The sequence below is a fragment of the Lycorma delicatula genome, chromosome 3, assembly GCF_047948215.1.
Source record: "Lycorma delicatula isolate Av1 chromosome 3, ASM4794821v1, whole genome shotgun sequence".
NCBI classification, from domain to species: Eukaryota; Metazoa; Arthropoda; class Insecta; order Hemiptera; family Fulgoridae; genus Lycorma; species Lycorma delicatula.
In genome coordinates this window covers 205,258,231-205,390,815 of record NC_134457.1, presented here as the reverse complement: position 1 = coordinate 205,390,815, position 132,585 = coordinate 205,258,231, and the positions used below count along the sequence as shown (strand labels likewise).

At 29.2% G+C, this 132,585-nt stretch overlaps 2 protein-coding genes across 4 annotated transcripts; both read right to left on the bottom strand.

Moving 5' to 3' along the window:
* Positions 1-46,715: 46,715 nt before the first annotated feature.
* LOC142322384 (membrane-bound alkaline phosphatase-like) lies at positions 46,716-75,825 on the bottom strand. 2 transcript variants are annotated; one of them, XM_075361408.1, is made up of 8 exons: positions 75,614-75,825; positions 61,189-61,260; positions 58,282-58,502; positions 56,972-57,337; positions 55,338-55,539; positions 52,991-53,208; positions 51,263-51,497; positions 46,716-47,764 (listed from the first exon to the last, which is right to left on the bottom strand). In XM_075361408.1, exons 1-8 carry the CDS (start codon positions 75,639-75,641, stop codon positions 47,475-47,477), a joined length of 1,632 nt encoding a protein of 543 aa, XP_075217523.1. In that variant the 5' UTR covers positions 75,642-75,825; the 3' UTR covers positions 46,716-47,474. The 2 variants fall into 2 exon arrangements, with proteins under 2 accessions (XP_075217523.1, XP_075217522.1); XM_075361407.1 differs by lacking the exon at positions 75,614-75,825 and adding an exon at positions 67,025-67,145 and having other exon boundaries at positions 46,717-47,764.
* Positions 75,826-75,910: 85 nt separating this feature from the next.
* LOC142322383 (membrane-bound alkaline phosphatase-like) lies at positions 75,911-124,780 on the bottom strand. Of its 2 annotated transcripts, none has more exons than XM_075361405.1 (9): positions 124,672-124,780; positions 121,356-121,453; positions 110,422-110,493; positions 106,637-106,857; positions 101,366-101,731; positions 94,657-94,864; positions 86,743-86,960; positions 82,415-82,649; positions 75,911-76,207 (listed from the first exon to the last, which is right to left on the bottom strand). In XM_075361405.1, exons 1-9 carry the CDS (start codon positions 124,734-124,736, stop codon positions 75,924-75,926), a joined length of 1,767 nt encoding a protein of 588 aa, XP_075217520.1. In that variant the 5' UTR covers positions 124,737-124,780; the 3' UTR covers positions 75,911-75,923. The 2 variants fall into 2 exon arrangements, with proteins under 2 accessions (XP_075217520.1, XP_075217521.1); XM_075361406.1 differs by lacking the exon at positions 124,672-124,780 and adding an exon at positions 122,096-122,204.
* Between the last annotated feature and the right edge of the window lie 7,805 nt (positions 124,781-132,585).

The window sequence follows — 132,585 nt, the reverse complement described above, 5'->3', positions numbered from 1 at the left end:
GAAGTACTAAACATGACCTGAGGGCTAAATCCCCTCAGGGCTATGAACGGAGGGGATGGAGTGGTAACCGTAACCACCATGCACAGGGTGTCTACCCTTTGGGATCCCCTAAATATGAACATTGTTTTTTAATTTACCTACTAAGCTGAAGCGTTGATTCATTAATAAACATACTTGATTACAGAAGTCATCATCTTCATGGAGAAACATTTCTATCGTGAATTCGGCACGCACAATGTAATCGGTTTCCGGTGACAAAGCCTGTAACAACTTTAAAGCTACAAATGCATATATAAATGTCTCGTTAAAACATTGCACTGTCTTCATCGGCATCGCTAGTTTGCGGCTAGCCTTCCTAACAGATTTTTTTTAGAAACACGTGGAAAAAATTAAGGAATCAATCTACGGTCATGCGCGCAAATAACGTTGTCCTTTTTCCTCTTTCATTGTTGCCTTAAATTTACACGGTACACTTCATCCAAAAATTTTATAAAAAATTAAAACTCCAATATTTTTTCATTTATCTGTATGTAGTAGGAGATTATTGAGGATGTATATTATTACATAGATAGTATTACAACTGAAACGAGACTGGATTTAATTAAAACTTACATTATATTATGTTTTGATTACAGAATAATGATTTTTAAATAATAGCGATTTTTTATTATCTGATGAATTTAATGGTTTTATTAATACGATTCGTATATTTCTTGAAACTCTTTATTATTTAAGTTTATCATTTATTTATTTTTTTTAAGTTATTCTCTTTTAGCAACTGATATTTTTTTAAGTGAATACTATTTATTAGGAATGGAACAATATGCAACGTGTTTCAATGTATATTTTTACACATATATATTTATTTTTAAACCTAACATACTGTTATTTTGACATTTTAAAGTTTTTTTTTTTTTTTTGTGTGCACTATAATACAGAATTAAATTTGTCATAACTATTGTAACTTTACTAGTTTAATAAATTAATTAATCTGTTAAGACTTTATATATATATATTTATTATATATATATATTCCACAATACTGTTTTTTTTTTGTTTTTTTTTATCATTGTGGGAAGATATTAAATTATAATTCCACCCAGTCTAGGAAAATTTTACGCCGTCATCAAAAACTATAAGTAAAAATCTGATGTGGGCATCAGATGATGTCATCAGACATGACTTCCTTGTACACCTATTAAATTACATATACTCGTACACATTTTTTTAAAATAAAAGTTACATAAAATCTTATTTCATTAATAACTTCTGATATTTTTTCTTCTTTTATTTTTATATTTTTTTTTGTTATTGAATTATTATTTATCGTAATTTTTTTTTTAATCAAAGGTTAATAATTATTAATAAATGAATATATTTAAATTAAAAAAAAACGAGATGAAGTCGGATTCAAACCGACGTGCCTTTCCCTTGTAAGATACAAATATTTCATTAATTAAAATTTTATTTGTCTATAACTTTTGAACCAGTGAAAATAAGTACCACTTATGGTATAACGTTGAAAAGCTCTCAATGAGAGATTATTACTGCAGTTAAGAAAAAGGTCAAAATATATATATTTTTTTTTGGATTTTGGGCATTTTGGACGTTTTGGTCCAGTCGATTGGAGTCAAAAGGAAAGGTGTACAACTAGATTTTACAACAGTCCTAAATCCAAAATTTTATCATGTTACGGCTAATCGTTTTTGAGTTATGCGAGATAAATTCGTACTTACGTACAGACGTCACGCCGAAACTAGTCAAAATGGATTCAGGGATAGTCAAAATGGATATTTCAGTTGAAATCTGAAAACCGAAATTTTTCGCGATCATAATATTTTCCTTTGCTTCGTACAAGGAAGTAAATATAACATTATTATTTAAATAATTATATGTGAGAGAACATCTAATGATTTACATATACTTACTAAAAGATATACATACAAATTAATTGTTTAAATAAAATTAATTACATATTACTTATAAATTCACGTGAAAGCAGACTACAATGTTTCATGTAAGTTACTGGAAAACTTTGTTACTTACTGCTTAAATTGTATTTTTTTCGGTTTTATGAATAAGTAACAAGTACAGTACGGTTCAAGTAGTACAGTACAAGTACGGTACAGTACAAGTACAGGCGTACACATGATTGTTTCATGTCATTGTCACATAATTATACCTGATTTAAATAAACAATTTGTAATTTGTTGAAATTAATATACGTATAGCGTATTACAAACGACTAAGTTTTATGAAATAAAATTCTATCTCCTGATCTGTAACAATTTAGGATTTACAGAAATTAATACTGTCAGAAAGTATTTCCTTAGGATAAGACGAAAGTAAGTTTACTCTTTGTCTTACGCGTATACCGACACACAAATACAGATATATAAGAGATATACGCTCAAACGTATACAACTGTTTCTCTCAACAACTGTTTTAATAACTTATTCAGCGACTTCCTCTTGTTTTGCAACTTAAATTCACTACCGACAACAATTAATTGTTCTGAGTGTCACTTAACAGATAAGTTTGATTATATTTCCCTAACATTTAACGCATTTGGATCTTTTAACATTGCATTAAACGTTCATTTAGAAGGCTTTATAATTAAACATATGTTTTATATGTAAATTTTTAATTTCTGTGTATGTGCATGATTATGCGCGCGCGCATTCGTGAGACTTTGTATTTCCTTTATATATATATATATATATATATATATATATATATAGATCCAAGTTCTAAAGGATGCAATGTAACCTTTGTAAGTGGAGGTATTAAAACTTAAATACATCCTGTACACAATAAATAATACGGATTTTAATCAATTTTACATTGGAAAAACCAGACGAACCTTTAATCATAGAAGTTACAAAAAGCACATTCAATCAGTATATATTACAACAGAATAACCCTTTAAAAAATATGTAAAATAGTAATAAAAATTATTTTTTATAAAAACCCTTTGTGTTCAGTTATTACCTCATCAGGAAATAAAAACAAAAAAATATTTTATGTTAAGCATTTTGACCTAAACAGAATAAACAAGGTAATGGTTTACACAGTTGTCATTCTAAATCATTTGAAATATATGTTCATCACGCTTATTAATATACTTGGGGTTTATTTTTGGTAACACGTAAATTTTTATATTAATTCTACCAAAAGATTACGCAATAGGTATCTTTAATTAAATACTAAAAAAATATGTTAAATATTTATATTTATTGTTAGCACCACCACTAAAAACTTATAAGTAATAATTTTATTTTTTTAACAATTAAATGTGAGAGGAAAATTAAACTAAATTGCGCGCGCGCACGGAAACACACACACACAGAAATATAAAATTCACAATTTGACAAGAACAAATTTTAAAAAATTAAATGAAATTCATACAGATCGAATATAAATTAATTTTTTTTTTTTCAAAAAAACATTATCTTTACTTTACCAGTTCATCATATAGATGTATTTATAAATGCTGAAACGATCTGTTGATTCAATCAAGGCACCAGCTCTCGTATTTCTGAAATAATTACGAATTAGAACTAATTTAGTGATTTTAGTAAAAAAATTATTTAAAAAAATTTTAAATAAATAAAAAATCTTCAACCTTGGCAGGAATTTTTAGCTTCAATAATAATAATAATAGAAAAAAAAGGAATCATAATTTAAGAATTAGAAAAATATGCAAATAAAGCTGATCTACAAATTTTGTAAGAGAAAAGAAAATAGTTTTCCAATAATCAAAGTAGAATCCAAATAATGAAAATTTTTTAACAAGTAAAAAATTTCAAAATAATTAAATATTTTAATGGAATAATTACGCTGATTAATTTATAAAAAGAAAGAATAAAAGCCAGAACTCAAAAAATGGAAGTGGCTAATCATCTTACAAGAAACGTTTTCAATAATAATTATCCTTATTAAAAAACGTGAAGTTAAGACACTGTAAAATCGAAGGTTTAATGAAAACGTTACATAGTGTGGAAGGCCTGCAGAATTTTTAAGAAAAAACCGTTAAGAAAATTCCACAGCCCAAAATTTGCAGATGATATTTATAAATAAATAAGAAATTCGGAATAAATTTACCAAAATTTTGAAAAAAAACGCATTATAAAATTGAAATTTAAATTGAATGAATGAAAGAAACTAGATTAAGAAAACAAGTATTTTTATTTTTTTTTTTAAATAGGAAAATAAGCTGATTCAAAGAAATTGAACTTCTAAATTAAATATATCCAAAGAAATAAATTTTGATAGACAACCATTTAGAAAATAGCAGTTGAATGTTCATTTCCAGAAGCACAGTAAAAGAATCACAGTGGATGGACCGAAGAAAAGAAAGAAAATTTAAGGGAAAGAAAGAAGTCAGGACTGTCTTAGGTCGTCCAATTTAAAAAAAAATAACTTACAATAACAACAAAGGGTGATGTGGTTTACTTTTCATCCTTATGGGAATGAAATGGTGAGTAAACGATTATTTTTCAATACCTGACCTACAAAAATTGACTTTATCTTATGATTTCTGTTTTTAATAAACTACTTACTTAAGATGGCGCTTTATGCTTGTGAGACTATCTTCCAGATTAAGAATGAAAGTAAAACGGACCAACTACTTAAAACAGAAAGGCGAATTATTATCAAAACTTGTTTAAATAAAAGTTATCAAAAGGATGGAATCGCGAATTGCCACAAATGAAATAGTCTACAAACAAGCCGATCCGATTCTCAATACAATGGAAAAAGGAAGGATTTCCAATTTTTTCCATGTATTACGAATGCCTGAGAATTCTAAAACTAGTTACAAGGAATATTAACAAAAATAAGTGTGGAAAATATATTGGAGAAATCCAAAGAGATCTTCAAGAAATTGGCTTGAGGGTTGAGGAAGCCTGTGATAATATGAAAATTAACTACCTACTTCAAAACAATAGATTCAACGTTAAAAAGTTAAAAGGCATAACAAAGTGGAGGTCACAAACTTCATCAGGAAGCAAAGAGCCGATAGAATAAGAAATACTGGGAAAATCGAAAGACCAGACTAATTCAGAAATTCTGAAATATGGTTGACATTCTGAAATTTGGTCTCAAAAGTAAAAAAAAAAAAAACTACTTACGTATCGATTTAAATTAATTGAGTTCGTTTTACAGAAATAACATCACTATCGATTTATTTAAAAATAATACTAATTAGATAAATTAAAATAGCGTACACATTTAACTGTAATTAAAGTTTTACACAAATATAAATACGGTATTATCATAGTTTACGCCAAGTTATTGTCAACTCCAAATTATCGAACAGATCAGGTTTCTTATCTTCAGGTGTTGAGAACACTATAGGTTTAATTTAACACTTCATATAGGTTTAATTATTATCTTTATGTTTTAACGTAAACTATAACACTTATCTTTTTTTAATTATTAATTTCATTCATGGTCATAACGCTCAGATTGAGATTTTCTTCCATGCCTGCTGTTCTTTACAGGGAAATCGCGAACCAGTTCCTTTTATTAAGTGTAGAACAGTTCACCAACCATTCCTGATTTAATTTATATAGTTTATAATTCTACCTGTTTTGATCTGAGCAAACTGATCTATTTATGACAATGTAGAGCATTTAATATACAAGTACTCGTATATGTTATGAATTACTTTGTTATATAGATATATTTTATAACTTATGAAGGAATATATTTAAATTTTTTAAATAATTTGATATCACAGTTTGTGGTTTAAATTTTAGTTTACACTAGGAACTATAATAATGCATACTAATAACTATTATTGTTGTTGACTAATATAACATAATTAATTACTTAGATTAATAATAGGCTGTTAATATTAGGTTAATTATTTGTGTTAGAGATTATTAGTACGGTATTAAAGCTATTGGAATTAAAATTGATTCAGTATTGTTTAATTTAGTTTATGGTAAATTATATCGCAATGTAACATTAATATTTTATGTATAATTCTTTTTTTATAGACTACTAAAATGGTAGAACTCAATAAAATCACTATCCGAATCATAAAATTTCTACATATGATTACTTCATTAATATTTCAGTTCAGTTCAAAGATATTGATAACTCACCCAGAATTGGTTTTTGTTAGCATAAAATACGTAATTATACAATATTCAATTTTATATGATCAGTGTAGAAATATTAGTTTCTGAGATTTGGCTTCCTTAGTCGATAGCGGTACCCATAAATATATTAAAATTGTGGTTCAAAATCAGAGAATGCCCGTTGATTTTTTATTAAATTATGTGGTATTTATTAATTTATTTATCAGTTTCCATTAACCCTGTAAAATTGCATACCTTTGGTTTTTAATTTTCTTTTTTAAAATAACATGTAACACTCGGATGAAAGATGAATGTTGTATTGAATACTTGTATTTTACGCCATGATAATCCTCTATTCAGTTATATAGATATCAGTGGTGTACGTCTTCCATAGCTTGGCACCGGAATGTAGCCATAACTAGCGGAAAATCCCGATTCGTTAATATATGTCTCACGGTAGTCAGATGTATATATATATATATATATATATATATAAAATATACTTTTTTATTTATGTGATTGTTTTTCTTCATAAAATAATGAACTATAACCAAAACGTAGGCAGCGGAATTTACCGATCACTAACGGAAAATCCCGATTCGTTAGTATTAATTTCTAGAGTTAAATTTCTAATTTAACTTTCGTTTTATCAGTATTCATCATTAAAACATTTTTTTTTTACACAAGACGTAATCAATTTTGGACGCCTAATAATTCCATTCCGAGACGCCGCCCGCCAGGGCAACCCGCTCGGAGGGCTTAGTTGCGGAGGACGTGCCTATGACACGCCTCTGCAGCTAGTATTATTATAAAACATCAATTATGTAATTTATTAAATTAAAAATTATATTTTGACAGTATTTTCAACGAAAGAATTGAAAATATCTATGAAATTATCTTAAAAATTTATAGTAAAATCTATACATGTAGCAAAAAAATATGTTATGAGTAAACGATAGTGAACTTTCTTACGTTTTGAAAAAGTTAATAGCTTGGATGCAAAATTATTGGAAATATTAATTAAATTTTTCAATGTTAGAAACATATCGATTCGGCTCACTTCCATTGAAGTTCTGGTTGATATGCTTACAATTAAAACTGATACTTCGTCATAACGCATAATTCTTGGTATAGGTAACATTGTTATTTTTATGAACCTATCTTATCTTAATCCTGTAGAAAATAAAAACGTTTCTGTAGCATGTATTTTTTGGTTATTATTATTTAACGAAGAAGCTTTATTAGCAATAACCTGCTCCTTTTTACTTCCTTGTACGAACTAAAGGAAGTATTGTGTCGCAAAAAATTTCGGTTTTCAGATTTCAACGATAATATACATTTTGACGAACCCTGAATTCATTTTATCTAGTTTTGGTGTGTCTGTATGTACGTACGTATTGTATCTCGCATAACTCATAAACGATTAGCCGTAGAACGTAGAAATTTTTGAATTAGGACTGTTGTAACATCTAGATGCGCACCTCCACTTTTGATTGCAATCGACTAAACCAAAAGTGTCCAAAAAAGCCCAAAATCCAAAAAAGAATTGGATTTCGGACTTTTTCTTAACTGCAGTAATAAGCCCTGATTGGATCTTTTCAATGATATAAGTTGTGCTTATTTTTATTGGTTCCAGTTATAGCCAAATAAAAATTTAATTAATGAATTATTTGTATCTGTTTAGGGGAAGGCATGTTGGTTAAGGGAAGGCATATTGGTTCGAATCCGACTTCATCTCGTTTTTTTTAACTTCTTTTTTATTTAAATATATTGATTTGCTAATAATTATTAACCTCTGAATGTAACAAAAAATTATGACAAATAATAATTCAATAATAACAATAAAAAATATCTGAAGTTATTAATGAAATAAAATTGTATGTACTTTTCATTAAAAAAAAAATCTGTATATGTAATTTAATAGACGTACAAGGAAGTTATGCGGTGCCCACATCAGATTTTTAATATATAGTTCATACATTAATATGTCAATAAATTATTAATAAAATACATTTTTATTAAGTAACTACGAGATGATAGTAGTAAACTGTATGGTGATATAAAAGTTGTTCAATTTTTACTGCAATTTATATTTTACTAAAACATTGAAATAACTTTTAGTTACAACTTGTCCTGTAAACACAAAAAGACATCTGAGTACAATAAGTGATAAAACCAATGTTTACAATAACTCTCAAAAGAAACGACAAAATTCATTTTAACATTACAATAATGATGAGTAATAAACACTAATATTACCAAATGGATTACTTTATAATGGGTCATTTAATACGTTTTTTTTTTTTTATTATTAATTTAATAAGATTTTATTAATAAATATGTAATTATCTTGAAATAAGGAATAATGTATACAGTATAGATTTCAGAATTTTATAAATTCATGTAAAAACATATCTTGATCGAAAGACCAAAAGCTTACAAGACTGTTTAGTCTCATTTTGTATTTGGGACTGAATTATTAATTATATCTACTCTTGAACGCTTGATACTCCCAGATTACCAGTGTTTCTTGTAAACCACGAAGCCTCATTTATACTTATCAATAACTCTTCCTGAAATCGCTGAACGATGCAAATGTTAACTATCGCTTGTAATACCTCACAGCTAGATCCTTAGTTTGAAATAGGTTTCTGGATTGTTGTATATAACAGTTTGTTTGATAATTGTAACTGGAACTTCCTCCCTAGCAACCCGTACATTCAGGCAACCCTCCCTGAACTTAACGTTAAGCTGTTTCCGTTTCTTCCTGACATGAGTCCTGCATCAGACGGCAAAGTAACGCACGCTGTTAGGTTGCGGGATGTAAACGCCATTCAGCTGAAATCGATTGCAGTTATTCCATGAAAAAGTGACGTAAGTGAACTATGCCAGATTTATCTTCATTTGCCATCGAAAAAGCCATTATTTGTCGGAGTACAATATGTTTGATTTTTAAATTTATATATTAATTTTTTGAAAAAATTATTAATAGTTTTTATGTTATATCCATTATTTATAGCTGTATATTAAATTAAATTCAATTCGTTTTTTATACTATATTAGCATTTGTATATTTCAATGCTCTGTTAAGTATGGTGTTAAATGTAGCAATTTTCTTGATGGAATGGATATATGGAAACATTGTTAATCGGTAATATTGTTTTTTTGGAAATTCCTAACTTTAATTTATTATTATTATGCTCTATATTTATGTTAAGGATGTATATAATGTTATTTTGTTCAATTTCATATATGCGAGATAAATTTTGATGAAAATCATTGAGTTCAAAATATTATTTATTATATGTTCTAACTGTATTTGTTTATTGAGAATAAGCAAAACGTTATCTACATATCTGATCCATAGTTTTATATTATGAATATGTTTTGTGTTAAATACAATAACAACCTCCATATTTTTTAAAAATATTTCGGATAAAATACTACTTAAAGAAAAACTCGCTGGTAAACTATCTTCTTTTTTGTAAAATTCGTTATGTTATTTCTTTTTTGTTATTCGTTGTGCGGTAATTGTGATGAGAGAGTTCTAATAATAACATTAGTTGATCTATTATTGAATAATTTATTTATTTTTATATAGTAATTTTTTAACAATATTTAAAGTTCTTTAATATGTATTTTATTACATATATTATAAAAACCAAAATGTCGTTATTATCTAACGTTTAAATGTGATCTATCAGGATCATTCCTTTATGAATTTTAACAAAACTGAAAATTAGGTGGTGAAGGATTACTGTTAATGTACATTTTGTTTATTAGTTTTTTACAATTATTTAATATTTTAATGAGTTTTGCATTAAGTTTGTTAGTTGAATTATTATAACCCACCGGGTTGATCTAGTGGTTAACTCGTCATCGCAAATCAGCTGATTTCGAATTTGAGAGTTTAAAGGTTCAAATCCTAGTAAAGCCAGTTACTTTTATACGGATTTGAATACTGGATCGTGGATATCGATCTTCTTTGGTGGTTGGATTTCAATTAACCACACTTCTCAGGAATAGTCTATCTAGGACTATACAAGACGACTACACTTTACATTCATACATATCATCCTCATTCATCCCCTGAAGTAATACCTTACGGCGGTTCCGGAGACTAAACAGAAATATGAGAGAGTTGGTTTATTATATAGGTTTTTTAACATCGTTGGTTTTTGTAAATGAGTAGAGTTTTTCATTATATTGATCATTATGAATGTGAATGGTAACATTTTTTTGTCTGCTTTAATTATTATATTTTTATTAATTTTATTTTGTAAGTTTTTAAATTTATTTAAGTTATATTTGCAGTTATTATTATTCTTTATATATATATTATTCTTCTTCAAGTGGCATCTCCTTTCAGAAGGTTTGCAATCATCATTGCTATTTTGACCTTTGAGTAGGCAGCTCGGAACAGTTCAGTGGACATTGCGCCGAACCATTCCCTCAGATTGCGCAACCATAAAATTCTGCGCTTTCCAACGTTATGTCTGCACGCTATCTTTCCCTGTATTATCAACTGGAGCAACTCGAACTTCTCTCTCCTCGTTATGTGACCTAGATACTCTAATTTCCCTGCTTGTACTGCAGACGTAATCTCGAATTGTTTATTCATACTCTCTAATACCTTGATGTTTGACACCTTATCATTCCAAGATATCCTTAGCATGCGTCTATAGCACCCCATTTCAAAGCCCGCTAACTTTTTCACGTGTAGGTGAAAAAGTAGGTGCTATTTCCATATAGCAGCACAAGAAACACATAACATTTTACCATTCTCGCCCGCAGATGTAATCTGACCACCGATCACACAAGAAATTACGCATTTTGAGAAATGCGCTTCTACCCGTTACAATACGGATTTTTATTCTCAGAGTTTGGTCCATGTTGTTGGTTATCCAAGTCACAAGATATTTATACTTTGTTGTTTTTTCAATTATCGCATTGACGATGTATAACTCTGGTTCCGCCATTTGTGATCTAGTTATCAACAAAAACTTCGTCTTCTTGAGGTTCATTCTAAGGCGCACTGTACACTAACATCTTTAATCTTTTGAACTGCTCCCTGTAGATCTCTCAAAGTCTCCTTTCTGACGACAGTGTAGTCTGCGTACCTGAAATTACTAATTGGCCGACCATTGATTATAACTCCAGCTTCATCTTCATTTATAGCCTCCTTGAATATCGGTTCGGAATACAGATTAATAGCATGGAAGACAAAATGCATCCTTGCCGTACTCCCTTTTGTATTTGTATTTCCTCTGTAACGTCATTGTCTTCTTGAATGGTAGGTGTTTGATAACAGTATAACGATTCAATAATCTGTATATCTCGTCAGTTGATATTCCGCTGTCTAAGTAAGCTTATCAGAGTATCATAGCGAATTTTATCAGAAGCCTTCTCGTAAGCTATGAAACAGATGTGCGTATCCTGGTTCACATCTAGGCATCTCTGAGCTAATACATTATATATATATATATATATATATATATATAGAACATTACATATATATATATATATATATATATATATATATATATATTATATATGCTTTATTCTTTGTCTATTCTATATTTTCGAGTATTAAACATTTTTCATTATTTGTAATTTTAAAAAACTAATGTGTTTCTATAATATAATTCTCATAACTATTTGAATATTATGGTTTAAACCTAGTTTTAAATTTGAGAATTTGAAAAACCGACATAATAAAAAATAGTAATTATAATAAACAAAATGAACAATTAAATGTTTAATTTAATTAAAATTTTATTTTTAATTTTTCTAATTAATTTAAATTTCTATTCCTTTAATTGCTAAATAAATAACTGACCTAGAAGATGAAACGAACTTCTTTTTCTATTTTTATTTTTTAATAAAAGGTTTTTTTTATTTATTGAAGTAATGATCATTACTAAAGCGCTCATATACAACAAGAAACAAAGAAACAGTAGGTGTGAATTAATATATATAATTTTTTTAATTGTGTAGTAGTAAGAAAGGATAAATCCACTTTTTTCATTTTATTTGTTTTTGTCACATATATTTACAGATATGAACCTAAAAAATACTGTTCATAAATAAAATGAATATACTGTATTAAAAATTAATATTCATAAATAAGATGAAATTATTTACATTGTGAAAATATAACCAACATAAATTACAAAGAAGATTTATAAAAAAATATTATCGGTTGGCTACGTACCAAAGACAAAAGCTGATTTTTTTGTTTTGTTTGTATTTTTATATTTTTAGTCGTATGTGTGTTTTGTCATTTCATATCGCTCTAAACTTACTGTATAATAAAAAGAACAAAAAAAAAAAAATTGGAGACAAGAGATGTAGGATAGGAATGTTACAAGAGGGAGAAGTAGGTTGAGGATTGCTTGTTGGTTGACAAGACGCCCCTAGAGCACGATGTAAGAACGTGAGCTGGTGGCCAACATTCTCCGCTGTGGGGCCACTGTTTGCTTGCTATTGAATCTACCCCTACAACAACATTTGCTAACCAGTGATCCTTAGCTATACGCAACCAAGTCTGTAAAGTTTAAAATAAAAACATAATTCGTAATATTTTTTTATTTATTTATTTATTTCTTTTACAAAATGTTCTAACTTTTAATTTATCGATTTATTTTTTATAAAAAATAAGCATGGTCATTCATATTTATAATAAATTCATTCTAAATTTTTATCTTAATCAATATTATTCATAATCCAACACAGATTTGAACGAAAATTGTTTATCTTTAAGTGTTTTATCCTACGTCTGTCTTTTAATTTTCTCATAATTTCTGCTTGTCTTCATGATTTTCATATTTCGAACTTTCTTCAGATCTCTTTTTTTCACAGTAAAACTATATTTATTTCCCTTCAATAGATTATTCTGCATAAAATGCCTCGTTAAAGTACACCTGAACAAGTTAATTTTTTCTTAATTTTTTAAAATATTGCTTAGTCTTCGGTATTTCTGGCTATCTGCTGTGTTTCTTCTTGTTAAATTCTCTTTTCGGCCGTTATCATATCCAGCATTCAAAGTTTATAAGTTATCTTTCTTTCTTCATTCTCATAGTGCAAGTTTGATTGTTTTATGATACGGTAGTTTCATCTGAAACTTTCCTCGATCGACTTTAATATAAAATATTCCTTGAATTTACTGAAAGATGCTTTTTTTAGGATGATTTTACTATCCTCTTTAGAGAGAGTGTCTTTACACATTCCTTTTTTTCAATTTGTTTTTGGTTATGATCTTTCAATGAATATATTGACTTTTTTTTAACATCCAATTATAAACTTATATCTTTTTTAATAGCATATTATATAATAAAAGTTTATTTCATTTTTCTTTCTCGGTCTGTCTACGGGTCTACTCAGAGACTTTGCTTCTATTTCTTGACTGTAAAAAAAGCTATTTTGAACATTAAGCCATGTTGCATAACAAACATACACATATGAATAACAGATCGATAAGAATTTTCACTCATGATGGATACTAAATCGTAGGGAAGTTATCAATAATCATTGAAGAAAATTTTGTCGTTATTCTTTGGATTTTAAATACATTAAATTAACATATTACTTTATTATATCGTCTAGTAAGAGCTTCAAAATTCTTATGTAATTGTATAACAGTGTATATTACATTATACCGACACATTATTGCGGTCAGTGATATAATTAAAAATTCTAAGTGAAACGTTTGACGGTATTCCAGATTAATTATTATATGGTGAAAACAAAAAGTTTAGGGATTGTTAAATTACTTGTAAATTAAAATGGGGTCAACTACTGTGAATTTTAGCAGTTTCATGTAATCGAATTTTTTTCTTGATTTCAATAGGATCCTCTTATACAAAGTGTCCCATATAAAACGCAACCCATCAATCACTCATCCATGATATTTCAAAAGTCAAGCTTACTCCCCTACTCGTTGCTGAAATGGACTCGTCCAACATCTGAACATCGCGGCGACGCAGTAGAACACTACCGATAGTAACAACAATGCAATCATAACGTTCAGTGTATCGCTAGAGACAAGATGGTGTTTTCGCTAGATGAACGTTTTTTCGCTAGATGAACGTATTTTCATTGTTGAGTCGTACTTCAGTACGAAATCAGCGGTTGCAGTGCAAGATTTGTTTCGCCATAAGTACCCAGATAAACCGGCTCCTAAAAAAACATCAGTATTAAGGTTAGTTGCAAAATTCAGAGAGACCGGTTCTGTTAATAACAAGGAACACAAAAGATCTGCGTCAGTGTTAATATCGATACAGTCACTAAAATCAAAGACTGATTACTCGCAGCGCCAAATAAATCGATCAGACGTTTGTCTGCTGAAATTAATTTGTCTAAATCAACTGTTCATCGGGCGACCAAACGATTACAATTACGACCTTATCGTATTCAAACGGTTCATAAACATTTTGAGCCCGACAAAGAATTTGGAGCGCTGAAAATCCCCACGTTTATCACAAAAAACAATTACACCCGCAGAAGTTGGGCGTGTGGTGCGCGATATCGCGGAAGAAAATAATCGGTCCTATTTTTTTCGAGTACACCATTGAAAATAGTTGCAAGAAACGCTGTAAAAAGAATTGAAGCTGTATTCAAGAAGATGGAGGCCACTTCCAACATTTACTCTAAATATAAGGTAATGGATGGTAATAATAAAAATTACATTTCCATTTACACATGCCTTTTTATTATTTCAATACCTACCAATATAAGGTTGGGTTGCGTTTTATATGGGACACTCTGTATAATTTATCGCAAATTTTTTAAATTTCTTCTATTATATTTATTTAGTAAGTTTGGTTTCTTGTTTTAAAGGTAAATAAGTAATTTCAATACAAGTTATAAGCAGAAGGTCTGTATGTGTGTGCGCGCGCGCGCGCCTGTATGTGGATATTGTATGCTTGTGTGTGTACGTATATGTACATCATATTAATATATTATGGTTGATTTCAATTGTAGCCTTTTAAAAAGCTTAAATGTAAAACCTTCATACGTGACGGATTTTCAATTTAATTTTGCTGTTCATAATTTAGAATTCGTAACTTAAATTTTGGGGTAATTTTATACAGTATAAAAATATACTGTTTTATTCAAATTTTTATTATTAAAAAAAAATACCAATTATTATTCAAAATACCAATCTATTTATTTTATTTATGAAAAATTTTTATATGGCAATATATATATTATAGTTAAAAGAATTCAATTAAAATTAAAATAAAATCAATTTAATAAACTACCTTTAACAATTAAAAATAAAAACGTTATTAATTATATATAAATTAAAATTTAATTAGGAAAATAAACTATTATCGTACAGAGTGGCCCACGAAACGATTCAACACTTGGTTTTATTAAAAAATATTTATTTAAATTGCAATACAGAAAAGTAAAATTCAACGTGTTACTACATACCTGGTTATTATGTTCTGCTTATCACGTGTTCAATATGACCACCATCACTTCCAGCAACTTCTTCAACACGAACTCCTATGTTTTTAATAACTCGACGACACGCATTCTCTGTTATCTCGTTGCACGCCTCAATGATCAGCACTCGCAGTTTCATCACTGAACGAGGATGTCTTGGGAAAATCTTTACCTTTAGAAATCTCAAAGAAAATAAGCACACGGATTCAAATCAGGACTGTTTTCGTCGACCAGTTGTGTCCTCTCGCAAAATGATTAGAAAATCTGTTTGATATGACATTTGCGTCAAAGGTTTCACGCGAAAGTCTAAAACAACATTAGCTGTGTGCAATGAGGCTCCATACTGCATGAACCACTCGTTTTCTAATCGAAATTCTTTTGCAAGAAGCTGAGGAAAAAAATTATTACGCAGCATTTTAGATAACTTTCTCTGCTCATTGTCAAAAAAAGAATGGCCCTATTACCCTATGACTGAAGATAGCGGTTCATATCATAATTCTTGGAACTTGGTGCACCTTTTCATGAATCAAATGTGAATTTTCGGAAGCCCAAAGACGCACATTTTGTTCATTAACAACCTTGCCTAGGTGAAATGTACCTCATCTGAAAAGCAAACATTCTTTAACATGTCTTGGTCCATAGCCCGTTCAGCAAATTCCATTATTTGATGCTTGTCGACCGTTAATTCAGGTAAAACTGTTACGTTTTACGGCTGCAAATTCAAATCAGTTTTTTAAATTCGCTGCACAGATCATCTAGAAATCTCAAGTCATGCTGCTGCTTTTCATGTTGATTTGCACGGGCTCCTTAGCAACACTGCTCTGACAGCTTCGACATTCTGTGGAGAACAAACATCGGCAGGCCATTCGCGCTTACTCTCAAATACTGAACCATCACAATTAAATTTTTCGGTGGTTTGAGGTTCCGATCAATGAAAGACGGTTGCGGAAATGGTTGCTGTGATCCTGCGGATGAAGGGGTTAAAGTACAGCGTGTGGGGTGCACGTTGACTGTTGTGTAGTCTTGTGGTGAGAGGATCTATTGCTTTCATGAGAGGATCTACTAAAGTAATAAAGCCTGGGATGAAGTGTGGTGATGTCTAGGGCTAGGAAGGTAGCCCCCATTTCTAGGGTGTTCTGGTCCAGCCATATTCAAGAGGGCGGGTCAGAACTACTCGATGATGGGTATGGGTGACTCTCAATGTGTGAGAGGAGAGGATAGGTCGCGTGAGGTAATAAACACCAGATGTGCGAACGCACACCTGGTGCTTCGTAGTTTAGGGACGGGAAGGGGAGCTCTTTAGCTGAGGGATGGGCTGGCTATCCAGCAGAGGAAGTCCTCTGTAGAGGAAGTCCCGCGTGTCCTGATGTCGCTAAGGTGATCCCGCTGGAGCCACCTCGCCTCTTCATCTACAGGTGGCTAGACAGGGAGGGCAGGCTGCTGCCATCACACCCTGAGGTATGATGGCAGAGTGACCGAGTGATGCTTAATTGCCGGACTGGTGATAACCAGTCCGGTAAGGTGTTTAAATCGGAAACAAAAAAAGTATATATATTTGTATTAAGTTGTTGGTAAGCATAATTTATTAAAGTTGTTTGAATATAATTAATATTTTCTTAAACTTTATTATTCTGATAACATTTTCAAATTTTATTTATCTATTTTTTGGTTCTTGGTCCTAGCCCCATGCGTCTAGCGGCCACCATTATCGAGATTCTAGCGCGAGCAAAATTCGCATATGTCAATTCACTTCAAACCCAGTTTACACTATGCATTTTTCGATAAATCTACTCTTTCATATTGAAAATTTAAGAAAAACTATGATGAGGTTCTGCATCAATCGGTCATGATTACTTTCAGCTAAAACGGGGTGCAACATTATTTTTCAAGTTAATGATTCTTTTATTGTATATGTTCTTTCGCATTTGTGAGACTAAAATAATTTCATATACTGCAAAATACAGTTCATTTATCAAACAGCTTCTACATCACAATTCATAGTTTATAACATATTTATAGACTGTCTATGACGTTAGGGGATTCCCTATAGCAGCTGTCAAGTTGTTTTTTTATATGTTGGTTCTTTACTGAGGATGTCCATTAGCTACCATAACCTAATACCTGTTGGTTTACCAGAGTGGCTGGCATAAAATTTAAATTCTGGTAAGGCTTGGCATTCTCTATTCAATACAAAATTCAGTTATCACTAACTGACTGAGTATAAAACTGCTGATGCTTAGAAGATGAATAAATAATCTCATTGGTTATAAGTGACCTTTCATGAAACCCAAATCATTCATGAAAATTAGTAATGTACAAAAATTCCAATAATGAGCATCCAACACCAGGCATAGTAGGAAAAAAGATAAATCTTTTTTCATTGTTTCACTTTATCAAAAATATTGTTATAAATCAAAATTTTGATATGTAACTGACTTCAACTGTTGGGGAAATGTGAGGAAAATGATGAATATAAAAAAAATATAAGTGATATCTTTCATTTTCCATTAATTACAATAAATTTCCCTCATATTTTATTATTTATATATTAAAATTTATTCACAATAATAAGTTGTAATTGTAAAGCCCCGTTTAAAGTCTTATAGACTTTTTTTTATTCTTAATCTTTTATTAATTTTCCTCCATCTTCTGGAATACAATAAAACTTTTTCATTCTCTTAACATCTCCTCTTTAACAAATTATTTTAAATTCTGTGTTAATTTAAATATTGTTACTCTAAAGCACTCTGTTAAAAGAAATCAACATTATTTACAGTTTCAGTTTTCCTGGTACTTATTTTTCAATGATTTCTTTAAACCCCTTGGTTTATTTTTGACACTGTACCAGTGTCAGTGTTTGTCTTAAGAAAAACAGTATTCCATTCCTAAAATTGTATGCCCTGTAGAATTATCTGACTGCATCATATACCATTTCTGATATTAATTGATTTGTGATGCTGCTACTTCAGATTCAAGTAGCTAGCCAAAAGTAGAACTTTTAATGGATTTGAATCCCTTGCATGTTACCATTTGTACTTTTTTCCTGAGGATAAAGAATACAGAACTCTCTCAGGAAGGGTCAGACTGAAATTGAACTGATGTGCCTAAATGTAATTGTGTTTGTATCCCTTACATAATACAATTTTTAAGTAAATTGTATTTTGAGATTTTCAATAAGATCGAACCTTACAGTGATGTAACTGTCAAAAGGCTGGAGTGCTGCGCCACATCCAGTAGAGAATGAGGCTAGAAAAAAATTAGAATATAAAGGACATTTACTGAGGGATAATTTACCTATAGGAGGAAAAGTAGATTGACCAACGCTGAAATTGACATGTTGCAAAATATACATTTTTCCAATGGCACATGTCAAAGAATTAGGATTCTAACTAATGAGATCTGTTGGAATTTTATCTTTTTTTTTTTAGGATTGGAACAATATATGCTTTCTTCCACTGCCACAGGTAAGTTCCATCCCATCATATCTGATAATCTGATTTTGTTTGGTGAATCTTATTAGACCGTCTTCAGATTAACAGCGTAATATGGAAACAAAGTTTGTACGCCCACTATCTTCCAAATGTCTGCTGTAGTAGTATTTCTGTTAGTGTACAACAAGTATTGTTGTCAGAATTGTTTATTAAGTCTTATAAATCTGAGAGTTAAATAAAACATTGGTTAAAGCATCGGCATCATTATCGATAACTTCAGTTGTTTCAGGGAGTGAAGCTCATCCTTTGTAGATGGAATGTACTTTCATTGAAACTGTTTAAATGTTCACCGGAAAATGGTCACTTCTGTGGAAAATCATCATATTCTTTCAAATCTCAATGATGGTTGGATATTTATAAAATAATCAAATCAATAAATTTATAAAATCTTATAAAATTTTATTAATACTCATAGTTTTATCAGTATTCACGTAACCAGTTTTTGAATCAGTCGGTTTCTCTACTTATGTATACGTTTTTATTCCAAGCCAACATCCTCTGATTGTACAGCATACAGAACATGTTTCGATGAAAGAACAAATTTTCATTATTACGATAAATCTTAAATTGGTAACTTTTTCATGACGAATCGTCCTGTCTTAAGACTGGATAGTCCATTTTGATCTGCAGTGTGTGTTCGTACGACAACCTAGGAGTTTCGTTTGAAAATACATATAAAAGTTCGAAAATTTATTTTATTTTTTTTTTCTTACTTGAACAAAAGTTTATCAAATGTATTCTTACATACACACATCGGCACACATAAAACTTTAGTATTTCAGTTTTTGTAATTAAGGAATGAAAAATATCTAAGATTACAAAAGTACGGAAGGGATATATATATATATATATATATTTTTTTTTTTTACAAAGAGCAACGGGCGTAGTAGAAATTCTTAGATGTTGAATGATTGAGGTACTTGGATATAAATTCAAAAACGTGGTATATTTCATTGAGTTAAATAAGAGTCCACTAATATTAGTATGCACCTAATGGAATCCTAGACATTGGGGGATGCAGTGCACTCCCTTCGCTGAGGGAGTCGCACGTGCTAGCGATAAGCGGAAAGAAGAATGGTAGGTGGATTTAGGTTTTATCGACTCTTGTTCGCTTTCGCCATTTTCTTTGTCTTTCATCAGTCGCGTTAATATTCTTAAATTTTTAATAGCAAGTTTTTTTTGGCCTCTTTCTACATCGATTTGCCCCAACACCTCTTCATTTGTCACTTTATCCACCCACTGATTTTTAACATTCTCTTAAAGCATCACATTTCAAAAGCTTTTAACACTCCGATCGTCCAAGTTTCACTTACATATAAAGCTACGCTCCAAACATACTCTGAAAAATGTTTTCTTGGCGTGACTGAAAGCTCATTTCGCCTGTGATTTATATCGCTTCCCAAATAACAAAATTCTATCTCAATAGTATTTTCTCTTCCTATTTTTAAATTCAGTGGTCCATCTACTTTATTTCTACTATATTTCATTACTTTTATTTTGTTCTTGTGTTTTTTTTCCATGGAGTAGTTCTTGCAAAGGACTTCATCCATACCATTCTTGTTTCTTCTAAGTTTTTTCTGTCTCGGCTAGAATTAATATATCACCAGCAAATTGTTACTTTATCATCAGCAAATCTTAGCATTTTTAACTTTTCATCTTGCACTGTTACTGTGGATCTAAATTGTTCTTTAACATCATTAACAGCTACTTTCATGTAAAAATTAAAAATTAGCGGAGATAGGGAACATCTTTATCAGACTCCGTTTTTTATTATTGCTTTTTTCTTATGCTCTTAGATTATTACTGTTGCACTTTGGTTCCTGTAAATGTCAGCATTTGTTCTATCGCTATACTTGAACCCTAAATGTTTTAAAATGCTAACATTTTATGTATGTCGGTTTGTTTTTCTTATCTTCCTTCTACTATTAATCTGAGGCCTAAAATTGCTTCCCTAGTCCCTATACTTTTCCTGAAACCAAATTGGTCTTCTAATAGTTCTTCCACTCTCCTCTCAATTCTTTACAAAACTGTAGTTAGATTTTTTATGCGTGAGTAGTTAAGATAATTGTTCTGTATTCTTACATTTTTCTGCTCCTGCTTTCTTTGGCATCGTGATAACACTCTTTTTTAAGTCTGATGGAACTTCCCCTTTTTAGTAACTGCACACTAGTTAATATTTATCGTTTCCTCACCTACACTCCGCAGTAATTCTGCAGTATCCGGTTTACTCAAGGAGCCTTTCTTCCATTCAAATGTTTAAATGATATTTAAATTCAGATCTCAGTATTGTAATTTCCTTTTCATCCTCTTCACCTTCCTCTTCTTGCTCTGTAACACCAGTTTCTAATTCATTTCCTCCGTAAAACTTTATTATATTCCACCCACCTATCAATCTTTTGTTTCGTATTATAAATCGGTTTACGATCTTTATTTAACACATTAGATTTTAACTTATGTACCACAAAATTCTCCTTAATTGTCCTGTGTACTCCGTCTATTTTACCAATGATCATTTCTCTTTCCATATCTGAACACTTTTCTTCATTCCACTTTTCTTTCGCTAATTTGCACTTCCTGTTTATAATATTTCTTAACTGTCGATAGTTCCTTCCATCATCACTAGCATTCTTATACTTTCTATGTTCATCCATCAGCTGCAATATATCCTCTGATATCCAAGATTTTCTACCGGTTCTCTTTGTTCCGCCTAGGTTCGCTTTTGCTGATTTAAGAATTTCCTTTTTAACATTCTCCCATTCTTCTATATTTTCTACCTCATCTTTTTTACTCAGAGCTCTTTTGATGTCCTCCTCAAAGATCTTCTTTATCTCCTCTACCTCAAGCTTCTCTAAATTTCACCGATTTATCTCACACATTTTCGTTAGGATTTTAAATCCCAATCTACATTTCATTATCACTAAATTATGGTCGCTATCAATGTCTGCTCTTGGATTGCTCTGGTCAATGAGTTTTCAAAGTTTTTGCTTAACCATGATATAATCTATCTGATACTGTTTAGTATCGCCCGGCGTTTTCCAAGAGTGGTTATTCTTCTATTATGTTTTTTAAACTGGGTGTTGGCAATTAGTAAATTATACCTCGTACAAAACTGAATGAGTTGATCCCCTCCGTTATTCCTTTTGTCCATCCCGAATTCATCCACAATATTTTCATTCCTTGCCTTTTCCAATGCTAGCATTCAAATCTCCAACTATTATTAAATATTCATTTTCTTCTATGTGTTTAATTGTTTCATCAATTTCTTCGTATACACACTACTCATCATTATGAGCACTTGTAGGCATGTAGATGTTAATAATCGTTGTCGGCTTAGGTTTTGATTTTATCCTGATTACAATGATTCTATTGTTAAGCTTTTTGAAATACTCTGCTCTCTTACCTATCTTGTTTATTACAAAACCTACTCCTACCTGCCCTTTATTTGACGATGAGTTAATTATTCTAAAATAACCTGACCAAAAGTCGTTTCCTCTTCCCACCGAAGAATATAAAAGTTGATATAGATATATTACATCTATGTCAATAAAAATTTGAATATAGATATATTTATAAAAATTGTAAAGGGAAAATATTGAGCAAAACACTACTGACATAACAATTGTTTGTTAGCATTTGAATACTCAAAACCTGATATCAAGGATTTGATATTTCATAAAAAATAAAATTGTAAACTATTACAATTAAATCAATTTTTAATAACAGGAATATTTTTAACTGTTATTTTTATAACAATAGATATTATATTGTAATACGGTAATTATTTTTTTACATGTTCAAATTGGATTCGTTAAGTATAATTACGAGTAAAATTTTAATAATTTTTTTTGCAATATCTTTCATTTTTCAGGCTATAATTAAAAAATAAGTGTAAAATATATTTTACGTATCGAAATTTTCAGCAAAACTAAAATGGAAAGAGATTTGATTAAATTAGGTTCTTCTTTTTCTATCTGCACTCTTAATATTTTTAAATGTCCATTATATATATATATTATATAATATATATATTATAATATTGTTAAAATACCATCGAAACTTAACTGCAACGTTTTTTTTTTATTTATGTTTGTTCAATAAACTAAATACCATTTTTTTATTGAATCTTCTAATAAAAAATTTTATTTTGATTTAAGTAATCATTTTCTTAAATATATTTCTTTTAGTTATGAACTAGATATGATGATACTAAATACGATATGGAAGTAATTTTTCACACCCGATGTAAAATTATTATTTACATATATAGATAGAGATACATAACGATTTCTAAAATGGAACTGGCAAAGCGTTTAAACATTTAACTTTAATTAAAATCTTTCCTTTTGTAACATGTTCGTGAAAAATAGTACATAAGTATCATTAATCCTTTTCCAAAATCACTTTTTTTAGTTTTTCAGGCGCTAATGATATTCTGTGTGAAGCATAAATTAATGGTTGATATTTAAAAAAAAAATTCAGTATAAACTGAAGAAAATAAAAAATATGCCAAATATTTATTTTTTGTAAAGTAGCCTTATGACAGACAATCCACTTACCAACGATTATTATTATTCTACATTACAGCATACTGCTTTTTATAAATAATCAGGCTTTGTCCATCATATCCAAATTCACACATATAGACTACCATTAGCACCTCAAAAAAACTAAAGCAAGTGATTTTGTTAAATTAGGGCATCAGCATGATGTTGCCAGGTTTTGAAGTTGTACCAACATATTAGATAGAAGAAATAGTCTTTGAACAGATGATTTAAAAATATATTCAATATTAAAGATAATAAGAAAGTGAAATTGCAAATAAGTGTTACGTACGTTGAATTTTGAGATCCTCGTAGGCTGAGTATGGTAACCTTGACTGGATAGCTTCACCTCCAATCTGGTCCAGACCAATACACTACCTAACGCGACCCTACCGATACCACAACCAAAGTTCTCCCACCTAGCGGCACTCCTAGCGCCCATCGGATGTGTACATCCCCCATCTAAACGAAACTATATCCCGTTCGGAAGCGTCTCCCTCTACCTACCGCACATCTAGCACACTTTGGATGAGCCGCTTCCCCCAACCAACGCGTCCCGACCGATACCCCACCTAACACGCCCAGACTAATATTACACCCAACGCGCTTCCACCCAGTGGCCCTCTTGACGCCCGTCGGATGTGTACATCTCTCATCCCAACGAAACTCTATCCCATTCGGCAGCGTTTCCCTATACCAACCGCACATCTAGCACACTTTGGATTAGTCGCTAACCCCACCCAACGGCACCTGACCGATACCCCAAACACGCTCCCTGCCGCCTGACGGATGTGTACATCCCACATCCCTCACCCCAACGAAACTCTATTCCGTTCGGAAGCGTCACCCTCTACCAACCGCACATCTAGCACAATTTGGATGAGCCATTTCCCCACCTAACACGCCCCGACTTATATTACACCCAACGCGCTTCGCCCTAGCGCCCATCGGATGTGTACATCCCCCATCTAAACGAAACTATATCCCGTTCGGAAGCGTCTCCCTCTACCTACCGCACATCTAGCACATTTTGGATGAGCCGCTTCCCCCAACCAACGCGTCCCGACCGATACCCCACCTAACACGCCCAGACTAATATCACACCCCACACCCGACGCCCTTCCACCCAGCGGCTCTCCTGGCGCCCGTCGGATGTGTACATCCCTCATCCCAACGAAACTCTATCCCGTTCGGCAGCGTTTCCCTCTACCTACCGCACATCTAGCACACTTTGGATGAGCCGCTTCCCCCACCCAACGCATCCGGACCGATACCCCACCTAACACGCCCAAACTATAGTCACACCCGACGCCCTTCCACCCAGCGGCTCTCCTGGCGCCCGTCGGATGTGTACATCCCTCATCCCAACGAAACTCTATCCCGTTCGGCAGCGTTTCCCTCTACCTACCGCACATCTAGCACACTTTGGATGAGCCGCTTCCCCCACCCATCGCGTCCGGACCGATACCCCACCTAACACGCCCCGACTAATACTACACGCACCGCCCTTCCACCCAGCGGCTCTCCTGGCGCCCGTCGGATGTGTACATCCCCAATCACAACGAAACTCTATCCCGTTCGGCAGCGTTTCCCTCTACCTACCGCACATCTAGCACACTTTGGATGAGCCGCTTCCCCCACCCAACGCATCCGGACCGATACCCCACCTAACACGCCCAGACTAATGTCAGACCCGACGCCCTTCCACCCAGCGGCTCTCCTGGCGCCCGTCGGATGTGTACATCCCTCATCCAAACGAAACTCTATCCCGTTCGGCAGCGTTTCCCTCTACCTACCGCACATCTAGCACACTTTGGATGAGCCGCTTCCCCCACCCAACGCGTCCGGACCGATACCCCACCTAACACGCCCCGACTAATACCACACGCACCGCCCTTCCACCCAGCGGCTCTCCTGGCGCCCGTCGGGTGTGTACATCCCCAATCACAACGAAACTCTATCCCGTTCGGCAGCGTTTCCCTCTACCTACCGCACATCTAGCACACTTTGGATGAGTCGCTTCCCCCACCCAACGCGTCCCGACCGATACACCACCTAACACGCCCCGACTAATAACACACCCGACGCCCTTCCACCCAGCGGCTCTCCTGGCGCCCGTCGGATGTGTACATTCCTCAACCCAACGAAACTCTATCCCGTTCGGCAGCGTTTCCCTCTACCTACCGTACATCTAGCACACTTTGGATGAGCCGCTTCCCCCATACAACGCGTCCGGACCGATACCCCCCCTAACACGCCCCGACTAATACCACACGCACCGCCCTTCCACCCAGCGGCTCTCCTGGCGTCCGTCGGATGTGTACATCACCGATCACAACGAAACTCTATCCCGTTCGGCAGCGTTTCCCTCTACCTACCGCACATCTAGCACACTTTGGATGAGCCGCTTCCCCCACCCAACGCGTCCCGACCGATACCCCACTTACCACGCCCCGACTAATACTGTACCCAACGCCCTTCCACCCAGCGGCACTCCTAGCGCCCGTCGGATGTGTACATCCCCCATCCCAACGAAACTATATCCCGTTCCGCAGCGTTTCCCTCTACTACCGCACATCTAGCGCACTTTGGATTAGTCGCTATCCCCACCCATCGGCTCCTGACCTATACCCCACCAAACACGCTCCCTGGCGCCTGTCAGATGTGTACATCCCACATCCCTCACCCCAATGAAACTCTATTCCGTTCGGAAGCGTCTCCCTCTACCTACCGCACATCTAGCACAATTTGGATGAGCCATTTCCCCACCTAACACGCCTCGACTTATATTACACCCAACGCGCTTCCACCCAGTGGCCCTTCTGGCGCCCGTTGGATGTGTACATCTCTCATCCCAACGAAACTCTATCCAATTCGGCAGCGTTTCCCTCTACCTACCGCACATCTAGCACACTTTGGATTAATCGCTATCCCCACCCAACGGCTCCTGACCGATACCCCACCAAACACGCTCCCTGCCGCCTGTCGGATGTGTACATCCCACATCCCTCATCCCAACGAAACTATCCCGTTCGGCAGCGTTTCCCTCTACCTACCGCACATCTAGCACTTTGGATGAGTCGCTTCCCCCACCCAACGCGTCCCGACCGATACCCACCTAACACGCCCCGACTAATATCACACCCGACGCCCTTCCACCCAGCGGCTCTCCTGGAGCCCGTCGGATGTGTACATCCCTCTTCCCAACGAAACTCTATCCCATTCGGCAAATTTTCCCTCTACCTACCGCACATCTAGCACACTTTGGATGAACCGGATCCCCCACTCAACGCGCCCCGTCCGATACCCCACCCAACGTCCCATGACTGGTATTCCACTCCAGGCCTCTCACACAGCGACCCTCCTGGCGCCCGTTGGATGTGTAGTATCTCCATCCCGACAACTCTCTACCCCGTTCCGCGAAGATTCATCTCTGATTACAGAACACGCTGATCTCCACTCCCTTCTGCGGCGTCTCATATTCGCTGAACTCCGGGCGTTTCCTTTCTGCGGACAAAACTCCTGAAAGAAGCCATATAAATATGAAAGCTTAATATTCCTTTATCATAGGTACAAAAATTTTATAACATTTTATTTCAATTTTATCTTATGTTTAGGATATAAAAGATTCGATTGTATTTTAAAATTTCATCTGCTTCTTAATTATATTTTATGTGTAATTAAGGCATCAGCATGATGTTGCCAGGTTTTAAAGTTGTACCAAAGAAATATTTCTTGAAGAGATAAAATTGAAGGTTATATTCAATAGTAAAGATAATCAGAATGTCTAGATCTAATATTAATACAAATATATACATTGCAAATAAATGTTACGTACGTTGAAATTTGAAATCCTCGTAGGCTGTGTATGGTAACCTTCACTGGAGTGTTTCGCCTCCAATCTGCGTCCAAACTGATACCCCATCTAACGCGCCCGACCGATACCATATCCAACGCCCTTCCACTCAGCAGCCATCATGGCGTCCGTCGGATGTGTACATCCCTCATCCCAACGAAATTCTATAAGACGATTCCTGTGCTAAGCCCATCATGGCTAGGAACGGGAGGGGGTGGTAACCGCCACCCCCTTCACAAGTTGGGAGTCTTCCTCTACGGGGGTTGGGATGATAGATCTCGCTGAATTCTCCGGCGTTTCCTCTCTGTTGATACAACTCCCTGAAAATAAACCATAAAAATACATGAAATTTTAATATTCCGTTATCAGAGGTACAAAAATTTTATTATACTTTATTTCAATTATCTTACGTTTAGTATATAAAAGATTCGATGGTATTTTAAATTTTCATACTGCATCTTAATTAGATTTTATTACACATACGTATATAATTATCGTTTGAAAAAAAAATTATAAAAATTAGGTTTAAGAAAATGATTAATTTATAATATAAAATAAAAATAAATATTCCTGTAAATTATTAAAAATTGATTTAATTTATTATTGTTTTTAAAAATATATTGTGAATATCAATTAATTTATTACACTTACAAATTAAATATGTAAATAATATTAATTCGTTTATTTAACTTTTCAATATATCACGAGATATCAAGTTTTAAGTATTCAAATGCTAACAACCAATTGATATATGACAAGGTTGTGGGGTAATATTTTACCATTTCAACTATTATTAATATTATAATATATATTAATAATATAATTAATAATAATATATAAGTAATAATAATATTAAGTAATTATTAATAATTACTATTATTAATCTATATATATATATATATTTATACTGAAAATGTATATTAATAAATGAGAAAAAATATATAATAAATAATATCGTTTTACAAATATAACACGACCAATGAAGTCTAACTAAATTAATTTTACGGCGTTGTAGAAGAGTAAACTTGATATAGTTTTTGTGTTTTTTATCTGAAAAAATCGAATAAACCTCCAGGTCCAAGAACTGTATTCGTGTAGTTTTCACACGAATACTGGGGGTTCACACGAATACTATACGAACGCTGGTTTTCATCCAGCGTAAAACGAACATTCGATGACGAAAGACACTTTTTTCATTTTAAGTGCAGCTTTGTTAAATAATTAAATAATAAAAAGTAATAAATCAGTAAATTTTGTCACCAAAACTTGTAGAGAATTCAATTCTGAGAAAACTGATGTAATAAAACCTGTGAAAAACAAAAAAAGTCAACTTTTATTATTAAAACCAAAACTTAGCAGAAAAATGTTAGCAAATATTTAACAAATTCCTAACATGCTTAAAAAATGTTAGCAGAACATTGAATCTAAAAAGTAAAAACAGTCATTTTTTGTACAATAAGTTTAGACCTTCGAAAAATTAAAATAATCTACTATTCTTTTAAAAAATACACATTGTGTTTTATACTGCATTAATTAACAATAAATATTCAAAGATTCTACCATTGACATCAATGCACTTTTCAACACGTTTCCTTACATCCTCTAATATTTATGAATAAAACTAAACCGCCAAGATTAAGTAATCATAATTTATAACGATGAATAATTTTCAAATTAATTTCAAAGCATACTGTTATGTATAAAGTATATATTTAAGCACATAAAACACACGCACGCACACGCACACGCACACACACACACACACACACACACACACACACACACACACACACACACACACACACACACACACACACACACACACACACACACACACACACACACACACACACACACACATGTACGTTAGAAGATATTATTTAGCAAATGCAAGCATTATTACTAGTATGTATTCCTGGATTAGCAGTTATGTTGAAGTCATTGTTATCTACATTATTTTATTCAGTTGCTTAATACGTACGTATGTTAGCTGTACACCTAACATAGATCATTAGAATCTTGTATTTGGAAGGTATATCCAATATAATGTAGAAAGAATATCTGCATATGAAATAATTATTTTATATGTATAATAAAACAAGTGTTTTTAAAAATATTTACCGCTAAGAAATAACTTAACTGACGCAGTCGGTAGGATGTCTTCAAGGAGTTAATAGACATAATTTTTCATCGCTTTCAATAATTCGTGAAAACAACAAACAACGAGAATAAAATCATATTATTCTAAGAGTGCTGCAATGAATAAGTGAATATTATTCAAAATAATTTTATTTTTTTGTGTTATATTTTTAAAAAATTATTTAAAAAAGCTAATAAATTTACAAAGTTATATTTGTAAATTTATTAAAAGGTGAAGAAAAAAATTACATCAGTGTGAATCAGTAAAAATTAAAGTAGTAAAAAAATAGTGCAAGATCACAAAATAATTTTATGGTAATTAGAAAAATATTAATATAAAATTTAAATTCTATTATTAGTCGCTTTTAATTTGTGTAATTTTTGTGCTAAAGAAATCTTAATCAGACAAAATGACGAGAACAGTGTCGAGAATACCAATATTTTGACGTGATCCCTGAATACTAAGGTGATCCGACTTTATTAAATCGATTTATTGCTATTTTGCTAAGATCTGTAACAAGATTTTATATAAACGGTAACCCAGATTTTCAGAATGAACAATCGCCTGTTTTAAAATTAGTTGAAATAGAGACAAGTGATATTGAATGTGCATTTAGGTAAACGTGATTGTTTCAGATTAAATTTAGAAATGGCAAAATTACAACAAGAAACGAGCAAAACACCTTTTAATTTTTACGAAAAGGTCTAAAAATGATTAAATTTTCAAACAGAGAAACCTCTAATAGCAATTTTTTTATGGGAATATGTTAAGAAAATTAGCTTTAAGAGTCTTAAGAGGTTTGCAGAACCGGTAGGTTCACTTATACGTATTAAAAATCGCAGTTCACTTAAAGATGCTTTAAGCATGTTAAATAAGTAAATGTGATTTTAATAGCAATAATAATTTGTAAGAAAACGTACTCCAATCAAAAACCAAAATAATTTTAGATTTAACCGATACCGAATCCCGCAAAAATATATAATTCAAATCAAATTAGATTTCAAAAAATTCAATACCCAGAAATTATCTTCACAGTCCTCAGTTTAAAAGGACTCAAGAAATACACACGAGTATTACAAATAACCTAAATTATATCAAATGCCAGGAAATAATATTAGTAACGCACGAGCGACAAATTTACATCAAACAGCGGAACAATATGCTGACCTTTCTTGAGAAATAGATAATCTCATTGTACAAAATAAAATTAGTTTAATAAACAATAAAACAGTAGAAGAATTTGAAACAGATAATTTTTTTTTTTGAGTAAATGAACTCAGGAATCGTTTTTCAATTATGAATTTACATTCGGAAATTAATGGCTGTCATATAACATCGGTGCTCGAACTAGATATAGGATATTAATCCATACTGGAAGTATCAGAACTTTTCTAAGAAATTTATTGGCTTCAGAGTGTCTAGATAAAGACCCTTTCGAAGTAACCGCGGCCATGTTTTGTCGAAAGAAGAATTTTTTACTCTAATATCATTAAGAAGTAACTGATAAATATAAATTTATAATTATTATAAATAAGTAATTAATAAATACTATTTTCATTTGATTTTGATAACAATTTTGATTTGCTATTAGGACTAGATGATTTGAAGGAAATGAAAATCAGTTTAGATTTTGTAAATAATAAATCAACGTGTAGAAAGATAGTAATGCCTATATATTATTTTAATATAATTGAAGAAATGCAAGCAGAGCACATCTGTTAAAAAAATAAGTTCCAAAGTGCAGGTACGCACGACGCAAAATATTAGGTTTCATGTAGGAAACGTAAAAAAACAGTGAAATCGTATTGTCTTATAGAAATATAAATGGATTTGAAATACCACAACGTATAATTACGTTCAAGAACAACGTAGCCTACTGTACAGTAATAAATTCCACGTAAGTAAACAAAAAATTAATTATTAAACCTATTTTAGCAGAACCGTTAAGTTACTATAATTGTGTACCAATAATAAATAAAAATTATAAATATCAGGCTAATAATAAAGAGTAGTAATTTTAATAAGATTAGTCGCGGAACGAAAAAATTAATTTTATCGACGTTTGAATCGTCATAGAATTAGATCATATGAATTTTGAAGAAAAAAAATCAATATTAATTTATAAAAAAAATTGCGGTTGTATTTCACGTTGAAGGAAACAATTTAACGTTTACGAGCCAAATAAAACAAAATAATTCGTATATCAGATGAGATACCAGTTTACACACGAAATTACCGCTATCCCGAAAAATATAGAAATGAAGCCGGAAACCTTATTCAAGATATATCAAAAAATTATTCGATCCTCATATTCGCCCAGGATATCTCCAGTTTGGATAGTACTGAAAAAACCTGACGTCTTGTGAAAACAAAAATTTAGATTAGCGATTGATTTTGTAGAATTAAATTCATAAACACTAGATGATAAATTTCCGCTTCCGAATATAACAAACATTTTAGACGGGCTGGTTAGGAAAAACCCAATATTTTAGTACGTTGGAACTCGCCACAGCATTTCATCAGGTAGAGGTGGACCAGTAGCATAGAGAAAACAGCGTTCTCCACAAAAACAGGACACTATGAATTTTTAAGGATGCCATTTGAATTAAAAAATAGCTCACCAACCTTCCAACAAATTACGACTAATGTACTACGCGGAATTAAAAATTAAATTTGTCTTGTTTATCTTGAAGGTATTATTTATTCGACTAGTTCAAAGGAATAAAAAAAAGTTTGTTAGATTTCGATAGGCAAATTTCAAAATTCAATTAGATAAAACAGAATTTTTACGAAAAGTGGTGCTTATTTAGGACATCTTGTGACAGCAGATGGAGTCAAATCAAATCCGGATAAGGTCAATGTAATTAAACGTTATCCGATACCAAGGACCGCTAAAGAAATTAAAAAGATATTTAGGTTTAATAGGATATTATAGAAAATTTATAAAAAATCCTGCTAATATACGAGTAACAAAATTACTAACTAAATGTTTAAAAAAGAACGTGAAATGTACATTGAGAACCCAAATTATATAAAATGTTTTGAAATGTGTAAAAATATTTTGTCAAATGAGCCGATACTCCGATATATTTTATTAGCCTCCCCACAGATGCCAACAATTTTGCTATCGTGCAAAATTTAACTGTTAATCAATCCATAAAGACGGCACAGATCTACCCATTGCATATGCAAGTCGGACCCTCAGTGATACTGAAATAAATTATTCCACAGTAGAAAAGGAATTACTGTAGTTTGGGCGACCAAATATTTTCCTCCATTTCTTCAAAATTTTAAGTATTAACCGATCATAAATAGCAACGACTATTTTCTATTAAGGAACCAAACTCCAAACTTTTAAGATGACGATTAAAATTAGAAGAATTTGATCAAAAAATAGTTTACAAAAAAGGAAAGAAAAATTAAAATGCCAATTTATCAAGAATGCAATTAAATATAAATAAAAAAATCAAATAAAAATTTTGAAACCGTGCCAGTAGATTCAGATGAAAAAGACAGAATTATTAATGAACTGTTAGTTTATATTTTCCAAAACTATGAGTATATGACCGGTCGGTGAGTATAAGAAACCTATCGACAAATTAAACGAAAATATTTTACCTCGAATTTAAAATACATATCCAAAATTATATAAATGTGAAAATCATTTAAAACCAAAATATGAAAGAATGCCTTTAAATTTAGAGATTAATTTGACTCCTACAGCATCTAAACTACTGCAAATAGTTCATATCGTAGTGTCTTTTTTTGAAAATTTATGTCAATTGCAGATAGTTTTTCTAGGTATGCACAAGTATATCGGATACAGGATCGCAAGCGATCAAAGTAGGCGATAAATTATTAAATTAATTTACATATCACAGAATCCTTTAAACAATTAATTCTAATAACGGTACCGAATTTAATAATAGTATAATTAAAGAATTAATTTAGACATACAAAATTAAAATACATTTTACAAGCATACAACATCCACCGTCTAACGGAATATGTGAGATTTCATTCTACACAAGTAGAACATATTAGACTTTTTAATAACCAACCAGAATTTAAAAAGGCTATTAACATATGCAGTTATCAGGTACAACAGCAGTATTCATTCCGTTATCAAAAATTAACACCGTTTGAATTTTTTTTATGGACATATTAATCCAAATTCATTATTATAAGCACATATGTAGTAGTAGGTAATAAACGATTACGTTAATAAAGAAAAAGGTGAACAAATTGTACGTACATGTAAAGGAAACTAATGAAAAATCAAAATTAAAGATCAAGAAAAAATAAAGAAGATTTACTGGAAATACCATCAGATGTTTATATCAAGACTGCCCATAAACAAAGTAAAACAAAAAATAACTTCGATAAAAAAGTCAGTTCGGTAAATAAACAATGAAATACAGCAGAAATAGAAGCAAGATGCAGTACAAAAAGTAAAATACATTTGTCAACAATTAAATGACCTTGAAAGATTAAACAGATATAAAAGAAAAAAACTTTCCTCCATTACAGAAAATAATCCTTATTTAAATTTTGTTTCAGGCAATCCTTCCTGTTCCTAAAAGGAATTCATCCCGGAGCAGCTAAAACAAATAACTATTAATTTGGAAATAGTCCCGACAGAATTAATTTCTGCCAAATTGGAAGCCTCTACTATACATTTATTCATTATTATAGTTTAAAGTATTTACTCGTTTATAAAATTTTAATAATATTTATGAATATGTATTAAATCGTTTTAATAATTATAATTAAACGATCGTATAATTATGATAAAAATGAAGATTTTGTAGCATAGTAGTCATAACTCAAGAGATGGAAGTAATTATTTTAAATTTATTAATCAAACGAAAAAGTTAATAAACGAAAAGTTAGAAAAAATAGTCTTGTTAAATAATAAAGTAAAAAATAAAAGTGGAATTGTCTCGGTTCAGTTGTTAAATTCTTTACTAGTAATTTAGATGCACATGATGGAGAGAAATAGGAAAAACACTTTAGAACAAAATAAAATATAAACAAGAAGATATTGTAAATCAGATTAACGAACAGTATTCTAAGTACAAATATTATAAATGAGTTTCATAAAACAGTTAATATAAATGAAGATAATTTTAAGAAATTACGCAGGAATTTGATAATAAATAAAAGTGTTAAAGATTTTTTTTTAAATTAGAAAAATTAAGAGGTTTATTTAACGAGTTTAATATTTTTTTATAATATTTTAAGTTTAGTTCAAGATATTGATAATTCTATGACATTTTGTAAATTACGAATGCTGCACCACAGCGTTATTAGAAAGTTATTTAATGAAATAATGGAATAATGAAATAAAGGTTTCCGCATTGCGTTAACCGAATGTAATCGGAACCAAGATTAGAAAATATAAGAGAATTCGAAAATTTATTAAAAGTTAGTTGTAACATTAATTCTAAGGATATAGTGTATTTTATTAAGGTGCCGATTGTAGAACAATTAGATTGTAATTTATATAAAATGATTTCTGTTCCGCTAAAAAACAATCACAATAAATGACAATTACACCAAAAGTAGAAATTTGTTACGACAAAAATTAGAATTGGAAAAATAAAAAAATTATAGGTTTAAATGCGGCCATAATATGTACTCTAAATATTTATGTTCGTTTGAAATAACGCATCAAGAAATAAATTGTGAAAACTTATTGTTCAATCTAGTAATGCAAATAATTGTAAATATTTCTTTAAAAGTTAATGAAAATTTTAAGGAAATGAAAACCAGAGATGCAATATTTTTCGGCGATACCGCAGCAAAAGGAAAAAAGTAAAATTTTAAATTATAAGGAAACAATAACGAAAACACTTCGAGGAATACACCTTATTAATCTTAATAATAGCAAAATTATATATAGAAATAAACCCTCTACAGTATGCAAGTGAAAGTCGCAGGCATCCAAAATTTTTGGATAATAATGAATTAAATTTTGATGAGGCTCAACACAGAAGTTTCTGTAAACATAAAAACATTAGATTTAGATAAAAGTAATTTGAATAATTTGTCGTCAGACAGAAAACAAACAATTGTTACGATTTTATTATCGTATTTAATTTTAGTAATTATTATTGTTTATGTAATGTATTGTAAAACATTTAAACAAAGACAATCTGAGCTTGCTAATCTGCAGCCCCCGGAAATTTTATTTGCGGAAGGAGGAGTAAGAATGTATTAGTGTATGTAAGCATTATTACTGGTATGTATTCCTGGAATAGCAGTTATTCAAAGAAATATTTTGTTTTTTATGTAATTTTTCTTTAGTCTTGGACTCACTTCGTTAGAATGAAAATCTATCATTGTATTAAAGTTTTTAACTCGCTCTGTTAGAACGAACATCTAACATTACTTAAAATAAAGTCTTAAACTTGGTCGGCTGGATTCAAGTACTCTTGTACTCATTTTATTATATAAAGAATATCTATATGTAATATAATAATATATAATTAATATTTAACATTTTTAATTTTAACACCAGATACCAGTATTCTTTGGTTCTGTGGTTTCAATTAACCACACACCTCAGGAACGGTCGGTCTGAGGTTGTTCAAGACACATTTACTGGTCCAGTTACACTGCTAAGTTGCTGACTGCTAATTGTTGATGCGACTATAAATAAAAGTATTAAAAAAAAGTCTACTTAACATGAAAATATTATCTGAAAAAACCAATTTAAAATATCTAAAAAAAATTTAAAAACTAAAATTAAGGGAATTTTAATATATATATATATATATATATTTAATAAATTTAAATAAAAAATATAAAGACAATCATGTCAAAGATAGAATTTTTTTATAAATTTAAAAAGACAACTATATTTTCACATTTACCTTATTTTACGTCCAGTATCCAAAATATAAAATAATTATATACCTCTATCCACTGTTAACTAACTGTGTTTATTTTCAATATTTCTCCAAATTATGTCCTCATGTCTTCTACTTTCAAAATTGTATAATGAATATGAATGTTTATTTTTTAATCGTACTTTTTTAACGGTTGCTATGAAACAGAAATCGTTGTAAATGGTTTTAATGTTACTTTAATTTTTAACTTCGTACACTTCTTTAATTACTTGCTTTTATAATCGCTAATGATGTACTTTTTCCAAATATTGAAAACTTTGGACTAGATCAGTACCCAAAAAAGGTTTTTAAATAACCATTTAAAAATGACTATTTTTTATATAAAAAAATTTTAAATGTCGATTTGGATTTTCTAGATAAAGTACATCATACAAAATATCAAATTACTCTATCATTATAGAAGAGTAGATGACTAAGCGATTATCTCTTATCTTTGATACCGAAAAAGATTTTTTTTTAAATCTATCCGAAATGATACCTATTTTAAACAAATGCACTTGTATATATTGGTTATACAATTAATGAATATACTATTAGATTTTTTTGGCTAAAGTACATTAAATTCTGCTATATTAACTTTTACTAAAAAATGTTAAAATTAAGTATTTAATTTTTTGATCCATATTTAGTTTGATGCATATTGAATTGGATTTATTTTCCCAAAAGTAGAGAAGAAATAAATGAAGCACAAGAAAAGTGATTAATTCGTTTTAAAATCCCTACCGTTATAAGGGGAATGTGAGTTCATAAAAATTTACAAAATTTGTTGAATGATCTGTTAGCACGCCGGCTTGTTAATCAACCAGTCTTAGGTTTAGTTCCTGGCCAGGGTCTGATATTTTTTCGCCTATAATTTCATACACCGCATATATTTTTCTTCTTAAAATATATGCGTTGCTTATCTTAAATCATAAAAAAAAATTAAAAATTAAAGTGCAATAAATAACCGTTGAGGATTATTACTTAAATAGCCAAATATGTTACTATCTATGTAACTTTCCCTTTTAAAATTTTTCAAAAATATTAACGTGCTTTCTATAAAATATATGCTTGTCAGATAACTTATTAGCTAGCCTCAGCCTTAGTTTTTTTAGAAATCCATTTATTGTCAGCTTTTCCCCCCTCAAAACCCTCTGTCATATCAATTAGGTAGGAAGGTTTCTTCTTTTTAATTATTTATGATTATATTCTTTTACTTCATGCGTAATTGGTTTATGTCTTCTACTCATTGACATTACAGTTCTTTTTCATATTTATCCTCCATTATTTTTATGGATTTCTGTAATAGCTGTATTTCTGAACGTTCGGCTTTATGTAGCAGGCATTTCAGCGATTAGCCATATTGTGATATCGCTAAATATTACAGTTAACTTTACTTTTATTTACCTAATTTTATGATTACATTTTGTTCTTTGGGTGAAATTCTTTTTCACTAAAAAATTAAAAAAAAAAAAAAATTAGCTTTTTCAACAAAAAAAAATGTTCATTGTAAAAGTGTTAACGAATGAATCTTCTTATCAACCCCCAAAAAAAATTTAGTTGAAAGTTGAAAATAGGCCCAAAAACCAATTGCTTGTCCTCACTTGCAGTGTGGAAGTACCCCGAAAAAACAATCGTTTGCCCTTTTTTTCTTGAGGGGTTTCATTAGAGATGTACCGCCTTTGCCTGCTAACCTTGTTGAGCTAAGACTTCGAATTAAAGCCACAGTTGCAGAAGTAACGCCCGACTTCCGGGCCACAGTCTGGAATGAAATCGACTTCAGGTGGGATGTATATTGCATTACAAATGTAAGCCGTATCAAATCAAAGTGAATATCCGGTGACAAATTTGATACGTATTTCTATGAAACGAGACCTCAACCGAATCTGTAAGTTATCTCAATAAACTTTTATATGCTTTTAAAGTTGTGAATCCTTTTTGAATCGCCCGATATTTTCAACGACTCTTTTGTCGCGGCATAAATGTAATTAAATGTGTGCTTGTCACGGTCTTAGCTATTGTTTAAAATATAGCGATGCTTGTCTTAGCATTGTTCATATATTGTTTAAAATTTATTTCAGAATTTTTTACTTTTAATACTGACCAAATTTAGAAAAGGAGCTTATGGAAAATATAATGATTTAAATTAACAGCGGTCTCCGTGGTGGAGTGGTAGCGTTTCGGCTTTTCACCTGGAGGTTCCAGTTTTGAATACCGGTCAGAAATTACGTTTTTCATACGCCACAAAATTTCTATTTCATGTACCTATGCTTCGATTTTATGCGATACTCATGTGATTAATCACACAAAAAATAAATACTAAAATCTACAGTTAAATTCATATTCCTATTACAAAACAATCGTTTTAAGTTGTTAATAATCAAGACGACTTTTTTAAACATACAGTTATTAAAAAAAAAAAAATGAAACCGACTTCAAAATGCGCTAAGACGTAAGAAATATTTATATAATTCATTAAACACTTTTTTGAATCGGCACCTGCTTCTACAAACTAATTTCTAGATATAATATAAATTTATTCTATAATACTATACACGTATATTTCATAAAAACCAACATCAATATTACAACAGCCGAATTCATATTTATATGCTTTGATTCCTTTTTCGTTTTCGATTGTTGTCTTTTTACAAACTTCAGGTCCATTCAAATACCAGTTAAGTATATTTTGATATCGGTTTCGTTTTTTAAAAAAATCATTTATTTCATAATTAACTGTGTATTATTATACACATATGTAACGGTAAGTCTAATAACAATAAGTTAACAACGATAAGTTATTCGGCGGAGTTAATGTGCTCCTTTCTGGTGATGTAATGCAGCTGCCTCCAGTCAAAAGTTATTGGTGTTTTGTATATCTCGATTTTTGATGATTTTATTAACTGTGCTTCATATCATATGCAGAAACTCACATTACCTGCTCTAAAGAAGAGCATATAACATCATCTAATGTGACGCATACATACAGAATTTCAGGATTCCCACTGTTCCTACCTACCCGCAGGACAACGAAAAAATGTTTTTATCAATTTCCACACCGATTTACTGAGTTTAAAAAAATTATTCAATATCATAGTATCACCGCGAAAAGCAGCTTCAACGAGCGCAACAAGATTTATTTCAGTCAGATTAATTGAAAAAATGTAATGCACAAGCATAAAAAAAATATACGGGTCGAATACATAAACTCTTTTTTGAAGACGGTTAATAAAATAGAAAAACGATTTCATAACTTTCTTCACTGCCCTTTAAAGATTTTTATTTCAAATAAGCAACAGGGAATTTAAATTTTAATAACTTAATTATGAAATATTTAAAGTCGGCTGCAGTTGTGAAAAAGATCAAAATGTAAAATAAAGCCTCAGAATTGTTTCATACTAACAATTATGTACACGCTTAATAACACATTTCAGCGCTTTCTATGTTGCTTGCATGTACTGCCTGTATTTTATGTAAAAAATGTTACATTCCATCGAATATTATATTCAGCATTCCTGATGCTGATTATATACACAAAATTTTACTAAAACTTTATTGATTGACCAAAAACCACATTTTTGAAAAAATCTTTAGATTCAACACAAGTGAATTTTCAAAACATACGTTTTCAGTTTTTTTCTTAATTTAATGAATATTACTAATACTGATGCCATAATCTTTCATAAGATATCGATCATTGGCATTTCCAATAATAATATTCTTACATTATTTTATTTCTCTAAGATAATTATATTATATTAGATAATATAATATATTATATTTATATTTCTCTAATATATATATATATATATATATACACACACACACACACATTACAACATTCATAATATTTGATGTAACATTGTACAGCAAATATGATTATGTATTTATATTATGATTAAATTCCATAAAGGCATAATGTTGTAGACGGTCTGAGATCAATCACAAGTTACTTCTAAAAATGGTAGAGTCATCCTTAAGAATAACAAGCATTCCGTGCCAGATTTGCTAAGAAATGTGAGGACTGAAATGTTTCCTATCGCCTTCTTCATCGAGTCAAACATATCAGCATGCCGATATGGCATGCCTTATGGTTTTATGTTTATTTTTAATTTTTGACAGTTATTTGAATTATTTTATTATAAATTCATTTTTTTTTTTTTGATAAGTAACTATTTAGGATAAAAAAACGTAATTGAAACAAATATATACGAATATATATATATTCCCATTTAGCCAGGAGCTGTGCTCCCTGGACCTCCGAGTTCATTAACTCATGCTTGTGAAAATAATGATGATAAAAAAATTAATGACTGTTTAGACAATACAGGACCCGGAGCCGCTAATTGGTTTTTAAATTTCCCGACGCGGCTTTGCTCGCAAAATACATAATTAGAATTACAAATATAAATTACCGTTACAATGTTACTATATATAACAAAGAATGATTCAAAAGCGGTAGCAATAAACGGCAAAACTGTAAAGAAAAGTATATATTTTTTTTAAATATTAAAATTCAACAAACTTGGAAATGATTTTTAGATATCATCCGAAGAGCAAGTCTAAATCAAGTGAATATCCCCGTCAATATAGAAAAAAATGGGGAAAACTTACAATCATTGTTCGAAATTTTTTTACCTTCCTTTACGCCTTTCAAGATTGAATTTAAAAAAAAAAGAAATTGGTTTTTTGATAGTTACATGAAAATTACACACACCAAAAATCATTTGTTATCGATAAATTAAAAAAAAGGAAATATTATTGTTACTCAATTTTAACCCTTTAAACTCGGAATTTCAAAACCGTTTTTCTTAGTGTGTACTTACACCATAAGAAGAACGTGTATACAAATTTTCACAATTTATCTTCAGTCGTTCTAGCTGGGCGTTGATTATTTTTTAATTGTTAACAAATGTGCCTAAGAAACACAAAACCTTAATTAGGCGAAATCTCGAGATACTGAGGGTGATATTGCTCTAAAGCCTCCCCCCGTTGATAATTTAATGGCAACAATGATCTATACATAGAAATAATCTGACTAAGTTTGGTCAAAATCGGTCCAGTAGTTCTGGAGATATAAGGTGTGAGACACCAAACACATACACGTACATACGAACATCCGGAAAATTTCCATCCGGGTTTTTGGTTTTTTGGGTTTTTAAACCAATACGTTAAGGTGCCAATACGTCAAGATCCGTGAAAACTGCAAATTCCAAAATTGAAACGAATACAATAATTTTCCTTCTACACGTATAGCTCTGCTATAGCGCTTGACGGGAAAGTAATGCATTTACACAAGCATGGGGAGAAAAAGAATACTTATTCAACATAGATTCGAATCCGACTATATATATATATATATATATATATATATATATAGTATAATATAATATAATATAATCTGACTAATATATAGGAGTATATGAAGAAAAGAATGTTCTTGTGGTTTTTTTTAAGTGCATTTATTACATAACTAAATGTAAGTGGCTTTATAGTACTAGTAATTACCACGGGAACACAAGGATGAGCCCTAAATTAATCCTTTTTCAGATATAAAAAAAATTGTTTTAAAATATTAAGATATTATGAAAGTTAAAATACGGGGGAAATGTATACATTAATAGAAGGTAAAAGAAAAAAAGAAAATTCTAATATTAACTTACAACAGCAAGAAAAAAATGAAAAACGACAGTTTTTTGTAATAATTGTCATCACTACTAATGAATTTTTCGTAAAATAGCTTAAAAATACCCTATTTTTCATTATTCAAATCTGACTAAAATTTTTTTTCTTTTATACAAAACATGGAAATCCTAATATATTAGTTGATAAAAATATTACTATGCTAAGAAAAGTTAAAAAGTATACACAGTGATCGAAATAACCAAAGAGTTATTTCATTCGTTAATTGCTTTTTCATTTATAATCTTTCATTTGAAATAACAATATAAAAAAATAAAATAAAATTAATGCAAAACAAAAAAAATTCAAACTTCCTTCTAATATAGGAATGAACGGATCATCAAAATGAACATACTTATAATAAAATAAAAATTAAATTATTAAATCTTATAAGGAATAATAATGAATCGTAAAATAAAGTATGTTAATTATTTATTTATATTTTACGATTTATATAGCTTTTTTTTCAATAAATGATCTCTGTTGCTCAGTAGAATTACGTTTGATAGTAGGCCTGTAGATTAATAGTTCTATTAGTGTACAACAGATGGCGCAGCAAGTTTAAAGTGGCGCGTAATAATGAAAGCGGGAAGTTTGTGGCATACTGTTGTGGACTAACAAAGTGGATTCCGTTGCCTCTAGAAATTAACCAACACTCATTCAGATGTAATTCTGAAACCGAAATTAGAATTACCTGTTCCATGATAGAGGAATTTATAACATAGCTTACAATATTGTTATTTATACATATACTTTATTTATACTTATTATTTATACTTATATTGTTATTTATAATATACGGTTATTTATATGATGAAAAAAAAAAAATTTATGTATGCATATTATACAAACATAATGTATATCATATATCGTAATTATATGTAAATAACATTCTTTTTATTGAGTATTTTGTATCTATATTTAATAAATTTCTCTTAAATATTAATAATAATGTAAAATAGTCACAGTGAATATCATCTCTTAAATCATTTTTTTTTCTAACGCTTTTATTTACAGTCGCATCAACAATTGCAGTCATTAGCGACTAAAATAACAGTACGTGATCTTAAATAACCAAAATAAACAATAAAAAATAAACAAACACAAACTAAAATACGTAAATCAGACAAAAGTCACTAAATTGTATTCTTAATTCCAGATAATATATATATATATATATATATATATATTATACTGTATATTTTATATATATATATATATATATATATATATATATATATATATATATATACACACACACACACATACACACAAAATATATTAATAAAAACGAATAGTAGGTTTTTCGTGCGTAAGTATTCAAATAAATGTATATTTGATTTTTTTTTTATTATTATTATTATAAAAGAGTAGGTACCAACAGCTACGGTCACTAGCCTGGAGAAAATTGGTAGCTTATGAAAAGATGTCATGCCTGACCGGGTTTCGAACCGAAGACCACCGCACGAAATGCTGAGACGATACCTACTCAGCCATGGAGGTCGGCATTTGAAATTTAATTTTTAAAAAATGTGAATAAACCTACGTGTAAATTTATATTTTATTTGGGGCTTTATTTTACCTTATAACACTTTTGTCTTTCCCTACAGGTTTTAGGATATTCGAAAAGGTTTATATATAGCCAAGATATTCAAAATTTTTGAAATAAAAATTTTCATTAAAGAGAAAATAACAGAAGAAAAAAGCTTTCTAAGACTATTAGCTTTTAAACAATATTCGTAAATAATATCTTTTGAATTCGTACAATTGAAATGTGAAAGACAAATTGTTTGAATTTGTCTTGGAAAGACAAAATAATTGAAAGTATTCATTGAGGAAATTTTAAAATAATTTACAATGTTCAACAATTTGTGTACTTTTCGATCGTATTGAAAAAAAGTTCCGTATCTTCTTCAAAATGTAAAATTTTGCTTTTTATAAATATCAATACACACAAAAATATATCCACTAACGCATTCAAAATTATTTGAATAATTATTTATTTATATTTTTCTTAAATTTTTACGGGCATCGACTGCTAGGGTCATTAGCCCTCGTCACATTCTTTAAAATAAATTAGTATCACCATCAGGATCGTCATATGTAAGGGTGTAAAGGGCCCTTAAATTTTATTTAAAAAAACAACTAACATAAAAAAAAAAATAAAAAAAACATTAAGACACAACAAAAACAAGATAAAACAACACTTACGGGGTGTAAAGGGCCCCGATATTAAAATTTGAGATGAGGTTCTCAAAAAGACCATGAAATTAAAAATACAACTTATGAATACTATTTCTTTCTTCTACCTGTCTCGTTTATAGTTTGTTTAAGCACCCTCGGGGCGACAAGAACCGCCGTGAAGCAGTATATTAGTAGCGCCAGGATGCCGTGGCAGTTGACTCCTTATAAACACGCTACAGGCATCCATTGCGCTTACCCATAGCCTCGCGCCCTCAGTTTACCCTTGAGGGTCCCCCATGCCATCATTGGACACACCCCGACTCACTGCTCTTGAATGCAGACGAGCCAGAATGGCCTAGGCAAGAGGGCTACCTCCCGTCACTACACGTGCCACGCTTCGAAACTCCTATATACATAAAGAATTCCACTTAGAGATTCTTTAACATAGCTTTACAAATTTTTCAACTTTTACAGACTTCTAAGAAGTCCACTGGCGTGTAAAATGCAACTATATTTTCTTCTTTTCCATTATCCAGATCAGCAGTAATATTATTTCTAAGACGGAACCTCTTTCTGAGGTCCTCATATATGGTACACTCTTCTATTAGATGCTTAATTGTAAGTGTTTTATTGCAAACACCGCACATTGGTCTCTCTTCGCCGGTTAACAAATATGAATTTGTTAATCCCGTGTGACCGATTCTAAGTCTGGTCACAGCTACTTGTTCACGGCGAGTCAAATTAAAGTCGCTTTTCCATTTATATGGAGAAGTTTTTATTGAGTTTAATTTTGTATTTAAACTCTATAAATTATTTTTTAATTCCTTGTGTATTTCTAAATGATAAAAAATAAATTTATATAATTTTTATATAAAAGAAACTTTTTTTCTAAAAAAACAAAGTAAATGTGAAATTACTGATAACGTTCTAATACGTGAATTAAATGTAGAACTTAGTTTATCATTTGTAAATGTAGAACTTAAGAAGGATTATCAGTTTAGACAAATTGCCAAGCATCGCTACATTTGACGTATACAGGAAGTTTTTATTAAATTAATACATCTACGAGATACGTTACAACTTAGTATTATATCCAATTGCCTCAAAATTTCGAAATTTAACTTTAAAATTAGTTGAAGTGCCACAACACCATCAGTGATAGTTATCTTTTTTATTTGAATATATTCATCGTAGTAGAAAATATATTGTAGAAAGAGAGGTTATTTGTTCATTTACTGGATTATCAAGTTCTAAATGTGATGAAAAACAGATCTACAATGAAATTTAATAAATATTGAGAATAAAAAATTAATTACAAAATAAAATTACTAACTGTAACTTGCTATGAAAGGTTTAATTAACGCCGAAAGTAATCTTACATATTAGCAACATCAGCCTGGAATATATTGTAATAAGTGATAATCAGTGCAGCGAAAGAGGGGTACCATATTGTACAGTAAAATGGTCTTAGAGATTAACTTTAAGCTGAAATATCTAGTAAAACGTGAATAATGAAGTATCATATTCGTAGCCACTGAAAGATAGATTGGAAAAGTAGTGGAGTAGGTCACATCAAGACCACCGGACTAGACCGGAGCGGAGCAGTCTGACACAAGTAGTGCGGTGGTTTGGCAAAAGAAACATTTTCCTCATCACATACTTTCCTTTTACCCGATTTTAATAAAAATCATTTTTAAATGATTTTTATTAAAGTTGTTTGTTAAAGTTATGAAGTTTAAAAATCATCATTTTTAAACGAGAACTTTATGATATATTTACCAAAATATTACCATGTTTAATAGCTAAGAATCTTACTGGAAAAATTTAATAAAAATCTGAAAATCCAGTTTCTAGGTCACAAAACCAGATTTTAATAGACGAATTAAAAAATAACTTCCCTTTTTTCTTCAACTAACCGGATGAAATAAAAACGAATTATCTTTGCCTTCCTTTTCTTCTCCTTTACGCTTCACTTCTTATGTCGTTTTCTTCTGATCCTTTATCTCTCCGTTTTAAGAAGAAGGATGACAATTAAGGGATAAATAAAAGGAAATGAAAAGAAAGAGAAAGGTAAGGAATAGCAATGGAAGAAAAGAGAAGAGAGAAAAAGATAAGAGAGAGAGAAAGAGAGAGTTTCTTTATCCTACGCCTCTTTTTTTCACTACCGACTTTTCTTATTCGTCTATTCATCGCAAAAGTCAAAATTTTAATTTTTAAATAATAATATTTATAAATTGTTTAATTAACTAATTATATTAACAAACTAATTTAATGTAATTCATGCGTTAGTATTAAGTAGAAATTAAAAAGAAAAAATCTTAAAAAATTTACAAAATTTATTTATTTTTATCACCATAAATGTTATTTAGAGTTTAGTGATATGTAAATAAGTTATACATTACAAAATATATGGTTTGTTTTACATTTATATATTTTACTATTCTTCCAAATTCATATTTATTTTTACTTTTTAAATTTTATTTAAGTAAATCCAAACAAAAAAAATATATAATTTCATGAATTTTATAAAAATAAAAACCTAGAATTTTATAAAGGAAGTAAAAAATTCTCTCCTTTACATAACTTCACAAATACAAAAATAATTTTGCGTCTGCTCTTTATTTTCTTCAACGTTATTCCAGGACTGGTCCAGAGTTTTTGAAACAAATCATGACAGGGGATGAGAGCTGGGTGCTTCATTACACTCCTGAGACTAAACAAGCATTACATGAATGGAGACAAAAATTTGTCACAACCAAAAAAAGTGAAAATATCATCCCCACGTGGTCGAAGGTTATCCTGACAGTCAATATTAACCTTCTTCTCAACGGTTATGCTGTCAGTCGGTTATTAGTTTTGTTTTGATAATTTCCTTTAAAATATTTCTTGTTTAACAATTTTGATAAACATCTTGTAAAAAATACACATTTTGGTTGTATTATTCCATAAATGTTATTACAAATATATAGAAAAAAATGTCTTTTATATCTGAAAAATAATATCAATTAAAATAATATTAACGTATGAAATAATTCGAATTAGATTAATAAATTTTCCACATTTTTTATTTAATTTAAGGAATTGCTAATTTCATGCATGTATCCTACTATAAATTTTTATAAAAAGACATAAAAAAATTAAATAATCAGTTATGTATTTTAATTATTTTCGTAAATAATATTATCAAAAGACTGCTAATAATAATTGTAATACTATGGTTCTTAGCAATAGATGATCCGCTGTTGGAAGGAAAATCAATACGTCCAGTAGGACCGATCCTGGCAGCATAACCCATAACAATTGGAATATAATTTTGTTCAAATGATCCTGTTAAAAAGTGAGCCCAAGGACCTCTAGAAAATACAGCTACATCTTCTCCACCGTGTGTTTCTGATGAAAGTGGAAGTGTGCTTGGGAATTGGTAGCGAGTTTCACCTAAAATCAGTTTAATAAAACTTTAATATTATTGCTTTTAAATTAATTCAAATACTAGTGGTTAAAAATAGTTCTACATTATGAATAATAATTAGAAGTAATTATTCACTAAATTAATTTTTCAGTGTGATAAACCTATTATTATTATTATTATTTTATTTAAAAAAAATTTTTTTTTATTATGTTTTTGTTGGTATTATTGCTCTTTTACCGAACTTTAATAAGTTCGGTAAAGAGCAATAACAGCTTATTTTAAATTGAATAATAGAAAACTTATTTGTTGTACAATCAGGAAATATTATAGTTTCGTGAATTACAACATAAAGTTACAAATAAGCTGTCGTTTGAAAATAAATTATTTGAAATTTATTGAAACAAGTACAACATTTTTCCAGAAATTTAAAAAAAAAGATGAAATTATACATTATAAAAATTAACAAAAAGGTTTTATGATAAACTAACTGGTTAGGTTGGTTATTTATAACCTATAATTTTATAAACTATAGGATACGTGTTAAAATAAATCATTTAAAATTAACAGTTTCTTTCCTCAAATAAGTTTTCCATTTTCACAATTCCTTTTGTAATTCCAACAGAAATAAATTGTGTACTTCTTAAACAAAAATAATAATAATTAAAAATATAATCTTACTATTGACATGTTTCAGTTTTTGGAAATATTTTATAATTTTGAAAACTCATTTTAAGAGTTAATACAGCTATGATTTGCCAATTAATAACAACAGTTTTGACTTTTATAAATATAGATTTATGATACATTCAATAACAGAAAAACTGTACTCCAATTAATTATTATAAAAGATACTCCTATGGTTATAAAATACGACCGTCTATTAGCTTGCTAATAAAAAAACGAAAAAAAATATGTATATAAAAAATTGATTAAATTATGTTCAGTTTATTTCTTCTTAATTTGATAAATGGCTATAAGTATATTTATATTAGTAAATCTTGTTTCTTCATTAATTTTATTAATTTATCCCCCCCTTTTGTACTCATTCATAACTATCTTGCTAATTTTCTTTTTCTTTCTTTTTCCTGTTTAGCCTCCGGGAATTACCGTACAGGTATTACTTCAGAGGATGAATGAGGATGATATTTATGTGTGTAAATGAAATGTAGTCTTGTACAATCTCAGTTCGACTATTCCTGAGATGTGTGGTTAATTGAAACCTAACCACCAAAGAACATCGGCATCTTCGATCTAGTATTCAAATCCGTATAAAAGTAACTGTCTTTACTAGGACTTGAACGCTGCAACTCTCGACTTCCAAATCAGCTGATTTGGGAAGACGTGTTCACCACTAGATCAATGTGGTGGGTTAAACAATTGGTACCTGAGTGCGTCAAATCTACAGAATATCCCACTCTATAAAAGGACTAACTTATACGTATCAATCACATTATGATTTACAAAAAAAGGTTTTAGAGTAAATATTTAGTGAAATAATGCTGATTAAATTCAGATGAATAAGAGATTTACTTTACAGTGGCGTTACAAGATTAACTGTAACATAATATTTTATTAATGATTTTTTTTTAGTCATTGCGCTGGTTTGATGCAGCTCTCCAAGCTTCCCTATCAAGAACCAGTCGTTTCATTTCGGTACACCCTCTACATCATACATCCTAATAATTTGTTTTCCATACTCCAAACGTTGCCTGCCTACACAATTTTTCCCATCTACCTGTTCTTCCAATATGAAAGCGACTATTCGACGATGCCGAAAGATGTGATCTATAAATCTGTCTCTTCTTTTGTTACCGCAACACCTCTTCATTTTCACCTTACCCACCCATCTGATTTTTAACATTCGTCTACAGTACGAAATTTCAAAAGCTTCTAATCCTTTCTTCTCAGGTACTCCGATCGTCTTAGTTTCATTTCCATATAAAGCTACGCTCCAAACATTTTCTTAACGTTTAAATTAATTTTTGATATAAGCAAATAATATTTCTGATTGAAAGCACGTTTCGCCTGTGCTATTCGACATTCTATATCGTTCCTGGTTCGTCTACATTTAGTAATTCTACTTCCCAAATAACATAATTCTTCTACTTTCATAGTCTTTTGTAGTCCTATTTTTATATTCAGTTGTCCATCTACTTTATTTCTACTACATTTCATTTATTAATGAATAGTGTCTTAAACAGAAGCCTTCTAAATAAATTAGATAAATCAACATCTGTATAATACATAAATGACTTCAAGACTCGTAACATAATAAGCAGTTGTAAATAATGATCACAAAGAATTATAAAAACATTTTTTCCAAGCATAAAAATTGTTAAGTAATTTTTTGCAAGATTTTGACGAAAACTAATAATAGTAAGCAAATATAAAAAAAGATTTCTAATCGATAACAAATATATTCATTAATAGGTAAAAAAATATATTACCTTTAATTTTCATTTCCATGATTTTTTTAACGAATAAACGAGAGAAATGCAAATAAGGAATTTTAAAAAAAGATACTTAGACCCGGGGCATCACCCCGGTCAGGTGCAGTCTCAGTTAAAATTTAAAAAATAAATTACTGTAAACAGATCGAACATAAAGTTTTGTTTCTGTAATGATTTTAATAGTGAAGTATATGAGTGTTGATTAAAATAATTGATCAGTAAAACTGAAGAAAAATAAGCTAAGATAATAATTTAATAAGATAATAAGTTTGTTTACGTCTAGTTCTTCACTAGAAATTCATGAACTTCAAAAGAAAACACAAATTTCTGCAGTTTTGTGAAGCCCAAACAAAAATTAAGCTAGAAAATTGTAAAAAGTAGTATTCTTTTTTAAAAGGTAGTTTTATTCTGGGGCTCATTTTAAAAATATTTTTCTCTTTTAATAATTAGCCTTTAAAAATAAACTTTCTTTATAATTGAACAAATGATTCTTAAGTTGCGTAGTAACAATTATAAAGATAAGCAATAATTTTAAAAAAATTTATAAATTAACTTTACGCGATAAAATTGGAAATTAAAACTCAGAAAAATGTCATAGCTATTGAAAGACACTCGAGATTTACTTAGTTAAATTAATAAATTAACATGAGGATAACATTAAGATTAATTAATTAATGATTAACATAAATTACACGAAGATGTAGACTAAGTATAATTATATTCATAAAAAATATCTGGAAATTTAGTTACAAAATTTAATAAAAGTATTTATTGAATCTTTAAAGATTTAATTTTTTATAACAGCTTTATAATCGTAACATTTATTATCTATCAGAAATTAATAATTTATTATTTTGTTAACCTCCGGGGACACCGTTTGGTGTTGTTTCAGAGGATGAGATGAACGATTAGCTACTAATCATTCATCTCATCCTCACATACGCTACGTATGTGAAAATGCCATGCCTGACCGGGATTCGAACCCGGGACCTCCGGATGAAAGGCCGAGACGCTACCACTCGCGCCACAGAGGCCGGCAAAACTGAAATTAATATTAAAAAAAAAATTACTCACTCATGTTATCATATCTTAAATCGTATCTTTTTGAAGGATCAGTAGTATTAACTTTATATCCAGGCCCATTAGCATAACTTATAGTTGAGTATGGAAGTAGATCTATTCCACTTTGTTGCAAGTTAGTTAAGATATCGCTTCCTCTTTGTGGATAACCACTGAAACTCATCGTATGTGCGTGATCCGCTGTTACCACAATTAGAGTATCTTTTTCACTAGTCATCTCATTGGCTTTCTATTAAATAAAATTTAAAACAAAAATTCATTTACCTCTGATAAAATTATAAAAATAAAACAAATTAAAATATATATGTGTGTGTGTGTATATATATATATATATATTCAGAAATTCAATTACTGCAAAGAAAACTTTTATGACACAATGCCTTGTTATAGTAATAAATCCTAATAAAAAATAAAATAAACTTTAAAAAAATTGGTTTCAAAACATCCTGAAAAGTGAAAGAAAAGAAATTGTAATAATTTTTAGTAGTTAAAATTTTGACATTTTGAGTTCTGTGCAAAATTAAAAACAAACTACCAAACAACTTGTTTGTTATTTACCAAAACTTTAAAATTAAATTTAACTTTTAAAACTTTAAATTTCTGTTGGTTTTCAAAACTTTAAAAAATTTTAAAATTTTTCTTAATTCAATATTTTTAATAATTAAATTGAAACCACCAAAAACCACCATTCATTTGGAAAATGTATTTCGCAAGCAAGCGCAAAACGTAAGAAATCTGCTTCTTGACAAAAATAAGAAAAGGAATTCTAGAAAAGATATAAAAAGAAATGAGTATGCGATAAAGCACAATTTTTAAAATAATGTAGAGATATTTAAATACTTGATTATGTAAAAGATATTTAAATGCTTGATTATGTAGAAAGACGAAGTAGCAAAAATCAACTGGAAATGGTTCCAGATCTTTTATCAATTGAGATTGTCAAGGAATGCTCTCATCGCCTCAATTAATTTATTATTTGAGAGATTATTTGGCGTCTGTAACACTTTTTCCTAATTTAATTGTGATCTTTGTGAATCTTCTGAAATATATTCCAGAATAACTGCGATTACTAAAATTGCATCTATTGTACGACAGTTTCACAGAAAAAAAAAAATTGTCTTTTACGCCCTTCTCTCCATGTATTTTTGGATTAAATCAGGAACGATGTTGCTTAAATTTCATGAGATTCTTACGGACTTCAACCGGCTATTAGATGCCAAAATCAAAATAAATATTCACCGATTAATTAATATCACAAAAATTTTATAGTTTTGTTCGTATATCGAACTCCGAATCGAAATGTTCTTTCCATTTTTTAATGATAATTATTTTGGTTTCGCTTATTAATCAATGACTGATTATCCTAGGATAATCGTTCGGGTTTAAAAATCTCGCTTTAGTGTAATATATTAGTAAAATAAAATGACCCCCATAACTATACGGGAACCGTTATATTCTAACGGCTCTAACCGTAGAAAGTTTTGTATAAATTGAACATGTTGAATGATGGTATACTTTATCAAAGTTTAGAATTCGGTAAGTGGGAATGTTCAAAACAAATTAACGTGATGAAGATTACTGACAGAATATAATAACATTCAGAGCTAGTTAAATTATAGATAAAACGATTTAGTTATCGTAAAATAGTTTGTTACTTTAAATCGTTGCACTAAATAAAAAAGATATTCATACCAAATACAAAATTATAAGCCTACGTCATACCTGTATAGCTTTAGCAAATTCTATAGTTTCATCGAAAGCCATTTTAGCTAATGACCCATGATGAGCCATATCAATTTTTCCTCCTTCTACGAACAGAAAATATCCTTTATCTTCTTTGCTTAAAATTTTAATCGCTAATTCAGTCATCTCTTCTAATGTTGGCTCCATTTGTGGATCGGCTTCCATATGGTATCGCATGTGAGATGGCTCAAATAAACCTGTAATATGAATTTAAATTAAAACTTGTAAATCGTTTATTTAAAAAATAAAAACAAGACATTTTTTCGCCAATTTTTATATTTGAAGATTATAAGTTATGGTTGGTGGCCGTAGTTGAAAGAGGCCAAACGAAGGCGATGATAATAGGTTGTGTAAATATATTGATGGAACTATCTGCCGAGGTATTTGCATCGAAGGCATCGTGAGAGAAGCCAAACTGATGACTGTGTTGTGTTATCAAGTTTAGATATTTTAAAAGACGACCTCCGGTAAGCCCATCAGAGCTAGGAACAGAGGAACAGAGGGCATCGTGTGCCGACCGGAATCGTCACAAGGCTGATCTTCTCCGAAAACCAGTTCAGTTCAGTTCAGTTTTGTTGGGATATTTCATAAATTTATATTATATAACTCATTGAACCAGTATCTTTAAAACAACAGAGGTTTATGTGTAGATATAAATTTTACGTTATTATAAATTACAACGAAATTATTAAACTTATAATTAAGTTTAATTATTATTAACTTAATTTAATTAACCTCAATAGAAGTTTTGAGGAATTACCATAGCAATAATTTACTATGGTAGAGTTATATTTTATGAAAAATGAATATATGTCAATCACAGATAATATTAAATTATAGAAAAGTGAATCAAGTTTTAGAAATCATTAAATATATAGAGATATTTACAATTAATTATCACAAATTTTCATAAATGAATTTTTCCAATCAATTACAAAAATTGAAGTTTCTCTAAATTGGAGTATTCCTAAAATAAAAACGAACTATAATTTATGTAAATAATCTATCGGATAATTGACATTTACGTTAAAAAAAACCTCTTAAAGAAAATTAACATGAAAAAACTTTTATGTAAAAAAATCCACGTAATTAAAAAAAAAAAAAAAACAGTTATTAATCTCTAATTTGTACTTCATATTGAGCAATATATCTATTTATATATATAGTAATTTTAAATGTGAATAACAAATAGTAATGATGCGCCAAAACTGTAATTTTCTTTACATACATAATAGTCATGAAATAGAAGCAATGTAACCAATCCACTTATAAGTTTTCATGTTTATTAACAAGGACGTTTACTGTTTTAATCATTTACTGTTTGTTTTCAGTGTGGAAGCGGGTCATAATTGAATAACCCTCTCTCATGTTATATTTTAACATATTATTTACTTATGTGTATGTAAACCAGAAATATAACTTATTCTTTTAATTTTATTTTGAAATACATTATTTATTTTATACTGGGCTTAAACAAGCTTAAATGTGGTTCAGTAACAGGTCTACTATATATAAATATATATATATATATATATATATTTTTTTTTTTATTTATATAAATGTATAAACTTTTGAGCTGACGGTGGTTTTGGTGTCTGGGTGATGTGAAACGCGAAGATATGTCAAAGTTTTCCGGAAGTCGAATCATGGTACCCATTACAACAGGTAAATTTCTTATGAAATCTACCCGAAAAAAATTAATTAAACAATCTGAAATGTTTGCAACTGTACTTTCACTCAAATAGTTCAGGTTTTTGTAATATGATTATTTCTGCATTACATGCAACCGCCGATCTGGAATATAATTAGAAAATGATATATCAGAGAAAAGAAATAAGGTTTAAAGTAATACTATTATATTATTTTTAAATGAGTAAAGATTGTCTTGCAATACAATTTTTTTTTTCTTTTTTGCTTCATTATAACTTTTTTAATAGGAATTTAAAACTATTTAAAGTAAATTATATGATTAATGACATTAAGTTTTTTCTTCTTTATTTTCCCCGCCACCAGACCCGGACAGGCAAAAACTCAGCTCTGGGGGGTGCCATTGTCTAAAAAACCACCTGGGCAATAACCCTGGGCCGGCTATGCCGTTCCCAAGGTCCAACCCAAGTAGCCGGGACTCGGTCTGTTCTTGCCATGCCTCAAATAAGGAGATCCTTCCACCATGGGGGTACCCTCACCGGGACTCCGGTGCCTCGCCTCAAATGACATTAAATTATGATGATGATACAGCACACAAAACCCTAACACTATACACTAATACAATAACACATAACACTAATAATAAAAAATTAAAAAAAAATTTCTTATTAGGACATACCAAGAATACAATCAGTATTATTAACTTTCAACATATCTTCTCTATTCCAAACGTAAGAAGCACTTAAACCACTTTTTTTCTTATCATCTAACCATTGATTTATTAAGTTTCTATTATCATTCCGCCAACCTGTCTTGTTTGAATATTCAGGATCTGTATCGTTAACAGTCATAAAGGTTCCTCTTCCACCTCCAAGAATAACCTAATATATAGAAAACAACATATTTAAAAATAAAAATAAAAAGTATAATAATCATAGTTAATATTATAATTAATTCATATAAATTTTACTTTCCTCCACCACTGAAGTAGTGTATGAAATCATAAGCATTAAAATATGTATATACTGAATGACAACCTTACTTCAATCTTTTTTTTCAAGAAAGATACAATTCTACGTTAATAAATACAAATAATTCAGTTTTTTATGACATAAATCTAAAAACTATTGGTTGTAAGAAAAAAATTTACATAAAAATTTGTTATATATGCAGTGTTATGAAAGTATGAAGAAGAAAAATTTTATTTCAGCATAGCAAGTTGATGTGAAAAATGTTAAACTTTGTTAAACATAGTGGGAAACATATATATTAAGACTCTGCCAAGGAATTCCTATGAGCAATTAACAAATTCTGCAGGATCATAGAAAGATAACATTTCAGAGAATTTATTCGCCCTGATAGTAATAAAATCCCTACGTTCCAGTAAAAAACATTAAATATATTTAAACTACAACTAGTCTTGTTGTTTCAAAACTACCTTGACCTAAAGATTATTTTACCAAAGTGTAATGGACTCTTTGGAAATACTAATTGATTTACAACTTCTCGTGTATTTAAATAAATAAAAAATCTTTAGTGAATTCTTACCGACTCAGATTAGCGATTAACTATAACGATGTTAGATCCCTGGATTATAGTTTTGTTTCCCATAAAATATTTTATTGGATAAAAGATGTGCTAAATGATACGTAACTGGTGATTGTTTTTATCCAAAACCGTTCTGACATTTTATCCGCATATTCTACAGCAGTACGCCATTAGAATTATAGTCAAGAATAGTTTATGTATAAAATATTTAGTGAATAAATTATTTCATATTGACAAATTAAATGATTTTTTTTGTGTAGAATTTAACCGACCAAAAAGTTATAAAATATGTTGTATATCAGTGATTTAAAACGTTAATAAAAAAAATTAATAAAATCTTAACTTGCAAAACAATTGTAGTAAAAACTTCTTTTTTTTTTTTTGCCTTAGATGAGTCTGAGAAATGCTATTTACGCACACCCCATAAATGGGGGAGCGTTGGACTCGCACGGGTTTCGGCTAGATGTTATTAAGAACCTATGTGTACCTGCGGGTACACATAGGCGGGTACACATAGGCTGCGGCCTACAAACTAAAACTACTATCTCACCGTTTCTCCTCCTCCAGGGTCGGTCCTGCAGTTTAAGCATTGCGCTGGCCCAGGAGGTGCCTTTAGGGTCCAGGGGTCCAGAGTCCCCGTGCTTCATCACCGTCGCCCATCCGCACAAGTACAGACGCACGATGGTTCCACAGGGGGTTGTCCTTCGCCCCTTCACCTTTAAGTCAATTTTTTCGCCTGAGTTTCAGAGGTATTAAACAACCTACCTTAAATTTGTTACCAGGTGATTGTGTAACAAGTTGTCTTGCAATATCCATACATTTTTCGGGATCTTGTTTATCACTGGATACATCACTATCGCTTTCCCAATCCCTGTGAGCAGTATGAGCATAAGCACCAGCAGGAGAAGCATGTGTTACACGGGCTGTTGTTACAATTCCTGTTGCTTTGCCTTCTGCTTGAGCCCATGAAGTAACCGGTGAAGTTTGATGCTCAGGTACGTTCATGCTATCACAATCTCTTAATTTAACTTCAGCTGTTACCCCGATTGTTTTGATATTTCCTTTAACTCCGTTCAAATATGCTGTTGACGAACATGCTGAATCAGCAACCTGACTATTTACACAGTAAGTCTGAAATAAAAAAATAAAAAAAATAGTCATATCATCAAATTACACTAGTTCCATTATACCAGTTCCGCGCGCGTGCGCGCGCACACACACAAGTACATGCACAATTTTCACCATGCCAATGGATCTTCAATTCTTAGTATGCTTCTCCAAATCATGAGTAGGAACAAGCATATTTTGTTCCATATGTACTTAAATATTGGATTAATAAGTAAGGAATCTTTGAACATACAATGAAGTGCAATCAGTGTAGACATGTACACGTAATCATACTACAACCATGCTTGATAGAATTACAAAAAAAAAATACTACAAATAGAAATAATATCAGCTTAAAATTCGTGGAATATATGATAAGATAATGTTATAAAAAATAAAATAAAAACGTGAATCAGGTAACTTTTCTAGAATTTAAACGATTTTATCTATAAATAAGTTAGAAACAAACATTAGTTTCATATTTTATCAAGTAAATTTTGTATAGTACAACATTCGTAGGTTCCAGAAGCTTATCTCTCTTAAGTGAAGCCGTACTTACTTAAAAGGTTAATTAAAAGAGTTGTGCAATTAAAAATTAATTTATACAAAAGCTCGTTAAAAACATAAAAATATATTTCCTTTCTATTGTGTTTAAAATCTCATTTTACGATTTTTTCCATTTGGCTTTGGTTTAATCGCTTCCTTTATTCCTGGTATATCCTCTCGATATCTTAAAACTAAATATTCTAAAACTTTTTCTAGAGTTTTTACTGAATTTCTCCTCAAACCTGCTAAAGTTTCAGTTTTTTAAAATTAAACAATGGATAGATGCACATACACACACACACACACACACACACACACACACACACACACACACACACACACACACACACACACACACACACAAATATTTTTAGTTTTTCAGCATTGTGAACATTATACAAATACGATTTTATTGAAAGAACCTTTGATAATCCAGAATATGGAAATTTTTCAAAGCTTAAAACAGTTTCCTCTCCTGGATTTTTAGATTGTTGCCCAAAAAATATTCTTGATGCTGCAAGGGTAGTCATTGACATACCATCACCAAGGAATAGAATTACATTTTTTGCTATGCCTTTTTGTTCTTTCTTTTCTATTTTTTCTTTTAGAGTTTTCTCAGCTCCGTCTAACCAGAATTGTGCATCTATAAAAAAAAAAAATATATATATATTATATGTAAAATATGAATAAAAACCTCGAAAAATAAATAAATAAATTTATAAATAATTTATTAATAAATAAAAACTTACAAAAAAATTACATTTTGTATATTTATTTTATTACATAAAGTAATTGTAGAACATAAGTATAGCAAATAATTGTTTATTTTATGAAAAACAATGATGTATTTTTTAATTGAATTTTCATTTGTAGGATTCGCGTTTAAAATTACTGTTGCACTAAATATCAGTAAAAAATAAGTTTTCATTAACAAAAGGCTTATGTTAGATGATCCAACCCAAGCCTTGACTAAGTTATAATCTGAGTTAGACCTAACAGCCCAGATATTGAAAAAATCGAATATAAAGGTGATTCAAACGATATCGATTCACATGACATTTGCGATGAGAAAAGGCGACTGACTGCCCAGGAATCCATTTAGGTGGAGGTTATACAACCCGCTAGCTGAAAATGTACGATATTTAGTTATTCACCTAGATCATCGTCAAATATGGAAGTTTCACATTAAGGTAAAAAGGAAACAGCTAGAAACATCAAATTTAAGGAGTTACAATAGTTATTAGACAGGACATCGCAATTATCCCTATCTAATGTGCTACTTTTGTACAAAGTGATTCTGAAATCGGTTTGGACATACGGAATCCAACTCTTGAGAACCGCAAGTACCAGAAACGTAGAGATTATTCAGCATTTCCAGAATAAATTTTCGGGATGCATTACGCAGGCGCCACGATTCGTACGGAACAACGAAATTCACGAGAACGGTTACTATGTGTTGGAAAGGAAGTTTTCCAAATAAGTACAAAATAAGACTTAACGACCACGTAAACTATCTAGCTGTTAACCTCTTAGACAATGGGGAAAATGTAAGACGATTAAAGCATGTGCATATGCTGGACCTAGCAACCTAATAATGAACTCCAGACGACTCCTCTCTTCTTAAGTTGTTCTCCATCAAAGTGCTTACTATCATTTGTGTTTCTAATGCTATTTGTTTCTATGTTACTATTTTTCTTTTTAATTCGTTGCTTTATTCGTAGTACTGGGCATTATTATGATCTCTATTTCATTACTGACTGGACTATATCAATGCTTATGCCATCTTATTATTGATGTCTAGAATTTATTTATTAAGGATTGTTAAGGGAAATCCTTTATTAACTTGATTATTGTCATGAAATTTATTTGTAGATTTTAATCTCTGAAACCGATCTAATATAATTTTAAATAAAAAAAAAAACAATATTTTTAGAATTTATCACAAAAATAAAGAAGATTCAATGCATGCTATTTAATGTTAATATAAATAAAAATAATATAATAACGATGAACGTTGTACTTTTTATTCACCAATCGGAACGCTTTACAAATATACGGCAATAGTGTCTCTCGAGTGGTAATAGTGAGTTGATGACAAACTAGTCTTAAGAATAAGGTTTCTAAATTTTTATTTAACTCAAACCAATTTTTAAAAATATTCTAATAAATACGTTTAAATCAAAAATCGAAAATGGCTTTTCTTAGTTTTTCAATAATTTTACGGTTAGCTTAAACAATGTTATTTCATCATAGAAATTTATCTTCAAAACTAAACAAATATATTTATTCAATTATTTTTACTCTGAATTTAAAGCCGTGTGAAACCCGTTAAAATTCACTAACAGTATTCTATTATTGTCTAAAATTAATTTTTTCTCAATTAGCTTTCACTTAATTTCAGTTTTATGGGCCGACGGAAACAGATTTTTGCTTTGGTATTCCCAATCAAAAATGTGAATAAATTGAAATTTAAAAAAATTACAGGAAATTAAAAAGTATTTAAAAATTATTGCAAATTAAGGGTTACGAAAAGGAATGTACTGTGACGATTACGTATTAAAATCGACTATTGTGGAATGCTGATCAGCAGAAAAGACTCTGAAAAAGCGTCCCCAAAATGTCTATTGAAATCAAATATTTAATAGCATTTTGCTTTTAAAAATATTATTACATTTGTGACGTAAGTATCATTATTTAGCATTACAATAATAGGTCATACATTGTTTTTACTTAACATATTAAAATTAATACATCTGTAGTTTTAAATGTTTTTTGATAATCATTCCTAAATGTGATATATTTTTAACGATCTAATACCGCTTAAGCTAAATGAGAGATTATTTTCAATCTTCCTAGTAACATTACTTTTATGGTGATATTTGGATAAAAACGATTTGGCGATTAAAGGGGAATGATAAAATCAGAGCGAGGAATAACTATTAGAAAAGTAATTTGCGAAAAAAAATGCTAATTAATATAAAACTGATGGATTATTTGACCATTCGTGAACACACACTGTGAACACCTCAAGTATTGCAAACAGAAAAATAACATCACTTAAATGAGATCAAGCCATCATTTTTCAGCTTAACGTAGAAGAAATAAAACTTAATCTTCATCAATTTATGAACAATCTAATTTGCAATTGCAATAATTTAACACATTAAAATAAGAGAAAATTATTTCTTATAATTCTTTAAACTCTCAACTGTATAAATGTTTATAATATTTTTAAAACCATATTTATAAATCATAAATTATATTTTTTTTAGTTAATACAATTTATTTACTGATATAATTTTTCTATATATAATAATTTATATACTTACTATTTTCTTGGTTGTTATATCTGAGTAAATTTATTTTATCATCATATTCTGTAATATCATGGTGGTACTCATCTGTAAATAAATAAAAATAAAAATCTATTTCAAAATAAGATTAAAATAGTAAAATTATTAAAAAAAAAATTTAATGAAATTAGATATTTTTATCCATGATCCCAGAAATTTTAAGAATATTTCGAAACATAGTATTTTCGACACATAATTATCTTATCTGAAACGTTTTATACAGATTTCATTACAAATTTTCTCAATATTTTACAATGAATTTTGTTTTTATTTCATTGTGAAATATCAAACAAAGATTACACATTTTTTCTAGTGATTAAACCGGAAAAAAATGTACAAGTTTACAAATAAAAAATTTAAAAAAATAATTAAAATCTGAAAACCAGCTTAGCAAGAAAATTTTGGGAAAAAATATATATATCTTCACTCTAATATTTTATTGCATTATTCGATTTCTTTCTATTTTGCGTTAATTTTTCACTTTCAACATAACTAATATTGAGTAATCTGTATTTTTATACTGATATCTTTTTCTTTCTTTACAAATTTTTCCTTCCTATTTAAAAATATGGCCTACCAACCTAGTTCATTTCTTTACTAGAATCTGTCATAAGCTTTTCACCTTTCCTATTTTTCCTAAGACCTCTTTATTAAATATTTTATCAACTCACCTAATTTTCTTTGCACTATACCTTTGAGATAAATTGTTTCCTCTTTTTATTATTTTCCTTTGCTTTTGTTAAATGTGCTTGTTTCAATATCTCAAAGAGAAATACTACTGCTAATTTTAAAGTTCTCTATCCTCACACAAACGGATACGTTGGTACATTATTAAAACTTTAAAATTAACAGACTATTCTAAACCCAAACAGGAGAAATAAACAAAAACTTGAGATTTTATATAACGGGCTTAAATTAAATAGTCAAATTTATTTTTTTAAATATATACGATTAGACATATTGCAAAAAAATCAGAAATTTTAACTGTAAGTTCTAGAATACTAAACATTTAATTTTTATAAACAAAGTAATAATAGAGATATTTTTTGGATATTTTGTTTTTCAAAAATTAATTAAAGGTAGGTGATTTTAATTTTTTTTAAGAAGGGAATAATTATTTATAAATACATCATGAAATATTTTTTAAAAACATGAGACTACAACTAGTGTACTTTTTTTTAAAGAATTATTAAAAAAAAATCTGATGTGGATATCACGTGCTCTTTTTTGTCCGTTTATTAAATTACATGTACACATTTTTTTTTTAATGAAAAGTACATAAACTTTTATTTCAATAATGTCTTATATTTTTTTTTATTGTTATTATTGAATTATTTATGGTATTTTTTTTTGTACAAAGGTTAATAATTATTAATAAATCAATATATTTAAATTAAAAAAAAGGAGATTAAGTCGGATTTGAACCGATGTACCTACCCCATGTAAGATCCAAATATTTCATTAATTAAAATTTTATTTGACTATAACTCTGAAACCAATGAAAATAAGTACTTTTTATGACATATCATTGAAAAGCTCTCAATCAGGGCTTATTAACACAGTTAAGAAAAAGTTCAAAATCTAAATGTTTTGGGATTTTGGGCATTTTTGGACACTTTTGGTTCAGTTGATTGCAATCAAAAGGGGAAGTGCACAACTATATGTTACAACAGTCTTAAATCCAAAATTTCAACATCTACGGCTAATAGTTTTTATATTATGCGAGATACATACGTATATACGTCACATCGAAACTAGTCAAAATGGATTCAGGGATGGCCAAAATGGATATTTCCGTAGAAATCTGAAAACCGAATTATTTCATTATCTTAAAACCGAAAACCGAATCTGAAAATTATTACTTCCTTTACTTCGTAAAAGGAAGTTATAAATAAAAATGCAAGAACTTGAAGTAATAAAAGGTAAATAAGTAAAATTATAAATAATTTCTTGAAGTACTAGTGAAAGGTTGCCAGAATAAGGCGGATAGATATTTTATTAACTGTAATGTAGTTACAGGAGTATTTCGTTAATTTACACTAATAAAAAAACGAAATTTTAATAATATTGTTTGTCTCTTCAGATTTTGATGTTAGTTAAATATTAGATCTAATAAAATTCTACACATTCAACGTAAAAAATAAACAATCTTTTAAATAATTTCTGTTAAAAATTACATTTTGTTAAAAAAATTGCAATGTAAAACTAAATACTTTCACATTAACAAATATTTTCACTTTACAAAAATTGTAAACTGTTGAAATACTTTAAATTTTATAAATATTTCTGCAATTATTTGTCTAATTCATTCAATTATTTTAGAGAAATATAGTCCATATTTTTTGTCCACTAATTGAAAATATAAACAAGAAAATAATTTTTTACAAAAATAGAAATAAAATCAAGATATTTTAAAAATACCTGCTATATTCAGTACATATTATTATGATATTGAATACTGGTAGAATAGCAAATTTATACGCTAATAAAAATAGATTATATGGAAATAAATTTTAACACTATACGCTCTTTGTATAATCTTTTCATAAAGATTTTAGGTATTTGAATCTCTTTAAAAGTAAGTTCAAAACAAAATTCTGCATCAGTGTATTTTTGCTATTATTATTTAAATTAAATTTTAAAAATTCATTTATATATTTAAATAAAAGAATAATTTTAAAGAAAAATTATTAAAATTAAAACAAAAATATATTGAAAACATACTATCAAATAATTACTACAGGAGTTTAAAATCACTATTTTAGGTCTATGCTTGCATTAGTTTAGAATATGTCAATAAACTGTTATAAGTATAATGATCATATCTGAAAATTACTTATTTGTAAATCTATAATGAAAATCAAAGCGTAAACTTACTCTAATGATTAATTAGAGTTACATTGAAAATAACTAGTTTTCAAAAACATTAAAAATCGCAAATTTCTATAATACACATCTTTTTGTTGTATGAACGTCTTTATACTGAAGTTAATTCATTTTAGTGGAAGATTTGATATTGTAATTTTGATTCACAATAATGTATTAATATATTTTTTTTTATATTAAACAAATTTTATATCTAATTTGTATATAATTTTGAATTCATTTAATGATCTTTAGACATAAAATTTCAAAACCTCTGGTTTAATTATTAAAAATATTTAAAAATAATTCTGATAACAGTAAAACTTTCAACTTGGAAACTTTATTTAATATTTTATAAAATTTTATTTTTACAAACGGTTCCTTACTCATCAAGAGGTCCCAGATTCGAATCCCGGTCAGGCATGGTATTTTCACACACTAAAAAATTGGCATTTATCTCATCCTCTGAAGTGGCATAGCATTTTAACCTCTGGAACCAAAGAGTGGTTCCAGAGGTTAAAAAAAAGAAGTCTGAAGGTGATAAATTCCGATTTACTAACAATTTATGAATAATAAAATTAATTTTGACACTGAGACAATATAAAAAAAATTAGATAAAGTGAAGCTTCGCATTAAAAAAAAATAATATTTTGCTTGAAAGAGGACAAGTACTCCTATGCCTTCATCATTAGCTGACTCTAATCAACTGCTTTATATTTCCAAGTCCAAGATGCTAGAAAAATCTTAAATCAAAGGAATTTATTTTCAGCTAAGAAAATATAGGCTATATTTTTTTTAATAAATTAATTACATCCATTTTTATACGGATTTCATATTAGCAAAACTTTTAATCAAAATTAAAAGTACATTACATAAAGAAGTTTCATTTTAATCATTGTAATTTAAAACAAGAACCAAAATCCCAAAAAAAGATAAATTATTTGAACTTCTAGTTGTAGTTATCTAGTTGTAACGACAATATTACTAAAATATAAAAAGTATTATAAAAACAATTTATACATTAAATGATTAAAAGATATTAATTTATCATTTTAAATTTAATTACTGAAAATTCTTTAAACAGAATAAAACAAAACTGGTGTTAAGGCAAAATCAAAATAAAACAAAAACAAATATTAGACTAAAAATAAAAAATAAAAACTAAACTATTGATTCTATAAAAATTCATTAAAAGTTTCATAAAGTTTCTTGATTTAGATCAACACTTTCTGCTGACACTTAAAAATGTTGAAAAATATTATTTCTTGTTTACGTGCTTCCTGAGATTCTGCAGAATGGATTGCAGAATCCATTCTTAAGGATTTTACAATCATAAATAGTGTATTTCCTGCGTTTTCTAATTAATTATTTGTATTCTCTTTCGGCGTTTATGACATAAGCCAGTGCTTTAGCTATATGTATAACCTGCAGAATAACAGTAACAGGAATTTTTACAATAGAAGTGTCGCATTTTCCGGATTATTGTTAAAATCATATTTAGCCTAAGTTTAAATCAGAGCAAAACTATATTAACCTTAAACATTAAAAAAAACCTTTTGAGATGAAGTTTGATTAAAAAAAAAATAGAATCATTTTTATAAGTATATAAGTTAATACTACATTCATCAATAAAAGCTAATAGATTTGATTTAATAACTTTATTAATTTCAAATATTTTAAATAAAATATTCTTATCATAAAGTTTAATTATATAGAAAATGAATTCTTTTTAATTGGAACTTTGTATTAATAATATTTTTAAAAACTTGAATAATAATTACAATTTAAATAATTAAATTGTAATTATTTAATATTTCAATTATTTATGTACTTTCAACTGTGATATATAATACTATTTTGTGCTAGAGAAATAAAATTAAAATTTGTATTTTAATAAATTTAATTTTTTTTAAATTACAAAAATAATTATAGAAAAGTTTAAACGATAATTATGATTACTATTTTTTATTATTTATTTTCTATTGAAATAAATAAAAATATTAATTAGTAGTATTCGCTGATCAATAAATTTAGAAATAAAACACGATCCTGCTTAGTCAAATTTCGTGAAATAAGCCGTTTTTATAATCATCATTCTTAAAAGTATTTTATCACTAAATAGTTACGTATTTAAAAAAATCTTAATAATGAAAACGAAAAAATAAAACTCGTTCTTGTAAAGTTTACGGTTTATCTCGAAGGAAACTAAAAAAATAAATTATATTTTTTACCTACATTTTATAGCCGTAATAAAATTATCACGTACGATAGTTCCGCAAATCAGCAAAACAATAAAAAAATATTTTAGGGCTCGGAAACAAAATAAAAACAAAGTTAAAATCTCTATGTATACATTTATTTATATTTTTTTAAAGAGTAAACTGACACATCAACAAAATATTTTGCAAAAATTGTAACTATACAAAATATTTTCTACCTAACTCTTAAATTAAATCTACAATAATTCTCTTTTCTTTCAATAAATCTATAAAAAATATAGAAACATTTTCAATATTTCATTATTATTATTATTATCAACAGTAGTTAATTAGAATTTTATACAAGATTATTTATTCTTACTTCACAATTTACAATAAAAAAGAATGATTCACTTAAAAGTTTATAAGTATTTAAAATTTTACTTTTATTTATACTTAATTTTTATCTTTATAAGTGTTCAACGATACTGAGTTAAAAATCTTAAATTAAATAATAAAAAATAAATTATTGTATGCTTTAAGTTTAAACGTGAAGTCAAATAGGAGCCACCCGAATATTAAGTTAAATTAAAAGTTACAGAAAATTACTTTTTACTTTAATTTTTTCAATCAATAACTCTGTCCAACTTATGTTTTTAAAGAATTTCTAAAAAAAATAATATATTAAATTTTAAACAATGCTTAGAATAATTTTAAAAATTGAATTTCCTTTAAATAACATAACTTGCCTCGAAAAGGAACTGCAATAACGAGTGATACTAAGTTAAAAAATAATATTACATTACAACAAACCATTCTGTACCAATAGCTCAAACTAACTACAAAGAATGTAACGGATATAAATATATGTATACATCTAAATTTATATAAATATTTTAGCGGGCAATAGTTTTAAGTTTGTTTAATTTATCTTATTAATGTAAGATAGTATGGATTTCTTATCTAAAGATTAAGTCCCTGGATCTTAATTGTTCTAATAATTGAAATTAAAAAAAAATTGGACTTTGAAACAGTATTAAAAATTATTACACTTAAAACTTTTCTCATTAATTTTATAAAATAAGTACTTAATACTTAATTATTGTGCCGACATAATCTTTAAAGATAATTTTGTTTGCATAAGTTAGTACAGACTTTTATGAAAAAAAAAATTAATTTTTTCAAGTGTTTTATATTTTTATATTTTTTCCTATTTTTTTAGTGATTGACATTTCTGTAGCAGATGGACTTTTTTATAAAAAATATAAAAAGAAAATAAGAAAATATTAAAGTTTTTTTTTTTTTTTTAAAAAGTATATGCATGTCTGTGATGGAATTACAGATTTTTTTCTAGAAATAAACACGAGTGTTTTAAACGTTTAATTTCATTAGTAGAGATATTACGAAACATGATGACATTTAAAAATACTTTTAATTTACGTATTTCGCAATTTCCATGAAATTTAAACGTAATTCCTTGAATTGTATATTAGGAAGTTTATGCAAACAATTAATGGATGAAAAATTACAACAAATCTCTAGCGGAAGTCGTACCTGGGATCTACAATCTATCACCCTCTCCGTTCCGAGCTCTTATGGGCTTTACCGGAGGTCAACTTCGAAACCTCAGCTTTTGACACGTTCCAGTCCGCCTCGGCCAAGATGCCACCGATGCGAATGCCACGAGCGACATTCCCATAGGTGTAGTACCAGTTAATGAACTCAAAACACATCTGACCGAGCCTTAAGCAAGTCTGAAGACGTAACTAAAGAAAGGAATTGTACTACTTAACCGAAGAAGGTAAAAGTGAGTTGAACACACAACACGAAACATAAAAAAATTACACGGAATAATAACAACAGAGTAACATTGAAACAAAGCAAAAAAGGACAAGAACAACAATAAAAACATAATTTATAAAACAAAACATCAACAAAAACAGAATACAAGGGAAATCCAAGCAGAACTCTAGATCCTCTCAGCAATCCTTTCCTTTGCTACGTACACTAAAAAACTCTCCACTATTGCCCATTCGGCCCGCCTCCTCCAATTTACACGGAGATCCAACGCCGACCCGACAAGATCAAGCCGACAGATAGTCTCCGTACGAATTAACTAGTACTTCGAGAACTCATAAAGAACATGTTAAGTGTCATTCAATTGTCTAGATTGAGAACACATCCCAGAATCTACCAGGCCGAATTTCTGCAGTCTGTCCCTAAAAGCACCACGGCCGGAAAAAATCAGCTAGTTTCTTTAATAAGGGAACTTCTATGAAGGTGATTATTAGTGATTTATTTAAGCATAGTGAACACTATGCTTGTTTACAAACAATTGTTGATTAATAATTAGAAAATATATTGTAAATCATTAATAAATGAACTAGTTTGGTAATGTTGTAACTCAGTAGTAAAACTGGTGCAGCTTTATTTATTCATGGAATCATAGACTGTTCTTGATTGCCATATTGTAACTGTGTAAATTTTAAGTTCGATAAGCAAGAACATGCGGTTACTTTCAATTATTCAAATCCACTATTCTTTCCTGTTATCGCCTTTCCACCATTAACTGCAATACTTTTTGTCCAATCTATGTTGTAATTTTTAGTAGCTTCATAAAAACATCAAAATGACATTGTCCTATTGCATGACAAAATATATCAAAAACTCGTTCAAATATATCCAAAAATCTTTCAAATATATATATGTAAATTTTGCTACCATATAAACATGTAATGGTTGTGTGCTATCTGATGTTATCACAAGACACTCTTAACACAAGAAACTCACTAAATAAAGTTAGGAGCAACGTGTATTGATTTGTAAAACAACATATATTCTTTGATTGGTCTGTCCCTATCGCATTCATATCTCACGAAAGATAAGAATTGAGAAATGTTTGCCACATCTGCTGATTCATCAAACTGAATATTAAAAAATTCACTTGATCTCACTTGCTAAATTATCTAATCGCGAACATCGGCAGCCATGTCATCGATTCGCCTTGATATTCTGCGGTTAGAAAGCGGAATATTTTTAAATTTTTTTGCTTCTTCCACGTCTATTAAAACACTGACGATATCAATCGCAGCAGGCAATAAGAGGTTTTCTGCAATTGTATGGGATTCGGACGTCTTAGCTACTCTTGATACTACGAGATAAGATGCTTCGTATATTTTTACAAATATGGCTTGATTTACAAATAGAAGCTTGTTGATTTCTCACAGTATGCAATTTTCTTTCGAAAAATTCCAAGGATTTACTTTTATTATTCGGATGTTTACTTTCCAAGTATCGAATTAATTTTGATAGCTTCATGCTTTCATCGGAGAAAATTAAAAAGCAAACAACGCACTACTGCTTTCCATCCAATAAGGTAAAATCATAATTTAAATAACTGTCATTTTAGAATTTTGTCTTTTTACCAATCGATTCACTAAATGTAGATGGTTCACTTCGTTTTTTTCACAAATTTATCAGTTTTGCATAACAATCTAATTGAAAAAAAAAAGTTACACAGTTTAAATGCACACTAAAAACAAACCAAAATCTTAATTATTATTATTTTCAGTGAAACTAAGTTTTTAAAAACATAAATCTGCAGACGCACGCTTCGCATTCGAAACTAAACTGATGTTCTGCAATCCTTTACGCTTCTTTTATATTGGAGAGAACACGACGTTTTCAAACGTATCAAATGCATGTTCGAACATGACGCTATCACAGCGAATTTTATGTTATTTTAAGTTTTAAGGAACACGTATATCACAAGTTTGAACCTGTAAATTGCTTATGTTTGTACACTTTATACATGCATTTTCATATCCGTCGCTATCAATACAGCTAAATAGTTTTAAATAGGTTTCATTGGGTTGGTTTCGGGGGTCGTGAAATAGTCATTATATTTTTTTTTTTTTTTTTACATTCTGGGGGTCGTGGAGCTAAAAAGGTTGAGAATCACTGATCAAGAAGCTTAGTTTGTTTTTCATTCAAATAAACTGAAATGACAAAAATATCTGAAAAAAAATTTTCTTTAAGAGTGTTTACACATTACAATTTTGATCGTTGTATAGCCCAAGTTAGGTTCTCGGTACTGACTGAGTAGATAAAGAGTGATTTTTTTACTCTTAACGTCAGACCGTAGTTCAAAGGTATTGGTATTGGAATCTCCAAATTACGTATAATTTGGAGATTTCTCCGTAAATTTGGCAAAATGAAATAAATGTAAATAATACTTTTCTGAAGTACATTTCTGATGTATGAATGGTACACTCCATTTTACTGTTTATCCTCCGAAACCATCGTAACCTATTAATAGGATAAATGAGGATGATATGTATTAATGTAAATGAAGTGTAGTCTTGTGCAGTCTCAGGTGGACCATTCCTGAGATGTGTGGTTAATTGAAACCCGATCACCAAATAACCGGTATCCACGATCTAATTTTCAAATTTTTATAAAAGTAACTGCTTTTACTGGAATTTGAACCTTAGAACTCTCGACTTCGAAATTATGTAATTATGATAGCGATCTATACTGGATGTATGTACTGTCTGGTTTACCTCTATTACGTTATCTTCAATAACACATGTACCCGACTCTAAATTTATTGAACTTTTAATCTCTGTGTAAATGTTTGGTATTCTGTACCATAAATTTTACAGATTAGAGAATAGTAGGGAAAAACTTTTTTAATAATTATAAGACGTTGATAAATGATTTAATTAAATGAAAATTTAATTTGTGAGTTAAAGTGGCCACATCTAGTTATTCAAGTTATTTCGTCATGAACAGGTCAATTTCGTATGGAAATATTATAAAATGTCATGCATGACTGATATTCAGACTAAGAATACTCCAAATGAAAGGCCGAAACTTTATAAAAATTGTTTGAAAATTTGTAACTGTACCCGGATGGAAAACATTTTAAAATTGAGTATAAATATTTACTTTATAATCATGTTACCAATCCCTTAATAGTTGCAGCTAAGTTTCATACACCAGTAGTGAAAGTTTTTTCAATGAAAAGAAAGTTATATTAATTAACCTATATATAATTCTATCGTTATTTTACTTTTAAAATATTAAACTTTTAAATGTTCCCTGATGAAAATGGCCGAGTGACACGGGGCATTGTGATGATGAAGCATCCACTTATTTGCAATGTCTGGTCTCATGCGAATCACTCTTTTCCTGACCCTTTCAAGAACACCTTTGTAAAAAACTTGGTTGACAGTTTGTCCTGGAGGAACAAATTCTTTATGCACGATACCCCTACTGTCAAAAAAGTAAATCGGCACGGTTTTGATCTTTGATTTGCTGATTCGACATTTTTTCGGTCGAGGAGATGACGGAGTGTACCACTCTTAGCTTTGCCGCTTTGTTTAGGATCGTACTCAAATATCCAGGATTCATCACCTGTGATCACACGATTGAAGAATTCTTGGTCGTTGTGAATCCTCTCAAGAAGATCAACGCACACGTTTCTTCGACCGTCCTTCTGTTCCGTTGTGATGTTTTTCGGCACCAATTTCGCACAAACCTTTCGCATGTCCAAATCGTCTGTCAAAATTTGATGTACGGTGAAAGTGTTTAAATTTAACTGTTCACTCATCATCCTTATTCTTAAACGACGACGGTCTGATCTCACAAGAACCGGTCTAGCACAGACCGGTAGACACAGCGTTGCCAAACCGCTTGCAGTGTTAACAATCTCATTACTTTTCTCACACACCTCGTAACCAATGCGAGGCCAAAAATCGGAAAATTGTTCTTCACCTTCTTTTTTTTATCCGCCTTTCTCATATCTTTCTTTTTATTTTATTTTTAAATAAATAATTTCTCATTTACGTAACATTAATTCCAAATTCGATACTCAAATTTTGTTTGTGATCTTTTTGAACATGACAACAAAAATCAAAACAAATTAAATATATATATATATTTTTTTTTAATTAGCATATACGTCTTTACTTATTATTTATTTACTTTATTACATTTTAAATTTAAATCATTTAAAACAACTTAAATTTTTAACGAGATGAACACAGGTCATTTATTTTATTAGTAAAATCATTAATATGGTAAAAAAATAATACGTAGGTGTAAAATTACCACCATAATAAATAAGATAGCATTTTTTGAACATTAAAAATTCAATCTTTTTAAATTTATTTAAACAAATTTTAAGAAATTTTGCATTCAAAGATCATGTAAAAAAATATCTATACCAAACTTTGATCCAATATTATATCTAGATGAGAAGAAATGATTATTTTAAGGGGGAATAATATACATATAAGGGAAACGAAACATTTTTAGATTTATACTGGGAATTTCTTTTTCAATCTGATAAATTGACTCATTTCTGAGATATGGCATTATCATTGTATCTACAAACTCTCTCACTCTCTCTCTCACTCACTCACTCTCTCTCTCTCTCTCTCTCTCTCTCTCTCTCTCTCTCTCTCTCTCACTTTCTCTTTTCCTATCTATCAACATACACACACACACACACACACACACACACACACACACACACACACACACACACACACACACACACACACACACACACACACACACACACATATATATATATATATATATATATATAAAGTGTTTCTAAAATGGTGGGCCGACTATACATTTTCGGATTCTAGTTGTTTGTAATTTTTATTTAAAAAATATATATCTCAAGTTTGAATAGACGAATCACATTAATATTCGGTAAGCGTCTTGAAAATAAAGTTTTAAAATTATTAAAAAATTAGGACTTAATAGCTTCACAAATTATAAAATGGGGCCATGTTTATTTTTCAATCCGTTATATCTCTATAGATATAAGTTTTATCAAAATGTATGTTTTGCTAAAATATTATGCCTTTTATTTTGAACAAAATAACCTTTTATTTTTTTAAATCGGTTTCTGCCATAATAGCATAGTTATGGCAGAAAATTGATGTAATTTTGTGTCTGTTTTCATGTCCTCCACTTTACGTTCAATTCGATTAAATATTAATTGTTTTTATTTACTGTTAATTCGAGTATTGTAAATTAGTTTCAAATTAAATAATTTTTTTTTCACAATAATAATCCTAAGAATTAAAAAAATAAAATAAATTCTTGTGATAACCTTACGTTAATTGTTGTAGAACATTAGGTGTACTTTTTTATTTTATAAACAGTTAACAATTGCTGAAATTTATAAGAGATGTTCAAAGTATCCACCATTAGAAATTACACAAGTCTTTAATCTTTTTCTGAGAGATTATCTTAACCGTTCAAAAATTTCGGGAGTATTCCTAATTTCTTGATATTCCTTTTAGATCCTTTGTTTAAGATCCTCGCTGTTTAGTACTGGAATTGAATAAAGACAATGTTTTAAATGGTCCAACAGGTAGAAGTCAAGAGTGTTTAAATCAGATGATCGGACAGGCCAGGGCACTCGCCCTCCACGGCCTATCCATTTCTCATGGAAAGTTTCACGCAGGAAATCTGATACCAACTGATTGAAATGCACTGGAACTCCATCGTGTTGAAACTAAGTATTTCCTCTTAATTGTAGAGGTAGGCCTTCCAAAAATGTGGAAGTTTTCAGTCAAATTAGCAAGATAATTTCCTCCATTTAAATGATTTGGTAGAATGACAGGACCGAAAATATAGTCATTAAAAATACCTGTCCACATGTTCAGAGTAAATCTTTGTTGATCGATACTTTGGGAGGTATCGTAAAACAGATACAAAATTACATCAATTTTCTGCCATAACTTGGCTATTTGTTAACCGATTTAAAAAAATTAAATATCATTTTGTTCAAAATAAAAGGCTTAATATTTTACTAAAACATAGATTTTGATTAAACTTGTATTTATGGAAATATAACGGATTGAAAAATAAACATGGCAGCCATTTTGTAATTTTTTTGAAGGTATTTAAGTCCTGATTTTTTGCTAATTTAAAAAAATGTATTATCAAGACCATTACCAAATATTAATGTGATTTTTCTATCGGAACTTGAGATATATATTTTTATATAAAAATAATAAAATGGCGGCAGGGGGAGAACGAAGGAGAAATTGCCATTTTACCTAAGCATATTTTTTGTTTAGTTTTACAAGTAGAATCCAAAAATGTATATAACCAGACCGTTTTACAAACACTCTTGATGTATATATATATGTTTAATCTAGTATAAAGAGAATAATTTAAAAAAACTAATTACGATAATAAATCAAAATATCTATTATACAGTCCTTATCTTTGAAAGAAAAATCATTTAAGGTAAAGTGGATATTTTAAATCCGTTAAAAATTATGTATAATATTTTTTTAAAATTTTAACAGATATTTTAAATAATATCAGCTTTTAATACCATCCCGTTTCTCTATTTTTTTACGACCAAACTGGTGTATTTATCAATTAAGTTGTTTCACTGACAGGTGCCATGTAACTGGTCACGATGATATATCACTTTTGCAAATAAGAGAACTAATGAAACAGGAATAATTAAAGCTACATTTTATCACACTTACGTAAACTTTTCCATTACAGACTACTGAATGCGTTTGGAGGTGATACATATAAAATAAAAAATAATTATGTCAGTTCTTGCAGTTCGGACTGATAACCGTTTGCGAATACTGGAGGAAAAATACAAACACAAAACTCCATAAAATTAATTAAAAAAAGCTAAACTCCAGTAATTGGCTAATTAGTATATATGTAAAGGATATTCTACTGATGTCACTTTAGAATTGGCTATATTTATCTGAGAAGTTTACTAATTGTGAAAGTCGTATTATATTATGTAACAAATTTTAAAAAAAAATTGATTTTAACGTAAATATATTAAATGAAAAGCCTTTTTTTAGAACAATTAAAAACTATACAAACAGAATAAACAGTAGAATTACTACATACAGTATCAGCCTTTATAGATGTATAATAAATTTATTTCCCGTAAAATTTTTCAAAAACGGTTAACAAATTTAATTAAAAATGTTAACATTGTTGTAATCAGTAAATAAAAGAATTTTTTTTAAAATTGTACAGAAATTATGCTTTAATCAACATATGGGCTAGTTAACATAGTATAATATACATCTGGATGCAGAGCTACTATCAAACGTTATCAATATTTTTTTATTCTTTTCTTTACATCAAACCTATTTGAATTTCTTACTGATTAAAATTTTTTTTCATATTTTAAAACGAGATTCCATTAAATAAATGTTTTGGTTTAAAATATTCTCCGACTAACCATAACCATAATAATATTAACCATAACAGTATTACTTTATGAAATAGTTATTTTTAATATTTGTTACATTACTTACCTTCATATTTAAATTTCATGGTGGTCATTTCAATATTAATAATTGATAATTTTTTAGATGAAAAGTTCTGAAGTCACTTTTTATTAGTGATTTAATGTGCTAAACATGTAATATTGTCTTGAATTTTTGTATGAACCGGTTTTTTTTTAACTCTGTCTGAGGTTTTTATAGAAGGATAAAGGTTACGGTAAAATAAATTTTCACTTTCTCTGATTTTAAAAATACTGAATAATACCAGTGGAATTTAATTATACTTAATCAAAATAAATAAGGAATGGAAATAAATACTACTACAAATTATTTTGAAAATTTATTTACAGTGATGTTGAAACGTAAAATAAAATAGGAAGAGGATTGTCAAAATGGTAAAATAGAAATTTGAATTTAGTAAACTTGCTGAAGATTTAGGAAAAGGAATATCTGCAGATGGCCCGATCCTGGCAGCATATGCCATAACAAGTGGAATTAGATTTTGTTCATAGTTTCCTACAAGAAGATGCGCCCAGGGACCGTTTGCAAACACAGCTACATCATCCCCGCCGTGAGTTTCCCATTCTAAAGGTAATAACGTTGGAAACTGGTAATGAGTTTCATCTGTAATGAAAAAAAGAACAAAGCAAAATTACCAATGAATCAAATTGATTTTAGTACATTTTCTCATCATTTTTTCATTTTAATATATTTTTTTTAAATTTTTTAACTAGTTTAATTATTTTTTCACTGTTTTTTAATTACGTCTATATAATAAATTAATCCTTTTTTCGCTATTCTTCTATTTACTTATTCTTATTTCAATAAAATTGAGTTACAAGTATATAAATAACCTGGATGGAAAACCCCTGATATTTTACATTTATGTTCTCTCTTATTTTACATTAAGTTTAGAAGAGAAAGTATCCTATTTCAATAAAAAATGAAACACTAATTATACAAGAAAATAAATCCTATATAAACGTATGTTAAAGTAAAAGCTCAAAATGAAACACTAATCAAACAGGAAAATCAATCCTATATAAACGTATGTTAAAGTAAAAGCTCATTTAGAGAATTAAAAAATTGCGTCATATGACGTTGCCATGGAAATTAATAATATTAGAGAAAACGATCAGGTGCGTTATCATAACACAAATACTAAATAAAACATTTCTAAAGTTATGATTTTGCTGGAAGGTAACTATTTTTTTTCACGTTTATATTTTCTTGAAAAGAAAACTAGTTAATATACTAGTATAATATCCACTTTGAATTTTACTTACAATAATATTTCAATATTGAATAACACATTTCAGTCGATATTGACTGCTGCCTACAACGATTTACAAAATGATTCCTATTAAAACCAGAAAGTTCTTATAAGTTAAAAAAACACCTTATTAATATTAGTCAACATATTTTTAATGCTCAAATAAATATTACTTAATTAATTTTCTTCATTTACATATATTTAACCATTATCAAAATCGTGGAACGGTTTTGAATTTGAAAATAAAATCTATATAACCCTATTTCAAATTTTTTGGCATGTTCTGTAAATTAGAAAGTTGCGGAAGTGGTAGTCGGTGTGGAATTTGCTTATACGGTCGACAGTGATAATCGATATTGTTGGAATCAACAATTCACCAAAATTACAAAAAATCTTAACTTTTCCAGTCGTGTCTACTGTTTACATAAAAACAATGAAAAATTTCAGATTTATTTGGCAGCGTTATTCTAGAGCGCAATATGATATCCATTGGAGTAAAAGGATCCCAACTCCACTTGAAATGTGCAACAAAAAAGAACAGAATTTTTTTAATTGAATTTTTGAGTTCTGAAAAGGTAAAAACCATTAAAGTTCATCGGCAAATATAAGTTCAGCATGGTGATTCATTTCTGTCACTTCATAAAACTAAGCGTGGCTTAAGAAGTCTTTGCTTGCGTTATTGTAATTTTTCAAAGACCTCCGTTCATCTCGCTCTTTCAAAAAATGAAATTTAGTCAATCATATGCGGGGTCCAATTTTCAGAATATATTTTTCTCTGGTTACAGACAAAGAGGTACATCAATAATATTTCTGAAGTATCGATGAGCCAAAAATCCTACAAACGAAAGAATATAGCGAGAGGTTGATAGTTCCAAGAACGGTCTAAGCAATTAAATTTTAACGCTGAACAGCTCCTTGGTACTGCTGCCGGTCGCCATTTTGTTAATGGGTTCTAATTTACAACATTTCTTAGCCTTGTGATCTATGGGTGTAACAAGCTAGAAGTACACTCAATATACGATGAAGGGACGATGTTGCCTAAGGAGGCTCGACTGAAGAAAGCTGCACAAGATTTCCAAATATCACGCATATGGATTTTGTGAGACCGATATTAGAATATATTTGGTAGGTAGTCGTTGGAGAGTTTATTATTTTTTTATAACGACACAGCAACTTTACAATCTGTTCATAGAACAATAAATAAATAAGAGTATTTGAATTAACATTAAGTTGCTACAGAACCAGCGGCTTGTGACTTAATAATGGAATAGATGAGCACTCTATAAAGTCACCTAATTAAAGCGATAAGGCAAACCAAGAATATTGTTCCTCAGCACGTCTTGAAAAATCACTGATCGTGTTATCTAATAAATTGACCGCCAAATAATTCGGGTGCTGATCCAAACGATTTTGATACCGTAGGCTGACCAAAGAGATTTCCTGCCGAACGGTTCGCAATATAAGGTCGTTATATATAAGGCTATTACTTTTGTACCAGGGTACGTTGAGAATTTTCCGCAGTGTTTTTGTTTGGTAGTATTCACAAATGTCAGTACTGCAGTTCTGACATTGTGACTTGTGGGGTACAGTGTGGGGCACACTGTACCCCACATTTCAAGCCCATAAGTCCAAACAGGGTTCAAAACGAATTTATAAATCAATAATTTATTTTCTGCTGAAAGCCGAGATCTATGTCTTATCAGCCACTACATGTGTTTAAACTTGAGATCCAACTGCTTCCGCCAAACGATATGTTTCGCCAAAGTAAGTCGTCGATCAAGATGAAAATCGAAATATTTAGTCTTGAGATCTCGGAATCGGTATCTTGAAGATAGAAACAGGAGGACAGTATTCCTTAGAAGAGTGAACGTGACGTACTTTGATTTTGTTTCGTTTATTTTTATTTTCCAACATGTAAGCCACGAATCGAGGAGAGTGATATAATCTTGAATAAAACGATACGCAGTAGTCTGATTTTTGTGGACAGCATGTATTGCAGTATCGTCAGCAAACGTTGCAACTGTCGTATCTGCCGTAATTGGTAAGTCAGCCGTAAACAGAACATAAAAGATGGGTCCGAGAACGCTTTTTTTTTTTTTTTTTTTTTCACTTGTATTCTAGACATGATTTTAGTACCACATAGAAAACATATGGTACCTTTTACAGTTTGTAGAGCAACCTCACATGCCAAACCTTGTCAAAAGCCTAACTGACACCGAGTAAAACCGCTGAACAGTACTGTTTCTCGTCTAGAGCATGATTTATTAACGTTTACAATCCTGTTTGCTAGTTCCACAGGAGCATTTTGCTTCCTATACCCAAATTGGTGAGCCGGAATATGATCGTCCACGAACCACTTCAGTCTTTTCAAAAAGAGCTTTTAAAAACTTTAGAAATCATAGGAAGCAGGCTGATAGGCCTATAATATGTTACATTTGTGGACTCTTTACCCGGTTTGATATAACAATTAACTGAGAAATTTACCATGGACCAGGAAAGTGATCAATTCGGATAATAGCATTGAAAATCAAAGTAGCCAAACGTATCGCATTTTAAAACCAAATATATCGTTTATTTTGTAGTGAAAATTCTTTTATTGGATATTAGATTATTTTAGAATGAATTTTTAGGTTATTCAACAAAACAACGATTGTATTTTAGACCGCATATTTATGTATACTATTAAAATGTTGTTTTTACAACAGAACGAATTTTTCCTTCAGTCATGATGATGAGTTTTAATGGTGACATTCTTAAAAATCCATAGTAGTGACACTTAAAACGGGTTGAAATTTGTTACTGAGCTTAAAAATAAAATCTATTCTGTATGCTAGAAAAACGAAACCAAATAATACGGGGTTACCAAATAATGTACGATTCCCGAAAAGAACAATCATAGAAGGTACCTCAGAAGCACAAAATGTTTTGTAATTACTGATCGGTTTTCTTACAATAGAATTTAACAGCAACTGATTTATGAAGATGAATGATCTGTAAAATCCAGAACTAATTTTACTAGTCAACACAAAATTTGTATCTAACGTGTAACACAACGTTTCTTACTGTAATTTCCAATGACATTCCAATTAACAATTCAAAAATGACAATTTTTCACTGACATTCCCAATGATTTAGACTTCTAAAAACTGTTATTTTAAAATTGTGTTAATTTATTTCAATTTATCAGTGTCTGAATAAATAAAAATTTAGTTTAACCAAATTTTAAATCAATACACATAAATAATATTTTTTTTAAATATTGATTTCACAATGATTATATATTTATTGTAAATAAATCGTATGTCTAAATCATATGTATCTAAAAAAAAACGTGACATTTACAAAAATTCTGATAAGTTTTGAATTCAGCACCCCAAAATTAGTTAAAATCACCATGTATGATTCCAGATAGGCGAATTTTTTTTTTTTTTTTTTGATTGGCGATTATTAGGTATCATTTATTTATCCATACTTTTTATTTCGGCCAAAAGTTTGGGTGAACGGTTTACTGGGTGATTAATTAGACACTTCTACGCTCCGTACTAGGAAAGGGTTTTTCAATATCTTTTTGATGTTGAGTGAAGCAATATGAGGAGGCTGATTTAACAGCCACGATTTAAATTTTACCATGCGAATAACTGTATATGCAGCGAAACTTTACTAGGATGCTAGATAACCAGACTACGAATTTTTTGCAATACAAGATATTAAAAAATACCAACTTTCCATTTAATTCTTCAATATCAGAATGAAAATAACGTTTTATTTTTTTATTTGTAAGCAATGCACATTCGTTCATGAGTATAAGAATTATAGAAAGAATGGATACACATACTTAGAGGAGTCCTATTAGATCCAACGAATCGTTCAAGTAGATCATTCTTTAGGGAGGGGAGGTAATTTATCTTGTTTACCGATTCCTCTCTGGTATTTACTTTCTGAAAGATGGATGGAAATGAAGTAATACTTCATTTTCATCCATATTTTGCATACGTACATTATCTACGTATGCATAATGGTTAAATTTAGTGCTTATTATACCTACATCCAAACCAAAATTTTATTTTATAAATATTGTGATTAATTTTTATTACATAACTAATATATAACATTTATTCAAATATACTCACTTAAAACATCTCACTAAAAACATCTTGATTATAAGTGGATTTGACTGTTGTTGAATTCTTTGTTTTTTATCTTTTGCCCCCTCGGGGCGGCTCAGTAATCAAGTATTACTCGACCCAGGGGGGTGTCCTTGTGACTCTAATGTGCTTCCCCACATACCGGCATGGCACGTCGGCCCACTGGTTCGGATCTTTTGTATCTCATCATGCCTGCCTCAAACCAATAGAGCGGGGGGTCCGGGCCCAGCTATTATGCTGTTCCCACCTCACGGCCAGGACTCGGTCTACCTTTCTAATTTTTTTTTTTTTTTTAATTCTATCGAAAAAGTTAGTACTCTTGTCCAAAACGAAATTTCTTATCGATAAATTATTACTAATTAAACATATTAAATTGGTTTTATATTTCATTCAAGTATGTCAGTAATAAACCGTGACAGTTATATTTAAAAAAACTGTTTGTTTCTGTGTATACGTCATAAGTGTGGAAAAAATATCTAATATACTTATAACCAACTGTTTTTCTTCAAATATTGACGCTCTAAATACTAAAGTTTCGCTAAAAACTCGTGAATGAAAGTGTTATATGTTAATGCGTAACTTTTTTCAATGTAATTAAATAATTATGAATGATATATTTATGTGGATTGTTAAAGTTACATTAAATCTGTTAATATATTGTTATTGATAAGCTAATCATTTTTTATAATTTTTATACAAATTTATTCTTGATCTTTTATCAATACATTTTAATTATTTCTTCATATCTTTTACGAGACTTCTTGAATTAATTCAATTATATTATTTATTTCTCCAGCCAGTTTTCCAGCTGTTGCCGGGTCTGGGTGTGTGCGTATAAGTAAATGCAGTTACTGCTACCAACTTGTCAGGCCCAATATAGCTGCAGCTGTAGTAGAACATACGTGTAAATGTACCGGTAAAAATGTAGTCTGGAACAGACTCAGGTCGACCACTCCTAAGAAGTGTGGTTAATTGAAACCCAACCACCAAAGAACACCGCTATCCACAATCTTGCATTCATATCCATTTAAACAGATATTTTATATTATTTGTATCTAATAAAAAAAAAATTGTTTGATCTATGTTATTATATCATTGACAATCTGAACGTTTTATTTTATAAATATTATTTCTTTAAATTGTTCGGAATGGTCGACATTTTTTTTTCTACCATTAATGATTTTTTTTGTTATTTTTGAATGCATGTGTATTGTATTTTTTTTTAATTTGACTACTTTTAGATTCTAAAAAAAGTTTGTGTAATAAAATAATCTGAAGGCGTCATCGAAAAATATTTGTTTTTCTTTTTGAATCTAAATAAGTAATAATTTTTAATAATATAAATAAATTCTACTGAATTTGGATAAATACTAAAATAAATAAAGATAATAATACTACATTATTTTTACTTACTCATAACATCGTGTGATAAATCGTATCTCATGGAAGGATAAGTAAGATTCTGTTTATAGCCAGGACCATTCGCGTAACTAATAGTAGAATATGGAAGGCTATCAATGTCACTGGGTTGAAGTGTTGTTAAGATATCGCTTCCCCTCTCTGGATAACCGTTAATAGACATTGTATGAGCGTGGTCAGCAGTTACAACAATTAAAGTGTCTCCATCATCTGTTAATTCACGAGCTTTCTGTAAAAATTAAAAAAAATAAAAATAAAAGAAATAATTGAACATGAAACGTTTGGAAACTTATAAAATTGATGTAGTCAGTCATTAGTTTAACCACATAAGCTACATGTAAAAGTATGTTATAAAAAAAAAAAAAAAAAATTATAACGTGTGAAAATTCATCATGTACATTAATATAATTAGATACTTAATGACCACAATGTTAACGGTGACAAAATGAGTTATTAAAATTTATGTCCTTAAAACTAAATGGTTAAATTTAGCTTTAACAATAACCTTTGTGCAGGAAAGTAAACAATAATAATTTTAATGAAAAATTATCCGGTAATATTTGTTGGTCGGACACTGATTTTCTAGAATTTAAGTGAGAATAATATTTACTCTATTTAGATTTGAACGAGTATTATTTTTGGCAGGTTTTGCATATATTTTTCATAATATCCTGTTGAAAACCACTTAAATCAGTTTGGAAAAAGTTAGATATATTAATTAATAATCACATAAAATATTATTAATCTTGCTTTTTAAGAATCACGTTGATTATTTCATTGCGCTTCTAAAAAATCTCATTTGGATTATTACGCAGCTCATTATCAATGGCCCTTTACTAACAGTTTCTAATTTTAAGATGTTTTTAAACGTTTTTTTAAAAAAAAAACAATGTGATGAAATAGTAGATTTGATTTTTGTTAGCGTGAATTTGTAAAAATCAATGAAATTAATCGATTTTAACAGTGTATTTATTTATAACTTAGGTTGTAGGTGACCTGGTATGAGACACAAATTATTCCCAAAAATGAGAAACCTATTTTGAAAAAAATTAGACAAATTAAGAAGTGAAGTAGTGTTTCGTTTCCTTTTTTAGTTTCCTAAATATGATGTTCTTTATCAGTATGCCAAAACCCGCCAACATGTAGATAATATTCAGCCTTACAAGTTACACCTACATTCTATAATAACTAAAATTAACAATAGTGAATATAATTACCCTTAAAGGATCATTTCTAACAAGTCTTTTGTATTTTAGATACATTATATCTGTCACAGTCGTAAGTGTTAGATCCGTTGCGATGTGGAGGACCATAAAACTTTTGAGATAGGTTTTAGAGTGAGTATGAACTGTAGATGCATAGGTGATGAATGGAAACAACGCTTTGTTGCTTATTGAATTGTTATTTAATATCTTGTCGTCTTGACATTTCGATAACATATGATTGAACTTCTAACATATAACGTAACACATATATATAATTAAACTTAATAACATATAAGTAAAACTAAAATAAGCATTCATCCGTACATTTCCACCCGGACTGAATTTACAATACTACCGCTCTGAGTCAGATTCTGGCGCCGAATGAATGGAAGGTCGCTACATCATAATGACCACTTCTTTCGGTATCATGACGTAGGACATGGTGTGACCATCGTATGATCATAGCTTGCTGGAGAGCCCTAGCCCTCGCTAGGTAGCAGCACCCGACGGCATAAGTGTAACGTAACAGTAAGAAAAATTGAGGCAAAGTGTAAAACAAAAAGATTAATGTTGCCTTCTTTGAGAGGCATTGAAATATAAACATTACAATCCGCTTATATTGTAAAAAATTAAACAATATGAGATTTAACAAAGGATATTTTAGTAAAAATTCCATTAAATGAATGATATACATTTTATTAACTTCAACTTTCGAACATTTACAAAAGAAATTATCTAACTTATACTGGAACATTTGACGTAAACGTCACGTCTAATAACTTTTATAGAGAGATTATGCAGAATTTGAAAAAAACAATCTTCTGAATGTACTTTCCCATTTAGAACTTGAGAAGTTGTTTTTCATTGTTCATAAAGAATTTCCGAACAATTTTTTTTTCCTTTTTTTACGTGATAGACAAATTTTTTTATTCATATTTTTATTTTTATTTTTTTTGAATGTAAATGAAATAATCTAGCATAGATTATACCGACACATCCTGACCACGTAGAGAAGACATCCTCCATATGGCAGATGAGGTTGCCACATCGCTCCCTCCGTTCCTAGCCCTTATGGTTTTTACCGGAGATATCTTCAGAACCTCGGCAAAAGGCATCTCTCAGCCTTGTTCTTGCCTCAGTCAGGATGCCACCGATGCGAATGCCACGTGGGACATTCCCATTGGTGTATTACTACCTAAAATTGAACGATAAAAAACAAAATAAACCAAATTCTTAAACAAGACTGAACAAAAAAGGAATGTAATAACCGTTAGTAACTAACTACCCGTTAGTAAAAGTTGAGGCAAACGCGCAACATAATATTACACAAAACAAAAAACGAAAAACAATAACCAAAAATAAACTACAATAAAAATAAAACAACACACAGAAGGAAAAAGGTAAAACCCAAGTAGAACCTTATACTCCTTTGGCAATCCTATCCCGTACCACATAATTTAAAAAATTTTCAACGATCATCCATTCGGCCCGGTATCTCCAATTCTCTCGGAGATCTAATGCCTACTCGATAATATCAAACCGAAAAATGATCTCCGTGCGCATAAGTTCGTATTTTGCACATTAATACAGTACGTAATGAGCGTTGTCCAAATTAATTAAAAACCTTTATATCTTTATGTTAGCATTTTGTGCCCAAAAAAATTTTTTTCTCATAATTTACGACAAAGTATAGTAGCCACCTCTTGCATTTTATAACATATTTACATAGTTCTGGGCGAGCCTGATTCTTTTTCAAGTTGGATTTTTAGTACTTCATTTATTTACGTAATTGTTCCGCAGTTTTCTGATGTTTATAAAATATTTCAGTAACATTCCATATAGTTTGGTTGAACGAGTGTGTAACGATTTTTCATAAAATCAAGGTCAGTACAACACTAGCCCTTATAATCTGACAGATAGCAATTTAAAAAGTGAAGAATTAAATTTTGCTTCAAAACAAAAATAGTTATTCTAAAAAGTGGTAGCTCTAAGGAAGTGGTAGTACTTCCTTAAGTATCCAGTCTTCCTTAAGTGATGGTACTTTGTGATATCCTTTCTCTAAGGGTTAGCCATACTTAATTAAAAATTAACTAGTGTTAAAACTAAGAATACACATTACATTAGAATTTAACTCTATCTTCGAATATGAATTTAAAAGTTTAAGATGTGATCTAGGATTTGAATACTAGATCCCGGTATTCTTTGGTGTTTTGGTTTCAATAACCCACACATCTCAGGAATAGTCGACCTGAGACTGTACAAGACTTCATTCATTTATATTCATACATGTCATCCTCATCTATTCTCTGAAGTAATACCTTACGGTGGTTCCAGTGACAAAACAGAAAAAGAGAGTCACCGATGTATTTTGAAAGCCAGTGTAACTAATATGTTTCTTTATTATTGTAAGGCAAGAAAAAATCTCTTTATTTTTGCTATTCATAATGATACACATGTGTTAAAATGATTACAGATTATATATATAACCCATTTTGAAACGCATAAATTCACGGAAAACTCCTGTGTTCAGCGGTGGTAATAATGGCAGTCGATTTGTGAAAATGAATTCAATATTATTATTACATTAAAAAATGATAAACCAACAGGTAATAGCACTTATTAAATCAAACAGTTTTTTATCTTGAAATTTCTTTTTTTGGAATTGGTTCCATATTCTACGAACGACTTATTTTATTAAATTTCTTTTTTTATTACTGATTTTACAATTTTTATATTTATAGCATATCAAGAGATTTATACCATATGAAGAGATTTATACCATAACTATATTTTTGTCGTTTTCAGAAACTATGGAACGTTGGGAAGAAGATCCTTTTTCCTTAAACCATATCATAGAAAATAAATCATCATTCAAAGATCACGTCTATCTAATAGGAAGTTAAGAATAGACAGTATTGTGTAGAGATTAAGGGTCAAAATCTTACAACTATCACTTTCTTTAGGTCTCTTCTCTGAGTTGACATCTAATTTATTGAAACTGATATTTAGTACACATCAACAGGCGTTTTAATGTTTTCTAAACATTCTGTTTTTTAGAACATAAATGTATTCTCATGATAATTGATGTAAAGTAAATTAATTTAAAAAATGGTTTACCTTAATAGCTTTAGCGAATTCTATAGTCTCGTCGAATGCCATCTCAGCAAAGTTGAAATGATGAGCAAGATCAATTTTACCACCCTCAACAAAAAGGAAAAATCCTTTATCTTCTTTTTGTAATTTTTTTATTGCAGTTTCTGTCATCTCTTCCAATGTCGGTTCTGTATTTTCATCTGCCTCCATGTGGTATTTCATATGACCTGGTTCAAATAAACCTGCAATGAAATTTAACACTCATTTTAGTAAAATTACTTAATATTTTTTTTAGTATATAAATTACACAAATAGTACAATAGTAGTAATTGAAGCGACCTGTCAAGATGTACAGAATGTGTCACGATAAACTTAATGTATTATTTTTAGCAAATTATGCATAGTTCTTTGTAATTTTAATAAGTAAACTAAAACGTTTAAAAATCGGAACCTTTTTAAAATAAATATAATTTTTTTTTAGTAAAATGAAACAACAATAAAAAAAAGAAAATTATGCAGTCTAAAAAAAAGAAATTAAAAATTCCATTGGATATAATTTATTTCAGTAAATACGTATAATTACATTTATAAAGATAAATAAATAACATGATTATATGTCAGATAACTATAAATTTTAAAATTATAAACCTCTCATTTCCAAACTATTATCTTCTAACGACATTTTACAGCTAATAGGTTACTCTGTGCATGTTTGCACGTATGAACGGATATTTTTATGTAACGATGTTAATTTAAAACAAAAAAAAAAAACTGCTTGAACGGATAATTATTTTACCAATTGACTTTTAACTGAAATTCAGGGTAGATTTAAAAGTAAATCTATCAGGTAACACTAATTTTGGGTGAATCGTGAGGCTTATGCAAAGAGTTTGTCACATGTTACAGCGTAATTTTTCTTGTATTAGAATTTTGAGTTGTTGATTAAAGCACGACCTGTGTAACTGGTAACTATATATTTCTCACATGGGGAAAAAATATGCTCAAATTATTTTGTTACTTCATTTATGAAGATCGGGTAAACTGTTCTAGAGATATGAATTATTTAATACAAAATATATTTCATCATCATTTTTCTTTGAAAGCAACTTATGTAATTTTTCATAATAATCATAATCGGTGCATGTGATTACACAACATTATTATTTAACAAATATAATTAAAATTACATCTATAAATAACTAATACGATTCATTCTACTTTCAATTTGTCTCTCTTTCCATAAAAAGATTAAGAGTAAAAGCGATTTTGTTTCTGTCGCTTATTTATTTCAATTAATAACATCAGTTTATTCCATTGTTTCTATTGATATACAAAATTGATTTGAACCCATTGTATTCTATTCTATTTTGTGGGATTACACGCAAATAATATAACCTGTATTATGAAGAATAAAAATATATATAATATATTGTATATATATATATATATATATATTATATGTAATATAATATATATAACATATATATAATATATAACATATATAATATACTATATATATATGTATAGTATATGTAATATATTGTATAATATATATTATATATATAATATATATAAAATATATATATATATATATAATAAATTGGGAATAAATATCCCAATTTAATGTTAATTATATATCCCAATTTATATGTTAGATATCATAAATATTCATTGATTTTTAAATTGAAATATTTAAAAAGGCCATCCTAACTAAAAGAAAAATAGATTTTAAGGCCTTTAAAAATGGTCTTTATACACGTACAAAATAATATAACTAGCACAAAAAAACTTCGCTTTTAATTTTTCTTTTAATTTACTCACAGGACAAATTTCAGAAAAAAGATTTTAAACCTTAAAAATGTAAAGGAAATAAAATTTTTTGTACGACTTTTTTGGAAAAGTTTTTTTTTGAAATTTCAAACATTGATGATTCCTCTCTCTAATTTGAAAGGAATATTATAATTTACTTACTTTAGATGTTAAAAAAGATTTCAGGGTAACATGAATTAAAACAAAAATTAACTAAAAGAATTTTTTTCGTAAATAATGGAATTTTATTGGAGCTTAGGTTTCCGGGTAATAAATAAGATTAGGTACTCGAGGGAATTATTTTTTTATTGGAAAAATGGGAAGGTATTCAATGAATCACTCATTACTAATTCTGTTATTCCCCTATTAGATAAGAATCTGATAGTTCCAATAATTATTTATAAAAACATTTTTCAGAAAGCCTTGTAAGATTTTTTGACATACTTCTTCCTTAAGGATTAAAAGATTCATAATTTTCTTATATGCCTCTTCAAAACTGATGCTTAAGGTGTAAGCGAGTGTGTGTGTGTGTGTGTGTGTGTGTGTGTGTGTATATATGTGGGGTGTTTGTGGGTGTGCACTATATATATATAAAACATAGTGTGTGATATAAAATATACAATTGTGTGTATATATATATATATATATATATATATATATATATATATATATATATATATATATATATATGTGTGTGTGTGTGTGAGTGTGTATAAAACAATATCTATCTATAAGTACATATACACTGTATTACAAATATTTATGCCTTTATTATTAATTATAAACAATAGCTCTTAATACCACTTCGTCATTTTCATGTAATATAATATAATATCTAGTATATTATGAAAGTAAACACTTAATATAGTAATTATAGACTACATTTCAATGAGAAAGCAAGCAGTCCGGTATGCACTTTACACACATTTTCAATTATATTAATGGACATTAAAGAATTAAACCAAATGAATGAAAGTATATAGTTCATACCGAAAGTTAAAATGTTACTTGCACATTGATTCTATTCTAGTTCTCTAACTTTTATTTATACAATTTTCATTAAATAAATTTAATTAATTTATGTAATATTAATATTTATACAGCTTACATATTATTATTATTATATTATCATTATTACTCAGAGATAATACAAAACCTTACAAACAAAATCATATCGAGTTTATATTCGTACAATAAGATGAAATTTTATTTTTTTCAAAATTTTGGATTTTCTTAGCATTACTAACCAATAATATAGACAGTAATTTTTTTAAATAATATTTTCTTTTTACGTCCGTATATTTGTTTCATTTTAATTAATTTAAAATTGGCTAAACTTAATTTTGATTATAATATAAATCACAAAAGAAAATGGTTGTCTAAAGTGTAGTATCATGTAAATAATTTGATTAAAAACTGAATTTTATACCATATTAAACCTTGTTATTTTCTTTATTTATATTGTGTCGTAATTTATTTGAAGAAAATATTTAGAAGAAATTACTGAAAATCATACATAATTACACAACGATTTTTACTACAGCAATTTCAACATTTCGTAACTATTATTAAAAATTTACTGATATTTATAAAATTTGATGTGGAAATACATTTTAAAATATTGTTGTAATTGTCGTTTATGTATTGTTTTTATTTTTCAATTTTGATTGTAATTAAAAAACTACTTCAACTTTCAATAAATCTAGAAATATTTATTTTTCACACTGACTTATATACTTTACGTATATAGTTAAATAATTTGAATTAACAACGGGATAGAAAATGGATTATACGGAAAAGATTTTCTAGTTTAGCTGCTGGTAATTTAGACTCACAGTTAAAATAGTGCTCAATTATTTAAAATTAGTCCACAAGCGAACACCTTCACAAAAAAATGTTGGAAGATAAAAAAGTTACCTTCGCCTGGTAAAAAATAACATTATCACGCAATGTTTCATTTAAAGCTAATTAAGATATTTGAAATGTTCAGTTGCCAGTCTTTATCTTGTTTTGATTTTTATTTTTGTCAAATATCAGAAAGTATGTAAAATATTTCTTTTGTATAAGTGTACATATATGATAAACTCGACAGTAAGTTGACTTCTTATGTCAACGTAATTTATGAATTATTATATTGTGATAATTGCATACAATTATTATAATTTTAATTTAATTAATCTTTTGGTTGGAGGCCAATTATACTATTTGTACTAAAAAGATTTTTTTTCAACAGTAAATTGTTAAATAAATAAATAATCATACTACATCCAAAAAGCGTCAGTACCAAATTGATGCTTCTAAAACAGTGGTGATTTTTGAAGAGATGTATTTTTATACTTGGTATTATTGATACTATTAGGAAAGTTGTCTCCACAACGTTAATTTTACACAGCATAATTATCTCAGAAGCTTATTTCTTAGAAGGTTTAAAGTTTGTTTGTAGACTTTTTTCATAAATTGTATTTATGTTATTTTTATATAGTTTACTTTTAGCAAGTAATATCACACTTACTCTAGCACGGTAGGGCAAAGTCAAACTTCTTATAAATCTATGAATTCTTAATCCTTATTATTTCGAAATTGTCATAGTATTATAAAAAAATAAGATTAAAAATTTTTAAATATCACGACGAATAAACCTTCAAAAACTTGAAATAATTAAATTACTATATTGTTACCTTATAATTCTCTGTGACATTGTGAAAATATAATAAAATTTAAGCTTTTGATTAACTGTCGTGCGTGACTATAATGATAACTAATCTTATCTATGCAGTCTACGAATATGCACGACAGCCAATCAAAATCTTAAATTTTATTATCTTAAAAAGAATATCACAATGTCACAGTGGATTATAAGGTAAAAAATAGTTATTTAATTATTTCACTTTTTTAACGTTGTTTCGTCATGAGTTTTTAAAATTTTTAATTTAATTTTTTATTTATCACTTTTTAAAAATTAATAAGTCTGGGCCCAACAGGCCCAGACTGTATAAAATTAAAAATACAGAATAAAAATAATGAAAATTGAGTATACTTGACCGGCGCAAATCTTTTAATAATCTACACAATAATGTAACCTTATTAGAATCATTCAAAATCCGTTTTGAAGAAACGTGTCTACTGCAGCTTCCCCTGGCAGCTTACAACCGTAAAACTAATCTAAGAACCTGTTCTGAGGTGATACCTGTGTAATGCAGAAACCGCATCAAAATCGGCCCAACCGTTTTAGAAATCATATATACTGCAGCCCTACCTGTGGTCTATAACCGTAAAACATATCTAAGAACTGACTCTGAAGTGATTCCTCTCTCTCTTTTGTTCTCGGTCATTTGACTGGTCTTATGCAGCTCTCCAAGGTTCCATATTTAGCGCTAGTTGTTTCATTTCGGTATACCCATATCCATATCCCTAACAATGTGTTTTAAATATTCCAAACGTTGCCTGCCTGCACAATTTTTTCCATTTACCTGGCCCTTTAATATTAAACCGAATATTCCAGGATGCCTTAATATGTGGCCTATAAATCTGTCTCTTGTTTTAACTATATTTTTCCAAATGCTTCTTTCTTCATCGATTTTCCGCAACACCTCTTCAGTTTTCACTTTATCTACCAATCTGATTTTTAACATTCTCCTATAGCACCACATTTCAAAAGCTTCTAATATTTTCTTGTCAGATACTCCGATCGTCCAACTTTCACTTTTATATAAAGCTACGTTCCAAACATATACTTTAAAAAATGTTTTCCTGACATTTATATTAATTTTTTATATAAACAAATTATATTTCTGACTGAAACCTCGTTTCCCCTATGCTATTCGGCATTTTATATTGCTCCTGCTTCGTCTAGCTTTAGTAATTTTACTTCCCAAATAACAAAATTCTTCTACCTCCATAATATTTTTTTTCCTATTTTCACATTCAGTAGTTCGTCTTCGTTATTTCTATTACATCTCATTAGTTACGTTTTGTTCATGTTTATTTTCATGGGGTAGTTCTTGCATAGGACTTCATCCACGTCGTTCATGGTTTCTTCTAAATCTTTTTTTACTCTCGGCTAGAATAACTATATCATCAGCATAGTATAAAATGATACTTGCCCAGGAATTAAGTGAGGAAGATTGAGATAGGCGAAGAATTTTGTGTCAGGGAATTCTTTCAGGTGTGACCACCGATTCTGTTGTGTAGAGCAGCGATGAAGCTTAGTTCTATCTCTCACGAGCCGTAAACAAGCTACATTTTGGGTACTGAGCATCGGAAAACCCCAAATAGCTTCACCAAAGACTTCTTTAGAGCCCCGAAACTGACTATATCATCAGAAAATAGTAGCTTCTTTATCTTTTCACCTTCTACTGTTACTCCGGATCTATATTGTTCTTTAACATCATTAAGTGCTAGTTCTATTTAAAGATTAAAAAGTAACGGGGATAGGGAACATCCTTGTCGGACTCCCTTTCTTATTACGGCTTCTTTCTTATGTTCTTCAATTATTACAGTTGCTGTTTGGTTCCTGTAAATATTAGTAATTTTTCTTCTATCTCTGTATTTGAACCCTAAGTGATTCCTATGTAATGCAAAAAACCACACCGAAATCGGTCCAGTAGTTTTTGAGGAAAAAGGTATACAGACATACACACAATACATTCACAACCTCTCATCCCAAACGCATATACCGTCTCCTTTCCGTCGTGGGTAAAAATGAGAAACTGTGTTATTGGATATTCTGTAATTATTGTAAAGGATATAAAAAAACACTAGTGGTGTTTATTTAATTGAAAATAAAAGTATCCTAACGGTTCAACAAATAAAAATAATTTACCACTTCTATACCACTTACCACTTCTATATTGTAAATAAAAATAAGAATATTTCATACAGCCAAATGTAACATATATTATGTTGATTATAATTTCGCGTCTATTTGAACTATTTAAGCAACGAGAAAAAAGTAAATTAATTTAGAAATACAAACATCGAAAACATACAAAATCTCTGAAGGCAAACTAATAATATAGTACAGAGGTAAACAATATATACAGAGGTTAACGGGCAAATACTTAATATTTAATTTGGTTTTGGGGTATCCAGCGAGTGCGGAATGGAACGCTGTACCGGCTATTGTTTAATAAATATAATGAAAACTTTTATTTTTAAAATCAGTTCCGTACCATTTCTTATTTTATGGGAAATCAGATCTAATAGAAGGAACTAATGATTCTGATGTAATATTTTGTTATTTATTTTTAAAATTTTTTTTAACTTTCAAATCGAAAAGGTTTTTTATATTTTAAGTGCTTTGAAGATAACTTATATAATTATACTATTTTAAAATGTGTATCTTGTATTAATTTGATGATACATATACACCATGTCATATTACACCTCATTATAAAGATCAGTATATAGTAAAAGTTTCTTGTTTCGATGACTTATTTAGTAACAATAATGGAAAATCTATTTTTCCAAGAAGCTTTACGTTTTACAAAAGTATATTGCATATTATACACCATATTTGATAGCTAACCTAACGTGAGAGATAAATTACTTCTAAAAATGACAGAGCTGTTGTCAATTGTTTTTTTTTTTTTTTGCGAATGAATTAAAAGTATGAATTCCGAAAATACATCGTAAATCTTTTCTTTTTTTTAATATATATTAAAAAAATAGAAATACAAAAAAAATATCGTAGATACAAGTATCCCTTATGATCAATATCAGACGTTTATGAAGGGGTATTTAATAGCTAGGGAATTTCTGAAGAAGAATGATTCTGTATTTCTATAAAAAGGATCCGATGACAGTCATATTAAGGAATTAAGTTATTTTACATTGCTTTTTTTATTACGACTAATATAGTTTTTATAATAGCTTGAAAATTCCATGAAGATAAACATTCATTTCTAGAAATAATACATTCATTTTGGCCATCAAATGAATAATAAACAACATGACTATCAGATAAAACAAATCTTACTAATGCAATTTTAATGTTAATTACTTTTTTATGCAATTACAGTTGTTAGCAAAATAAGCGTGTAATATAAAACACAATCATAATCAGAAAAAAAAATAATAATAATTGTATAAGTAATATGAAATTATATCTATTAACTCTGATAAGCTTACCTAATAAGTAATCAGAATCATCATACTCCGATTTAGTCAATTCAACACGGTTCCAAACAAATTTAGCTGTTAAATTGTGAGCTTTCTTATCTTCAATCCAATAATCTATTAGGTTTCTTTTATCTGTTCTCCAACCTGTTAGATTTTTATACTCCGGATCTTTTTCAGTAACGGGAAGAAATGTTCCTCTACCACCACCCAGAATTACCTGTTTATTTAAGAAATATTAATAATATATTCGTAAAATTATACTTAATCCAATTTCTAATTTCAAAAAATATTCACAACCAATCAGATTGAAAAAAAAAAAAAAAAAACATTTATCTGAAACTATATGAACCTCAATCTAAAGGTATAAATGCAAATAAAATTGTGATTAATTTTTTTTCTTTAAAATTCTTCAGGTGTATTATATTTGGAACACATTTTTAAAGAAATTTTTTATCGCATACTGTATTATAAAAAAAAAACCGTGTACTTATTGATATATATATATATATATATATCAAGTAGTTAATTACAGAATATCTAAGTTTTTTTTTTAATTACTTCAAAATACATACCATATGGAACACAGAATCTCTTTCTTTAAATACAGAATGTGACATTTAACATAGGACACATTTATCGTTGTTTTCAAAGGAATTAATATATTTAAACACGATTAAGTAAGTTAAGGTTTTGTATTGGAATCACAAAAAAAGGCTTCACATCCTAGAGATGTTCTGGAAGACGATCAAGACATTGCTGCCATCTCCATCTTCATCCTGTATCACACTGCGCCACGTTGCTCAGGAATCGACTGATTATTATTTTTTTAATGAATAGCCTTACGTTGCCGATAATCACCACATTTCCGATGAAATGACCATTGCATGGGTACGTCCGGACGAGTGCTGCAGCGAAGGCCGAAGCTGAGATTCAAATATCAAATATCAAAGCTGAGATTTCAAATATATCGATGTAAATGTCTATCGAGACATTTACATCGGTGGCATCCCAACGAGGTCTGACTTGCTATGAGCTGCAAAAAGTTAGAGAGCGAAATACGACTCCCGTTAAAGCCCATCAGGGCTACGAACGAGGGCGCGACCGGAAGCGTCACAAGGCGGGTATCTTTCCCTATGGGGTTGGGATGCACGGGTAAGTTCGACTAATTGTACCACACAAAAAAAAATTCCCTACAACAAAATGTTCCAATAGTTACCGAATCCAGTTACACACGAAACGTAATCACCAATGTCAGCGACCACTCCTCCACAGCTGTGTTGTCAACTAAAAATAGGTAGTGTTAAATTCCGCACCCTAAAGTAGAAATTTATCAAACCAAAATTGTATTTAAAAAATTATTTTAAAAAATTACCAATGATTTTTTTAACCCTAATTACTTTAAAATAGTAATCAGAAATCGGTGAAATTTCGTGTGCATTCCTGAAATACAGTGACGAAGCTTATAAATATTATTTTAAATATTTAAAGTAATAATACGAATATTTTCTTGCATTCTGATTAACATTTGTTTATGTCAAAAAGACTCATTTGTAACACTATTCAGTATATAATTTCTAAAAAAATATGATGTAAGCAAAATGAAATTAAAATGAATTTCAAATCTGATTACAATTCACAGATGACAGAATTGAAAGGACTTGAGTTCAAAAAATTCATACTACTTGAATAAGGAATATTCAAGTTTATAGGAATTTTTCTCTTGGTAAGTGGATGTAAATTCATAAAGAAATACTTTTGTTTCTTTAATTAAGTCATGTATTTCTTCTAATTAAAATAAAGAAGAGTTTTAGATAAATATTTTTTTCTCTTTTTTAATTTTATGTTAAAAAATACCGAAGCGAAGCTTCTTAATGCTTCTTAAGGCTTCGCGATGGGAGATCAACTGAGAAAAAACGAGTCACGAAAAAGCATCACGCGCTGATTCCCCCACTATGCCTACCACGTGCTATGTATAGATACTGACACGCGTGTTCGGTAAGCATACTCCCTCCCTCACACAATCACTCTCTCACACTCGCGCGGGCGGGCTCGTGTGTGTGTGTGTGTGTGTGTGTGTGTGTGTGTGTGTGTGTGTGTGTGTGTGTGTGTGTGTGTGTGTGTGTGTGTGTGTGTGTGTGTGTGTGTGTGTGTGTGTGTGTGTGTGTGTGTGTGTGTGAATAAGAGTGAGGGGCACAAACATCATGAATTACTACTTATTTTGTCTCGTGACGTCAAAGTCAATTTTGCTGACGAAAAATGAGAAGCACTTAAAACAGTTTTTTTTTAAAACATTCAATTTATCGATGAATAGTCAACCGGAGCAAGCTACAATAAAATGTGGCACGACCATTGTGCTGTTTTTTCGAGATACTTATACAAAATAGTCTCAATATTTGTATCCTACGTCAGTTACCACAAACCAGTAATTACTATGATGGAATGCGATGATTAAATTTCAATGATACGTTTAAATTTATCTATGTTTTATGTAAATAAATAATTTTAAAATATGTGTTTTTATTTTATTGTTAGTTCATATTTCTTATTAATAAAAAATTTTACCATTTGTGTATATTGCGTATACGTTATTTTGCAACATTAATAATTCATACAATATTGCGCAAGAAGCTTCTCTTCCGAAGTGTGTACACGCACCTACGCACTCCTTTTTATTTTATATCTTTAGAATTAGATGATAATTAGAACTTAGAATTAAATTGATTTTCTATAACGATGCGTAATAAGAAAAATTTTGTTAATGGGAAAGTAATTCTTGAGTTTATATATTTGTTAGCTTAAAAACAAAAATACAATCAGATGTAGTTTTTAATAAAAAATTAAACAGGATTATTGTAAAATAAATGTTTTCATATATTTCCTCATAAAACTTTAAAAATTAGATTTGTTTGAAATTTTTACTGAAAAACCCAAACAAAATTAGTAATAATAATTTCTATTATGATTGTAGCACTTAAGTAGACATTATTTTAGTATTTTCAAAAGTAAAACATGTTAATTAAAATTTTAATATATTTCTGATTTATCTTTCTGTAAATGGGCGGTACTATTTTAATAATATAATATACGTAACTGGCGGTAAACATAAGTTTGATAAATAATTATCGTAAATAGACTATAAATAGTTTCCGATTTATAACTACAGTATTATATTTAAAATTACGAGATTATTAATTTATCACTATATAACATTTTGAAAACTATTCAAAATAAACTATGGTCAAACTTTGGTCAAACTATTAGTTTGACCAAATATGAAAACAAAGTTTTTCACACAAATCGTAAATAATTTATAAGAAAACATAGAAAATTTTCACGTTCCGGCCACGATAATTTCATAAATTTTAAATTTGTATTGGTATCATACTACATTCTAGTAATATTAACATGACAACTTATCTAAAATTCCTCTCACAAATCATTGATACGTTTTATGCAACCAAGAGGAATAAATAAGAAATACTTATATGAAATAGATCTTTAGACTAGCCTGTAAAATTAAAGGTGTTTAAGATTGCAAAAAAAAAGATTCAAAATGTGATCAGTGGTGTAATAAAACACTAATCGAGAAGAAAAATAAAGTCAACGGAATATAATTACCCATCATTACATTTACTGTAATTCAGCGCAAATTCAATATATCAATTAATAATTTCTTGCAAATACTTTTGTAAGAAGTTTTTAGTTCATTAACAGTGCTATTAATATTTTATGATTTTCTAAAAATCCATACAATAAAAATTTTAAACAAAAACTATTCAAATAAAAATGAAAATAAAAAAGTGGTAAAATTCACATTGAAAGAAAATGTTCTATCTAGCAGTTTTAATAAAACAGTAATTAAGTATTAACAATATATTTTATTTATTTCTATATAGAAATTCTGTTACAGTTAACATTTCTTGCAGGCAAGCCATTCCATTCAGTATAAGAGGTGTTTTTGTGTAAAATAATTGTTGTAGTCTGTGTTTTCTGAAAAGTTTACATGCATATGGAGAGTAATCTAGTATTTAAAAAGTCAGTATCGAGACCCAAAAATATCCGTATCGAGATCCAAAGATAAACTATTAGAAATAGAAACTAATGGTTGATATTATTGTTATTCTCATTAGAAATTACATGCTGATTTCCAATTAGTCACCCTTCTTTTGTTCAGGCAATTTTTAGCAGCCTTAAAACTGCTCACGTATTGAAAACATTAAAAAAATATTTAAAAACGAAACCAATAAAATAAAATAAATTTTTATGCATTCTTTTATAATAAAGTAATCGTTTTATTACAATAAAATAAAAATAAAATATATAATCATGAATAAAAGTAATTAAAATGTTTGAAATAAACGTAGCCACCTGTGACGTATGTTTTGTTCTAACGGTATGAGCTTTGTTTAAGATGCTGTGTTGATCCTGTACTATAACTTTCTATTTACTTTCTTCCTTGAAGGAATTCAAAAAGTGACTGAGTGGTGGTCAACCAGCTATTTCGTTTAGTAATCTTTGACGACACCAAATTACTAGGATAACTGCTTCTACCAATTGGTTTACTACAACCCAATTCCGGTACCGATCACATGGGAGCTGTGATCGGTAGTATATTATATTATAATGATTTATTTTCAATTAATATCTTGTATTAGGCTGTATACTATGAATACCGCTGTTGTAGTGCCACGAAAGAGCGGTTTCATGATTTACAAGAATAATATCATTTGTTCATTTTTGGATATGCTTGTTTTGTTTTATAATATTTTTTATTTTTCATAGATAGAGTATCGGTCTATTGTAATATTTACTGTTTATAACAAAATATAACATTTAACTGAAATTCATTCATTAACAAAACCAAAAAATTAAAATTTAATAAAATCAAACAACTTAATTAAATGACAAACAATCTGAACAAAATTATAAGCACAATAACCAATGTAATATTTAGAATTCAAGACAAATTATTCAATTTAAATATATATATATATATATATATATATATATATATATATATATATATATATATATATATATATATATATATATATATATATATATATATATATTTAAATTGAAATGTATATAAGAGAGAAAGACGCATGTTACTTGTAACAAAGACGTTTTAACCTTTAAAGTTTGAGAAACATTATTCTGATACAAATTTGTGTCTGCACGTGGGTGTTAATTGATATTAAATGGATTTTCACTGACTAAGAAGGGACTGAAATAAAAGTTATCTTTAAGATCATTGCGTATCCAACCACATATTATGTTTTCAACTAAAGCAAATGTGGAAAATCAGTGACTTACGTCTATGAAATGTCGAATAATTTTTATTTGTTTTCATTATTAAACAATTAATATTTTTGCTGCTATTTTCTATTATACAATTTTTTTATATTTTTGTAATGGGTATTACAAGATATTATGTAAACATATTTTTAGTAATTTTAGCTTCCTTCTCATTTGTTAGAAAATAACGCGGTCTCTTTGCTTATATAACTACATGTAATTATTATTCTTATTTTATTACAGACTAAATTTGTTTATGAATATTGTTTATTTATTTTAGTACATAATTTTTGCTTACAAATTTAAATAAATTTAATAAGATGTACACTAAACGGAATTAATTTCATGAGTTTACATTACAAATTACATTTTTAATTACTTAGTTCTATAGATATAAAAGTGCAGAATATTAAATTTTTTATATCTTTAGAAATTTAAAAAGTAATAAAAAAATATCACAAATAACTTTCTTTTAATTGAGAAATCAAATTAAATTAAGGTTCGAAACATTTATACATCTATTTTCTCAGTAAAATGATAAATTGCTTAGTTTCATTCCCAGAACCTGATATGGGTAGGAGATTCTGAAGTTGAAGTTTCCTAAATTGCTCGATAGTTCGTAGGAAATATGAGACGAACTCATTGATTAACAACATTTATATCTATGATATGATTAACTACATTTATATCTACCAACTGAAAATCCATCTACCTACTGAAAATTTGATGTACTTTCAAGAAATTTAAAACATTCTCTTAAAGAGCAATTTTTTTATAAATGTTGATACATTTACTGAACAAAAATAAGTATTAGTATTCAAATGTACCAGTTATCAGATTAAATAATTAAAGAACTTCATTCAGCTTAATTCAGACGAATAGACGCATAAGCTTTGTCACTTTGACATTACCCAAATATAACCACACTATTACAATATCTTGGGACATTTCTAGAATTTTCCTACAATATTCCAATAATCTAATGCTTGAGAAATATATTTGGAATGCTCCTAGAACATTCCGAACATAATAAAACAATTTATATTGTTAGAATATACATTCAATATTTACTGATGATAAACTTTCGTCAATTTTTCTTTTTCTGTTTTAACTTAGATAAGCCTTTAATTAACTACGCCGACCGTTTTCAGGAAAAGTCTTTCCTAAGTTGCTTTAGTAATATTTGAACGGTTCAAGTAAGGTTTTTTCCCGAATAACCTTCCTTTCTACTCTCTGGTAGAGTTTGGGGTCAGAAAATCAACAATCTTATTTAATTGTTGCAATCTTTTTAAATGTTATTATCACACGTTATCAGAGATGGATTTCTTATATTTGGATTTTTTTCTGAATCCAGAAAAAAAGAGTTTACATTTTATTTTATTTTTTTATATTCATTAATAAATCAAATTAAAATAAATACCTTAAGATTTTTTCCAGGTTCGTTTGTAACCAATTGTCTAGTAATATCCCAACATTTTTCTGGATCCTTTCCAAGTTTTGCAATTGGATGGTCATATTCCCAATATCTAGATGCTGTATGTGCGTAAACTCCTGATGGTGAAGCATGTGAAACACGGGTGGTAGTAACGAGTCCTGTTGCTTTTCCGGCTGCTTGAGCCCAGGAAACTATTGAAGAAGTATGATGTTGTTCCTCGTTCATCGCTTCGCAATCTCTATTAGCAACGGCTCCAGTTACTCCAATTGTTTCAATGTTACCTTTTACTCCATTCAGATACGCAGTAGCTGAACACGCTGAATCTGCTACTTGACTGTTCACACAGTAGGTCTAAGACAAAGTAAAACATAACCATAATTTTACATTTTAATGCTGTTATATATTGACTTACTTCTTATGTGGTTACTATATTTTATTTACGAGGAATAAAAATTAACTTGTAATCAAAATACACATTTTAATTTACAAAGAACTGATAAATATTATAATTAAAGAATATACTGTAATCTACTCATATGATATACACTTATCCCGGGTGTTAATGATAAATTACAAGGGTTCATCCAGGCCGAATGCCTAATCAAAAAATCGTTTTTGAAATATTCTATTCTTAAAGAATAAAACAAAAATTCAACTTAAAACAAACGACCGATTCATTATCACTATCCAAATTCCTAAAGAATAGAAAGGAGAAGTTTGACGTTTGAATCTATTTAACCAATTATTATGTTGGTAGAATTTTGATGAGTTAATCATAATTTTTAAAATAACTCAATCACTCATTATAGGAACTAGAATCGTAACAAAATGTGAAACATTATATATATTTGGAAGGAAAAGGAGACCCGATTTCATTCAACATCCCCTTCAGCCAAAATAAAAAGCATCAATATGCGCTTTATTTTGTCGTAGAGCTATTAAGAATTCACAGTTTTGCAAGTAGGTTCACAAAAGCGAATAGCTCCCAACAATCCTCACAAAGACCTAAAAGGATTAACTGAATCGGGTTCCAAAATATTACCGTTCCAGTTTAGTCACGTAATCTAAATATAATTACGAGTTTCTAAGATCCTTAGATTAATAATGTGTTCCAGAGACCTTAAAATTAAATTTAAAAAGCTATGCCTTGTTATGTATAATTTCTTTTAAGGGGCCATGTGTGCCGTACGGTTGCAGGTGACCTGAAACTAGTAAAATATAATTTGTTTTTCTCAAGAATAACAAGCATTTTATATATACCTTACTAGGAAAAATGAGGAAGAGTAGGAAAGGAAAATCTTGCTGGCTTCCTCATTGAGCTGAATATGCTATTGTATATCTGAAATGCAGAAGATATTCAGTCGTAAAAGAGACATCTTCAGTCAATTTCACCATAGAAATTAGCTGTGTAAGAATATCACTACCATCAAAGAAGATTATTTCTATTATAACCATAGTCTTAAGAAACACTGTTACAGACAATGTAAACCAACAAATTTTTATAGTAAAATAATGTCTTAAACATATAGGTTTAGTTCAGTTAGAATTGTCAGACAATATTAAGTCTGTTCTCTACTTGATGGGTGTAGGGTATATTCAAGTGTAATGGAACACAATGGAATTCAGTAAATAAACAATAAATTGCTTAAAGATGTTTAGAAATCAGTGGCTACAAATAAGCAAGTTTTTTACAGACCAACGCGAAAAGTTTAAACTTATCACTAAACATATGAATAAATAGCGTGCTGAGATAATAAGAATTTATGAATTATATACCGGGTGCGGCGGAATAGAACCCACATTTCTCAAGGTCAGTGACAGTTCGGAGGGTTGAGGTAGAGGAGCGGGCAGGTCCCCTTGGTCGGGCGGAGGATGAAATTTATTACAACAGGGCGCTATGTAAACGAAGCTTTTTTAAAAAAGCAAAATTCGTGACCGCCATGCAAAAAGCATTTCGTAAGCGCTTCTATTTAACTCCAAGCGCGGCCGTTGCAGATTACAAAACTATACTGAACTGGATCCCAAATATAAGGAAGGGCAACTGGTTCTGCATTGCCAGACGACCAGCTGGCCGTCATAGGACAGAACGGCTGAAAACGTTGTTACTGTAAGAGCGTCTATAGAGCAGTCGCTGTTGTAGAGAGCAGAGACTTTTCAAGCTCGAGAACATGCTTCTGCACTCGGAATTCCCCACCGATCTGTGAAGAGAATTTTGCACGATGATTTGAATTTGCATCCGTATAAAATGATACTTGCCCAGGAATTAAGTGAGGAAGACTGAGATAGGCGAAGAATTTTGTGTCAGGGAATCCTTTCAGGTGTGACCACCGATTCTGTTGTGTAGAGCAGGGATGAAGCTCAGTTCTATCTTTCAGGAGCCGTAAACTAGCTACATTTTGGGTACTGAGCATCGGAAAACCCCAAATAGCTTCACCAAAGACCTCTTTAGAGCCCCGAAACTGACTATATCATCAGTAAATCGTAGCTTCTTTATCTTTTCACCTTCTACTGTTACTCCGGATCTATATTGTTCTTTAACATCATTAAGTGCTAGTTCTATTAAAAGACTAAAAAGTAACGGGGATAGGAAACATCCTTGTCGGGCTCCCTTTTTTATTACGGCTTCTTTCTTATGTTCTTCAATTATTACTGTTGCTGTTTGGTTCTTGTAAATGTTAACAATCGTTCTTCTATCTCTGTATTTCAACCCTAACATTTTTAAAATGCTGAACATTTTATTCCTGTTTACATTATCGAATGCCTTTTCTAGGTATATAAATGCCAAGTATGTTGTTTTTTTTTTTTCTTTAATGTTCCTTCTACTATCAATCTGAGGCCTAAATTTGCTTCCCTTGTCCCTATACTTTTTCTGAAACCAAACTGGTCTTCTCCTAATACTTCTTCCACTCTCCTCTCAATTCTTCTGTATAGAATTCTAGTTAAGATTTCTGATGCATGAGTAGTTAAGTTAATTGATCTGTATTCTTCACATTTATCTACTTCTGCTTTCTTTGGTTTCATGACTATAACACTCTTTTTGAAGTCTGACGGAACTTCACCTTTATCATAAATATTTCACACCAATTTGTATAATCTATCAATCGCTTCCTCACACCTGCACTGCGCAGTAAAACTGCAGGTATTCAGTCTATTCTAGGAGCCTTTCTGACATTCAAATCGTTTAATACTCTCTTAAAATCAGATCTCAATATTGTTTCTCCCCTTTCATCTTCTTCTACTTCCTCTTCTTCCTCTATAACACCATTTTCTAATTCATTTCCTCCGTATAACTCTTCAATATATTCCACCCACCTATCGACTTTGCCTTTCGTGTTATAAATCGGTGTACCATATTTGTTTAACTCATTATTAAATTTTAATTTATGTACCCCAAAATTTTCCTTAACTTCATATACTAAAAAAAAGATATTCATATACTAAAAAAAAAAAAAATTAAAACATCTCATTAAAATTAAGTAAAGAAATGGATGTTGTAACATATTTTTGTTGTAAATCATACTTTAATTATACGCTACTTTTGAAATAAGTATTCAAAATTGTTCAAATATTTTTATCATCTATTTACAATCGATCAAATATGTATTACTTATATTTTACAAAAACAATAAAAAAAGTAGGTTTTTTAACTACTGACACTGTGGCTTAAAGAGAATTATATTTTATATATTTCTTTGCAAAAATACGTTTACTTGTTATGCAAGTTAAATATTCATATTATTATATAGGCTCCAATGCAAATTGTGAATTGCTCGTCCTTGTCAATCACTCAAAACTGTCATAGTATCATGGCAATTCTACCTACCGAAATTTCAATTAGTGTCAGTTCCGATTGATAATTAAATATTTATTTTCGAATAGAAGGGCAGATTGACAGTAGCCTACTGACCACACACTCGTGAAATAACACATATAGAAATTGCTGACGTGATTTATACAGTATATTGTATATATTATTATATAATTTATATACTGTTCTAAATAAAGTGTACATACTTCAGTTTAATTTCAGGTTATTTGTTAGTAGTAAATTTATTGAGGTTGTGTTTACTTCCTCAATTAGATAATTCTTTAAACTAGATAAATAACAATATCCTTCAACGTAACTATGTTTATTTAAATTGGTCTTAAGTAAACAAATTGTAGTTTTTTTATCTATCACTTATTATCTTTAAGTATATATTATTTATTCAAGTAGTAACTTGGAATCGACCTAAGACACTGGAGTTGAAAATCTCTAACGATGTTCCCAAAAAAATTATCACAACTATAAAATATATTGAAATTGAAATTTTTTGTGTTATTGGATATTCAATTTCTGAAAAAAAAATTCCCTTATTTCCCCTTTTACATTATGAGTACAAGTAATCTTTCTTAAATAATCTTTGTAATTTTTTTAAGAAACAAACTGGCCAGTAATTTAAAACTTCCTTTACAAACTAGTCAAAATGTAAAGGAAACACAAGCAAGAATGTATATTAATTAATAAATTACAAGAAAATTATTTATTACGTAATAATTTCACTGACAGTTTTATTTCTTGAACCTCTGATAGGTGTTTTTTCTCATTTAACAACTTTCCAAAGACCGTGTCCCGGCTACCTGGGTAGGACTTGTTTCAACCGAGGTAACTTGGGCGATGGCACCTTCCAGAGCTAAGGTTTTGCTTGGTTACGGGTCTAGCTCCGGGGAGTGGGGAAAATACTTATGTAAAAAAAAAAACGTATCAAACTTACATCCATGTACAGAATAAAATGTCTAGTATTCAACATAAAAGTTACTTGAGATTATGCAGTAGCAGGATTTCAACAACTTCAGTAGGGAATGAAACTTGAAATTTTTGTGTTTCTCACACTAACACTCATATACACACAGTACGCGCACACTCTCTCATTCTCTCTCACTCACTCTCGCTCTCTCTCTCTCTCTCTCTCTCTATATATATATATATATATATATTTATATATATATATATATATATATATATATATATATATATATATATATATATATTTATATATATGGTTGGTTAGTTTTAATAACTGAATTTACTGCAAACATTTTTTTTTAGATTTATCTTGTAACTGTGTAATAAATATATACATAAGATTACATTGTATATATACATATATATATATATATATTTTTTTTTTGATTTTATGTACAGATATGTACAATGGAATTAATAGAAATTATTTTTTTTTAACTGTTTCAGTTTTATTATTTTATAAACATCACCTTTGATAACCCAGTGAACGGGAACTTTTCAAAATATAGAGACGATTCTTCACCACTTTTACCCTCTCTTTGTCCTTGATATATTCTAGCACCGGCCAAAGTAGGTATTGACATACCATCCCCAAGAAACAGGATCAAATTCTTAGCGATTCCTTTACGTTCTATAACTTCCAATCTTTTTTTTAAGGTATCAAGACCTCCTTTTATCCAGAATTCAGAACCTGTTCAGTAACACATAATTTTTATAATTATTTTACTGTTAATAAATTAATATCTTAGAATTAAATATACATGCAATAAAAAAAATGATAATTACAATTTATACAGGCAAAATTTTTTGTGGGACTATACAAATTTTAAATAAAAATAAAACTAAAAATTATAAAATGAAATTAACGATTATAAACCGTAATGAAACTTAAAAAATAGAGCTTAAATAATACCAGTTTTAAATATCAACCATTTATAAAATAGTATATATTTATAAAATAGTATATATTTATAAAATATTTTACTATTTATAGAATAGTATTGATTGGCGCCAATTTCCGAAAGTTCAAATTTAAAGAAGAATTTGGAAAGTATTTTTACTATATATATATATATATATATATATATATATATATATATATATATATACACGAGGGAAATCTCTCTCCTTAAGGTTGGCAAACCTGCATCATTCATGGCCACGCTAGTACTGTACACACTGCATTATTGTCTGTATGTAAGTTGTCGCATTGAAGTATCTTTGATTACATGTGAATTATTACGTTATAAAATGAATAGGAAAATCATCTTTGTTGCCGCCGATTGTGGAAAACGTGGTCATACGTTTTTTAAACCATCAAAACGTTAAGCCGGCTGAAATTCATAGGCAGTTAGTTGGTTGCTGTGTACAGTGAAAATGTAATGAATGAAAGAAACGTTCAAAATTGGTGTGAAAGGTTTAGAAATAACAAAAGTAATGTGCATGATGAAGAACTTCTGGGAGACCCTCGATAATTACCGAGAATATGTTGAAACGCGTGAACATGATGAAATCAGAAAAGATCGTCTCTCAACGATTTCTGACCTGGTCCTTCTTTTTCCTGATGTTTCAAGAGCTGTTATTGGTCGCATTGTTCGTGACCATTTAGGCTTCAGAAAGATTTGTGCTCGTTGGGTGCCGCACGTCTTAACGGAACGTCACAAAGAATTCGAATGGGATCTGCTTTGGAATTTTTGTTGCGCTACACAGAAAAAGGTGATGACTTTCTTAATTTGATTGTTACCGGCGAAACCTTGATTTCGTATTACACGCCAGAGAGAGAACGGCAGTCAAGTGAATGGCGTCATCCTCAATCACCAACCAGGTCAACAAACTTCAAGCCACACCCGTTTAGACGCAAACTGATGGCCACAGTTTTTTGGGATCGGTTTGACATACTGCTGATTGATTTCATACCCCGTGGAACGACTATAAATACAGATGCCTACAGCGAAACTCTACGTAAGTTACGGCGCGCCATTCAAAATCGGCGACGTGGGCGGCTGACCGACGGCGTCATTCTGCCGCAACATGATTTACTGAGAACATTTGGATGGGAAATTTACGATCACCCACCACATAGTCTGGACTTAGCCCCTTTTGATTACCATTTCTCTCGGAAATTGAAAGAATTTTTGAGTGGTAAGCGATTTGCGGGTGATGATGAACTTAAAAATGCTGTTAATCAGTGACTGCGGCAAAAGAATACGACGAGGATATATTGAAGCAGTATAAGGTATGTAGTTTAAGAGAAATAAAAACTATTTATAAAGTTTTCAGAATAAATTTGTTTACAATGAAACGGTCTTTACTTTACAGGTAACCTCTCGTATATATATATATATTTAGTACACTTTTTATGCGTTTTTATAAATTCACTTCAAACTTTTCGTATTACTTTTCTTATTTAAAATATTGATAGTTGTACAAAATAAGCTGCCCATTTAAAAAGAGGTCGTTTTCTACTAACCCAAAGGACAAAACCCACATCTACACGAACATAAAAAAGAACTACAGAAAACTGGTACCAAGCGTTACATATAGTTCTGAGAAATAAGTGAATAATAATTCCCTTATTTCTGATATCTTATTTCTTCATATCTTACCCACATTTTTTTTAAATTTTAAGTAACCAATTTTCTTATATTTTTATTCCAAGTTCTTTTTTAATTTCAAAATGACTTCAAACTCTGTTTATTACATTATTACATTGCTATATTAAATAATCATGATGACAAAAAAAGAAAAAATCTTCAATTCGTCAATGTAGACAATGTAGTTTTAAAAAAAAATCTAAAAATTTCCACTAAATAATCTATGAAGCAATGTTTATCAAAATTTTCTTTACAGGTTAAAATAAGGAAATATCAAAATTGATCATTCTGTCAAGAACAAGTAACACACGCCACAAAGACGAGTCTAATTTCCTTTTTTTATTTTTTGACATCGGTTAATTATATACTGTTATTTTATTTATTAAATGCATTAATATCTGAATTTCATTTGATTATTAAAACTTAACAAATTAATGATATTATAAAGCAGAAAAAAAAATAAAAGCTATTTGTAAAACGATTATAATCAATAGATTGTACTATATATATATATATATATATTTTTATATATATAAGTATGTACTCGCACACCCGCACGCACACACATAGAAACATATTTAACTAAAAAAAGTGAAAAAAAGAGAAAAATTAAAATACATTAAATATCCTGAAAGTAACTAAACAATTTTTACTACAGAACCAGTTCAATATAATAAAACATGGAATGCAAAAAAAAGAAACGTTATACGATAACTTTTCTTATAAAGGGCATCAAAATGTTTTGAATATCACTTTGAATTATTTAGATATTTTCAATTGTACTTTTATTGAAAAATTAGTAATAATTTTAAATTGTTCTATTAATTTTAAGTGATCTCCCATGGAATAAGAATATTATGTACAATAAAACAGGAATTATTGAATATGTAAAAGCAGATTGTGCAATACTTCGCTGAAATGTTAAAAAAAAAATCATATACAATAGAAAACAATTAGTTTTCAATAACCTGTTTTATTGTCTTTTTTTTTATTAGTAGAAATCCATATTTCAAAAAATTACGTGAGCAGACATTTTAATGATATTTTTGAACTATATTCATTATCAAATAAATATAAATATGGTTCGTTTTCAAATTTAAAACTGTCAATCATATTAATTCTTAGTTCATTAACATCTCGGTATATAATTCTTTAAACCTGCATTTTATTTATAACCAAAAATTATAAACATTTTGTTGAAAAAATATCACGCACTACTTCATCAAATACTATTTCAAATAATTAATATAAGGCAACAATAACCATTACTTTAAATTCAACGCTCAAATTACAATAATAAAAATAGACATAAGGAATACAATCGTAGAAAAACAGGATTAAGTAATAGTACGTGTTTTATAATATAAATATGTACACATTCATTGTTTACAGTAATTATAAAAACAATTTCTATTGTTAGGAACATTATTGATCTTTTATTATTTATTTATATTTAGCTACCCTTTTTTTTTTTTTAAATTATGTATTAAATATCTATTTGAAAGTAAGGACAAAATGAATATATAAAAAATCATTCTTACGGAAATTATAGCATTGATTATATGGTATTTTCATAAATAGTGTATTAAAAAAAACAACATAATATGAAGCAATGTTTTCAAATTATTGGGAAAAGTAAAAGAAAAAAATTATAAACTTACCATTCTCGCGACTGTCGAGTCTTAAGATACTTGGTGTTGATAGAGTCTTCATTTTTGGAATTCCTTTACCATCTATAAACATAAAAGTAATGACATAGAAATTTAAGAAATAAATAAGATGGTTGATTTCTTGGCTTTGATTCCTTTTATTCAAACATAAGTTTTTAATATTTTCAAAATATAACTTTAAAATTTTCTAGGTTGACTGAAATTTTAGTTAAGTTTAATCAACGTAATATCTTGAAATACGTTTCTCTAAAATATTCTATTTTTAACGTTTCGGCTTTTTCCAGTTATTATAGTTCTATGTATCGGCGAGAAAATATAAAAAAAGTTTCTGTCTGATGAAAATTGTTATATCTATCATGTTTTTTTTCTTGTTAATTCAGCATATAAATAGTAAAACAAGCTAAGCAGTTAATTAATTTCAAAATGTGTGTAATAACGTTGCCATTGATTGATTATAAACAGTACACTATATATATATATATATATATATATATATATATATATATATATATATATATACACACACACACATAATGACTAATAACTTTTATATATAAACACCTAATACATAATTACTAAACTAATTCTGTGTAGAATTAACTAATTCTATGTTTGTGTAACAGAAATTATGAATATTTTACTGTACATATTTAATACGTCATTAATTAAATTTCCATTATGTTTCATTAGATAAATTTCAACACATATAATAATTTTTGGATAATAAAATACGTTCAGATTGAATTCTTAATTTATAAATACAAAGAGATCCATTTTTTCTCAACTATAACAAATAATTTCTTCGTCAGTGACTAACAGTGTGTTAGAAGCACATTTTTACGAATTTGGAAAATAAATCTTTTGAATTTTATCAAATTTTTTTAATATTCAACAATCAGCAACAGTGATCATCATACTAAAAAATGAGTACAAATATCCAGATTTTTACTATGAGCACATTTTAATTTTAACCTTCGGATCAAGTTCTACGTAAATATTCACAACTTTTAACACAATCTTTATACTTTATACTTTAAATTCTCCTTTCTAATTTTTATTTTTTAAGATAAATATAACATAAACATTGTTTTCTAACCTGGAAAGTTTGAAAAAATTCGATCTATTTATTTATCTGAGGTAAATGTAATAGTTTTTGAGTTACCAAATTGACAACATCATAATACAGGTTTCTGTCTTGAGATTTCTTGCAGCTTTTCCATCCTCATTCTTCTCAACTACCACCTAAATTTTACGAAACTAATAGCTCCTTCTATTTAATTTAAATAGGCTATAATATTTTATATTTTCAAGACTTTTTTTCTTACCTTCAACACTGTTTTAATCTCTGCTTCTTCTTCTTCATCACATGTCCAGCAAGTTAGCTTTCCTGTTCTGATAAAGCTTTAATTTTTGTTAATTCTTTACTTCTAATTTTTCTATTCTTATACATTAAATTTTCACTTTGACTGTTTATTTATTAATTTACCTTTACCTCTTCTAACCCCTTTCAAATTTTTTCTGCCTTTCAAATCTTCCAGTCATTATTTTTCCTTTTACATTTAAACAAAAATACATTTTAAACACTTCTTCAAAGCTAACTAACTCAATCTTACTAGATAATAAATGCTTCTTCCTGGAAATTGCTTCCTCAGTCACTGCAATTCTGGTTTTATTTCCCTGTTAACTTGTTATCAAAGTATCTATAATGGTTTATTGGTTTAACTCTTCCTTGTGCGCAACAATTAGTTTAATGGTTGCGCAAGGGAAAGAGCTGTGCGCAACTCTTAATCTCTTAACCTCTTAATCTCCTACCCTCATTATTGTAATGAGGGTAGGAGATCCTACCCTCATTACATTAATTTTTCTAACAACCATTTTAATTCACCTTCTTCTTCTTGAGTATATTTTATTGTATTTTTAAAATATATATCAAAAAAAGGCTGGTGACAGGCAGCACTCTTGCCTTATCCTCTTCCTTTTTAAACTCATTAATTTTGAACGTACTTTACTTTCAAAGCAGTTTACTGCTTCAGATACAATTTTTTAATCTATCTACTTTCTTTTCAAACTGGCATAAAAAAAAATAATTTGTACGGTTCAATTCAATATTCTACTTTTTTATTACCGATTTAACTTTTTGGTTACGTTTTTAAACCTTTCATTATATTCTTCGACAAACTTAATACTGAATTCAGTATTATACCTTTGGCATTAAATGTATTATGTAATAATTATACTTATATCTGAACAAATAAAACAAGATGTTCTAACTCATAATCAACGCCCAGCAAAAACTATTGAATATAAGGTGATGAAAAATTGTATACGCGTTCTTCTTAGTGTAAGTGCACACTAGGGTTTTTAGGAAAGGATTTTATGAAATTCTGAGTTTAAAGAGTTAAAATGGAGTATTATTAAATTTTACTATTTATTTTTAATTTCTTGGTAACAGATGAAATATCAACTTGATTTTTGGTATGTGTAATTCATATGAATATTCAAAAATTAACTTTTAGATTTCTGATAATCGATCTTGAAAGTGGTAAAGAAAGGTAAACAGATTTTTAATAATGATTGCAAATTTTCCCCATTTCCAACTACACTAAACGAGATATTCACTCGATTTAAGCTTGCAAATATTATTCACATAGATATCAATAACCATTTACAGTTTTATTTAATTTCAATTTGTTTAAAGGATGCATAAATGTACTGCGCGGCGGCTCAACCAACACACACACAGCTACTGCCATTGTTATTGTTTGTGCGACGCGGCTGGCGTCGTTTTTAGTCAAGTAACCGGAGGCAGGTGCCTCTGGTTATTTGACCAGAAAAACCATAAAATAAAAAAAAGTTAAAAAAGTAAAAAAAAAAAACGAGAAACAAAGTGGTATTTTTCAGTTAACGCTAAGAAACGAGCAAAATACATTTTTACCTGTATGAATGACAGGTAAACCCCGTCCTTCTGGGGTTACCTGTCCTTCGAGGGTTACCCATATAGAAATTATGGTTTTGCAACTACTATTTTTAAGATAAAGGCCGTCTATCTTGTTACTTTTATTCTTCAGATCACTCAAATTTTCGGGTTCTGTACTGACCAAACTGTTTCTCTGAAGAAATTACAATACATTGACAGTTTTTACAACTTGCACAGGCTTTAATTTTTATTTATTATTTTCGCAAGCATGAGTTTAATGATAACAGGAGGTTAGACGGGAAGGGTGAGTAAGAGAGCTTTGTCCGGCTATATATATATATATATATATATAAAACTCTTGGCATTCTTTGTCAAGATATCCAACGTAACTTTTGATTAATATTTTTAAATTTTCTGGTGATTTGGTTTATGAAAATGGAATAACTATTTATATGAAAAACAAGCATTCCACGCCTAGTTTATTAAGGAAAATAAAGTGAAAAAGTTTTCGATTATTATCTTTACAAAGCTGAATGCACTGTTGTTCATCAACAGCTAAACTCATCTAAAGACAGGTGATAATTAAGATTATAAATAAGATATTCCCTCTTTTCATGATACAGCCTGATTATAATGAAATATAAATTTCACTACTATGGAAAAGCAACTCTGGTTCCTTTTTTTTATGTCAGGTCTTCTATATACATCGCTATCGAATAAACTCTAGGACAAATTATAGTGAAACAATATATTTTCTTTCACTAAATCATACTTCTCAACTCATCAGGGGAAAAGTTTCTGATTATTAGAATTTTTTTATAAATGTCATTAGTCAGATGTAGTATTAGTCAGTAGTCAGATGTAGAATCTCAGAACGTAAATCATGATTACCAAACGTTTTTCTATAATGCCCTTTTTATATGTTAAATGTAGATGTTTATAATTAGAATAATATCAAATAAATAAAAAAATTGTTTAAATACTCGAAAAAATATGTTAATCAGAAAAAATCTACCATTTGTGCCAGATATCAAAGATATCTACCTGCAATTTCAAAATAAAAAAAGGAAGCAAAAGATTAAAATAAAGCATCTATTTTTTTAAAAAATGGAATGCTTAAAATTAACAATTTGGTAAACTAAATATTAATTACGATGGGATATGAATCCTAGACATAAAAATACAATTTCTAATGTTTGTATCTTTTCCTTAAAAATAAAGCCTCTTTTTTACTGTCTTACAAAACTTTTTTTTTTAACTACATTTACTTCAGAGCTATTCTTTAAGACAAATAGTAAATGTTTCGTTTATTTAATACATCTTTTTATTCAAGTTAACATATTTACTGTAATTAAAAAACTCCTTTTTATAAAAATTAAAAAACCACATTAAAAAGTAATAGTCAATACTTTACAATAAATTTGGATTACATTATATTTACACCAAAGTGAAAACACAACTTAAGATTTTCAAAAAGTTAAAATTTAGATAAAGTTAAATTATGTTATTTTTTTAACATATCAACACACGAACAAAGATTTAAAGAAAAAACTGGTAGCGGGAAACATAAAAGGAAATGAAACCTGCGTATTTTTGAAAATAATAAAAAAAAAATATGGAGAGAAAAAACATGGAAAGACGATAACCAAACGCGAAATAAGTCTGTATGGACTGCGGGAATATATATTACTTTTTTGCTTAATTTTTTAATTAATTTTTATGAATTTTCATATTAAAATACATTTAATATCAGACTATCATCAAGCTATTTATCATTCCTTTATGTAATTCAATTCTAAGCAGTCATGAAAAAATTATATTTTTTCAAATCCTCTTTGTGAAAAATTTATTTTTTCCTTAAAAAATTTTCCACAAGAGAAAATTTGCATCATAAGCTCCTGAGGCACTTCCTCTACAGAAGAAAAATAATCATTGAACCGGTCCATTCGATGAATGGTAAAGCTTAAGTACATATAAAATAAAAACGTACGGATTAAATTGAAAATTTCTTTCTTCATTAATGTCAGTTAAAAATAGCGTATTTGAATTACATTAATAAATACGTCAATACAGACATAACCTCATACTCTCATACTACCTTTTCTCAACCGAAATTCTTTGGATCTTTTATCAAAACACACGGGGCTAAAGGCTACAGAGCTCGTTGATTTCAAACAATTTTAAAACGACATATTCCAAGAAACAGTTCATTCTTTGTTACCATAGATAACACAAGTTTCGTAACAGAAAATAATATTTCATGCAACTTTGATATGAATGTGTAATTTACTTAATGTAATTTTTTTTTCATAACAGTAATCATTATTACTGTTTAACATAATTTAATGTATAATTGCTGATATAAATAATAAATCACGCATTATTTTTTTATCATTTATTGCGTTGTTATTATATTCTTCTGTAAATGTAAATGATAAAGTAATTTCTTATATATTTTTTTTTTTTGAGGAATTATTTCTTTGTACCCAAAAATAATCTGACTTGTTTATAATTATCAATTTAATTATGAACTTATAAAATATTACTACAGTTCATTAATATTACAACAGAATTTTTTAATATGAATATCTCACATTTAGGCTACTTAAAAAAAATTCCGAGAATTATATACAGATTTACTCTTTGAAACAAAATTGTATAATAAATATTACAAAGGTTAAGTATGTAAATTATTATTTTCAGAAAAAAGTCACTGATTTATTTTTGTTTGTATATTTTATTATTGTTTTATTACAGTCTTTAATTTCTTACAATTTAAAGTAGAAGTAAAAAAAACAACATTAACTTAGATTCTATAATCGTTCACATGTAATGGGAAATAGACTGATTGCACATATAACAATTGTCTATCTGAAAAGAATCAGGTAACATTGAGCCTACATCTACCTCGTGTCTACCATGTAATATATATATATATGTTTTTAAATTCTAATATAATAATCTCGTAGTAATAACTTTAATTTATTATTTAATAAAAAAACAATAAATCGGTAATGAAGCCAACACAGCGAGTCCCATCTGTACTAGTAGCAGACGCAAAGATATTTCCCTATCTTATAAAAAAATATAGATGGAAAAGTAAATAAATTAGTAATTGGAGATTACGTAAATCCATTTAAAACACCATAACAAATAATTCTTCAATACTAGATACAATCTCATTACAGATTTTGCAAATTATATTCAGCCATTATATAAAGGCTTTAGAATCAAACCTTGAAAGCAGATATTTTTCTTCGGATTCATCTATCAACCTCTCACAAAAAATATATTACAACATTTAAAGGTAATAAAAAACCAAAAAAAATATATATATATTAAGCCAAATATATGTTGTAGTTTAACAGAAACAGGAAAACGGATTTCTTCCAATTAAGAAGAAAGAAAGAGAAAATAATATTAAAAAGAAGAATTAGAAGGAACTAAAAGGTATCATTTTCTCAGAGTAACGGGTCTGTATAGCAATCAGTTCTTTGTGATACAGATAATGGCACCTACAAAAGCTATTGTTTGACCAGAAGGGTTACCGGACCGAAATAAGAAGTTATAGAACAACGTAAGGGCGCGGACAATGATACTTATTACTCTCAACAATTAAAGGGATGAGGCAGGTACTGGTTCTACAGACCAAGAAATATAAATGCTACCAGGGACCAGCGAAGAGGAACAGTACTTCTGCGAAGCCATGTTCAGCGAAGTTGTGATAAAAAAAAGATAGAGTAGAGTTTTGCAAGCGCGAGTTCGATGCGGTTGCGGTGATGGCGATATCAGTAAGCGTTTGATATTATCTGTTTCTCCAACAGAGTTTTCTCAGTTTTCGCGCGAAAGTACTTTGAATTTCATTAATCTCAATATCATCGGGTGTAAACATTACTACTTTAAATTTAATAAGATACTTTAGAAATAATTAAGAGAGAAATTTTTTAAAACTTATCTAAATCACTAATAAAATTTTCGTTAGTCTGGATTAAAAAACAAGAAATAGAAAATATAAAAATTTTTAAATTCAACTCATATGTTGAATTGTAAATTGTGATTACACATAAAGAAATTACATACTGTTCGAACTCGAAAGGAGTTTTTTAAATTAGTTAAAAAATTGACATACAATTTTTTTGAGATTTAAGTCATTACAAGCAAGAAAACCTATTTAAGAAATCATCTTTTAAAAAACCATGTACTTTTTCCTTCTTTCAAAAGAAAACCTTATTTTACTTTAATATTTAATTAATTTATAATAATCTGAATAAGATATTAGTGTTATTCTGAACGAAGCTTCTTTGTTCGTATCAATATTCGGTTTTCAAATGAAAATTTAATTTAAAATATTTTCAAGACAAAATAGACATTTTGTTTTAAGAGTATGAAGAGTTAATGGTTAATCGAAAGCTTTGTTAACTGTTACTTCATTCATTTGCTGTGCACAGAGTCGAATTTAATAATCTAATCTTCACTAATCATGTCTTCTTAGTCTTCCCTAATCTTACAATAGATCTTTATTACTCGGTACAAAACAAGTCAAGTAATTCTAATAATGTCTAATTTATTGAACCGTTTGATTTTGTAAGTTGCTTTAATTTTTCAACATTTTGTTTTCCTTTGTATGCATATATTTGTTAATTTCTAAAATTTGTTGCGCTAAAATTTAGTTGTTTCCTCTCCGTGATAAATAATCTTACCCTTTGAGTTATCAGTATCTTTAGTCTTGTAATAAAAAGGTCATAAATAGTTATGAATACAGTACTACTTTACTAGGAAAAACTGGAGATGAAAGAAACTATAAATGATGTAAAAGAAACTAAAAAAAATTGTGTTTATTTTTTAAAATGACTTAGGGTTAAATATATTACGTCAATATTTGAAATAGTATACCAATCTGAAAAGAAACAGCTTTGTGGCTGTTTGCGTTAAGGTTCGGGAAAAAATTTCAAGTGTAATTCAAAATTTTGCAGAGTAATTGTTTTATATTTGATAATTTTTTCTTCAAAAATTGCTGCGTTTTAATGAGATTAATATTGCTGATAAATTCCCTAATATTACGCAATACTATTGAGTAACTTTAATATCTAAGCCGGTCATAAATGTGAATTTAGTGTTTTTTTAATTAAGTATTTTCGCTCATTCTAAATGTAATAAATCGAAATAGAATTGCTATAACATTACGCTTGCTCGTATTAGCCCATTAACAATTCATCATAAGTTGACATCGTGACAATTACGTGCACAACTGATTTGAGTATACACAGATATGAAAGAGGTTTGGCTTTGCTATATCATGCAAATATGTAGAAAAAACTTATGTGGACACCACATAACTACTTTGTACGCCTATTTAATTACATATACACATTTTTTTTAAACGAAAGTATATACATTTTTATTTCATTAATAACTTCTGACATTTTTCCATTTTTTATTTTTTTTATTGTTATTACCGAGGTATTATTTATCATAATTTTTTTTTACAATTAGAGGTTAATAATTATTATTACATTAATGTAGTTAGGTTAAAAAAAGAGTTATGGGGAAGGTACATCGAATCGATGTACTTTCCCCTTATACGATCTACACATTTCATTAATTAAAATTTCATTTGGCTGACTCTGGAATCAATGAAAATAAGTACCGCTTATGATATATCGTTGAAAAGTTCTCAATGAGGACTTATACTACAGTTAACAAAAAATCAAAATTTTTTGGATTTTGGGCTTTTTTGGACACTTTTGATTCAGTCGATTGCAATCAAAAGGGAGGTGCACAACTAGATGTTACAACAGTCTTAAATCCAAAATTTCAACATCTTACGGCTAATTATTTTTGAGTTAATGCGAGATACATACGTACATATAGACGTCACGCCGAAGCGAGTCAGGGATTCAGGGATGGTGAAAATGGATATTTCCGTTGAAATTTGAAAACCGAAATTTTCGCGATCACAATACTTCCTTTACTTCGTACAACGAAGGAAAAAATATTAAAATGAAAAATTATCTTTAAAGTGTAAATATGACATAGGTGTAAGTGTATACTACATAAAAAAAAATTGTTTTATTTTTCACTTTGTTAACACACAAAAAAATAAACCCTGAAATATTCTGTACGCCTGTTAAGGAACAACGACTAGCAGGGTATACCTTTCTTTTTCTGTTTAACCTCCGTATGGTATTACTTCAGAGAATGAATCAGGATGATACGTATGAATATAAATGAAGTGTAGTCTTGTAAAATCTCAGGTCGATCATTCCTGAGATTGGTTAATTGAAACCCAACCACCAAAGAACACCGGTATCTACGATCTAGTATTCAAATCCATATAAAAGTTACCTTTACTAGGATCTGAACCTTACAACATTCGACTTCGAAATCACCTGATTTACGATGACGAGTTCACCACTAGACCAACTCGGTGGGTTAGTGGAGCGCCATTCCGGTATTGCATTTTGGAAGAAGTAAAAAATTGTCTCTGACATAAAATATGTTTTAACTCAAAATCTGGCCTATTTTATTTTAACATTAAGTGTTCATTGTTGTAATAGCTCTTAATGAAAAAAAATTACTTCCGTAAATGGTGTGTTACAAAGGATAATAGTGTAAATTGTAAAAATAGTTCTTGTTTTTGAAAATTATTCATGAATAAAAGTTAAATATTTGACATGATAAAGATAGGTATTGCTTCCTGTGAATGTAAACATCGAAATGAATATGCGTTTTTTTCATAACAATGTCATGTAACTAGCTGCCTGTAGGTGTAGAGAATATTCTATGGCCTGTTATAAAACAAGATTAAACGTTTCGATAGTAGGAAATTTTCGAGTTCAGACACTCAGGAAAAATTTCGTTGTGGAGGTCGTTTCACTAACTCACAATTCTCACCTCATGACCAGAACGTCATACCTCATATTTTGGAAATTAACCATGAATATATATTACGAAAATGTTTTATATTAAAATTTTTCTATACCAAGCTGTAAGGTAAACGTTTGCTTATTAAGTTTTCCTCGTTTTAATCTACTAAATAGATTTTGATAGAATGTAATTAATTCAATTTAAAGCCAAATCATATGTAGTAGATTTAACGTCAAGCTAATTATAACTAAAACTTATACTCGAATTGAATCTGATATCTTTACCTTTAATGTGACACGGAACCAATTATTTTCAATTTTTTTTTTTAATTTTTTTTTTTTTTAATTCACGTTAAGAATTTATTTAAAGAATTTAATTATACTTATAAGATGGGCATTTTTATTTGCGACGCAATCAGTCAGTGTTATTGATAGAAAATGTTATTGAGAAGTGTATGTAATTCTTTTTTTACGACAAGAATGTAAATTCACAAATTAAAAATTCCTGAAAAAAAAAACGTTTTATTCATTATAGTAAAATTATTTATTCATAAAGAAACTAATTTTTTTTTTTAATTTTTTTTTTTTTTTTTTTTTTTTTTTATATTTATATTTATATTTTAAATTAAATTAATCGTTATTAAAAAAATTTATTTTTATGCATTCTACACCTAATGAAATATAAATTGGTTGGTTGAGGTGGCATTCAACTAATCATAATTTCGAAGAAGCCAAACAAATCTTGGTTGAACAAATAATTATTTTACTGGAAGTTAGATAATTGTTTAAAATATTAAACTATGTAGTTATTTAAATATCCATAATGACACTTAAGTATTAAACAATTGAAATACCTTATAAATTTAGGACGATTATTTATTTACTTTATAATGTATAATTTAATATCAATAATCACAATAATTCATTAATTTTCATTTAAAACTAATTAATGAAAATAGAAATCCAGTTCATACATACAATTTTTTTTACTAATGGTTGATTAATAATCACATCAGCCGATGAGGATGATAAAATTTCTATATTTAAATTTAAAGTTAAAAAAATGTATAAGAAAAAATAAGTTATTATAAACGAATTTATTTTGAGATAAATCTTACGAAATATTTTTATTTATTTTTTACCTTGATGAGGTTCGTCGAAAGGTACACTATAAGTTGGAATAAGTAGTAACTGCAGTAAAGTAAGGAAAATTGTCATTCGGTGCAGCCGACACATTTTTCTGAAATGAAGAAATCATAAAATGAAAAGTGCAGCTACTTTATAATCAGGTAAAGTATCTTATTTTACATGAATGATATGAGCTTAAAATCAATTGTTATCATTTTAATAATAAAACATTTATTTTTATTATGTTACGCAACAGACGATCACGTTTCAAATTAATCTTTTATTGTTGTTGAAAACAATTCAAGAGCTTATTTTAAGAGTAAGATTATAATGATGGTACTACAAATGGTTGGTTATCGTCTAGCTGGATTAAAATGAGACTAGAATTTTTAGTATTCTTTTACACAAAAAATAAAAATACGATAAAATTAAATTGAAATATAATACCTACAATTTGGCGTGAATTAGAAGAATTTTTTTTTAACAATATATAAATTGTTTTTAACAATAATTGGAAGTCACAAACACTAGAAATATAAATTTCAAGTTCAAAAATATTTAATCTTTTTTGTAATAAAATCATTTTACGTTATAAATTTTTGAATTTATTTTTAAAATCTATATATGTTACATAAAAATTATTTACGAAAGTAATACAGTAAAACAAAATACGGCAAAATATTTTGTACGATTAATTCCACAAAAATTCACTGTATGAATGAATATAAAAATTATAATCAAATATTTTACTTACGTGATGTGGCACACAAGTCACTTCCGAAAATGACATTCTCAATTCCAAAAACTATAATTTCTGTTGATTTCAACTATCGATCATCGATAATAACCGTTGTTGTCTATCTACTTATTTATTTATTACAATTTATTACAATTATTTATTATGAAATATCAAGTCTGTTATAATGTCCTATCTCATATGGACCAATGAAATTATAATATTCTCGTTTAAAACAAATAATGATTTTTTTTTTACTTCCTTGTATGAAGTAAAGTAAGTATTGTGATTGCGAAAAATTTCGGTTTTCAGATTTCAACGAAAATATCCATTTTGACCCTCCCTGAATCCATTTTGACTAGTTTCGGAGTTACGTCTGTATGAACGTATGTATGTCACATAATTCAAAAAAGAATAGCCGTAGGATGTTGAAATTTTGGATTTAGGACTGTTGTAACATATAGTTGTGCACCTCCCCTTTTGATTGCAATCGAGTGAACTCAAAATGTCCAAAAAGCCTAAAATCCAAAAATATTTGGATTTTGGACTATTTCTTTAGTGGAGTGATAAGCCCTGATTGAGAAGTTTTCAACGATAAATAATAAGAAGTACTTATTTTCATTGGTTCCAGAGTTATAGTCAAATAAAATCTTAATTAATGAAATATTTGTATCTTACAAGGGGAAGTCACATCAGTTCGAATCAGACTTCATCCCCCTTTTTTTAACATTTCTTTTTAATTTAAATATATTGATTTATTAATAATTATTATCCTCTGATTGTAAAAAAAAATGGTACTTACGTATTAACGCCACCGCAGCTACAGCTTTATTTAAATACAAAATAGTCAATCGGATATCGGTGGAAAATGGGCGATGTAGAGTTTAACATAGATTCAATACAGTCTATTAATTTAAAAAAATGGTATTTTATAAATATAATTTAACCAAACTTAACCTACGCTCCCTTCGCTCTCTAACCTTGATTAATTAACACCGTAATTTTTTGAGTATTTATTTAATAAATTCAGTAATTACAATTATTTATTATTTAAATAAGCAAATTGCAATAATTACTGAATTTATTAAATAAATACTCAAAACATTACTGTTTAATTAGTCAAGGTTAGCGAGCGAAGCGAGCGTAGGTTAAGTTTGGTTAAATTATATTTATAAAATAAATAAATAAAATAACCATTTATTAAAATTAATAAAGAGACTGTTCATTTTCCACCGAAATCCGATTGACTACTTTCTTTTTAAATAAAGCTGTAGCTGCTGTGGCGTTAATACGCAAGTGCCAAAAAAATTTACGATAAATAATAATTCAATAATAACAATAAAAATAATAAAAAAATATATATATAAAAGTATCAGAAGTTATTAACGAAATAAAATTTAATGTTACTTTTCTTTTTAAAAAAAATGTGTATATGTAATTTAACAGGCGTACAAGGAAGTCATGTGGTGTCCCCATCAGATTTTTTTAATGAGTATACGTATTTTAATCAATAAAACTAGTTAGTAATTCATAAAGAAACCTATACAAGATTGATAAAACAATAATTAATTTAATCGTTTCTTAAATTCCAGTATCAGAAACGGTGCAAATAAGATGAGAACATTTTAATATTTGTTTTTTGTTTTTTTTTAATTCGGCACCAACTCCAAAATGTAAAAATTCAAAGAACTTATGAAGTGTTATTTTTTTACTGTTGAGTACGATTTTTTTAATTTCAAAATTTTTTTTGTTTATTTAATTATTTTTTAGTATACAATATGTGTAGGCCCACAAAAGATTCAGTCTGAAAAAAAAATCCTTCGTAAGAAATGAAAATGAAAAATGAAATGAAAATGAAAATGCGAGAAACCTGAGTCATAATAAAAATAAGAAAAGGAAAGGAGAAAAATATAAGGAACATATTTTCATACTTGATGGAATGCCAAAATTCAATATATTGTCTTTTTATATTTGGTTTTAAATTAATTTATTCTTTATTAATTTACTATGCTGTAATAAGCGCAATATCTATAACTTTACTGTAAAATTGAATATTAAAAACTGACGCTGTAAATATTTGTATTTTAGAAGAGGTTAGATAGACGACCTTACCCTTTTTTTTTTTTTTTTTCCTGTTTAGCCTCCGGTAACTACCGTTTAGATAATACTTCAGAGGATGATATGTATGAGTGTGAATGAAGTGTAGTCTTGTACATTCTCAGTTCGACCATTCCTGAGATATGTGGTTAATTGAAACCCAACCACCAAAGAGCACCGGTATCCACGATCTAGTATTCAAGTCCGTGTAAAAAAAGCTGGCTTTACTAGGACTTGAACGCTGTAACTCTCGACTTCCAAATCAGCTGATTTGGGAAGACGCGTTAACCACTAGACCAACCCGGTGGGTTAGACGACCTCCCAGTAAGAATTTCAACCATTAAGTTTTTGCCCAGCCACTGGATATGAAATATAAATAAAGGATATAAAATATCCTAATTATATCCAGCCACTGGATATAAAATATAAATAAATAAAGTCCACATAATCTAAAGACTTAGCATTCTCAGCTTGGAACTAAAATTATCTGAACTAACCTGATAGAACTCGAACTGGTGATGAAGGTATCAAGAACAAGTAGGCTGAAGACTACATTCCGCATGGTAGATTCCCACTCGATCGACCTCAATCCCCAGAGAAAATCGATGAACCTTTAATCAGACGAAAGCAGGAGATTATTGATCAACGATGGTTGATGAGCTTGAATGAATGATAGCTTATAAAATCACAACAAAAATACATTTTTTCCAAAAAAAAATTAGGTGGCATTTCATTACATATGTTTGTATTTATTAGTAGCATGCAATACCGCATATAAAAAAATTATACATATGTAATTTATACAGGTGTTAAATCTCCTTACGTGGAGTTATTTAATTTTTTAAATAAATATGTCTGGCACAGAATAAAAATAAATAAAGAAGTGTATCAAACCAGTCAACCTAACTACTGATAATTAAAAACAATGAATTTTTACTATTTTAGTTATTGATAAGTGTCATTTAGTTACTAAACAAAATATTTCAGAATTATAAATTCTTAAATTTTATTATATTATTTATAATATTTTGGAATTATAAATTTCTTTTGTAATATTATAAAGTAGTTATTTATAAATCTTAAATCTGAAACATTTTATGCATTATTGTCACTTTACTTTGGCTTCCTTTTAAATTGCGTAACTTAGTTCACATGCTTAAAGTAAAACTGAAGTAAAGCAGAGTATTGTCAAACAGATGCTCGTATAATCCTATAATCTGTTTCTTGTGGCCCTTGTGCTTTAGAGTGATGAAAGCTTTTCCTGCTCATATTGAAGAAAAACCCTTTGACCTACCACCCTAAACCAATACACATCATCTACTCTCCAAGGAATGTCCTGTTGTAGAAGCACCTCAAAGAAAGTACTTACGTTCCAAACGTCTCTTGAAAACACAAGACCATATCCTCCCTTATAAGTCGATTTTTGGTATGAATATTTATGTCCTTATTCACAGTTAATATATGCACATAGAATCTAAAACGGCGTAAATAAATGTTATGTAAGGATATTTTTTTAGACTGTATATGATTATGTATGAAGTGTACATGTAAATATGTATTACAATGCACACATACACGTTAATAACGTGTAGGCAACTCTTAAAATCATGAGTACAGTATGAAATGTTTTAAAAAAATTTGTTGCAATATTAAAGTTTTATGTAACAATATAATTATGGAGGTTTTATTGAGACTAATTTATTAGTATTATTTTAATTAAATGTCATGGCAGGCAATTTTTTCAAACTATAATACAGATCAGTGTGAATGATTTTGTTTGAGATCAATGTTGATCCATCAATCAGTAATCATATTGGTTTTGACTGAAAATATTTATTTTTTATAAATGTTTTACACTTTGTGTTTAAACTGTATAAATTCCATTTAAATTCTTGAATAGTATCAACATTTTTGCTAAATTTATTCTCTTTTAAGTGTATTTAGAATATAAACAGCTTAGTAGTAGCTTTTGTATATTTTTCATTGATAAAACCCAATATATATATATATATATATATATATACACGATGTAACGCGAAGTTCTCCTGAGACCTTCAGAATTTATTCTACACGCGTAACTAATGTAAAAACTTCATATAAATATACGTCCCAAATTCTTTCGTTTGCGATCTGCAGCTAGTGAAAGATTTCGCTCGGATTTCAGTTACCCCAGTGAAATGAGGTGGTACTGAAATTTTTAGGACGTTAATTAAGGGGAAAAATTAGTGATTTATTATGGTTTTTTACCTCAAAAATTAAATAAAATAGGTCCCAAAACCGTACCTGCAGTAGCTTTTTAAAAATTTGGGATGAAAATCAATAAATTTTGGTAAAAAAAACATGTTTTTATGTTTGACATACAAATAACTTGTATGTCAAAGTTTTTAAAAAAAAAAAACTTGTAGAGAATTTATTTTGAACAAAACGGTTATAGATGATAAGTTGAATAAAACAAGAAAGTTAGAAAAATTCGAATTCTGTTTAGAAACAGTACATTACTACATTTGTCAGAAGAGTACTTATTTAATCTAAACAAAATCAGATTCTTTTTTTTTTGTAATGTGAAAAATTTCTTAAAACAAAATTTACTTTAAATTTCTAAAAAACTGGAAATTACACGACAATTGTAAAATAAAAATTATTTATATAATAAATTTTTTATAATAAACAATAAATTTGAAAAATTATTATTTCAGAGTTGGCAATAAAATAATAGGCTGATCAATATTGCGCAATATTGTGCTAGTGTTTAAATCAATCTGTAAGGTACATTAAGTACATCGGGCACTGTGAACTGTGCTGTCGTTACCGAGGTTTTCTGTGCACTTTAGTTTGAACATCATCGGTTTGCGATTGAACTAATGCCGTACTTATTTATAACAGAGGAATACGCTGATATGGTATTCATTTTGTGTGTGTGTGTGTTTGTGTAATGGTGATGCTACAGAATATGAACAGCAATAGAATATGAACTACGTTTTCCGAATCGCAGGATTCCAGATCCCAAAACAACTAGCGCGACTTTTCGCAATCTTCGAGAAACAGGTTCATTACCAACTACGAAAGATCTGTCCAACAACGCTATCATTGATGAAATTATCGATACAGTTTAGCGCAGTCAAGGCGTCAGTTCACGACATCTTTCTTAGCGGATAGGAGTTCCTCATTTGATACTTTGGAGGACACTTAAACAAAACAAGTTTCATCCTTACCATAAAGAGCCAGTTCAACATCTACTACACCCAGGAGACGGTCCGCTTCGCTTGGAGTTCTGCAACTGATGAAATACAAATTGACAACTCACAAATGTATGTTTTGTTTACCGACGAGGAAAATTTCACTCGAGATGTCAACAAGTTAAGCAATGAGCATGCATGGACAAAAGTAAATCCTCATGAAACGGTGGAAGACAATTTTCATCACCGACTTAGCGTCAATGTATGATGCGGTCTTCTTCACAATCAGCTGTTTGGACCGTTCGTATTATCTGGCCGCTTAAATGCTGAGGTCTACTTAGAATTTCTTCAAGAATTGCCGCAGCTGCTTAAAGATGTTGCTCTAGCGTTGAGATGCAAAGTGTACTTCCAGCACGATGGCGCGCCTCCCCACTTCTCTTGTGCAGTTTCCACTCATTTAAATCGTCATTTCCCTGAGAAATGGATCGGTCATGAAGATCCACATTCCTGGCCACCGACATCGCCTGATCTAATTCTAGATTTTTTCATTTAGGGATGGCTGGAAAAAAAAATACATTCTCCTAAGGAATTAATTGTCCGGCAATATGGTTGCGGCTGAGCAACTTAAGGACAGCCGGAAAATATAAAACGAGAAATAAAAGCAATACAGAAGTGTGCCAAGAAATGTGTTGAAAATGGCGGACACATTTTCGAAAATTTTCTATCAACTGGTACGTGTAATGGATTTTGTTATAGAATACTGTTTCTAAATAAAATTCAAATTTTTCTAACTTTTCTTTGTTTTATTCAACTTATATTACACCATTTCGTTGATAATTAAATTTTCTACAAGTTTTCTTTAAATTTTTTAAGTGTTCTCATAAGTTTTATGTGTTTAAGTATGTGTTTAAAAGTTATGTGTCATTTAACAAATTTATTGTAGGTCAAACATAAAAAACAGGGTTTTTATCCCAATTAATTGGTTTTACCCCAGATTTCTAAAAAAAAAACCCTACTGAAAATACGGTTCTGGGACCTAATTTATTCAATTTTTCAAGTCAAAAACCATAATAAGTCACTAATTTTTCCTCTTAATTAACATCCTAAAAGGAAAATAATTTTAAAAGTGAACATAGAGCTTAAAATATGCAAAAAAAGTTCACAAAACACACCTCCGAAAACCCTTTTATATTGAGTTACGACTAGCAAAACCTTTCGACCGGATTTCAGTTTCCTCGGTGAAATGAGGCATTATTGAAATTTTTAAAACATTGTGTAGGGGATAAACCTGATGGTTTCTTAAGTTTTTGTTCTGAAAAATCGACTGACTTCCCGTAGTTTTCAGGATATCCAACGTAAAATAGTAAAAGGTAAACCGGATTCTTATGTTTTTGCTCTGAACTTCCTATCGCAGTTTTCAGAATATCCGGTAAAACAGAAAAATTCAGTAACACGTTTAAAAAAACATATTTTTTACTTCCTTGTACGAAGTAAAGTAAGTATTGTGATCGCGAAAAATTTCGGTTTTCTGAATTCAACGAAAATATCCATTTTGACCATCCCTGAATCCATTTTGGCTAGTTTCGGCGTAACGTCTGTACGTAGGTATGTACGTGTGTATCTCGCATAGTTCAAAAACGATTAGCCATAGGATTTTTAAATTTTGGATTTAGGAGTGTTTAACATCTAGTTGTGCACCTCCCCTTTTGATCGCAATCGATTGGACCTAAAGTGTCCAAAAATGACTAAAATTCAAAAAAATTGGGCTTTGGGCTTTTTGTTAATCGCAGTAATAAGACTCATTAAGAGCTTTACAACGATATATCATAAGTGGAACTTATTTTCATTGGTTCCAGAGTTATAGCCATTAAAATTTTAATTAATGAAATATTTGGATTTTACAAGGGGAAGGCATATCGGTTCGAATCCGGCTTCATCTTCCTTTTTTTAACTTCTTCTTTTTTAATTTAAATATATTGATTTATTAATAATTATTAACGTCCGATTGTAAAATAAAAATTATAATAAATAATAATTCAATAACAACAATAAAAACATATGAAAATATCAAAATTTATTAATTAAATATAATTTTATGTACTTATCATTTTAAAAAAATGTTTATGTGTAATTTAATAAGCTACAAGGAAGTCATATGACGTTCACATAAAAAGTTTTAGGTTTGCTTGAAGTTTGTCGTAGGTTTACCGGCCTCCATGGCGCGAGTGTCAGCGTCTCGGCCTTTCATCCAGAGGTCCCAGGTTCGAATTCTGGTTAGGCATGGCATTTTCACACAAGCGACAAATCATTCATCTCATCCTTTCAACCAATACCTTATGGTGGTCCCGGAGATTAAACAAAAAAAAAATTTAAGTAATAACATCGTTAAATAAAAAATTTTACATTGTTAATAAATGCGTAAACTTTTTTAATCAAAATTTTTAAAGAATTTAATCTGAGAAATTTGTTACAATAAAATCTATGAAAAAATATGTACTTCTATTATTAAAAACAGAACAGAACAAAACTTAACAGAAGAATTATATTAATTTGTAAAAATTAAATACAGGTGTTTTCAGTATAATGAATTTAGACCTTTGAAAATTTAAGTACTTTCAATTTACTTAAAAAAAAATATTCACTCAGGCTTACATTATTACAATAATTCACAATGTTTATTCAAAATGTTTGAAAATTCCAACATTGACATTGATGTACTTTACAAACTTATTCTCTTACATTTTCCATAAAGTTTCCGTACTTTTACTTAGAAAACATGGCTTGTGGTGTTAGTTACTTCTTACAGTTCCGTAGGAACTATTAATGAATTTTAGTATTGATTGGTATCTTTAATGTCAGATCACCTAAAATATGGACAGTTATAACACCAAACATCCACATATCAAAGTAAGAATTGTAGCAATATGAATATTGTAAAAAAAAAATATTAGTTTTTTAAACGTATCTTTTTTTAATTAATCCCTTTATTCTTACTAAATGAAAAATAACATTATTCTATGAAATTATGAATTATCCTGCCACTTAATACTAAAAAAAAAAAGCTTTTCATAAAAGATCTAATATATAACATACAAGTATAAAACACACACTCATAAATAAAGAACCAAAACGCATATGATGATGAGCCGGCAAGGGACAAGGCGACAGGGACAAGGGAAGCAATTTTAGGCCTCAGATTAATAGTAGAAGGAAGATTAAAGAAAAACAAACCAACATACTTGGCGTTTATAGACCTAGAAAAGGCATTCGATAACGTAGACTGGAATAAAATGTTTAGCATTTTAAAAAAAATAGGTTTCAAATACAGAGATAGAAGAACAATTGCTAACATGTACAGGAACCAAACAGCAACAGTAACAATTGAAGAACATAAGAAAGAAGCCGTAATAAGAAAAGGAGTCCGACAAGGGTGTTCCCTGTCACCGTTACTTTTTAATCTTTACATGGAACTAGCAGTTAATGATGTTAAAGAACAATTTAGATTCGGAGTAACAGTACAAGGTGAAAAGATAAAGATGCTACGATTTGCTGATGATATAGTAATTCTAGCCGAGAGTAAAAAGGATTTACAAGAAACAATGAACGGCATAGATGAAGTCCTACGTAAGAACTATCGCATGAAAATAAACAAGAACAAAACAAAAGTAATGAAATGTAGTAGAAATAACAAAGATGGACCACTGAATGTGAAAATAGGAGGAGAAAAGATTATGGAGGTATAAGAATTTTGTTATTTGGGAAGTAGAATTACTAAAGATAAATGAAGCAGGAGCGACATAAAATGCCAAATAGCACAAGCTAAACGAGCCTTCAGTAAGAAATATAATTTGTTTACATCAAAAATTAATTTAAATGTCAGGAAAAGATTTTTGAAAGTGTATGTTTGGAGTGTCGCTTTATATGGAAGTGAAACTTGGACGATCGGAGTATCTGAGAAGAAAAGATTAAAAGCTTTTGAAATGTGGTGCTATAGGAGAATGTTAAAAATCAGATGGGTGGATAAAGTGACAAATGAAGAGGTATTGCGGCAAATAGATGAAGAAAGAAGCATTTGGAAAAATATAGTTAAAAGAAGAGACAGACTTATAGGCCACATACTAAGGCATCCTGGAATAGTCGCTTTAATATTGGAAGGACAGGTAGAAGGGAAAAATTGTGTAGGCAGGCCACGTTTGGAATATGTAAAACAAATTGTTAGGGATGTAGGATGTAGAGGGTATACTGAAATGAAACGACTAGCACTAGATAGGGAATCTTGGAGAGCTGCATCAAACCAGTCAAATGACTGAAGACAAAAAAAGAAAAGATGAGCCAGCTAGGTTTACATAATATTTTTCTTCCTTGGTAAAAAAAATGTCTTATTGCATTTTTTTAATAATGAAAAAAGAATAAAACTAAAAATTATTACAATCATATAAATATATTTTTTTAGGGACTACAATAATAACAATTTAAGTATTTGACACAACATTGGTCTTTCCTAAAAATTACAGAACCTTTCTTAAAAATCACTAGACTACATATCAGATTTTTAAGAAAGTTAGACCTGAAGTGGTTTTTCATTGATCTTAAATCTTAAAAAAAAATTACATCGATCCACATGAATATGCCGAACTTACCGAGAAATAAGTACTCCCAAGTGCCTCCTTCACTCAGTTTACCAAAAGAGCTAGGTGTATACCAAACGTATATTCAGACAGAAATCATTTTTAACTGGTGTCTTTCTATCTCAAGTGTTTAAAGATGTGTCACAATACAACAAAGATTAGACCCATAAGATAAAGAATTAATTTTGCACCTCTTTCTGTTGTGAAATATTTTAATTCTGGTAATTTTTTAATAAAACAATTAAAAATTATAAATTTTAAATGAAAATTATCAACAATTAATTAAATATTTCTTGAATTAAATATTTTAACTCATGAAGGGATATAAATTTGAGAATTATAGATCCACTTCTTCTAACAATCAGCAGTACACATTTGGAAAGTCGCAGAAAGCAACATAACCTATCACATACAACTTCCCGTATTATTTAAGTTTACGTAATATGATCTTTACAGACAGTTGGGACGTATTTGCTGTCTGATACTTTCATGTGAAATATATTTAAATCAACAAAGTTTTGATTAATAATATTTATATTCATAAAAAATGTTCAATCATAGTTTATAATTATTAATGTAATACACACAAAAGAAGATTATATTGTTT

Coding starts and splice junctions, on each gene's coding strand:
- LOC142322384 (XM_075361407.1), bottom strand. CDS start 67,091: ATGGTTTGTTGTAATGTAATATTATTTTTTAACTTAGTATCACTCGTT. Junction 61,261..67,024: donor TATTGCAGTTCCTTTTCGAG/GCAAGTTATGTT, acceptor ATTTATTTACAG/ATGAGTACCACCATGATATT. Junction 51,498..52,990: donor AATTTGCTAAAGCTATACAG/GTATGACGTAGG, acceptor TTTATTTAATAG/AAAGCCAATGAGATGACTAG.
- LOC142322383 (XM_075361405.1), bottom strand. CDS start 124,736: ATGCGGAATGTAGTCTTCAGCCTACTTGTTCTTGATACCTTCATCACC. Junction 110,494..121,355: donor TTTCGACGAACCTCATCAAG/GTAAAAAATAAA, acceptor TTATGTTTATAG/ATGGTAAAGGAATTCCAAAA. Junction 82,650..86,742: donor AATTCGCTAAAGCTATTAAG/GTAAACCATTTT, acceptor TAATTTTTACAG/AAAGCTCGTGAATTAACAGA.